Genomic DNA, 121,896 nt, shown 5'->3' with positions numbered 1-121,896 from the left:
CACTGAGCATCCTGATACTTAACTTCCATATACACAAACATTTAAATACCCCTCCAAAACCAAACACCACACCAAAAAAACCCCTTAAACCCAAACCAGAGCAGATACCAGATGAGAGCTAAGTGAAAAGTCCAAGTAAATGAATGATCACCAGAAGGGCACAGAAGGTTGGTAGCGTGGGACAGTGCTCACTGCTGTGGAAGAGAACATAGTAGAGACATACCTAAGGTGAAAGCGGTTGCATGGACTAAGCCTGTTATTTGTACCATAGGGAGCAGAGAGCCTAGTGCCAGCTATTTGGGGCCCCATTTTGCTAGATATTTTTTATCTATATCTGTACCATCCGTGTTTCTTTTTCTGTAAAAACAAACCCAAAACTTTTGCTAAGTTTATATTCTGAACTCCTAATGAATTTTATTAACCAGGTGGACAAATTCAGGACTGAATCTGAAAGAGGAAAGAGGTGATGAAACGGGGAGACCGTGCTCCCAGCTATGTTATTGGATGGATTTCCTCTGTGTCTGACATAAGCTTGTATCTTGTCCTGAATCTGCTGGAAAGGTAGCAGTGACGCACCCTTTCATTTCCCTCAGCATACCCCTTATAAAGTAAGAAAGCAAGCCACAAATCTATTGAAAGCAGTGATTTCCAAAAATACCATGATCAAATGTCAGGGTGCTGTTAAGACATAGTGAATTCGGCAAAACCAAAAAAGCCGAGTTTTCCGTGCAGGTCCAGCCATTGACCACCTTTACACAAACCTTTTTAATGGATACTGCGTGCTCCCATCACGTTCCCTGCACATGCCTTTTTCCTAATATTGAACCCAGTTCGGTTTCCCCACTGAAGGCTGTATGATTAATAACCGAGACATCTCTCAAGCCTTTGCAGCGTGACTGGCGGAAACCTCTTGAATCCTTGTTTCTTGTAACATCACGAGAACACAGGCTCTTTCCCAACCATCCGCCTGCGGGAGTGAACTCCACTAACTCGGGTCTGCCCACCAGAGACGCAGACGAGAGGAAGTTATTATGCTGCGGGAGCAATTCACTTCAGGCCCTTCCCGCTGTCCATCGACCCCATTAAACGACGAGCGGGAGCAGCAGCCGCCGCCACGTTTTCAGACCAAACCGGCACTTCTGTCGCCAGCGCAGCGTTACCCTAACGACGGCCGAAGCCCAAGCTTGACCAAGGCGGCCTTTACACAGGGCCTCTTGCCTCGTCGTTGGTGACAGGCGCCGGCGCTGCCGGGGAGCCGCACCGCCCGAGGGCCGACCCCCGGGCACCTGCCCCGCGCTGAGGCGGCCCCACGCCGGGTATGCCGGCAGGGCGCGGCCGGCTCCCCAGCCCCCTCACCGGAGACTTGCCGGCAGGTGCGGGGCGGGTTTGGCGGAGCCCGCCGGCGGGGGGAGGCCGACACCAGACCGCCTCCTCCGGCCCCTCGTGGCTGGGCTCCGGCAGCCCCCGCCCGCCGCCCGTTAAAGCTGCCGGCGAAGCGGGAGCGCGGCCTGAGGCGGGCGGGCGGCGGTTGGCGCCGACCCGCTTCGCTCCTCACGCGGCCGCGTTGCCCCTCGCCCCCTCCCGCCCGCGTTGCCGCTCGTCGAGAGCGCCGGGGTCCGTGTCTCCTCCCGCGCCGGCGCTGCCCGGGGCAGGTGGCAGGGCAGCGGCGGCGGGACCCCGCGGCGGGCCGGCACCCGGCGCGGCCAGGTCTCGGCGCGCAGCGCACCGGGCCGGGCGGGGCCTCCCCGCCCTCACCCCATTGTTGAGGCCATCTCGGCAGTTTCCGCCCTGGCTTCGGCTCTGTCCGCGCCGCGATGGGGAAGGGGGAGGGAGAGAGGGGGAGCTCGGGAAGCCTCGGGGCCGCGCCGCTCCTTCCGGGACGGCGGGAGGCGGTGCCGCTCACCTGGTGCCGCCGGCGCTGGGGAGCGCCGGAGCCGCGGCCCCGCCGGCCGGGAGGTGAGCGCCGGCCGCCTCCGCCCCGCCCTGCGCGGGAACACGGTCCCCCGGCAGGCAAGCGGGCGTAGGGGGGATAGCACACGCTCCGGCCCCGGGGACGAGGGACAGCACTTCGCGGTCGCCGTGGCGGGCGGGCGGGCGTCGGGGTGGCGGCGAACGGGGAAGGCGGGTACCTCCGGACGGCCCCGCGCCGAGGGGTGAGGAGAGCCCCGGCGGGCGCGGAGGGCTGCGCCGGGGACGGGCGGCGCGGTCCGAGCCGCGGGGGCCCGGCGTGTGAGGGCGGGCGGTGATGGAGACCCGTCCCCAGGGGCTGGGGGCGGGGGTGTCCTGGGGAGTTGGCGGGGCGGCGAGACGAGGACAGGCAGCACTGCGGGACGGTTCACGGCTCCCCTTTTGTTTCTCTCCAGGGTATTTGTGCTTCTCCGAGTCTCTCTCCCCGCCCCCGTCCCTCCCGCCCGCCCCGCCGGGACCTCTCCTCTCCGGGCGGCAACAGAGCCGCCTCAGGGCGGACGGCGGCAGAGGTGCTGGTGAGGCGCTCTCGCCGTCCAGCCCGCCGGGAAAATGGCGAGCGGCGGCTACCGCAGCGCCGGGGGCAGCACCACGGACTTTCTGGAGGAGTGGAAAGCCAAGCGGGAGAAGATGCGGGCGAAGCAAGCGCCGCCGGCCGCGGGGGCGGCCGCCGGGGGGGAGGCCAGGCCGGCGGGGGCCGCCTCCTCCGCCGAGCTGAACAACAACCTGCCCCCCGGCGGCCCCGCCGCCCCCCCCGACCGCGCGGCGCCCCCCGGCGGCGGGGCCGTCAACTGCGTCAGCCTCTCCAGCGCTGCCTTGGGCCGGGCCGCCCCCGCCAAAGAGCCGCCGCCGGCCCTCGCCGGGGGCCGGGGGGCAGAGCCTGCCGCCAAGCCCCCTCCCGCCGCCGCGCCGGGCTCCCCCGAGGGCGAGGAGAAGCTGGCCGCCAAGGGGAAGAGCTCGGGCCCCAGCGCCAGGAAGGGGAAGGGGCAGATCGAGAAGAGGAAGCTGAGGGAGAAGAGGAGGTCGACAGGTGTGGTGAACATCCCGGCCGCCGAGGTGAGCTCGAGGGGGAGCGGGGCAGCCGCCGCCGCACCTGAGCCGCGCCTGAGGGGGGCGCGGGGGGGAGTCCACGGGGGCTGGGGAGCGCCCGGTGCGGGTGGGGGGCTCGGCCGGCGGGGGCGGCAGCCGCGCGCACCGGTGCCGCGCTCCTGAGCGCTCCTCGGCCGTGCGTGGGCGTCCCGCGTGGGCTCGCTGCGGTGGGGATTCGTGAAGGCCTGCGCGCAGTTTGAGGGGTGTTCTGTGGTCATTACAGTGCGGCACCGATCAGACGAGGTGCCGTTTGGTCTAAATAAACCAGACCTGTCACGACCTGTGACTCTTTTTTTATGTCTTCTGGTTGGCAAAGGGTACGTTCTTGGGCTTTTGGAAGATCAAACCGAGACACGTGTCTCTTAAAGTATGGTCAAAACAATAGTAATGAAAGAAAACTGATTTATCAGCTCCGAATAGATGTTCAGGTGTAAATATTATTCAGTTTAGAACCCAAAAGAATTTCCTGCACTGGAAAAAATGTAGTGGTTTAAACATTTTTTTGAAGGCAGAGGAAGATATTTTTATCAGCCAACACCACTGTCCTCTGTGGTTTGCTACTAGTATAAAAATCTGGCATTGATTTATAACACTCCTAGAGGAATTCAGAAGAATGATAACTAAGTCTTCAGCTTTTTTTTTTCAGTTAATAAGAAAGGCCAAAGGAAACTTTGAACAAAGCTGGATTTTAGTTTATAGTTTTACACTTTATGACCACCACCACTGTAGAAAAAAATGGTAGTTTTTCTTTTGGTTAACTTTGTAGATTATTAAAATAACAGTAGAAAGTAAGGCCTTTGTTTCTGAAGCAGCAGGAGAAGATGAAATCATGTTCTCCATACCTGAAGTCACTAACCGTTTTTTTTGCGACATCCTAGGCACTTTCACAGCAGACACTTTCATGTGAGGTGTCGAAAGGTGAGGAATGAGTTTTAGGACCAGTAGAAATCTTCATAATTGTGTTTTTTGAGAATAATTACTTGCATAGTCTTTAGTTTGAGGTGAAGTGTTTTGGCATAGGTCGTCGATATTCTTGTTTTGGGAAGTGAGGAGTACAACTGAGTTCTTTAATTCTCTGGCTTCAGAGCATGCAAGCTTCCTAGACTGTGGTTGGTTTGTTTTATAAAAAGCCCCCCGTGCTTCTATAGGAACTCTGAAAATTCTGTATCTTTATTTCCCAAAGTAAACTAGTCCTACCCCAGTTAATCCTGGTTTTGTAGATTGCATTGTACACAAGCATTGTGCAACGTCATATTTTAGAGGCCTCTGCTGTGTACCCCATCCCCAGTCATCGTCTTTTTAATTTTTTTGGGTTTTTTTGGGTGGTGAGTTTCTTTTCACTTGTTGAGACTAGTGTCCTAGTTCTTTGAACTAGTTTTCCGAACTGGTGTTCCTTTGGTGGTTTTTGGGTGGTGTGGTTTAAAGTTTGCTTGTTCGGTGGGTTTGGTGGTGGTTGGGGTTTTTGTTTGTTTTGTTTAAGTGTTGCTCAAAATACGCTTTGCTTTCCAGGAAAACACATTCCTTGCTCAGCAGCCGTTAGAATCTTATGTGTGAATTTGCTACTGTAGTTTCTGCTGTGTTGTTAAGGGTGGTTTATTTATTCAGGTTAACATATTTAGGCATTGAGAAGCAAGTTCTTGCCCGTTCCCGTATTTCTGAGTGCCAAATAACTTTGCTGCCTGTCACCATATGTTGGCACTTCTTGGAAACTTCTTGTATCTTTATACTAATTACTTCTGTAACTAGCAATTAAGCATTCCATCACGTTTTCAGGGTCAAATTTTAATAAATGTAGATACCTGTTGTACAAGGTATTATTGGGGAAACTTGCTAGTAGTTAAGTGTTGCATTTTTGACTGGTATATATTTAGGCAAAGTTCTCTCTTCAGTATTTCACATTTCTTAAATGTTTTTAATCATTACCACATGCATTCCTAAGAATTATTTAGGGAACACTGGATCATTCCTGATGGTGGACAGCATCAAAAACTGTCCAGTGTCAGATATGAGTAACTACTTACCAATGAATGTTTTGCAGAGTATTTATTTGTACTGTCTTTCATATATCTATTTATTCATGAGAAAAATATTTTAAAGCACTGATTGAACACAGTTGAAGTTCTCGGACAAAAGAAGGCTGCAGTGTAGATGATGACTTGGTGTAATCGAGTTCAAAATCTACAACACTACAGTTTCTTGCTGTCTTTCTCATTAGATGCTAGATGTAGCTTTAACATGTTATGCGTAGTGACTTGGTAGTAGTACATGCTGAATTTAACCACTTAGCACTCGTAGCTTTGCGTGGTGTATGTTTTAAAATTACTTTTCGGGAGATGTCTTTTAGAGCTTTACTGGGTGTTTTATTGTCTTGTTTTTCAAGAAAGTAGTCTTTCTCCAGAGTGGAGTTGCCATTTTGTGCTAAACACCTTCCTTTTATGATCAGCGTGCCACTGTGGTGGAGAGTGATGGTAAGAGAGGATTCTGATACTCTGAAATTAAAATGGATAACCATCGACAAAATGCACTCACTGAAGATACATAGTGCCTGGAAGCTTCTCTGCCCAAAATGGAATACAAAAACAGTTTTTACCCCAAAGAAGTAGGATCTACTTTCAGTTGCAATGCAGCTGGAGAATTTAATGATATGAAAGGTGGTGGAATAAGGAAAGTAAAAGTTTGTGTTGTCTCAGTTATCTTGAAATAGGCATGAAAAATGTTAGCGGATCATTATTCATTAATGATTAATTTCTCCTCTGTTCAATAGGAAGGCAGTAGAGCTGGATCTTGAACAGTTCTGTGTATTAAGTCTATATTGTATTGGAGTCAGTGGAGGACAGAAACCATAGGGGAAGCTGTGAGAACAGATGGTGATGGGTTGGGACTAGTGGTGACATTTTGTATTTAGAGGCCATTGCAACAGAAGTAAAGGCTGGTTTTTATCTTCTCAGCACTAGTGCTTATCTGAAGTAGTGGTGGCTTTTGAAAATGGCTACTGAAATACCTGCAGCTTTTTTCCTTTTCAGTGGTTGTAAAGTAGTTTCTTGATAGCTTGTTGAATCTTGAAAGTTGATTTCACTCTAAATACTAAGTGCTCTGGGATTTGGGTTTTGTTGCCTCAACAGTTGTGAAAGGTAACTAAATTGTATGTAATTACCATTATGTAAGTTTCCTTTTGTAAATATTAAGCTTTATAACCATTTTTAGCTATGTTAGAAAGCGTTTTTCAGTTTGTAGGTGTTCACTTGATGCTGGTGTTGAGTTTACTCGTAACATTGATCTTGCCAGTATCTATCCAAGAAACACATAGCGTTCCCATTATGCTGCACCGACAGTGCTTCGTGAGGACCCACGTGTAGGATGAGAATTATGTTTTGTATTGTTATAGTAATTCTTCTGTCCTGCTCCAAGCAAAACAAGCTGCACTGGTGAAAGTGCAGCTTTACTTTTGTGACTGTTTACGCTGGAGGGTTCTGCTGGCATAGCTGTGTGGGCAAGTTTTTTCTGAATCCCAACCAGGAGAATAACAACTATTTTTGTCATTACCTTTTTAAGAGGTGTGCATATATAATCAAAATCTTGGTCCATCTAGGATGTGTTTTATTTAATATGCTTATAGACAAAGTTTACATTTTCACCTACCCAGATGGAAGTCATCTAAATTCAGAAGTGTTCTTCTGTTAATAACAGGGTGATGAATGATTTAAAAAGGTGTAAAGAACTCAGATCTGTATATTTTGCATGTGAAGCTGCCAGATTCGAGACATAACAGTCTCCTGACCTGTTTATGGGAAATACTGGAGATACTAACAGAGTAAAAGGTAAAAGTGATTCAAATGTGGAATCTGCATAGGATGTTCAGCCAGTCTGTGTTCCTCTCTTGTCTTCCTATTGACAGCAATAAGGGTATGACTTCCTGAAACCACGCTGTTGGCTTGCTACCACGCATCTACTTGCTTCTTTAGAAAGCACTGCATATGTGGTGCTTGGTAGGTGTTGTACTGAGCGACAGCATTGTAAGTGAGCAGAGAGCAATGAGCTCTTTCTGTGGGGAAAGAAAGAGTTCCTGCTACTAGAGCAGTCCAGCGTGCTGAGTTATGTAGACTGACAGAAAGTTGCTGCGTTCCAGTTGGAAAAACTTAAGGAAAATTTAAGTGCCAAATGTGTCAAGCATAGCAGTTACTGGTTATGTTGTAAGGGAGTTGAAATCCTTCTCTGAATGGCTGGAAATTAGAGGGGAGTGGAATCCTGTACTAGTGGTTGGACTCTTGACCAGAAGTTTGCCTTCAGCAGTATCTTTCTTAGTGATTCCCTACCTAAGCATTAAGTTAAATGGAAGAGCAGTTCTACCCATCTCTTCATATTAATAAGGTAGTGTCTTTGCATTCTCTAACATCTCTATGCATTTTCTTGTAAAAGAATTTGCTGCTTTTTGCATATGTTGGGTGAAGAAAAAGGCTCAACAAGTGTTTGTTCAGAGTACTGGGAAAAACCCCTATTTCTAACCACTGATACACTTGCTGTCCATGCAGAGGTATTAGTGTTATGATGGGAGTCTGAAATATGTTTATTTGACCTGGATGACTATTCATGGTATGTTAGGCCATCTTCCTGCTTGCTTTGTCTAGTGAACCCATTCATCTTATTACGGTTCCATTTGTGGTTCTTCCTTCAGACATGGCAGGGTGAAAGAAGCAATACAAGCCTTTTCAGATTCTGGTAAAAGGATTGTATGGAGGTTGTTTACATCTAGTCTGTTTTGCTGTTGATGCCTTTGTAAATTCTGATTTTGACCAAGCCTCTGGGCAATACCTGTTCAAAGGGCATATTCTTTTTTCTTTCCTTTCCATCTTTTTTTTATAGCACATGATAAGCTATATCCCCTGGCGTGTTTTTCTGTTTGGTTTTTGTTGTTTAAGAGTATGCTTTAATATCCTGACACTTAGCTAGGTAAGGGAAGTTATTTTGTCAAATAAATCACATAATAAACTTAGAAGTCTGGAAAGTTTTCAATTCCAGAATCCTTGTAGCAGCTTCTAAATCACTGCATGTGCACTTGCCAAACTTGGGGGGGGTCTATGCTCTAGGATAACGCTGTTTTGGAATAAGGCTGGGCAGTGCAGTAGTTTTCCAGTGGAAAAGATACATGTAAGTCGTGGGATTTCTCTTCAGGAGGTGATATGGGTAACTTTTTTCTTTCTTAATCTAATAAGGCTGTTTTCACAGAGAAACAGATTGTAGACCAGTGCCTGCAGCTGGAATTCACAGGACTCTACTAGAAAGTACTGATTTTTTTTATGTACTTAGTTCTCTTTAATTCCAGCACTCGTTCCTACTGGGATGGGAAGGAGGGTGATGGAAAAGTATCAGAAGCTGTTAATTTCCCCTCTAATTCTTTTGACTTTGCGTTTATCTCTAAGTGCAGTTTTGGGAAGGTTGGTTTTTAAAATGATCTTTTAATAGTTAGGTATAGTTGGAAACATTATTGTATGGTTGGTTTTTGTTTCACTGTCCTGTTTTTGAGGTGAATCATCTGAAATGATACAGTTACTACGTGGAAAATAAATGCAATGTAAGCGAAGTATTTCCTCTTCTGTTGAGTACTGAATTCTACAGCAAGTAAGAAAAGTATTTAGTTTAGGTTGTAATTGGTGGTTGAAAGCTTGTTGATGTTCAGCCTTGCCAGGTACTGCCTTTTCTTAACAGTCTGTCATGTAGCCAGTAACCCTAAATAAATGTAGATGTTGGTTGGCTGAAGATAAATATGTCTTTGTGTGCTTTCTAGGCTATTTCTCTAGTACTCAAGAGTGAAACTCTGTCTGTCCCATTGTTATTTGTTCCTAAAGCCTACTTCAACGACAAGATAATCCGAAAGAAAAAATATAGTAGGGTAAACAGTAGAAACAGCCTGTCAGCTGTACATTTGTCTACTTTTACACTGAAATAAACATATGAAGCATCTTGCTTTCCAGTGGAAATGAGATGACTTCAGTCTCATTAAAAAGTGCAGGATGGGAAGTGTTGATATGACCACTTATTTCACTGAAGTGAACATACTGCTAAGTATTGCTGAAAATGTCTCATCTGACAATTTTTTCCAACATTTGTATGCAGCGTCACTGTAACAAGTAATTGCTCTGAAAATATTTAATTGTTGTTGTCTTATGAAAATGCCTTAGTCTGATCCTCAAATTGGAAATGCTTCGCTTAAATGGTAGGTTGATGATTTCCTACAAATCAAAAAGAAACTTCTGCTGCTTTGGCTATTTGAAAGTGGTGGCTCAGGCATATAAATGTGAAAATAATAACTTCAGGTTCATTTCAAGAGATTTAAACTTGTATCCTAAATACGAATAATAATATTGCAAGGTTATGCTGTAGCTGAAACCTCATCACAAGAGACAGGTATGGACAACCTGCCCTGGGTCTTATCATGTGTTTAAAGCTGGGTACTAAAGATTTTCAGCGTTAGTGTATATATAATACATTACACTGTAATAGGCACAGAATCATAATACAGATTGGAATCAGTAATACAGATTGGAAGGTATCTCTGAAAAAGTCTGGTCCAATCTCCTGTTCCAAGTGCGGCCAGTTTTGATCAGGTTGCTTAAGGTCTTGCCTAGTAAAGTTTTGAATATATTCAGCCTGTTGAGGCTGGTATAAATAGCAGCTTTGCCTTCCAGCCTCTCAACCACAGAATCACAGAATCAATCAGGTTGGAAGAGACCTCTGGGATCATCGAGTCCAACCATTGCCTTGACACCACCATGTCAACTAGACCATGGCACTAAGTGCCATGTCCAGTCTTTTCTTAAACACATCCAGAGATGATGACTCCACCACCTCCCTGGGCAGCCTGTTCCAATGTCTAATGACCCTTTCTGAGAAGAAATTCTTCCTGATGTCCAACCTGAACCTCCCCTAGCAAAGCTTGAGGTATGTCCTCTTGTCCTATCGCTAGTTGCCTGGGAGAAGAGGCCGACTCCCACTCCACTACAACCTCCCTTCAGGTAGTTGCCGACTGCAATAAGGTCACCTCTGAGCCTCCTCTTCTCCAGGCTAAACAACCCCAGCTCCCTCAGCCGTTCCTCATAGGTCAGACCCTCCAGAGCCTTCACCAGCTTGGTCGCCCTCCTCTGGACTCGCTCCAACACCTCAACATCTTTCTTGAAGTGCGGGGCCCAGAACTGGACACAGTACTCAAGGTGCAGCCTCACCAGCACCGAGTAGAGAGGGACGATCACTTCCCTAGACCGGCTGGCTACACTATTCCTAATAGAGGCCAGGATGCCATTGGCCTTCTTGGCCACCTGGGCACACTGCTGGCTCATGTTTAGCCAGCTGTTGATCAGCACCCTCGGGTCTCTTTCCGCCGGGCCGCTTTCTAATCGCTCTTCCCCCAGCCTGTAGCGCTGCATGGGGTTGTTGTGGCCAAAGTGTAAGACCCGGCACTTGTTCTTGTTGAACCTCATGCCGTTGGTCTCGGCCCATCTATCTAACCTGTCCAGATCCCTCTGTAGGGCCTTCCTACCCTCCAGCAGATTGACACTCCCACCCAGCTTGGTGTCATCTGCAAATTTGCTGAGGGTGCACTCAATCCCTACGTCTAGATCATCTATAAAGATATTGAACAGCACCGGCCCCAGAACTGAGCCCTGGGGAACACCGCTAGTGACCCGGCCGCCAGTTGGACTTTGCCCCATTCACCACCACTCTCTGGGCTCAGCCATCCAGCCAGTTTTTAACCCATCGAAGAGTCCACCCGTCCAAGCCCCGGGCAGCCAGTTTGTCTAGGAGGATGCTGTGGGAGACAGTGTCGAATGCCTCACTGAAGTCTAGATAGACTACATCCACAGCCCTGCCCTCATCTACTAAGTGGGTCACTTTGTCATATAGAAGATCAGGTTCGTCAAGCAGGACCCGGTCAACCAGTCCCTATCAGTTTGGTGTCAGCCACCAAACTTGCTTACAGTACCTTCCATCCCATTGTTCGGGTTCTTAATAAAGGTGTTGGATATTATTGGCACTAATATCAGCCCCGGAGGGATGCCACTTACCTGACTGCCAGTGGAAGTTTATAAAAGGGATTTCAGCCTTCTGAACCTGAAGATGCAGCCAGTATTCCACTACCCGATAGTATAGTTCTGTGGGCTGTATTTAAGCGGTTTGGCTTTAAGGATGCTACAGGGAGACCAAGTCAAAGGCCCTTCTTCATCCTTGAAGGAAACTTTCAAAGTTTCTGGAATTGCTGGTACAGAAAATCCTAATGTGAGAGCTGTGTACACTAGTACAGCTGAATTGTTAAAATTGTCTATGTGAGAGAAATTGTTTAGGGTTTTCTAGTTTCTTTTTGGTAGCGGAAGTGCTGGAAAACTTTTGCTTTTTCCAAGGCACCAGGACAAAAGAGTAAGTAGTTTGAAAGATGGCAAGAGGTCGGTCCATCTTGTTGCTCTGCTGTATTGTCTCAAGTAGATGAAGCTATTAATACTTTGGAAGAGTCATATTAAAATAGCTTTTCTGTGGAAAACTTGTGGTATTTTGATATTTAACTATTTGATATTTAAACAATATTATAAACCCCTAAAACTTTATAATATTTTAATGAAACTACCCTGAATGATGAATAATGAGTTGGTGCTTTGACTTCATTCTCCAGTTGAATCCACCTTTGCTATCTCATCTCTTGTAACACTTATTTACAACTGTCTTCTGAAGGTAATGGGGTTAAATAGCAATCTCGGGTATTTGTAATAGTGTTTTCAAAAGTAGGTTCTAATATTCATAGCTGTGGAGGAAATAACAATGAGTGAGACCTGAAGGCTGAAAAAAAGAAAGAGTCAATGGAGAAGCACTCCAAAGCTGCTGCTTCTAATACTCAACATTTGGAATTGTCGTGTCTTCAAAATGCCTTTGTGACTTTGGGGATCCTGATTCATCCCAAACCTGAATATTCAGAACTCGTTACTGAGAGACTCATTTATTGAACACATCAGGAACGAGGTGATTGGAATAAATGATGAAATACAAAATGTATTTTAAGATAAAATTACTTTTGTGTTTGTTTCTATACTAGAAGGTACAAATTATAGACTCTGTGCATTTTAGGCTTTCTCATTTTGACTTTGGTTTGACTATTTCTAGTGAAACTGTGCTGATTCTAGTTCTTAATTTCCAAAGCAAAAAGAAATTAGTCTATAATCAGGTTTTAATTTTTCTACTGTAGGTTCAGTAGGCTGAAGAATACTCCCTCAAAAAAGGGAGAGGAGGGCTTTTCTAATAAGAGTGAGAGATTTCTGTCTAGACTTGAGGGGGTGTGATTTATTTGTGATTTATGTCCTTATAACATATTATAAATATGTTATATTATAAATATGTCCTTATAACAATATTTTTTTTTGTTTGTGAGAACTACTTTCATAAATTATTAATTTAAAAAACTGGAAAAAAGTAAAAAATACAACCCTTCTCCACTGAGGTCCACAGATGTAACTTTCTCTGAGGATACAGGAGAGTAAAAACCATGAATGGATTAATTTCCGCAGTCATTCGTGAACCACCAGGAGCCTTGTGAATTATTTTATAATGTCTCCAGACTTGCATTATAACTTTCCAGCAGCCTTTTCGTGCTTTGAATGTACTATATCCCAGATGTGTTACTTTCAAAAGAACCAAGTAAAAAAACCAAACCAAACCAAAACACAAAACCTCCCCAAACAAATAACCCTCCACCTCCTATATGAGAGAAGCAAAAAAAAATCCCTCTAAAACCATCCAACTCTTGACTCTACCTTACCCTATTTCAGTTTTGCTTTATGCAGCTTGAATATTCGTGCATCTCTGATGGTAACTGAGTTTGAGCAGGTCATTCTGTGCCACTTAAAAAAATAATAAGAAATCCTGTGTCAAAAATGTAATTTCTGTATATCCCAGTAAAAGCTGGTGGGAAATAGATTCCTTTTTCACAAGGAGAAGTTGAAACAAACACCTGCCCCCAACTCTAAATTAAATATGATAATATGAATTGATATGCAGCATATTTCTCATGCTTCTTGCTTCATTGCATCTCTGGAGCACAGTTGTTTTCTAAATCCTTCTGTAGCTTGAAGCGTACAGGGGGCTTTTTGGAAAGGTCACTTAAATGTTCAGTTCTACACAAGTTTGTACTGATTTCTTAAAACTATCTGGTTTGCATTCATCACATACAAGCAAACTCATGTATGTTTTTCTGCTGCTTCTTTTTTTTTAAGTTGGAGTTGTGTATTTAAAGACTTTCCAGTTGGAAGACTGTAGGTGGATGACTATTTCCCGTGCTTCACAAGGTCATGGGAAATTAAAATAAAAACCGCAACCCTGATGTTTTATTTCAGGGTTTTACTGTATTTGATCTGCTTGCGTGTTGCTAGGAAGGACTGGATGGAACATTTAGGTCTCTTACTGCAGGCCTGCAAATGTCATATTCAACTCTATCGTATAGTCTTAACATGTAATAATCACATGTCATCTTAAATGTAGCCAGGTTTGGTGCCTAATATGAGAACATCATCCTGGGTGGAGGATTAAAAACCAGAACATACCAACCAAACAAAAAACCCTGAGAGAAACAAACCACCATGTCCACTGCAAATTTTACATATCTTGGCTCTCAACTCTTGTGCACCTTCGAACAAAAATAAGAAACAAAATACATGCTAGGCCTGGGCTTTGCACAGTGCGTTACGCAGTACTTCATCAACAATGAGATAACATTAATTTTCTTGATCTGAAGCCTGTGTAGGTAACGTTTTGAAGCTCTAAGCCAGAGAGTTTTTAGTAGGTGAGAGACTTGTAGGAGCGCAGTCTGGGGCAGCATTGAGTGCTTTCTGTGCGTAGACCTGGAATCTAAGTGTAATTAAGGTTGGAAGGAACCTCAGGAGGACTTTAATCTAACCTGGTTGCTGAAGGCTTTATGCAATCAGGTCTTGAAAACCTCCAAGGATGAAGACAGCACAGCCTCTTTGGGCAACCCTTCCAGTGCTTGACTGTCCTTATGATGAAAGTGTTTTCCCTTCTTTTGGTCAGAATCTGTCTCCTTTAAATTTGTGTCCATTGTCTCCTGCCATGGACTGCTGCAAAGAGCCTAGCTCTATACTCGGTGGCTGCCTGGGACAACTGGAAAAAAAGATGCTTTTGTTTTTTGGCAGAGCACCAACCTAGACGTGCTTTACTCAGCAGAAATAAGAGGTGCTATAATGAGATTTGAGGCAGGATAGCTGGGCAGAATGCACGCAGCACTCAGATATGGAAAAAGTATTGTGGAATAACTGCTGTTTGTGTGTGTGGTGTCTAAGCCAAGTACGTCAATGACCAGAGACCAGGGTGGTAGGCAGAAGCCAAGGAAGCAGCAATTGGGATTTCCCCTCTTTCACCATTCCTCCTCTCAGCACTTTCTGACCTTGCTAGTTCTTTTTATGAGGCGTAGGAACCTGTGCATGTCCTACTTGTCTGCTGTAGCTACTGGTGTGTATTTTATGAATTATTTTCCATGCAATGTGCAGTTCAGTGTTCATAGGAACATGGGATTTCAGTTGAAACCTGTGGTTATCTGAACCAGTCTCTTCCCACTGTATGCACATAGGGTGCATTTAATTGCTTTGTAAAGCTCTAGCTTAATTTTTCCTCTCTGTACACTGTAAGAAAATAAGACTGATTATAGTGGGCCTGACTAAGGAGCCACCTAGCTTGGTGTCCTGCTTCTACGATGGCCATAAACAGACACACGGTAAGGAAAAAGAATGTAGACATCTTACCAAGTATTTCCTGTGAATTAGTTTTCTAGCCTCTTTGCAGTTTTCATCTTGAAGGCTTGCAGCATCAGATGAAGGTTACTTAAATAGAGAGGAATTAAAATGAATTTATCTGCCACATACTCATTCAGTCTCCTCTTGAACCTGTGTAAACTGTTAGCATACAAAAAACCATTGGGCAGTGAGGTCCACATTTCTAAGAACCCTTATATATGATGAGCCACCTGTTCATGATTATTATTTCCTCCTCTTCCCCCTCAACGTGGTATCTGTTAGTCTCATGTCATGATCCCTATTCACCAGTTATTCTAGAGCAAGGCTGTCATAATGGGCAAGAGGTATTTTTGTAATTTAATTTTATTTCATTTGCTGGGATCTCTGGTCTGTTCTCTTGCTTGTGTTTGACAGTCTGTTACTTACAGCCATCAGTCTATTGCTGTCCCTTAGGACCTCTTTTTTCTTTTTTTTTTTTTTTTTTTTTTAAACTGTGAAGGGGCTGTGCTACTTTTGAAATCGGTATCTTGTTAAAGACCTTTAAAGTGGAAACATAAATATCTTATTATCTGAACCAACCACACGTGGTTGTTCAGTACAAAACAGCAAGTCATTTTATAAAACCTGCTCTTCTGTAATGTCCTCTTTAGTTAGCAAAAGCCAATCACTTACTTATTTAGTAATTCAGGTAAGAAACCTGTGTGCTATAACATCTAGAAGTATCCAGGCCCTACCAGATAAACAGTTGGCTTGAGGCTGAAAATGTTGACATTTGTTTTTCTTGTATATTTTATCTTTTCATATCTATATTATGTTCTGGGGAGAGAAAGGGGAATATTACTTGAGCCTCGCCGATTGCAGTTGAATTTTTTTTTGCTTGTATGTAAAAATTGCTAAGTGTAGAGACTGAGGCTCCCGTGTTTACGAATTGTATGTGGATGAAGGCTATGTAAGAAGCTAGCTCCTAATGATTGAAGTGGTGGCAAAATAAACAAATGCAATATTCGTTCTTGAATGGGTCATTGATTTAAGATAGTTTCTTAATTGTTTACATAGTGCTTTCTGTCTTGTTTTACCTCCTCTTTCAAGCCAGCAGCACTAAAGGAAATGAAGCTGACCTACATCTTTTATAATTGGAAAGGATAGAGGAGTTTTTAATACTGAATGCTAAACTAGGCGGTAGCAAATGCTGTTTTTTTTCTTAAGTCCTCTTTAGTGTTTAGGTACATCTTTGCATACTAAGGTCTTTTTTTTTTTTTTTTTAGATTAACAGGCAGAAAACTGTTATGCTAAATTATTCTTTTTACAAAACAGCTTTTCTCTCCCCGCACCCCCCTTTTCTTTTTTAAAGAACATTTGTTTTTCTGGCCAGGAATATGAAGCTTTTCAATTTGGTATGCTTTTCCTGAATTTAAAAAATGAATATATTCTTCAAGGTCTTTTGAGTTTACGAAAGATGACCTTTATTGCAAAGTTTAGGAGCCAATAAATATTCTGGTACCCTGAAGCAGATTATTAAACAAACCTAACTTCAAGAAAAAGCTCTTAAAACAACAATGTACTGTGAGCAGCCATTTAGAAACAGCTCTAAGAACTCTTAATCTGCTCTCAGAGCTCTTAGAACTAATTTAATCTGAATAATTCTTCCAAGGTGCAATGAACAGACTAGTCAATGATGTGAAGTATAATTTCAGTTTCTTCCATAAAGCCACTTTTTTGTCTTTGCAGGTTAAACTGGAAATTATTCATTATTATTATTGATCAACTAAGCAATGCTTTGCTAAGCCAGAACTATGCCAATGCCTTATTAGCCTTAGTGTGTTCTAAATTTGGCAGCAGTTGTGCTTGTAGTCTGTGTCCTAGAGTGTTAATAACAAATTGAGATGCAGAGTGTGTGTATTTCTTACTTGTGCTGATGTGGTTTAGTAATTTTTGTAGACTAAATCCAATCTGAAATAGTATCATTCTTCAGTCTTCACGTTTTCAATAAGCCAAATATGAAAGGTCATATTGATCACTGGTCAGACAACAGCACTTAGCAAATATCTAGCTAATACCTTAGTTAACCGATTAGCTCTCCTCGTCCTGTGTTACATGGCACACATTCTTTAGAGTGTAGAAACACAGTTTTGACACGTGTAACCTGGAACCCAGCAAAGATTCCGTGCCTGTCTACTCCATTCTTCATACTGGTTTAGTAACTATTACCTTTTCAGAGGTACCATTTAACAATTAGTAATTTTCCCTGAAGCTGGGACCTGCTAGAGTTGCCTCTAGAACAAAAAGTCAAAAGCTTATCTTTCTCTTTTTTTCCAGTAGTATTGTAGTAATGTAAAGTTACATTATGTAAATGTAACTTATTATGTACCTATATTGAAAGTTTTCTGTGAAGTCTATTTTGAGTAAAGACCTGGGTATTTTGGAATGTGGGAGGTGGAGTGGAACCTGGAAGTGCTTGGTCCTGTAGCAAGTTGTGTTCTAGACCAGTACTAAATGAGCTGCTTAACTTCTGTTTGTTACACAGTCAAGTTTAGCGTTACCAGTTTTTCCTTCCTATAAAAGCTCTGAGATCCTTATGTGAAAAAGTGCTATTTAAATTAATGTGCTAACTCCAAGATGAAAGATCTAGTTTTTTGTGAGTGCAGTGTTGTACTTCAAAGGATAATTGTATGACACTGTCATTTCAGAAAGGTAGAAACATCTGTAAAATGTGGAGACATGCTGAATGATTTAAAAAGTGAATGTACAGAGAAACTTTGCAGAGCAGGCCTTTGGGATTGTACTTTAAGAAAAAAAGCTGAAGATGTGGTGAATTGAGATGCTCCACATCAGTATTTGATGTCAAAAAACTTTTTTTTTTTTCCAAAAAATTCCATTCATTTCTGCTGTAGTATGCTGAGAAGAGGTTAAAGGATGTGTTTGGTGCTTAAGTTACTAGTTTACAGATTTGTCATTTTTGTTCATGATGTTTGACCATACCAAATTGTAGGCTTCTGCTTTGGGGAGAAAGAAAAGATGAGACAGGAACAGTACGCAGTCATACTCTTAATGGATGTTACAGAACTGGTGTTTAGGGAAGTTTGTACTACAGTGGCAACGGCAAAGCGTTGCTGGAAGTCTGACCGTAAGGATGTTACCTTAATGAAGCACTTCTTTCATCAAGAAGTTGCATTTCTTTCGCAAAGGTATTAAATACCCTAGTAAACTCAGAAATATGATAATTTTTCAGATTTTGAAATCTACAGGTGAATGTTTAAGTAGCATATAATTGGTGCACTAAGTAGTCTAATAAAGCATTGTAGTGAAGTATATTGGAATTGGGCACGTTGAGCATACCTAGCAATTAAATTAGGGGCCTGCACTTGACAATCAAATAAATAGGGGCCTGTGTTCAGAGACTTCTGAATAATGGCATAGCTAGAGTTTAGTTTGTCCTAACACGTCTGTGAAAGAATTTTCTGTTCAGCCTATTCTCTGCTCTTGTGATTTGTTACTAATCAAAAGAATTGAAAAAGGACAGAGTTCTTAATACTTCTTAATGAACTCCTGTGGCTAGGAAGGCATAGAAACCCTAAAGGTAATTCTTTGTGAGAAGAGAAATAAACTAAAAATTAAGAAAACTTGTACAGTGCGTGCACATAAAGGTATCTTGTATCCTGTTGAAGATGATGTGCATTGTAATTATCTTGCATGAAATAAAGACACCTCAGGCAGTTGACTTTTACAGCAAAATGTAGGAGTTATTTTTAGCCTGAGGCAGAAACTGAGGAGCATCCCATTATCTGGCAGTCGTCTTTAGTCTAAAACATAAATGGATGTTTTAATATAATCCCATTTTGTGGGTTTGCTTCTTCCTTTCAATTAAAAAAAATTGGGCTCTTCAGATGTCAGCTCAGGTTTTGTCACACTTACCTGGAGGCTATTTGAACGCAGGTGTTGCTAAGCAGCTCAACACTAGAAACCACTTCTCATAGCATGTTACATTTTTTATAAGATGCAAGAATGTTTGAGAATCAAACCAAGAAATTAGAAATGGGTATATTAATGTATTTATGCACGCGTGAAGTATTCCCAACTGCCATTCTGCTTCCCTTTTTGATTCTTCATAATTTTTTTGTGTTCTGTTTGTTTAGAAAGATTTGGAGGTTGTTTGCATGTTTAGATGTTCTAAAGCTTTCAGCACTTACTGCGAGCTGGCTCAGAGAGACTGGAATCTGAGATCTGAAGCCTGAATTCTCTACATTGTAAGCTATCAGTTAATTATCTGTTCCATTATGATGAGTGCAGATATCCCTACACCTTTTTATAAGCTGGTACAGTTTATTAGTGTAGATTGAGGATTGTTGTTTTCCTGCTTTGAGATCCCACTTGGGTCGATCTGGGAGCACCGTGATGGTGCTCATGCACTGCTGAACTTGTGGTTAATAAATCACACTGACCTAACCCGGCTCCGTCTAGAAGTACTGGGAAATGTGGGTATGCAGATATGATGCAGTGATGTTCAAGCTGACTCTCAGACCTTTGGATGTCAGTGTTGCTTCCCACTTCCAAGAGTGTTTAGTGGACTTGCCACGATGTTGCATAAGTACAGCTATGTTTTTAAATCAGTATAGATTTTGCATTGATTTGTGTGCCGGAGGTCTGTGTGTCACAGACCTTAGTTTGGAAGCAGCGATATTAGGAAGAATAGCTTTTGTACCACTTTGGCAGAATGGAATAGATATACCTGAAAATGTGTTTCTGTTCCTTTAAAATAAGCCTGCAAAACCCTTCTTTAAATTTGTTTGTTTTTTTTTAATTTAAAAAAAAAGTAATTTACTGAAGTTGTAGTAAATAATAAAAAAGGCTAAACTGAAGGATAAATTCAAGATGTGGCTATCCCTTGATATGTTACAGAACTTTGACAAAGATCACAAATGTCCTGATATTTAAAAAAGCAGATGATAAGTAATAATAGCTAACTATAGATACAGTTTAGAAGAGACAGTTTTGTGGATTTTCTTCTTGGTTAGGACTACAGGTTGCACTATGTGTAGAGAATTGATGAACATGATAAATAATAAGCAGCTCACTAAACAGAGGTGTGAGAATGGGTTATTTATCAGAGTAATGTCATCCTCAGTTGTAATAGGTTTTATTAACAAGCAGACTAAAAGCTGGTAGATGTTCAAGTGCCCAAGCTCATGTTTTTGGCTTCATTACTGCCATCATTGATCATTATATGTTATTTACCATAGTAAATCAAGTGAATAAATAGAAGATTAGAACAGATTAAATTCCCTTTGCTGTTAGAACATCAGAAGTTTAGTCAATAATCTAACATGAAGAAAACTGTTATTTTTTTGGTAAAGTTTCCTGTATGATTTTCTTTTGTGTCATCCATTTGTTTATTTTTGTCTTCATTTTCTTTTGCTCTTTTTTGTCTGTTGAATGCATGATGTATCCAGTGCTCATACTTGTGTATGAGATTTCATTTATAGAGCCTTTTGGGTTTCTTCATAGTTCTGAGACTGAGATAAACTTTTTTGAAGAATCCTGGAAAAAAACAGGCTGGGTTGCAGTAAGCGTTAACTGCTTCAGATCTGCACTGGCTAGATGACTGGGTTCTCCCTTAAGTTTCCAAAGCACTTCCAAAATGAGTATGTGACAGACAAAGCTTGTATTTGAAAAAGAGAGGTGAGCACATGGCAAAGAGGAAGTAGAGTGGCAGAGTTTGAGTGTGAGAAGGGAGAACGAAAAGTGTGTTCCAGTCAAGTTGTGTATACAGTGTTTTTTAATTATAGGTTCTGAAATGGAAAGCATGTTACAGCCATTCTTAAAACACCAGTGACCAAAATTTTAGTTCATATGAATGTATATGAATCCAAGTGAAAATGTGAAAATTAGCTTGATTATGTTTATATGAGCCAGTATTTAAAATGTACCTCTTTATTCCCCCATGAATTTGAGAAATTGAACTGCTAGTTTTTACATAATGAATAGTTCAGGGTAGTGATCTAAATCTGAAACAAAAGCTAACGAGACTTTTTTTTTTGGTTCGTTTGCCACACTCATTGGTTCTGCATAGCAGGACTCTGGTTGAAGTTCGGAGGGACTGTACGAACCAGGATCTGTTGTCAGACTAGTATTTTGTCAATATCAAAAGTTACTGATTAGCAAAAGGGAAGTAGAGTCTGTAGAATATTTTTCCACAGTTCTAAGCAGAATTTTTTCCATTATCATCTGCTTTTATGTAACTTTCAGAACTCAGATTTTTCTCTCTTTTGTGCAGGGGTGGTTCTTCCACGTGGACACTATGTTTATTAGGAAGCTGCACTAATAAATCATTAATTAATCCTCAAAAATATCACAGTATTGTGGGTGAGGGGGACTGCGTTTTTTACCATTAGAATTTGTGTTTAAAGAAAAGCTTGAGAAATAAATGAAATCATTTTTCTTTTGTTTCTAAGTGCAGCTTAGATACTGCTGATATTAGTAGTAAAATAAAAAATTTAGAACATTAACATTACAAATATATTCTAAAAAAGCAGGTAGTTTTTATTCATCAACACATAAGTAGACAGTGACTAATGAAACATGAGAGGAGCATCTGACAGGGGAATCATGAAATGCATTTGCTAATTAGCCTTTCATTCATAGGAAAGACTACTGTTTCTCCTCTTTAAAATCAGTAATCAAATGTCATATTGGGATCCTCTAGTTGATCAAAACTCAAAATACGTGTTGGTTATTCGATGTCATTTGGATGATGCTGAAGGAAGGGCTAATTTGGCATCTGGACACGGCTATGGAAATCTCATAGAAGCAGCAGCTTGTGTACCACCGTAAAGAGGTTGCCATCAAGGATGTTTATAACAGATCCTGACTTATATCTGGAATTTAGCCCGGACCATACTTTTCTAGCTCTCTTCATGTGTATAAACATTTTGTAAGCCATGCTATGAACTTCATAGATGACTGGGTGTAAGCAGTGAGCTTAGAGGGAAAGGTACTGGTGTGGGAACTGAATATACTGAAAGGGATGTGCAAGAGTGGACTGGGTGACTTGGGAAGCAGCCTGTTCACACCAAGAAACTTAAAGGATTCCGTGGTAGGTCACAGATGTTTGTGCACGGTGGTAGCCACCTGACTCTGAAATCAGCTTGGCATCTAGGCTTCAACCAAAATAAGTGCTGCTGATTTGATTTGGAGGGCCTTGGCTTTGAATCAGCTATGAGTACAAGGAAGGGCATGTTTCTGTGTGATAGGCAGCCCTTCCAAAGAAGATTTTAAATAATATGTTCTGTCTGTTCCTTTTTTTTACGTACAGAGGTAGCTTGTTTAAAAACAAAGGTTTTGCAGTTTACTTGGTTTGTAATTATAGAAGTCCGTACCTTAAAATATTTTGCTTTGAGAAAATTACAAATTTTCTAGTCTGTTTGCATGAGTTATCAGATGCTGGTAAAGGTTGATCTGAAAAGTGCAATTGTAAGTGAAAGTGAAATTTTCTTCAAAATGAAAGAAAATTATTCAGTTTATTTTTCACTTTTTACTTTTAAGTACTTGATTAAAATTTTAGGTGTCTTACATCATGTCTGTAAGAGGACATTCCCTTAATCAGTTGTAGCTCCAGGTTTTATTTAACAAGAACAATCTCAGAATGGCATGTTCAGTCATGCCTTAACTGTATGAGAAGCAAAATGCCTGAAGCTGATAGATAACAGCAAATGGGGACTATCTCCTAGCAAAGAAGCACTGCCTCATTGAACAATCATGTTCATCCCTGGTATTCCAACTCTTTCTTTTCTTTCTTCCCTCAAAATTCTGGCACTGTCAGATACTGGCAGTAGTATGCACTAGTAATTAAGAGGAGAAAGGATGTGAAGCCTATATGCCCGAACAAGTTCATTTGAGGTAAAAATATGTGATATCAGTACAACATTTCTTATTGATTGTTGGGAGGATTTAATTCATAGTAAATCTTTTTTCCCAAAATAGAACAACAACAAAAACCCCTGCTTACTGAGGGGAACAAAGAGAGTAACCCATTTAAAGTGCACCTAGCAAGCTTTTAAAGTCCTTATTCTTTTTGTGTGTGTGTAATAAAGGAAAGTAGGAGAGTGAATAAAAGGCTAGAATAATCTTTAAGATTCAGTTTTCAAACTTATTTCTTAAAGGGGAAAGAAAAGGGCAGAGGGAACTGTATTTGAGTCTTTCCTTGGCTTCATTTAGAGCAAGCAGGTAGATAGATTTTCTTTTTTGCAGAAGTAGCTTGCTGTTTTATTTCTGATTTGTCTCCTAACCTGATCCTCCATTTGTCTTAGTAATTTGTTTCTGACTAATTTTTTAATAGCCTGTTAGGTACTGTGTCTACTTCTGTAATCAATGTATGATTTATTGTTGTTCATTCTCTGCCATAGTATCTAATTTAATTAAATGAGACTATTTTCATTAGTATGGTAGCCATTTAATTCTTAAATTCACCATGACTTTTGGGTGTATACTTCCAGGGTTTTATTTCTTATTTATTGCTCCAGATCTTCATTCTTAGTATGAGTTTGTGATGTTTATGCAAATACACTATGCTTGTAGGGGAATTTTTATTAAATTACCTTTTGAAGTTTTAATGGGTTGTTTTTTTTTAAAGACTGTGTGCCGGGAACTTTAAAATAAAACATCCTTTCAGACTGTGAATGCATATTGCATGCCTTGGACTTTTTTTTTTTTGTCTCCAGGTATGTCTGAGGTAGAGCAAAGGTCAAATGTTAACCATCTCCTCAAGTTACGTTTCAGATTAAGAAGACATGAATGTCAGGAATTTGCAGGATTGAGTTTAGTGAGGCCAGTAATGTCAAAGTATTAGTTGAAAATGTGAGGAGAGGGAGAAGGGAATGTGGCAAGAGGGAGGGGGATATTTTGGAGATATTTAAATACATTTCACCCAGAACAATGTGTTACAAGGGATCACAGAACTGGTAGTGTTGGGATGAAAAAGTGTGTGTGGATTTTGCTTTTAAATTAAAAATCAGTTTATTAGTTGCAAAATGGTTTGGTTTTGAACAAAATAAACATTTGCTGTTAGTTGTTTTTTTTTTTGTTGCTCTTGCTTTTGCTCAAATGTGTTAGCACCTTTGAAAGCCTATAATATAAATCGGTGGAAGTGTAATCATGGATGTTTAGGTGGTGTTTTTTTTTTAATTGGGAAGCTTTTCAAGAATGTGCTTATTTTCTGCTTAAATGCATTTGCTGCTTATAATTTTAATGAGTTTATAGATGAGTGCATTTTACTTTCAAGACCAATCCTCTTCAAAAGATGGAACCGTCCTTGAAAGGTGGATTTATTTCTAAGAGCTTTGTAAAAAGCCATTTATCTCCAGAAGACTCTTTTATTGTTCAGAACATAATCCTGTCCTCCAAATTTTTCATCTATTGGTCAGAATGTTTTATACACAGCAGTTGGATTGAATCCCTTGATTTTTAGGGAATATTAGACTTGAAGACAGCACTATGGGTAAGTTAGTTTTTGCTGAGATACGGCTAGATGTCTACTTCTGCCATCAGCTGATCCAAGAAGAACTTGTCAGGAATTCAGTCCACACAGTCCACAGCTTTCCTGTTGGAGTGACTTACGTTGTTGGTATGTCATCAGCAACAGCACCAAAACCCAGACAAAAGATAAAAAGAAGGAACAATTCCCACTCAGCGGTTTTAAAGTATTTGGAAAGAGAACTACAAAGCAAAGTGGTGACTTTTTAAATTTTTTTTTAAACTTCAGTTCATGCTACGGGGTACTTCAATGTACCTATAATGAGGCAGAAGGAATTGTTACTGGTCGCTTACCCATTTTGGACATTTGGCAGCTGCCTCGTTAGTCCCCATAAAAAGTCCCTTGATAGTAAGTAGTGAGGGGGAAAGGTGTTGTGAAGCTTATGCACTGGAAATCACTGTGCTGTACCTGCTGGTAGAGTACTGAAACAGAAATGGGCACATCACTTTTAGATGTTAATGTCTACTAGGAAGGTTAAGTGCAGTTTGTCTTGAGAACCAAATAAAATCAAAATACACTGAGCTGTGTGCTTTTTTTACGTGAGCTTAATTTGAAGGCAGCCTAATTCTGAAGACAGGCTTTACCAATTTTATTTTATGCTGCTATGATTTGGCCAAAGATTTTAATTATTTTTGTCTTTGGTTCCTAATTTTGATAAAATATTTACTATCAGTTAATTTCTGGCATAGATCTGCCTTCATCAGTACACCCACTGCTTACTGTAGCTGTTGACTGCAGGTTTATTTGTTTTCATCAAACGCTCCTTTCCTGCCTAGGGGCATTTAGGAAAATCATCTTGAGAAGTTACTTTATAATGAAAATACAGTTGGCCTAATGTGCCTTGTTGTACACCAAATAATGAGTTAGTTTAATGGTGGTAGGTACCTTTTGGACTTCAATAAACAGTATGTTTTGTAGAGAAATCCAGTTTATGAAATTTTGTAGAATTCATATTTGTCTTATCTTTATTTGTATCATGTTTCCTCAGAAGTCGTGCTCACGAACCTAGGAAAGCGCCTTTCAAAATCGGGGAAAAAATGTGTGTGAAATCATTATTACTGGAGGTTGTTCAGTTACGGAGCTGGGTCTTCTTCATGTGTACTGGAAAGACAATTGGACTTTCCAGTATACCTTTTCAAATGGCCTTAATTGAACTTATTTCAGTGCCATGCAGAATGAATAGTTAAAGGCTGCACCCCTGTGTCCCTTGGCTTCTCACTAAGATTGTGCAGCTTGTACGCAAGGAATAGGATTTGCAAAGTATCTATGTGAAAACATGCATATTGTCTCTTATCTTTAGAAGATGAGCAGCGTTGCCAGGTATATGGGTTGATAACTTCTTTCTTTATTGTAAAAGTAGTATTAAAAGTAATCTTTTGTGGTTGTTTTTCCTCTACAGCTTTTAACCCATGAGTCCCATTTCTTCTTTTCCTTGAATTGGAGAAAGTTGCCACTCTCAGTAGTAATAAAGCTCTTACAAATTCCATGGTGGAAGGCCAAGAAAAGAAGAGAGCCAATAATATGTAACGGAAGGAAATGCGATGTAAGCGAATGCATCTTCAGAAAACAGCAGAAAATAATTGATGCAAAGGAGAGAGATTTCTGAGGTTGTCAGCTTTGATCTGTGATTCTGTGATCTGATTTCAGTGAACCATTGGATCGCAAATCCATGGGATCACAAATCCGTTGGAACCTGACCTTCGTTGGATTTGGTGCATTCAGAACTCTCTGCTCAATATTCAGTCTTTGTCATGTGGTGTGTGATTTGAGTTGTGACTTGACTGTATATATATATGTGTATATATATGTATGTAGCCAGTAAGGTAAGAGTTGGAACAGTAAAGCAGTAAAGAAACCTTTGGATAGGGCAGCTCACTTTTTGGAGGTGGGTAACTTATTAAGCAAATGCTACAGGAAGAACTATACATCTATCCAGGTAAAGTGTGTGCATTTTAAACAGTCCGTCTTTCTCCATTCTCCTAATGAATAATAGCGTATCAATTGGCTGTTTCAAAACCAGAAACTCTGGCTTTTAAAAGCTTTTCCTTTGTGTATTTTAGAAGAACTTTTCTACATATTCTTCTTAAGAAATGCATCTGATTACTTGTTCACTTGATTTTTTTTTTTTATCAAATTGTTTGCTTCTGCATCTTTATTTTGGATGCATCTTTGGATTTGTACCTGAATCCTTGTTTGCAAAGAATGCCTTCTTTGAATCACAGAATGTTTTGCCTGAATCATCTTAGGAAGGAAGTATTAATCTCGGCTGTTGCCCAAGTGTAAGAAAAGTAAAAGCCAAGTGGACCCTGAGATTTCCAGTTCTGGGGGGGTGGGGGACAGGGCACGAAAAAGAAATCAGGTAACTCCACTGGCTTTGTAAATGCATAGAAGTGTTGGTTGAAGTGGGCCTTTGGAAGTCTCAGAGCAGTACTTTCAGCAGCTCTGGATCAGGTCAGCCATAGCTTTGTCTTGCTGAGGCTTGAAAACCTCTAAGGATGGAGGTTCCACTGTCTCTGAGGAGCATGACCCAGTGCTGTACTGCCCTCTCACTGAAATGTTGTTCTTAGTGTCCAGTTGATGCATTTTGTACCCTTTGGTATATCATCTGCTGCTTCTGAGAGGAGCCTGGCTCCATCACCTTTGTAACTAACCTTCAGATAGTTCTACGTTGTATTAAATTGCTCCTTCACTTCCTCTTTAGCAGACTAAACAAGCCTTTCTTCATGTGCTTTTGCTCTGTAGACCTTCTGTAGTTTGTTTTCCTCCTATTCACTTGGTTCCCTCATTTCAGAAATGGCTCCAATTTTGTACTTTAATCATGTTTTAATATGAGAAAGGGGAATATAAGGCATTACTTATTATTTTTGTTGGTTCTTCTTGCCCTTGTTGTTGGTGAGCAGAAGCATATCTGAGAAAAGTTTGTTGGTTCTCTTTGAGGGGGAGTTACTGGTCATCAGATGCATATCAGAGTGTGGTTTGTTTTGTGTTTGGTGTGGTGTTTTTTGGTTTGTTTGTTTGTTTGGTTTTTTTTTTAAGGAAAAAGAAAATTACATTGAGACAGATAATTCTTTCTCATAAGCTAGTTAAAGTTTACATTTTTCTCAGATTCTTTTCTTTCTGGATGTTTCGAGGGCCTAGGGAGCTTAATTAATTCAACTGTTCTTGAATGATGGAATCAAGATGGATCCAGAAAGGATATGTCCAATACAGTAATTCTAAGTAGGAAATATTTTTTTAGGTTGTTCCTCATTCTTTAAACTGAAGCATTTTAATTGCTAACAGAACCAAAAGTATTTCTAGTAAGAAAAATAGTCAGTGTTTATTTGGATAGATATGTATTCACATATTTCTACTATTTTAAAGAATTCTGCTGTTGCTTGCAGCAGCCATGTGGGAGACTCATAATCTTGGTGAATTATGGAATGCACATACAAATATGTCTGTTCTCTAGTTCTAGATAGTTGAGGTTTAAATTTGAATGTGAAAACAGCATTAAATGTTTATTCTATCCAGTAGAAAAATATAACTTTTCAAGTCCATCCCAATATCCTAATCATTCTGATAGTGATTGTTTTGATAAAAGTTATTTGCTGCCTTTGTGCTGATAAGAAAAAATACTTACTCCAGTATTTTAAGAATATTTGTTCTTTCTTAAAAGTTTTAAGAAATATTTAGAGATAGAATGGACTGCATAGTAGAGTCTTTTTAGAGGATGGTTTTCGAAGTTGACTGATGCTACTGTTTGTGAAGCATCACTTAGCTTGGTGTTTTCAAGAATGGTGTTTTATTTCCTTTGTTTCCTTTCAGAAAGCCAAATTCTAAATTGTGTGTCCAAAGAAATTTTTTTTTCTTAAGCTTATATGAATACTTAAATATGTACTTTCTGCTGGTGAAATTCTCCTTTGTTCCTGGGTTAAAAATAAGGTCCATCCTCTGATTTTGGTTTGACTCTTTAGTCATGCTGATATTAAACTTATACTTGGGCAATACAAAAATGAAATCTGCATATGCTTTGTTAATCAGAATGGTGTGGAATGGCTTGTTTGTGAGTCAAGTGCTTGATCTAGTAGTGGAGCCCAAAAGCAATTTGGGGAAAGTTCAAAGCAATGTTGTCATCCTAATACTTGTCAATGTTCTGCTTTTATTTATCAGTAAAGCATGTGCTAGGGAACAAGAGCTGGCTATTGAGATGCCTAAAAGTCTTTTTTCTTTGACAGTTTGATGGACTTTCTCAAGGGATATTCTCAGGTTGGCTCCATCTTCCAGTAGTTAATAAATGTGACATCCATAATGTAAAGTTTGCAGATGGGATAAGGCTCAGTAGTGTTCACTAGTAATGTCAGAGTAGTCATAAAATGCATTTGATTTTATGATCTCCTTCTCAGATAAGGCTAAATAAGATATTCTCCCCCTCGCTCCCCTTTTTCTTTCTTTATGACTTGTGTGCAAGAAAACTTGTTTGATTTTTTTTTTTTTTAAACTATTTTGCTATTAAACTAAAGGTCGTGTGAGAATCTCCAGCAATCAGCCATTTCCCAAGAATGTGACTCCTGAAGGATGGTCTGTTATAACATACTGCTTCTGCAGCCATGATGTGCTGCACGTCACAGCAAATTAGAGCACAGCTTATTCATTCTCCTGCTGCATCACAGGAGCTGGGTTTTGAATACCCATTACTCTTTATTCTTCAGACTTCATTAATAGTTTCGGACCACGAGTACAGTTCTAGGTCACTGGCCCTTTCCCCGTTAGTGTTAATGGAGCCCTTTTTAAGTCTACTGGAATGTGAAGAATGAAGTTTTACTTCCTTTTTTGGGAACTCCTAATTTTTGCCAGTTGTATGATTACTTCAAGCTTCTGCATTGCTTTAAGCAATAAAAGAGTATTGCTAATTTATTTACTATGAATAATTAGAATTTACAACACAAAGAAATGACATTGTAGCCTTAGCCTTTCAGGAAGCTAATTATCATGTATATGAAGATTCCCTAGAAGATGGGAACTGAATGCTGAGAAGATTTGATTTAATGAGGCTGTTTTAAGTTTCTTTTTTTTATGTTGAGGCCTGTTTTTATTCTGATGCCCTACTGATGGGCTGAGGGGAAAAATCAGATTGGAGTGAACAAATAAATTATTTTGAGACAAGCATGTCTCAGATCCTATAAAAAAAATCAGGAATTATGTTTCAAATCGAGATGTACAATTCCAGTCCTTAATGTAAAATTATCTTTTCAAACGTTAGTTTAGCAGCTTCAACTTCAAATATTGTAGGATTTTACAAAGTTAGATTCTGTAGTAGTTTTGAGAAGTACGAACAGTTTTAATTTGGTTTAGAATATTGCAATAAATATTGTTCACTTACCAAAAAAACCTTCACATTATCCTATTAAAACAGACTTTGCATGTTGATGGTTGTGTTTTTCAAGGAAAAAGATCAGGAAGAATGAGAATGTTCTCTTTTTTGCGTTTGTGTGACTGTATCCAAGTTACTATCCGTAACCCAGGTTTTGTTCTGCAGCACACTAATTTAAATCCTCCTAGGAATGCACAATATCCTTGCCAAAGGGTTTCACAGAGCAATTGAAAGCTGTGTTTCAAAATAGGCATTCTTTACAAATACTTCAATTAAAATGTTGTCTTTAAGAATAGACTATAATAGTGCATGTGCTTTGTGGCAAATAGAGGTAAATGTTTAGTCTGGGCTGCTGAATAACTAAAAGCTCAGCATGGTTAGCTTTGCCAGTTGTGCAGTTCAGTGGAGGGTGGCATTTGAAGAAAACCACAAATTGAAGCACTGTGGGAGTGTGATAAATAAAACAAACTGTTGGATTGATTAAAAAGAAAAAAAATGCAGTTCTTTTTTTTAAAAAAGATGATAAATAAGTAATATATCAAAGCCAGTGTGGTCACATGAATCCCCAATGTTTCCAACACTTTGCTCCACACGCAGATACATGGTTCAAGCAGTGGTTTTCAGATCTTTCCTCTGGAAGTGCACAGCAGCATCTGTTACTGAGGACTGTGACCACTACAGATAGGGTTGGACCTGTCCTGCTTCCATTAGAAGCTGCATTCATCAGAGAGATCTGCAAGGGAGTGGCTGCTCTAGACTTGGGGTTTGTTTCAGTTGGTTTGGATACTTTAAATGAATCCTTTCTGTTCAGAGGTCTGATAGCATGGCTCTGGCCAAGGGCTGCATTTCATTTGGAGGATCCTGTCTCACTTAAATGTGCCATTTTTTCCTCAAACAATTATTTGGTTGTAATCTAAGTCATGTTGTTTTGTCTTTCTGGTTAGATTGGTATTATTATGATATATTGATGAGTGCTTGCAATTAGGAGTACATGTTCAAGAAATATTTCTGGTTTTTGCCTGGTGGAAACAGGAGTAAGTATTCATGTCAAAAGAGGATTTTCCAGGGAGCTAGTTCATCTCCAGCAGGGATAAACATTTGGAAACAAGCATGTCCAGATAACTTGCGCTCAAAGCAGTTGACCAAAGTAGTCTATGGTCCAGTAACACTGATTTCTAAGAAACCTTGGAATACTGGAGAAGTTTTCAGAGAAATTGAGTACAAAATTATGACTATAATTAAAAAAGCAAATCCAGGAGCATAAATCTAGGTCACCAGATGCTAGCTGGATAGATGTCAGTTCCAGGTAAATAAGTGAGAGATATATTTTTAATTCGCTCACCTAAAGAACAGGTAGTGTAGTTTAGCAGATTTTTTTTTTTTCCTAGGATTTTAACTGGATCTTTGAGACCTTCATCACAGAAGTCCATTGTAGTCTTCTTGTGAATAGCTTGTGTTAATAGCAAGGCAGAGATGTAAGAAAGGTAGTAATTTTGACGAAACAAGCAGGGATAATGGATATGGATCACAGCTTCTTCAGCGGATATGATGGACTAGTAGTAATTGAAGTTAATGCCACGGTGCAGACAATTGGACAGGGTCAAGAGGGGAAAAACGTAATTTAAGAACTGATATTCTGTGCTTTTTTTTTTAAAAAAAGAAAAAGTCTATACATCGAAATGACATGAGAGCAGTTGTCCTCGCTTAGGGAAACACTCCAGCCATCCCAGCATCCTTTCTTGGCAGGGATGAGTGGGAATGTGTTTGAAAGCAAAGCAGGTATAGAACCAACTTTTTCTTTCTTTGTTTTTTATACTGTTACCTTCCCAGATTAGAGCAATATTCTGCCTTGGGAGTTCTTGATGTGTGTACCCGTGTGTTCTGATGAAGAGCCAGAGTGCTGCAGTCCCATACACGCTGGATGGTGCAATGGCAGAATTGCCCTGCTTCTTATGCTTGCTTCTCCCAGTTTGCTGTGGAACTGCAGTTGGTTTATGTGGGATTGTCCTGGTTTGGCCCAAACCAGGCCAATTAGTCTTAGAGAAACCAAGGTCACTGCTAAATTCTTCACTGCTTATGAGTGAAGAGCCGAAGGGGGGTCGCACCTGCAGGAAGGAGCAGACAGGGCAGGTGACCCAAGATTGACCAACGAGGTATTCCATCCCATAGATGTCATTCTCACTTTCCTATTTATCACTAACCCACTGCCTCCTGGAGGTGGGGCCCAGGAGGGAGGGGCCCTCCTGTCTCCCACTGATTGGTACCAGCTTTGCCAATTCTGCAGTTAAAAGCGTGCAGGTGTGATGGCAGGGGGAGCTACTGCATTTTCCCCTCTGCCCGTGCTGGGGGGAACAACTCTGCTTGAGGAGGATTTCCAAGCTCTCAATCTTGGTTTTGTATATATTTGATTATTTCTATTATTCTTATTATACTCTTTTTCATTACTATAGTTTATTAAAACTGTTTTAACTTTCCAACCTGTAAGTCTCTCTCCCTTTTCCCTTTCCCTTAGGGTGGGGAGGGGGAGAGGGTTAACAGAGAGCATCTGCCACTGGGTTAATAGCCAGCCCAGCTTTAAACTGTGACAGATTTATTGGTGCCCAATGTGGGGCTCAAGAGAAGCTCCAACAGGTTGCTCTGATAAGTTGAATCCTGGCTCTGGTGAGAGGAGACCTGGAGAGCTCAGCTGAGAGAGTATCAGATTTCTTCCTTTGAGATTTACAAGGGGTTGGAAAGTTAAAACAGATAGTGAAGATGGTGATGTCATTTTTGAATGCTGTGTTATCTCATCTTTTTATGGAGTTTCTTTCACAGTTGAGTATTGCAATGGTGCCTTACCTGCCGTGGGCACTGTGTTATTGCTTGCTTCTTATGAATGTTTACATGCAGTTTAGCAGTGGGTGCTGGTCGAAATGTATTGTTTTGGTATGGGGTTTGATACTGATTTTTGCTGTGATAAACTGGGCAGTTACTATTCCGATCTCTTATCTCTATGACACAATGATGGGCAGCTTTAATCACGAATCAGTAGCAGCAACTTCATCTACACGCTCCAGGCGTCCTTTAGCTGATTCTGTTAATGATTACACTTCCAGTTTTACTTCGGGAAATAGCACCTTCTCCTTTTCTGCCAAGCTGATTCCACTAGATTTTGCGAAATTAGGATGGTGCTGTCTAGGTGGCATGTTTTTATTTTTGGTTGTCCTGAATGTGTTTCTGATGTGGGATAAGATTAAATATCGGTGCAGGGACAGTTGTAGGTGTTATGCAGCCACCTCAGATCCTACAGCGTGTGCTGCCGCTACAGCCACTAAATCCACTGAAACCTCAGCAGCCTGCACCACAGCTGCTACACCCCCCAAGATGACCACTGCAGCTACTCAGACTCTAACGAGTCTCAGCACTCCCACGACAGCCACTGCATCTACTCAGACTCCAGCATCTATCGAATCTGTACCAATTGCTCCTGTAACCAGGAAGAAATACCAAAAGAAATCAGCTTGTGAAGAGAAGGATGATGACTCAGAGCCTTCTAAGGCAGAGCCATCATATGACCCAGGTGAGGGCCCTTCTCAGGCAGAGTTAGGGCCTGACACAGAGGGGGTTTTCCTCGATTGTCCTTTTAAAACAGACCCATCACAGAAGAAAGGTCCTTCTCAAGCAGAACTATCACAAGAGGAGGACTCGGACGTAGAGATAACCTACCACTCCTTATCCCTGAAGGACCTGAGAAATATAAGGAAAGACTTCAGCCGTTATGACGGTGAACCTATTATTACCCGGTTGCTCCGATGCTGGGATAATGGGGCAGACAGCATGCAATTAGATGGCAGAGAAGCCAGACAGTTGGGATCCCTGTCCAGAGATGGTGGTATTGATAAGGCGCTCGCAAGAAAGTCAAACACTATCAGTCTCTGGAGGCGACTCTTGTCAGCTGTAAAGAGCAGGTATCCCTATAAAGATGATGTTATGAGCCACCTAAGCAAATGGACCACTATAGAAAAAGGTATTAACTACCTTAGAGAACTGGCTGTGCAAGAGATCATTTATAGACACCCACGGGACATTGTAGATCCTGTAGATCCTGATGAAGTGGAATGCAACCGATCCATGTTCCGGAAGGTTGTGAAGAGTGCTCCACCGACATATACCCATACATTGTCAATATTAGTATGGGGAGAAGATGCTATGGCACGATCTAGTGTGGGCGAAATAGCTAACTGTATGCGACAGTATGAAGATAGTATTTCTTCCCCACTGCAGGCACGCATCTCGGCTGTGGAAAAACTGACTAAGGAGAACAAGGACTCATTTAAACAACTGTCAGACAAACTGTCCAGGATCGAGAATAAACTTGACTCTCTACCTACACAGGCGCGCGTTGCAGCTGTTAGGAGAAAACGTTCTCCTACAGGACCAGCTCAAAGGAAACGGAACACATCACGAGGTATCCTGTGGTTTGCCCTGCGTGGTTATGGGGAGGACATGAGCAGATGGCATGGACAACCTACCAGTACCCTACAGGCACGAGTACGTGAGTTGCAAGCTAAAAGAAATACCAGAGAGAATTTTTCTAGGAGGATGGCTGCTCCAGTTACCAGTGAGCAGGACCCCAGTCAGGGTAGATGGGCCTCAAATTCCTTTTTCCCAAGTGTGAATAGGAGAAATGAAGGTCCAGTCCCTGTGAGCAGCACGAATCCATTTCTTAATTGAGGTGACACGTGCTGAAGAAGCCCCACCATATAATGAACTACCAGAGGATGAGAAGCAGTATGCCCTGTTCACCGACGGATCCTGCTGTCTTGTAGGAAAGCATCGGAAGTGGAAAGCTGCTGTATGGAGTCCCATACGACGAGTCACAGAAGCCGCAGAAGGACAAGGTGAATCAAGTCAATTTGCAGAGGTAAAAGCCATCCAGCTGGCTTTAGACATTGCTGAACGAGAAAAGTGGCCAAGGCTGTATCTTTATACTGACTCATGGATGGTAGCAAATGCCTTGTGGGGGTGGTTAAAGCAGTGGAAGCGAAGCAACTGGCAGCGCAAAGGGAAACCTATTTGGGCTGCTGAATTGTGGCAAGATATTGCTGCTCGGCTAGAGAAACTAGTCGTGAAGGTACGTCATGTAGATGCTCACGTACCTAAAAGTCGGGCAACTGAGGAACATCGAAACAACCAACAAGCGGATCAAGCTGCTAAAGTGTTCCAAATAGATTTGGACTGGGAACACAAAGGTGAACTATTTTTAGCTCGGTGGGCTCATGACACTTCAGGTCATCAAGGGAGAGATGCAACATACAGATGGGCTCGTGACCGAGGGGTGGACTTAACCATGGACTCTATTGCACATGTTATCCATGACTGTGAAACATGCGCCGCAATTAAGCAAGCCAAACGGTTAAAACCTTTGTGGTATGGGGGGCGGTGGTTGAAATATAAATATGGGGAGGCCTGGCAAATTGACTATATCACACTCCCTCAAACCCGCCAGGGTAAACGCTATGTGCTTACCATGGTGGAGGCGACCACCGGATGGTTGGAAACATACTCTGTGCCCCATGCCACTGCCCGGAACGCTATTCTGGGCCTTGAAAAGCAAATCTTGTGGCGACATGGTACACCAGAGAGAATTGAGTCGGACAATGGGACTCATTTCAAAACAGTCTCATAGACAACTGGGCCAAAGAGCACGGCATCGAATGGGTATATCACATCCCCTATCATGCACCAGCCTCTGGGAAAATTGAACGGTATAATGGGCTGTTAAAAACTACCCTGAAAGCAATGGGGGGTGGAACCTTTAAAAACTGGGATAAACATCTGGCACAAGCTACCTGGTTAGTTAACACCAGGGGATCTATCAATCGAGCTGGCCCTGCTCAGTCAGACCTTCTACATACAGTAGAAGGAGATAAAGTCCCTGTGGTGCATGAAAGGAATCTATTGGGAAAAACTGTCTGGATTCTTCCTGTAACGGGCAAAGGAAACCCATTCGTGGGATTGCTTTTGCTCAGGGACCTGGATGTACTTGGTGGGTGATGTTGCAAGATGGTGAAGTCCAATGTGTCCCTGAAGGTGATGTGATTCTGGGTGAGACTACTTAATTCTGAACTGTATGTTGTTGCTGCATAAGTGTCTTTCAGGTTAAGACAGTGGTGATGAGACCGGAGCTAGCTTCATCAAGTGGCGTCCAGTAACCTCCTCGAGTCTGACATCTTTAACCTGCAACCCGTGGGCACGAACCATGACGAAAGAGAGACTGCTAGCCAGAGAGACTGCTGAGAGACTGCTAGCCAGATGGAAACCCACAATCCTGAACCAAATGAACTTGATGAACTTTTTGCATAAAGATGAATCATAAACTAGTGATATGTGTATATATTTGAAAATGAAAAGGTAGTGGTGATCTGAGTATGACGTGAATGATATGGAATAAGGGGTGGAATGTCCTGGTTTGGCCCAAACCAGGCCAATTAGTCTTAGAGAAACCAAGGTCACTGCTAAATTCCTCACTGCTTATGAGTGAAGAGCCGAAGGGGGGTCGCACCTGCAGGGAGGAGCAGACAGGGCAGGTGACCCAAGATTGACCAACGAGGTATTCCATCCCACACACGTCATTCTCACTTTCCTATTTATCACTAACCCACTGCCTCCTGGAGGTGGGGCCCAGGAGGGAGGGGCCCTCCTGTCTTCCACTGATTGGTACCAGCTTTGCCAATTCTCCAGTTAAAAGCCTGCAGGTGTGATGGCAGGGGGAGCTACTGCATTTTCCCCTCTGCCCGTGCTGGGGGAAGCAACTCTGCTTGAGGAGGATTTCCAAGCTCTCAATCTTGGTTTTTGTATATATTTGTATGTATTTGATTATTTCTATTATTCTTATTATACTCTTTTTCATTACTATAGTTTATTAAAACTGTTTTAACTTTCCAACCTGTAAGTCTCTCTCCCTTTTCCCTTTCCCTTAGGGTGGGGAGGGGGAGAGGGTTAACAGAGAGTGTCTGCCACTGGGTTAATAGCCAGCCCAGCTTTAAACAGTGTCAGGGATGTATGTAGGAAGGTTGGTGGGGAGAAGTATGTTCTTGGTGCAATTTGTTATCCTTATTTGTTACATCTGTTGCCACTGCAACTTTTCCTGCAAAGAGTTTACTGTTATAAAATCCTAGAAAATAAGGCTGCAGGGGACTTTGAAGAATCATCTAGTTTGACACCTTGTCCCAACAGGGTCCTTGTACCTGTGTTATCCCTGACATTTATCTGACAATGATGTGTTCTTTAAGATTTACAGTGATGAAGATTGCTTTTCTAGGCAGACTGCTCTATGCCCTTGTTTTGTGTGTGAGGCTTTTGGTTTGTTGTTTTTTGTGTAATGTATTTGTTGTTTTTGCAACAAAATCTTATTAGATTTAGTGAGATGCATAAGTGAATCAATCTGCATCCTATCTGCAAAGTGATTTTTTTTCTGTCACTGACCCAATAAGTTGTTTATAATGTTAGCTGGACTTTTGGGAGAAATCCTTTCTTACAGCATTTTGTATCAGTGGTGAATGACTGTGAAAGCCTTTTGTGGGTGTTTGATATGACAGTGCATGGATGTACTTATGTCTCTCTTCCTTCTCTATACTTTTTTAAAACAGTCTTCAAACACAAACCATAAATTGAAAAGCAGCTACAGAAGAGAGTCAGAGCCTTTTATTATCGCAACTCCAATTAATAAGGTACTCCATTATATATAAATGAAGATTGCCAAATGTTAGCCTAGCTGTTTCACGTTTTCAGATTCACAGGCAGCAAAAGATCCTAGGCCAGACTTATATTTCAGGCATAAACTACTACAGCTTAATTAACAATACCTTCTTTTTATCTTATCACAAATCCATGTCAGAAGTGCAATAAAAAGAATCATGGAAGTGAGAATGGAGCTCTGATTGTCTTAAGAAAAAGGAGTTCTATTTAAAAAAATGCGGAAAATTTTACTTAAAGCAGTAATAAGAGAATACCAAAACCCTAGTACATAGGGCATAGTGTAATAGCTGTGTTATGATATTTGTGGTCTTGATTTCAAGGGATATTTCTTCCTAAAATTGCTTGCATATGTTAACAGGAGAAATTACTAACGTGAGGAACATTATGTATATAAGGTATACGTATTTTAGTGACATTTTTGCATATCTGTGCCAAGAGAAGGGGTAATTTGATAGAAATTTAACAAGGAGTTAGGCCAAGTCCTGTCCTTACGCTGTCCCTTTTGTTGTGTGTGGACACCTGTTTTTATAATAGTGGAAGTGGCAGGTCTGAAAGTAACATTTTTGGGTTTTGATGAATTCATTTACAGTGGGATCAGTTCCTCTACAAGTAAACATTGTGCCAGGACAGAAGAATGGGCAGTGCAGGCTTCAGGATGAGCAGAAGTTGAGGCTGGGGTGCTTGACTAATCTGTAGGTATTTCTGAGTTTATGCTGTTTGTGGTGGAAGAAACAGGTGAAGTAGTCCAGCTTGTCTTGTCTCTCCATCCTGCTCATTTATATTTATGTTGCAGTTTTCTTTCAGTTACAATGGCCCATCTGCCTGTGGGGCCAGACTGTAAGAAGGAGCATGTTAATCCACTGTCCTTGACTCCTGATGGGCTTTTTTGTGTTAGGAATCATAACACAGGACTCTATGCCATTATGTGGCGTGCTGGTGAAACTTCAAGTGGTTGGACGGATGAGCTTTGCAGCTCTGTAGTAGTCCTCTTGTTGCTACTTAGAGTAATAGCAGCCGTGCAGGTTACGAGGGGAAAACTGTTCTGTAGCCCATACAACCTGTGGGTTAAAGAAGTCATCTTGGCGATGTGTCAGAGCTCTGAAATCTGAATCAATAATTAGTTTCTCCTTAAAAACAGATGATATTTACTATTATCAGGGACGCGATTTATATCCCAAAAGAATTAATAATGTTCCGCATCAGTATGTGCTTTTAGATGAATACTTCAATATTTCTGTGGTTTGAGTTGCAGAGGTTTTAATTTTGTGAGAGTTTAACTTGCTTTTATCTGACTTGCCTGTGCTGATGCTGGCACTCATTTGATCGTGTAGTTAGCCAGACCAACGTGTGCAAAAGACTATTCACTTTTTATAGAGGTAGCTTTCTGCTAGTAAATTAGCCTGATGTAGCTTGCCAGTGTCAGGGGAGGTGATGCAGAGGGCTGGTAGGTGCTCATGGGCAGGAGCGGGAAAGAGGGAGAGGTGGAGTATGGCTAAGTGGACACAGGCTAATTTAAGCTGTTGTGGAGCCTAAGCCCTTGTCTATCATGTTGTTAAATTTGTTAGGAATCTTGGGGGAGGGAGAAGTCTTGTTTTCTTGGCTGGAAAAAGCAATTGCCGGGGGGGGCATGTGAAAATAAAAAATAGGAAGTAAAAATAAAATCAAAGCAATGCAGAGTTGTTTCAGCGTCCAAATAAAGTTTGGCTCAGCTTTAGGGTGAAGGTTCAGTTCTGAGTCTATCTGGGGTAGTTTCCTTTCTTTAAATTGTCTAGTACCCTCATACAGTTAGTCATAGATATGCAGAGAGATTTTATTTCCACATTGTTTTAATAGTGTTTGAGAGACTTTTGGATTTCTTACTCTTCCGAATCTACAGACAAGAATCATATGACAGGGGAGGGGAAGAGTTTTAAACATTGAACAAAAAGTTACAAATATTAGCAGAAGGCTATATATATATATATATAACTTTTAATGCAGGTGCTAAAAGGTTAATAGCTAGCCTATCACTTCTATTGTATCAAGAGATTTTTTTTTTTCTAACCTAAAGCAGTGCTAGTTTCCATTTAAGGAAGAATGTCTGCAGGAGCCAGTGGTATTTACTAACTGCGCCTGTGAAAACATTCCTCTTCACCCTCAGATGCTCACTCAGCCTTCTGTTTTCCAAGTGACATTATTACAGGCTTTAGCTTGTAGTCTGAGAAATTAAAAGCACGTTTTAATAACGTGAACAGCAGAATCCTCAGTCCTGACGACTCCTCAGATACATCCTCACTTGTGTTCCCCTGGCGTGGATTGGAGTGCAAGTGTAGCAATGGCTGGGGGGATTTATTTTGTTGTTGTTGTTGGGTTTTGGGTTTTCCCCCCATTTACTATGTGAAGTCCCCTACTCGAGCATCATTTTATCTTTGAAAGTTTTTTTTTTTTTTGTCATGAAGATTCTTAAATGAAGAAAATAGATCTGGTTTTAAAGTATCATTTGGCTGTGATAGGTTATTGCACAAGATGAATTGAGCTCTGAATCCCATCTACAGTGTTGTCAGCTCATGCTAATTCCTTGTCCTCTTTGGTCAGAGTGAAAGACTCTTGGGAAGGACACATGAATGGCTCAGGGCTGCTCCATGGTAACGGTGTGAATGCTCCTGCCCTGTGGTACCTACAGGATATGTAAAATTGTTTACCTTTCTTTCACTGGGGGATGGTAAAGCTTGAATTACCTTGTGTTTACCACAGCATGGTCTACAGCGAACAACGCATGTGAGCAGTTACCGAGGACAAGACTATGCATGTTAATTTGTGTATCAGCTTAACCTCACAGCTCTCTTTACCCTCAATAGAAGATGAGGGGGAAGGGTGTCATAGCCCTTTACCCTGTGCCTCAGCAAGGGAGAGCCTTGCCAGTGCCTTGCGTCTGGAGCACAGAGCAGATCCAGGTCAGCACGTAACAGTTTCCTGAGCATCCTTAATGGGCAGATTTCTGAGTACTTCTGAAAAAAGAGGACTTTGCCCTTTATTCCTGTTTTACAGTTGAGAAATGCATGTTATGGTTGGTGTTACGAATCAAGATAACAAATGCCTTATAAGCTGAAATCTTAATGACTTGCTTGAGCTGTCTGGCCTGAAAAGGTAGTTCTGTTGATGTGCAAAGAGCTGCTTGGTTGCTGAAGACCTGGCCAAGACTTATGCTGTATTTTATGCAAGTGACTGTAGAGCTAAAAAGCCCCCAAAACTGTATCAGTCACTCAACAATTAAAAAAACACTAATGGAAAATTGCCTTTTTTGTACAAACTTTTTCTGCACTTGCAAATATAAGCTTTTATTTATGCAGAATTTCCCCTACTTTGTTTATTCCTGCTTTCTTCTGGTTTGATTTGCTGTAGAAATGCCATAGCTCTCTTAAGCAATGAGCTAGAGTAGTGTGAGGTTGTTTTGAACCAACTGCGTGATGTGACTCATTCCTCCCATTACGATCCTATACTACATTTCCTCACACCTAGATTGATTTGGCTTTGTGTCTGTGCATGTTCCTCTCTGTTCTGAGGTCACCGTATTCAAATGCGGCTTTTGTATTAAGGTACTTGAACCTGCTGGTACTGTTTTGTAGGCTTAAATTGTTCACTTGAAATGGTCCTGAGTGGCAAAGTCTTGTCTATCTGCATGCTCCCATCCTGAAGTCCTAGTTTTCCTTATCTTCTGGGAGTGGAGTATGTCTAGCTCTGTCTTAGACCCGGTAATCAAAATGTGAAGATTTTGGGTGAGTGCTGCAGGGGAAATTAGGCAGATCATTCTGACAATGACAGAAAGACCACAAATAAGTATAATGCATAGTTTTGCTTCTCAGACCGGTTGAAACAGATGTGTCCTTTGCTTGCTTGCTTATTTTTGCTGCCGTAATCTCAGTTTACTTGTGTAGCTACCTCTCACCAGGCATTAGCTGCATGTTCTTTCTATGCTCCTTTCCCACAGCTCTTTCTGTCTCCCACGCTTTCTCCTCCTCACTCCTAAGTCAATACTATAGTTCCTTCAGTTCCTCACAGAGCCTTTGAATGGGAAGAGTCAAGCACCTGCTGAGCTGGTTCAGGGCTGTATATAGCGCTGACTGCTCAGGTGGAAGGGTGACTGCCTGCTTTGTCTAGCCCTTGAATTACTGTGGCAGCTGATCTGCATCTTTCACTTTTAGCAAACTTGAATTAAAAAAAAAATCCACACCTGTGCAACTTTCATATTTTAAAGATACTAATCTATTATTAAATGTTATTTATTACTGTCTGGAACACACCACCACCACCCCCCTTACCGCCCCCATCACTAGTGACCTCAAAAAATATGAGGACAACAGAGCTGTGATTTCTGAGCACAGTTTCTGTAAGAAGCAGGGGTACAAATGCTCCTGACAGAAGACTCATGCTGTTAGGACATGGGATTGCACTGTGCGAACCTGGACGGGACTTCCATTAGGAGCCTTGGACATTGGTACGAGCGTTTAACAAAAACAAAGTGTTGGCAGAGCCCCTGAGGAAGAGGTCTTCCTTCCAAATGCAGAGCTAAAGAGTGCTCTCAGAAGTCTAGGTTGGGAAACAGCTTCACAGCATTGTTGCTAGGATTAATTTGTAGGTATAAGGTGTTCTCCCAAGAAACAGTTAGAATATTGACTGCAGGAGCAACTTCAGACTTTTTTGATCTTATCTGAGTATTGCCATCCTAGCAGGCTTTGGTACTACAGATGTGCTTTGTCTGTCTGCATGGCTTCGATCAGTACTGTCTATTCCTGACATCCAGTGCTGAGGGCCTTCAAAAGTGCGTACTTATTACCTTGAAAGTCAAATTCAATGGTTTTTATCCAGATATGTGCCTATCATGTTTAAGGTGCTTTTTCAGTACTTCCTCTCCTGTTCTGCCCCATGGCTGAGTATAGAGTCCATATCTGTCTGGTTAGAACAGCTATTTATATTAGGGCTCAAAAGAAACAGCTGGGAAAGCAGAAAACCTGGTTGATGTTTTATCAGCTTTTCTATGGATTCAGAAGATCCCACTCCCAAATGAGAAATGCAGTACAACACTCGCAAAAAAAGCATTGTGCCCAAGTTTTCTTTTTCTCTTGGAATTGGTTTCTGAGTCTGTTGTCGTGGCTTGTTCGTGCTCACTTGGGTTGTCCAGCAGCCTCTTTGACTTTGTTTAGTTTGACCAATCCCACACCCACTGTTGTGTAAACACTGAATGAGGTTCAGTTGGGTAGAAAAAGAAAAATGACAATTAGCCCGTTAAGCAAGAGAGCAGAAACCTATGAAGGCACTGTACTGCATTTAAAAAAAAAACCTAACGTTTTAAATGCAACTTGATATTCAGACAATTTAAATTGCTACAAACTGCATGCTTCAGAGGATAGGATAGTTAGAAATACGGTACACTGATTAACCTGTTTGATCTCCTTTCAGAACATTCCTCAAATTACTGAATTTCATCTTTATTTCTTTTTAGAAGTACCATAGAATGTACTAGGGAAGAAAACATGGTTTAGATGCTTTCTATACTACTTGATCACGTTTAAAAGGAATACTTCTATTATTGAAAATTGTGTGCTAATCTCCAAGATTTGTTTCTCTTGCTGTTCTTCTGGCTTTAAAGAGAAAGGAGTGCTCAATCTGTATGGTCTTTATCTACATGACAATTACATCTTTCTCTCTTTTGGAGCGTTGTTTGTATTTGCTTAGTTTTGGCAGAAGTACATGGCAATGGAAGGCAAAATGATGGTTGTTACAGGCATTTAAACTTCATTATCTAACTGTTCTCTGAGTGGCTTTTGTTCAGCCATCGTTCCTGGTGGGTAAACTGCTCCCATTCCAGATAGTTTACATGCTGTCTAATACCAGTATCTTCCAGAATCGTATCTAATACAGAGCAAGTTTATAGGAAAAATAGTGGTAGGTGGGCATCAAGTCTGTAAGCTATAGCTTGGTTTTTATATACATCCAGGCAAGTTCTCTTTCTGTTCTTGCAGTCTGTGGTGGTTGTTTCCTGAACATGTATGGCATGATGCAAACTGAGAAATATTTCCTTCTGTGAACAGTGCAAATATCCTCAACTCAACAATTCTCTTTTTTTTTTCCTACTGGCTGAAACAGGCAAACTTTGTTTTGCTAGGTTTCTTCTGTTTAGCTACTGGTTTGCGATCTCTGTGTTAGGTAGGATACATCATTTCAGGATGTTAATTAGGAGGCTGAGGAGATGGATTTGGTGACTGACTCCACTTTGGAGCAAAGTTCTGATATATTTTTTTGTTGCTGTGTGTGAGATTCTTGGGAACATTCTTTGACTTTTAGATTTGTATGTCAATGCTATTAGTGATTTCTTTGTGCAGAATTAGTCTTCTTAACGCTGTATACCAGATGTAAAACACCAGCAGAGGAGGGAAAAGGACATGTTGTCACTAGCAAAACTTGATTAGAGTATAGAGATGAGAAGAGCAGTGTGCAAAAATTTCAAAAAGGAGGGGGATGTTTAATTACACTCTTCTAGCACATAGAGCTGTGCTGTATCTGAAGTCTGGGCCCTGAAGTTCTGGAAGTCAGGTGGGCTGGAACTGCATGTGGATCATACTGACAGCAAGACGAGGATGTGGCTGCTTTTCTCTTAGCCCCTTTAGTTGCTGTTGGTTTTTATTTTCTTTTAGGAGCAAGGCATTGGTACTTCTTTTGGATGAATCATTTATTGTATTCATATAATAATTTCCCCATGGAACAGGCGTCAGCAGTTTGACTTCTTTACATAAGGATCTTCAGTCAATTCTGCTGTTTTGTATGCCCGTTCTTAGGTGGTGATCAAACGGAAAAGGCACGAAGATGCTAACTTTAAGCATAGTATTAAATAGTTTGGTGCTTAATTCTGAGAGCTTGCCAATCCCTATTTTTTATTATGTTTTTCTCTTTTCTAGAAGGATTTTAATAATGCTAGGTAGCTTGTCTTTTGCAGTTTCTACTGTATCCCTGGTATTTTACTCTGTAGATTTAATATTAGTATCACGTACTAAGTAGTTATATTGAGCATTGCCACCAATCATTCTTGACAAGCCTTGTGATAAAGGATTTTTTGGCGATTAGTTTAAGTTAAACATTTGACTTTTGAACTCATTCTTGTGGTATGTTTGAAGACAGTCGTGGCCAAACAGTGTATTTTGCTGAATAACAAACTGCAAACATAGCTGCTTTTTGTTATTATAATGAGGGATAATTGACATTCTAGTGTTAATGTAGTTGATGTTTTACTTAAAGCTTTAAAAGAATTCAAAATACTTTGTTATTTTGCTCTAATACAGACAAATAATGTTGTGGGCTTAGTTTTTTCCAGAAACATTTCTAAGTGGATTTTAAGACTGCAGATTGTATTTGCTCTGAAATATAATTGAGTGTACAAAGTATGGCACTTGTAAATTCTCATTATGGGTTGAGAAAAGGATAGAGTTCAAACAAAATGTGAATGTGACTTAATAATCATGAATGCTATGAGTTCTGTAGAGCAAGACCTGCATCTCGCTGGTCTCTGGGCAATGCTCGTGTTTTTGGATTGCTTTGTTGGCAGCGTGGGTCAGGATGAGCGCATCCTACGGCCGCCTTCAGCTGTGCTCTGGCCCCACCTGCTGGTCACTGACCCATTGCTGCATTTGGGTCTCTTTTGATCTCAGATACCAAGGATTCCTGCCTTTACTCTTTTTCTGGGTAAGTTAAAAATCCATGCCTGTGATCATACGAATTGTTGATATTGGACCGCTCCATTTGGATTACATAGAGTTTTAGAAGGGCACAAAGATCATTCAGATGAGGTGTTCAAGTTGAGTATCCCTTTTTTGGACTCTCTTAATGTGAGAATGAAGGTCAAGTGTTCTTAAAAAAAAAAATAAAATCTTTTACTGGGTAATCTGTATCCATAAGGACTGGTTTAGATAGTTCCCATGAATAGTATTAGCTCTTTTCATCTCTGTAAGGTTGTTTTTCAACATGTAAACAAAAGCACTTAAGCAAGCTAAACCTGGTGAAAGGCTTGTGTAGTGAAAAGGGTACAATTTGTCCAGTTATACTGTTGTTGTGATAAAAGAATAATTAATAAAATATTACTGTAAACCCATTTTACTTAAATATTTTTGCATACTGTCTGGACATTGTAATAAAAGTGGTTTAAAAAGTATGATTAAAATAGTCGTTCTGAAGGGGGTAGGCAATATTATCTGAAATCATTGAGGTTTGGGGTTTTTGCTTGGTTTTGCTGTGTATTTTGGGAGGTGATGACAGAAAGGTTTGATATTGTGCAAAGAGTAGAAAGATGAACATTTAACAGATATCAGAGCTGTGCATGGTAAAGTGAGGAAGCATTTGGTTCTCAGTAAGAAGTGTGATTATAAGGAAATGATGTGTAAAATAGTAGTCTTTAATTTGCATTTTTTTTCCAGAGTTAAAGAGAATTCTTATATCTTCTCTTGTTAATTTCAACTGTGGAAGCTTTTGGGAAATGTTTACATTTAATAGAAACCTTTGCACTTTTCCAGCATCTTGATATGAAGTTGTGATAGTGCACTTTGGACTTTTACTAAACATGGAAAATGCTCTTGTGACAAAATTTATTTTTTAAAAAATTATTTTTAATTGTTCAAAGTCGTTTTTGGGGCAATGGGAAGAAGCCTAGATTTTTTTTTCCTCCCCAAGATTGTTAGCGTGGTTAAGAAGCAAAAAAAAAAAAGTCAAGATAACCGATGGTGCTTGTGTTGTAGAGATTCCTATTTATTGCCCAATGTTGAAGCTGAACACAGGGTTTTACTGAGAGAATCGTATCTGCTTGCACATCTTGCTGTACTGGTTAAATATGTTATTATCTCAAGTGCTCATCATTTGCAAAAAGCTGAGTAGCGCAACCATCCCTGAGTTCTGCGAAATAAATAGTTTGAATGGGCTTGCATCTGGTTCAGGCAAAATCAGCTAGGCTAATTAAAACCTGCTGAAACTAACCTGACTGACCTTTCATGAAGTGAGCTGGGAAGCTCTTAGATATGTGCTCGCCAGCAAAACTGCAAGGCAAAAGCAAGTTCGTGCAGGAAGGGGGTTGGGGATAGGTGACATTTTGACTCAGCACCATTTCTTGCGCCGAGAGCAGCTTGTGTGCGCTCAGAAAACTGGTCTTTTGCATGTAGGAATACCGCCTGTTTTCGTGGAAAAGACAGTCCCTCCCAGTTTTTGTTTGTTCTTAGCAATGCATGCATGTTTATAGCAAGCAACCCAGTGAATCCTTAGAAATGTTCTCTGTACGAAGTCTCCTTAAACCGCAGGCTGGTGGCGTGCTGGAATGTGGGGATATCTTTGTGGCTGTTTCCTTCATCAGTCTGATTCTTCTGAAAGCATCTTATTCTGCTTGTGTTTTCCATACTAGAGGTTTACAGAAAAATGTTATACTACAGCTTCAAACATTTCTGAAATGCTAGAAAAACTTAAAGAATTTCTGTGGATTCCTTATATTAAGATCAGATGTGGGAATGTCACATTGAATATCTGCTGCTGCAAAACTCAGATGATTTTATGGAAAATAAGAATCTGAAATGGTATGTGCCTAGCAGCAAAATTTAAAAAAGAAGCAGGGGAAAGGGAATGGACAGAGAGAATTATATAATGGGCCAGAATTACACCTCAGTGGTTACAAGTCCATTTCTTTGCTGTGCTGACAGCAAAAGTAATTACTGCATTTATTGTCTTTTCAATGACGTGAAAACTAGTTTTTAAAGCGAGGGGAGTATTCGAGAGAAGCCTGCAATGCGAGCAACGTCGTAATCCATCTGATTGAAATGTCTGGCGGGCTGAGGCAGTTCAGCTGCAGGCAGTTGGAACAAAAATGGTTTTTAGTGTGTAACACCGCTTTGGATGTTTTTGATTTTTCAATAATAAGAATCTATCAGCTGAAACTTGGCTTTATTGATTTTTACTGCCTCTGAAAGTTAGCTTAGAATTATACATAGCCTGAAGATTAGCAACCTGAGTTGGTGGAGAAGTATATAAGCAGGATATTGAATGTAAAGTATATTTTGCATAAGAAAGCTTATTTCATTGTGAGTCAAATACAAATTAATTTCCGTATTAAGACTAATGGTTATTGAAACAAAACGTAGTAACTTAGTAAAAAGCAGTAGAAAATGTTAAAATTCCATAGTGTTATCATGTTGAGTTGGCGTATCAGCAGGCATTTCATGGACATAGTTTAAATAGTGTGCATGTATGTGCGCGTCTGTATGTTTGGAAGGGCAATATAACCTTTGTGTTTGGGAAATCACAGAAGGTCCTTGAAAGGGACTAGTAATCTGCTTTAGGGCAGGAAGGCATTGGCAACCCTAGCCAAATTGCCACATCGGCTGCAAATAGTGAGGATTGACCTCTCCGTGACTCATCCTACCTCATCTGTAACAAGTAATAAAAACTCACTTTTTCTGTGGATCTCACTACTCGAACTTGTGTTGGCCTCGGCTGGCTCTGGGCCCGCTCCAGTGAAGGGAACTGCAGTGGAAGCAAAACCCAGTAACATTCAAAGCAGGTTGTATCCTCCAAATTAGATTTACATAAACTATTGCTAACTCTTCCATGCTTGGGAAGAAAGCCTTTAACGTTGGAAGTATGAATTATTTAGGGGGATTGAATACTTTTGATGGTATTGATTAGCAGTCTTTTGTGATCTTGGACCTTCCTGAGAAGGGAAAGTGTGAGAATGGACATCGCTGGCAAATCCTAATTGAAAATGCTTAGTTTAAAATTTGGTGGCTGGAAATTTCGTATCAGATGATGACATTTTGTTCCTGTCCAAAAAGGCTAAGACAATAGTTAGTAGCAGGTGATCTTCTATTGAAAGAGAGAAAAACATTCTTCCTCACAGATGTAATTGTATTCAGAGAAAAATATTTCTGTGGAATGCTGATGGCCTCTGGAAAGCTTATGAGAAGCCGTGTATCTGAAGAAGGAGAGAATTTGTGAAGAAAGGAGCACTTGTCTACTTAGTCGCTACAAAGGCTTTTTTCTTTTTTGCCTATAGTATTGTAATTTGAGCTTTATGCTTCTCCTTAAAGAATGTTATTCCTTGAAAATGCACAGCTTTTTTGAAATGTGTGAAGATTACTCGTCTTTTCTGTCTCCAGTTCGGCTTTCTCCTACACTTATTGGAGGCTGCGCTTCCAAACTCCTGTCAAACTCTCTCATTCCCTTACATGAACAACTGGGAAGCTGGAAGAACAGTCTGGAAGTTTTCCTGTTTTTTCCAACACAGTATCATTCTTGACCTGCATGACATTACTCTTAATTTATAGGACACCTTCTGTGAGCCTCATAGTTCTTTCTGAACAAGACCGGTTTTGTAAGAGCTGAAGATCACTCCATTTCTTGTTGCAGTAGTGGCTCATTATTTCTTATTTTGTCACTTCAGAATGGATTATTAGGATAATGGGATAAATTAAGATACAGACTTAAGTATGTTACCAAAATTTTTAAGCGTTACAGTTTATGAAATATAGAGGCTGTTTGATTTAAAGATCACCTCCTAGAATGTGCCATGACAGTGTTTTTTAAAAGCTCTGTTAAAATGGACCTGAGAAAAACAAATTAAATCTCTTTTTATTTATAATTATTTTATTTGAAAAGACCACCTATTGAAAGTGGTTTTAAATGTATAATGATTCAGCTGTAATAATCTTTCAAGTATGCCTTTTCCTTCTGGTAGAAGTAGACAGGTCTGCATCAGTTGCATTAAAATGTTGGTTAGAAGTAGACTGGTGAAATTGCACTAGGATTCTACCAGAAATGCTACTGTAGAGAATTTAAATGGCCTTTATTCAGGTTCGCTGATGTTCACTTTATTTGTTCACTTTTGGAAACATATACCTTTCTAGTTTGTCAGGTTTCTAGCACTTCTATCACCATAATGTTCGCTTTGGAGCAGCCAAAGTTAGTGTTTTATATGCTAGTGCCATTTTCAGTTAGTAAAGAACACTGGCTTTCTTTTCTAAAAATGCTACATTCCAGCATTCTCATCATATGCTTTTGACTAGTTTTGGGTCCTTTGGATAAGATGATGTCAGAGATCATCAGTATCTAAGCCTCAGAATAGTGATTTTGTTTTTTATGCATTAGAAACATCCATTGAAGTAATTTGACATTCCTTTTTGTTCTCTTGTAGACCCATTCTCTGTTTCTCAAGCTGCTGCACATTCACGTAGAAGCTTTTTCTGGTACCTTAGAATGGCTAGTTCCCTGTGTTTTTGTAACTAGGTCTCACACACCTCTTTTTTTTTAATGCAGAGTGTTGGCAAACAGCTTGTGATGTCATGGTCAAGTGTTTTTTGGAGCTTCATGTCTCTTCAAGTTGGTCTCTTAAACATGAGATTGTGGGTTTTTTTTTTCTATATGTAAATTTGTACATGATAAAGTAATAGACTGATGTAGACATAGCTGACTTAGTCCGAAGCTGGTTGAGTCCTCATATTTCTACCCTGGCCTCAGCATGGCTTTGAGCTAGAACAGAGGCAGTGTTACTGATTTTTTTTTTTTTTTTTTTTTAATATTTTTATTTTTAAAATTATTTTTCTGTCTTTCACCTGTCAGCAGTCAGGTGATCAACTTAATCCTTTCAAATATTTCAGTAAATCTAGTATGAAACATTTATGATGAAGAACCAAAATGTTATATGCTAGTATAAATCGTTAGTAATTAATGACTGTCCAACTAATTTAAAAATTACTAATTTCCAATAGAAAATTTTCAAAGACAAAACCAAAAATAAGGAGAGCAAAATTAAGATGGGTGGTTCAGTCTGACACTTCAGTGTCAGCAGATGTGTTACAAAAGGTCAGCTATTGAGTGAAGTGTACAACTAATTCTTTTTTTCCTTTTCTGTGCTTCCTCAAAATCTCTTATGTAGAGGTAAAATTATTGATTGTGACAAACAGGATTGTAAAATCATTCAAATGGAAGAGACCTCAGGTATAGTTCATGCTCCAGCTCACAGCTGGATTAGCACTGAACTTGGACAACATTGCCTAGGGCTTTGTCCAATTGGATCTTGATTTGATTATTTCTTTATTTTTTTTTTTGTGATTAAGAAAAAGCAGTTAGTTGTCAAGCTTTATTCTTGTATTGGGGATACCAATATCCATGCAAAGAAAAAACATTTAAACATTTAATGAAACTTTTCTGAAATAGAAAATTAATCTTTGAAAAAATTCACTGGTGCATGAATCTTATGAAATGTGGGAAGCATGCGAAGCAACATACAAAGACTCTCTTGTAACTGAAATTTTTTTTGTTTTAGAGCCTTGATGAGTATGAAGATGATGAAGCAGGACAGAAGGAGCGAAAGAAGGAGGATGCTATTACCCAACAGAATACAATACAAAATGAGAGTTCCAGTGCAGATACCTCTGGCTCATACTTACTACAGGTGAGATCTTAACACTTGCTCATTTTGATATTTTACTTGGCTTTTAAACTCATACAATCTTCTGCTTTGTACTCCTACTTAACAGTAGATTATACCCTCTATAGAAACAAACGTGAAATTCAGGAGTTGTCACCTGACTAAAAAAAGAGTATGATGTTCCATTCCCCAAACTGAGACCAGTTTCGGAGAACAGAATCCCTTGTTTCTGTAGGGGCCTTGAAGGTAAAGGTGTTGATGTCCACCAAACACTCATTTGGTAAGAGGAAGAGAATCCTGGAGATTCCAGTGAAAAATACTTGGTAGTTTTAGAAAATTCAGTTAATTGGAGGTAAACTTTTCAAATCAGGATCTAATTTCCCAATTTAATTTATTGTCAATTAACAAACTTCTAATTACTGATTCTGGTATTGAAACAAGCACACACACTTAGGGAAAGCACTTCTGGGAAAGCACTTGTCGCCCTCTGTGAAACCTCTTCTCCCCTTTTTTTTGTTCTTCAGTCACCTCCCCACAGGTTACACTGAGTCCTGCAGCCCTTCCCCCATCCAAACCTTGCCGATAATGCTCTGTACACCCCTCCTGCATACTGTACTACCTGTAGCACATGTTCTGTCTCTTCCCTTTCGTGCCCTTGGTCTCTTTAGCCGGTCTGGTTTCTCCTTCTCTTCTGTTCCCTAACAGCACTTGCAAACCCAGCTGTACACACTGAGTCCATCTAGCTCTGCCTCTTGCCTCTAACAGAGGCAATAGCATGGGCATAGGGAGAAAAATATCCAAAGCAAGACCATAGTGATAGTTTTCAAACCACCAGTGGGATATCCTGAACCAGAGGGGGCATCACTGAATTTACTGGGTCTGGATGCACTTTCCTTCTGAAATTTTACCCAGTATTTCATATGCTCATGGATGCATTTAACATTCAGAAGAGCCTACGGCAAAGATGTCTACAGCTTAATTACCTGGAATGTGAAGAACAGTCTGCTTTTGTTTAAGTTGAACCTGTCATTTGCCATCTGTTCCCATGGGATTTCACCAAGGTGTCCCAGTGGAAGACATGGGGAACAACTGCTTCCTCTGTGACTGAGTGCTGCAGAGAGAGCACAGCCCCTCTCATCTCTCTCTTCTCTAGGCTGAAGAATTCTATTTTATTTAGTTGTTCCTTGTACAGGAGATACTCAGTAACATTCTGTACTTTTTCTGGTTTGAACTGTATTTTATTTGGGATCAGGAAACAGAATTGAAGAGTTCAGTACAGCATGCAATTGTAGAGTAGTTTAGTGGTGTTTTTTTGTTTTGTTCTGTGTTTCTTTTCTGACAATTCCTGATAGTCTACCTGTTTGTCTGCAGCTGAGGAATGAGTTTACTTTTTTTGTTGTGCGTGTCTACTCTAACTTAACATTTTGGCGTTATCTGAGAGTGATAATAGCCAGCTCAGAGACCGATGCATATATAAATTTAGAAGCATGTTTACTTTTTTTGTCTCACTTTGTGCTTATGTACATTAAATTTCATCTCCTGTTTCACCTCCCAGCCACTCCAAGTAGAGAAGTCCTGCATGTTTTCACAGTTGACCCTCATCTTTTCTGTTCCGAGTAGCGTCTGTGGACATCTGCTTCCTGAATATGTTGAAAAGCACAGGTCCCAGAACAGGTTCCTGTGGAACTCTTGAGCAGTCCATCTACTGCAAAAGGTTACCATCAAGGCCCACCATTATTTTCTGTCTTTTCACCGGTGATTTATTCACGGAAGGACATTAGGTCTTTCTGCAGTGTGGCTTAATTTCTTTAAGAGGCTTTGGGAAGTGCCTTTTTGAAACTCAGTAAGCTGCCAACCAACTTTCTCTTCTGGATATTTTTTAACTTAAAAAGCTGTATTAGATCTGTGAAGTGTAACTATTTTACAAATGCCCTGGTCACCCTTCCATACTTTATCATATTTACTCATTTCCTAATTGTGTTAGACTTACAAGCATCACTCTATTCAGTATAAATATCAGGCTTACTGGTCTATAGTTCTCTTGTCTACTTTAGAATCTGTTTAAAGGTAGTGATTATGTTAACCACTGGTACTAGGGCAGTTTTAAGTGAGAGATTATATACAATCTTGAGTAGTTCAGCTGTTACATTTTTCAGTAACATCAATAGTTCCTTCAAAGCTCAAGAAGTAAATACCTTCTCATTCTGGCAATTAGCTTTTTTTCCCATTTTTTTTAATTTGTTTTTAAGTTCTACCAGCGCTTCTGTTTGAGACAGACCCTTTGAGTCTTCCATGAAGAAGTACCCTGATGTGAGACCGTTACCATGCTATTCCATGGTGAACACCAACAAAAATATTTCTGCAGAGAAACTGTCTCTGAGCATGCCTCTTAAAACTTGATCTATTGTCTTTGCAGATTGTTTGGCAGGATTCCTCATTCTGAAATGTTTTTATGCTTTTTCCAAGTTGTTTGTTAGACACTTTCTTATTATGTTCTCTCTGTTTTCATTTCCTCAACAAATATTCCGAAAGTTGTCACTTCCTGTTTCCCCTAGTGGTATTATTACATAATGCTTTGGCTATTTTCCCATGCCCCTGCTTTTTCATCCATATTTTCTATTCTTCTTGACCAGTTTCTGTTTACCAGACTGTCTGTATTAATTGTATTCTACACAGTTCCAAGTTTGTCACCTATGTATTCAAACAGGCACTACTTCTTTGTTGACAGAGCACAGCAGGGGTGTCCTGTCACTGACAATACAGAAGAGAGTCCCAGTCCTCAGATCTGGCAGAGACCCAGGATGGCACATGTACAGAACAGATGGAACCTTAGAAAGTTGTAGCTGCTAAGACTTAATCAGTTTATTACTGACTCTGTCAACTCACGTTTTGCGAGAAGACTTACAACTTGCCCAATTTGAACAGAATTAAACAGCAGTGTTATTTCAGCTTTGGTGACTTAGTTTCCTTTTGTTTCTCCTCTGTGCAATGGTTAAGCCTAATTCTGTTCTTAAAAGTAGAGCTTCTTTTAGATCTAAGAATTCAATCAATTCTAGTTGCCATTGACCGATATTTATTCTAGTTCTATCTACTAAGCAGAATAAATACATTTCTGTAGTTAGACATGTTCACTGACTTGTCCATTCTATTATCATTTTATGAAATTTGTAAATATATAATTACTGTGACATTTATATGGGAAACAAGACAGTTAATATTGACTTCATGTATGATGGACAGATGTTGCTGAATAATGTTTTGTTTCCAATCTTTAACCTGCTTTTTCAGTTCTATTTTAACACTGTCAGAAGTTGCTGTTCTTCTCATGGGCAAAATGTACGTTTTTTGAAAACTCTGGCAGAATTTGAAGTCCTTGATCCAAAGCACAGAGATATGAGATTTGCTTAAGAATAGTTCTAAAAATATACCGGACCTGAGAGTATTTTCCCTGAAGCTGAACTATTTGGCTGAAATCAGCTTCTCAGTTATTGTGTATTGGAAATAAGGGAGATGACAGGTCTACTGACATAATAAACTTTGAAAAACAATTACAATCAGAACTGTTACTTAACTTTAGCAAAAGATAGTGTGGAAAGCCACACCATCTCACCAGGTGAATCAACATTTAATCCACTCCCAAACACAAGTGTAATGTGTGGCTCTGACTTCCTTGCTTGATTTTCCTTCTGTTTTTAATGTTGCAATTCAGTGGTTCTCAGCTTGTGAGTTACAGTTCTGTGGACTACTCATTGATGTGTACAGGGATCCAGACTGAGAATGGTAAGTTATAAGTAATGAAGCTTAGAACTCTCACAAATCAGCTAAACATTTGTAATGCTAAGGACAAGCATAATTAAAGTTAATATTTTAAAGTTACTAAAGTTCCTACTTTAACTAACAATCAGTGGAGTCTGGCAATTATATAAATCTAGCTCTTGCTTAGCAGAGATGGTAAAATTAAAAACAGTGCAAAACTTGGTAGCAATGTCTTTCTTGCAGTTGGACAGAAATGATGTTATGTTCAGGGTAATGAACATCTTCTCTTCTTAATTAAAGAAAGTTTTAGTATGTACACAATGTAACAGGTTGCCAAGAGAAGTTGTGGGTGGTCCCTCCCTGGAAGTCTTCAAGGCTAGGTTGGATGGGGCTTTGAGCAGTCTGGTCTAGTGGAAGGTGTCCCTGCCCATGGCACGGGGCTTGGAACTAGATAATCTTTAAGGTCCCTTCCAACCCAAACCATTCTGTGATTCTATGATATAAAGATAACTTGCATCCAAAACCCTACAAGATTTGGCTGGAAAAATGATTAGTTTACTGTTTTTTTTTAAGTCTGTTAGAAGACTTGCTGAGTTCCAGAATGTGGAAAAATGCTGCTATTGTGCTAATGCTAAAAAAAAAACAAAAAAACCCCACCAAAATCCACCATGTGCAAGGCCCTAAATTTTGCATCAAAGCATTCAGGTTGTGCTGATACAGTGGTACCTGCCTCCTGGAATTCAGTTGTTTGGGGAATATTTTAAGAGACCAGATGCACAAATACGAGCCCTTCTTGGTGTAATTCTATCGCAGTAGGGTCAACATAACTTCTGTGTCTTTACAGAAGTGATATATGAGCATGATAACATGTTGTAGTATCTGTATTACTTTGTGGTGTTCTTGGAAAATTGAAGAGCAAATTGGGAAGATTAATCCAAAACCAACATAAAGCCTTGCAGTGGGAGACACATGTATAGGTCCTCCATCCCTTAAAAGCTTCAAATCACAACTGGCTGTTTTCCTGGAAACTATGCCATAATCACACAGAACTGTCAATCTCAATACCTTGGAAGGAGTTTGAAATTCTTTGCTTTATGTTATCTTTGGTTCCTTTCTGCTCACATTTTATTTCAAATGTTGTAGAGTCTATGAATGCTAGTTGTTGTGCTGTGCACTGTATGAACATGCTGCAAAAAATTTCATCAGCTGTAAGCAGTTTGACATTTAAGAGTGAGATATGGGAATAGGTCAGTAAATATGATTGACAAAAGCACCAAGAAACAACAAGGTATATGAGATCTTCAGAGTTATTTTTGACGTTGGCGCGGGGATAGGGTTTACTGTGTTCTAGATGCGTTTTTTTCTCCTCATGGATGACAAAAGTGATCTCACTAGATTGGATGCAGGTGTCTAAAATTAGATGGGCTGAATCCTTTCCTCTCCCTAGCAAACTTGGACCAAGCATGTCAGAATGATTTTTGCTACTAATGTAACTTGGAAAAAAGGATAAATTAGAGAGAGCATGAGATACCAATTTTTGTGCCTGTGAGCCTGAAAAGGGGAAGCTCTCAGTCACTTAGATAATGAGGTTCAACCTTTGTGAAATAAGTACTCAGAATCTCTCAAGTGAAAGGTAACGATTTATGAAAATGAGAATGATTTAGAGTAGCCTGCTGTAAAAAGGGAATGCTGATCTTTGTCACACAGTAGCAAAATTTGAGCAGTATTTTTCTTAATTCCAAGTTAAGAAACTGCAGATCCTAACTATCCCAGTTACCAATACCTTTTGTGTCTGGAGTGACTGCTGAAGATCCCTCTACAGTCATCTGTTAGAAACCTGCGTTTGCATTTGTATTGCTGGCATGAAACTGGTAGGGAAATTTTGCTTCTCAAGTGTTCTGAAGCCTGGGACCTTAGTGGGAGACATGACTTATTCTTTTTGTTAAGCCATACCAACTGTTTGGCTGTACCTGATTGCATATTATATACTGCTGTGAAGCCCAGGACCTCATTCAAGACCCTTGTGCTCTAGTTAGAAATTTCAGTCATCTTGTTCCATTTGTAGCACTGAACCTCGTGTTTATACTGTATGTTGTATCATATTCGTGAAATAAGTTCGAATTATGTGCATTAGTAAGCAGGCTAAAGCTTGATCCTAGTACTGAATTCCTGTGGAGCTGTTAATCCAAGACAACAAAGGGAAAAGCTTCTCTAATTTTCAACTCACGACACTGACTTGCATACACAGTAGTATTGACATGTCTTGGATTGCTCTCACTCCTGTCAGTAGCAACAATGCAGGTTTTTGTTCTTTGCAAGAGATTAGTTTGTGATAGATGCTTGGATAATCGTTCTGTTTAGTGGAGAAATTACCCAGTACCTTTGAAAGAATCCTTCTGGTTGATGGGAGGTGAGGACAGGATGAAATGTCTACATAATCAGCATTCACCTAATGGTATAGTTATAAAATAGTGCCACAGCAGATTTGGTTCATCGTAGTTAACTTCAGTAGTAAATAGGTTAGATGGCTGGTGAAGTAATCTGAACTTGATTTATTATCACGACCATTTAGTTATGACTTGTGCATTTAGTCATAAGTCATCCAAGAGACTATGAAAATTAAAGGAAAACCACATCTGATCTTTTTTTAACCTTTTGTTCTAAAAAAGCTGAATGTTCCACCAGAACATTGCAGGCAATTTCTAAAAGGAACATGGTCCAAAGATACTCCTGCAGAAGTGCTCTGGTGCAGTTCTGATTGTTTAAATACCATCCTTTACTTTAGACGTGAGCCAGCACGTTGAATTTTTCTGAAGCAGTGATGTACGCCAGTGTTGCAAAGCTGTAAATGTTTAATAGAGACGCCTTATAAGCTATGCTGAAAACAGTAAATAAAATGAAGTTAAACAATAAAAGTCTCTGGTGACTTCTTAGCTGTGTGACAAACTGTGAGGAATGCAGGGAACTGAAGTATTATGTGCGTCTCCATTAGGGAACGGAGCCGAAAACCTGCATGACACAAGCTTCCCCAGAGTCTTGTACTTGACTCATATGCCAAGAATATACTGCCAAATGAGCTTCTCAACTCGTATTGTAGTTCATACTTGTCTAGTTTACATTGCCTGGCTTTTTATTTTGCACAGCAGTGTAGTGTCATACAGCATCATTTTGCAATTACTTTTATTATCTGAAGTATGTAGTAATGATATTCATATCTATTCATACCTGAGCACAACTTCTCAAAGATGTTTTGCATCTGGGTTTCATGTAGTTCTTGCAAAGGAGAACTGTGTGCATGCATTCAAGAGTAATAATTCATCTTTTATAAGTGTATTGTCATGATGTTACTTGGTGTTAATTTCTGTCCCTAGAGAAAATACAGCTGTGCTACAGGGCATCCCCTTATGTATTCAGGCATGTACTTTATTTTCTATGCTATATTTCTTCAGTTGTTAGGCCAAGGATTATTTAGATAACAATGTGATTATAATATTGATATTATTATAAAAAGTGAATAAATAAAATGGGATTAAAATACAGAAGTATGTGAATTAGGAGGAGCTGTGTTTGAGTATATGAAGTCATACGTAATTCTGCAAAATCAGTTGTGGGACTCTATTATTTGACAGTTAATTACCAGATAATATTGATCTTGGGTTTTCTGTTTGCAGATTAAGAACATGATCCACTTCACAGAGATGGTATGAAAACAGTCATTTGTATTTGCAAAGCACTTACGCAATAATAGTGAATGCAGTAGAAGGACTCATGAGGAAATCTCACTGTATGTCTAAAAATGTTCCCATAAAAATGGGTTAAAAAGTATTTCAGTTCAATGTTGTTTAAGTATTAAAAGATCACTTAATTTTTTAAATACATATGCATCTAAAGTCAGTCTTGTGTGTGCGATGTTTTTAAAGTAAGTAACATCAGTTGCAGGGAATTTGCTGCCCTGTACAGTTCATGACATGACCCAGGTGCTTCAGATGTTTAACTGCCATGGTTGGCATGGCTTGGGAGACCCAAATTATTCCTGTAATCTGTATAAGGAAAAGAGGAACACAGGAATTGCATCCTTGCATGATCATTTAGAATCCAGTCCATCACTGAAGTAGTTTCTAGCAATACAGGCATGTATTCAGAGCAGTTTGAGTATGTGAATAGCAGTAAATAAGGCATGGTGGCCACTTCGTGAAAAACAAGCAAACGCAAAATACCGAACACTGCTCACTGAGTACTCTATGTGTTCCACGTAAGAGATCTAGTGGAAAAATACGTATTTTGGTGATGTCAGGAAAGGCAGTATCATGATGCGTATAGTTGTAAGAATTCGAGTGAAAGTTGCATAAGTCAACAATGTTCCAGCCAGTTCTGAACTGGTTGACTTTGCAGTCTTAATTTTCTTTAAATGCTTTTTGTCTGTATTATTGGAGACTAGAAGAAAGCCACCCCGTGTAGTAATTTTTAAATTAATCCTCAAGGTAACTTCTCTGAGTTTAGGAGTAATAATGTTGCATGATGGTCTTGTCCGGTATAACTGGAGACTTTAAAGACACTGAGTGAATTGTTTTGCAAAAATGAGACTGCTAGTTTTTAGTTGAATTGTATATTTGTGTGTTTTTTAATAGAAACTGAGTTTTCAAATAGTGGAGTCTGGATTTCTCAGCTGAATGGGCTGTGTAATAGACATTGTTGTAGCAGTATAGGTTTCTCTGCCAAAATCATCCTCCTCTCCTCTCATGTGAGCAAATTTAGTATATGCGTGCCTATGCGTAGTGCTGCTGATCCATGCGTGTTCAGTGGGTTTTATGTTCCCAAAGGATCTGCACATGCTCAGCAAATCTGATTCAACTGTATTGCGCGTGCGCTGTCTAATACTTCTGCTTTAGGAAAGTGCTTACAAGTGAAATCGCAGTCCCCTTTGCCCCTAAGGAGTCGGGAAGCTGAGAGCTAGCAGTTACTAATGTGAGACTGAAGGGAAAGCGGGTGGCTGTAAACTGGCTACAAGCCAGATGAAGCTGCTTTGGCTGGTGACATGTAGCCTTGAGGCTTTGAGGTTGGGCATCCTTAGGTTGAGTCATCTGACTTCTGCTCCTGTAGAGAAATACTGATACATGGTTATCAACATTTGTCTTCATCACAACTGATCAAAAAGAGAAATCTTTCAGTTTATTTGTGGAAGGGATCATTAGTGTTCAGTGCCTGATCATTGTCAGCATAAATTTGATTACCTTTGATAAAGAAACTTTGCTTTTCTTAGAAAGAAATACAAAACAATGAACACTTTTAAAATCTGTGTTTAGTAAAGTTTAATTTAGTGGATAAGTGGTTGAAGCTTAAAATTTTGTTTCAGGAATGCATTTCACTCCCAGTAAATAAAGTTACCCATGAAGTCTCTTATAATTGATACTTGGTTTTGTTACCTTCTTGCAGTATCTCTAAGTTCAGTTGTGATCCTTCCATAAGATTTTTTTTTTTCCTTTGTTTGCTTTTCTTCTCTTTTTTCCTTATCTACAGATGTTGCTGCTAGGTACTCAGCCTGTACGAGCAGGCATTTGTTTCGTTGTTGCACTGTTCTTTCACTGTTGAGTTCACGAAGCTGTGCTCCAGAATTGTGGAAGCTGGTGCATTAGCTGATGTTACTGGTTTGAAGCTTTTATATGGCCAGAAGGAATAGGAAGCAGTTTCTCAAATTCCCAGCTAATGTTTTGAGCAGTCAGCAGGGGCCTCATGTGAAGGAATTAATTTTCTTTCCCACATGCTTTCTTGTTTGGACTGGTATCACTTTTTAACTGATCTAACTAAATGCTGGTTTGAGAAGATTGTTTTATCTCTGCAAGAGCCAGTACGGAAATTCTGTTCAGCTGTCAAAAATGATGATGTCTAAGCAGGTATCTCCTCCCAGTCCTCTCTTAAAATTTCTTGGGGGAAAAAATGTGATCCGATGGAGTATAATGATACACTGTAACTGAGGTTTCTGTGGGAAGAAGAAACCTGGTAAATACATATTAGTTGAAAAGGGAAGGACTTCCTAACCTATATTCTTGTTACAAGTAAATGACACAGCCTGATTGATGTCAAAAGCTTCTGTAAGATACAGTAATACTCCTGATTCCTGCACTTTTCTGCTACTCTATTCTAGAGAGAGAATTTTTGTTAATGCTGTTTTTATGCCAGGAAGAAGTCTGAAGCCTAGGTAAAGAAGTTATAAGTGCTTGAGGTGTGTGCATAGAGGAGGAGGACACTGTTCTGCAAGAACCTGCATGGACCAAGGGGATCCCTATTCAATGTGTTTGTGCAAGGTGGAGAGGGGAGAAAACTTACTGTTGCAGAAAAATGAACAAAAACTTGTGCAGCTCTGCAGAAATGGACAAAGCAATAGTTGTCAAACATTTTTATAACATGGATCACCCATTTGTGTTATTCATACTAAGTTAGAGAATAACATAGTGGTAGTTACTGAGATGTGCTTTTGTGTTTAGAAGCTGCATATTCCCGTTCCGTAGTGGTGTGAGGATGGAGGAGGAGCCTGCTTCTCTACATCCTTGTAGTCTAGTTTAATTAATGTGATGACTTAGGAGGGAGGAGGAATCCAGAATTCAGAGTTATTTGGTGGAGACAGACTGACTGCGTTTATACTGCTAAAAAGAGCAGGACCTGGGTGTGAGCTCAACCACTGCACTGCTGATAGAGCCTACGGTTTAATTATTAGCAAAGTTTTCTGGCATGGTTGTGGTTCACACTTCCTAGTGCTCCCCTGTATCATACCCAGGGACTGTTCCCTGTAGGTGGTATGACCATCGCAGCACCAGGTTTGGCCGCTTGTGCAGTGCTACTAGGACCTTACTAGCCTTTGCTAGCTCAGAAATGGCTGCATGCCCTTAATCAGCATGCTGGGGTGTGCAATACAGACCTAGGTTTGAGGCTATGAAAACACCACTTTGGGCTGCAGTTCAGCGCTCGCATTGTTTCAGATGCTTTTAACTGGGGGAACCCACAGATTATTGTTTCTTAGAGACACCACATGGGACATAGAGGAGACCCACAGCCAAGTGCTTGGAGTATGGATGTGGCAATTCTGTGTCAGTTGGCCTTGGAGCCATAGAGTAGCCTCTGGCTTGTCCGCCTCTGTTTACTTTTTGTTAGTAGAAGCTGTCAGGCCTGTTCTGCTGGTAAACTCACCGACAAGAGCCTCTCTCTTCTCTTTTCTTGGAACCAGCACCTAGTAGAGGTGGGCAGGATGGTTTGTTGTTTTAAACTGGTTTCACTGCAGAAGTTGGTTTTATCGCTAGTTATATTTCTAGTACGTAGTGTGCAAACCACACTGATCCATGAAGGTCACGTGTTGGCTATAATCACTGTCTTTTTGATCATTTTTCCAGCTCTGCTCAATCAGTGAGTCACCTGAGATCTAGTCAGGCTTTGTCAGTCTGACCTAATCAGCTCCTTTATAGCTTTTGTTCTGAGTGCCTAACTGCTTGTCCTGAACTTTTGTTCTGGCTCTTTGGTGTCAAACACTACTTGTGTATAGAAATGGAGAATAACTAATAAAGAAAAGACTCTGTTCATGTATTTTAGTGAGTGTTTCCAGTTTCCTTGTTTTGGTGAGCTGTTTTCTTCTTCATGACACTTGACTTCCCTGGGAGTTACTTGATTTACCTGCAAGTATGTCTTTAACTTTTTCCTCTCATCTAATATCCTTGATATGTTTCTCCATAGGTAAGGATTGAGGATACTTACCTTCCTGTTAGATGTCTGATCCGATTTGCTAGACATTCCTGCAGTGTTTCGCCATGGCCTCCTGGCTCTGTGTAAACAGGGAGATGAGTCATGATTTCTTTGGCTTCACAGGAATAATGCCTATCACTTGCACCCAGGCGTTTTAGCACGTTTATGTTAGTTCTTGTTTGAAGTCCTTATTAATCACGTATTAATTACAGGTAGTAGATGAGGCTGTAAAAAAAATAATGTCAAGGTTCACGGAAGTAAGTGAACAGAAGTAAGGACACTTAACTTTTCCCTGACTGAAATTTATTATTCCAATCTGTTTTGTTGTGGTTTGTTTTCCCACCACCCCGCCCCCCCCCCCGGCCTTTTTCCTCACTGCTTTGGGGTTTAGCGCACTATACAGGCTGATCATTAGGTGCAAATCACATTTTCACTGTATTGCTTTCATTTTCTGTCATGTTAGTGTCTCCTTTTTCTGAGCAAATTTTCATCTGTAGTTAATAATTTAGTTTATTTTGCTTTACAAGTTACATGTAATAATTTTGAAACCTCTAGGATGTTGTAAACGTGCTATAGTCTTACTTAAATCACATGACTATGTTTGTCAGTCTACATGAAAACAATACGCTATAATCTAACAGGAGAAGTTACTATATAAAAATACTTATATCTAAGTGTATGTAATACAAATACAAGATCCCTTCCAACCTTAACCATTCTGTGTTATTAATCTCTATTTTAAAGCTGATTAAGAGATGCAGGTGAACTGTAAGAACTAATAAACTTAAAAATCCTCCACTTGTTTGTATAAAAATACAAATAGGTTTGTAAACCGATTCAGCCAAGAAGTAGTCCAGAAAGTTAGGCATTAGATTCAGTTCATATTATTTTCTTAGGCAAAGAACCACCACGAACCTACATATTCCAGTGAGTTTTTCTAAATATAAAACAGTCGTACCTTTGCAACTATGGAATTATGTAAGAGCAGATGAAAACCCTTATGTTAAGATTTTACAATTACATTAACATGATATGAAATAAGTCTGACTGAAAATTGTGCCACAGTTAAATAAGTGGTGTACCAATATAGTTGATTTTTTTTCTTCACAATTGGATAGGTAATTGATAGTTGGAATAACTGGATTTTATCTAGTGAAGTAACTGGAGACAGATGAGATGTGTACTACAGGGTACTTTGGGGAACATGGTGCAAATATATTTTGGTAGGTCAGGATAGAATGAGCATCTATGTGGCAGACTTCAGTGTTGCTGCTGTGCTGCAGCCTGGCTGCCTCTTCTTTGAGGCACTTGAGTGCCCTTGAACCATGCTTCCCACTCAGCTGGGCTCAGCAAGGGGGACATACCCGCGTCTGCGGGGTGCGGTGCCCAGGCAGGCTGTGTGTAAGAACGTTTGAGTCACGCTGCACAGCCAGATGAGGCCGGTGCTGAGCCAGAGCTCATAGGTATCCTTGGATCCTGGTAGATTTTGGGACGAAGTGTTCTTTACGTGGTCATCTTCATTGCTGCTGATTTCTAGAAAAGCAAAACCAGCTTATCAACAGCCTCTGCGCACATGCGTATTGGATGTGTGGTACTTCATTGAGGCTCTGCTCTGTCAAGGTAAAGAGAACTGAAGTGTTTTCACCTAGGACATCATTCATCCACAGTCCAGAAACACACACGCATCACAGAGAATGACATGTTTTCATATTTCCCTTTTGAAAAAAGAAATGGAATAGCTTTTCTCTCCAAAGGGTTGTGTAGTCAAGAGGTAGAGGAGACTGCCTTGAACCTGTTTGAGATGCATGGATTTCATATGGACTGCAGTGAAAGGGCCTGGGAAATTCGAAGTCAGTCTTAGGGAACTGGTAGCTTGTGGTGCTGTCCTAATTTATTTTTAGCTTGCTCTAGAGCTGGAGAGGTGTCTTCTCTTTGGATCTTCTGTTAGCATTCTCTCTCTCCCCCCGCCCTCTCCCTCCCCATGCTCTCTCAACACTCTTAAGAGATTAATTTACTTATTGAATTTACCTTTTTATTTTCTCTTATAGCTTCCTTCCTAAAGAAAGCATCATCCTTGTATAGACTGTAATGCTATTGCCCTTCTGCTTTTATAAATGCCTACCTGAATCAATCAGCCAGTATTTCAGAACTATCTGACCAGAGAGTATATTAACCTTAAATTTCCTCTCTTAGCACAGGTAAAGAAACTGTATCTTCCTTTTCCCCCATGACATTATTTAGCTCTTGCTTGTCTACGTCAACTGCTTCACACGGAAGAGGTTGTTCTGTATTGCTGATCTGGAATAAAGTATCTGCGTGCCACAGTATCAAAACAGTTCTGGCAATTGAATTTTAATCTCCAGAATATAGGAATGTCTTTTTCCTGCTCAAAGTTTTATTCTGTTATATGTTATTCATTATGGCATGTTTTAAAAAGACCAGTTGGATGTAAATTAAACAAGGCTCTTTTAAAATGTGTTGGTTCAAACTTAACAGAGTACAAATCAAAGGAAAATTTCATTAGGCTATTTAAGAACAGTAGGTCAGCTTTTGTTTTTGTTTAATCTTACCAGGTTCCTGTTTCAGTTTATTTTGTAACTGATTAATAGGTGGTGATAACTTCATGCTTTCTTAACAGTTTTAGAAATAAAGCTCATTTTTAGAATGGCTGCTTATAAAAGAGATTTATTGGGTGAGTAAAGAGTGTTTTAAGGGCATCTCTAGGAAACCCACTCCAGGAAAAAATAAAATGTAATGAATCTTGGAAATAGACATAAAATCTTGATGGCTAGGAGAATAAGGGGAGGGGAGGGAGCCTGGCAGTTTTGTTCCTACGTGTCTTCTCTCCAAGTAGAGATCTAGAAAGTGCACAGCAACAAGGGGTAGAAGTGGTTGAGTGATAGAACTGCTGCTTTAAGCTTCTTGAAGGAATGCTGCTAGAAAGAATGGTTTCTGTGGAAATAATGAGTGAGGATTTTTTTCCCTCTTGAGTGGTGAAAGCATTTCCATTCAAAGTTGAATTCATGTTGCATTCCATGAAAAACATCTTTACAAATTTTCAAGTGGTTTAGAATCAGGAATGGAAGGTAAATGATCTCTCCATGACTTGATTACTCCCAAGAGACCCTTGCTTTTGTGGAGTTTCGATGGGAGGGGGAAGAGGTGTATTTCATCTTTCTTTCCCCTGCTTTTCACACCTGCAGTTATTCCTGGTTTGTATTAGGAACATATTGCCTTTCAGTTGTCAAGCATTCAGACGTTATCTCACTTTAATATGTGAATGAAACTTTGTCTGCATTGCAGAAGATGTGTAACTGCCATTTCCAAGGAAATGGCAATGTAAAGTTGTACTGAATGTAAGAAGAAAGTAGATGTAGTTAATAGAGATGTGACTCATGAAGATTGGAGTTAACTTGATTAGCTGGATAGAGATAGAATCTACTGGTTCCTTGATATGTAAAAAGGCAAGAAACCCCAGCAACAGACCTCCTTCCTCCATGCAGTGAAGTTCTATCTGTTCACATCTTGAAGAACTTACAGGGAACTTTATAGGAAGCCCATATTTGTATTGCACATAGAATCACACAGAATCACAGAATCAATCAGGTTGGAAGAGACCTCTGGGATCATCGAATACAACCATTGCCCTGACACCACCATGTCAACTAGGCCATGGCACTAAGTGCCATGTCCAGTCTTTTCTTAAACATATCCAGAGGTGGTGACTCCACCACCTCCCTGGGCAGCTCGTTCCAATGGCTAATGACCCTTTCTGAGAAGAAATGCTTCCTAATGCCTAACCTGAACCTTCCCTAGCGAAGCTTGAGGTATGTCCTCTTGTCCTATCGCTAGTTGCCTGAGAGAAGAGGCCGACTCCCACTTCACTACAACCTCCCTTCAGGTAGTTGTAGACTGCAATAAGGTCACCTCTGAGCCTCCTCTTCTCCAGGCTAAACAACCCCAGCTCCCTCAGCCGTTCCTCATAGGTCAGACCCTCCAGAGCCTTCACCAGCTTGGTCGCCCTCCTCTGGACTCGCTCCAACACCTCAACATCTTTCTTGAAGTGCGGGGCCCAGAACTGAACGCAGTACTCAAGGTGCGGCCTCACCAGTGCCGAGTACAGAGGGATGATCACTTCCCTAGACCGGCTGGCTACACTATTCCCAATGGAGGCCAGGATGCCATTGGCCTTCTTGGCCACCTGGGCACACTGCTGGCTCATGTTTAGCCGGCTGTCGATCAGCACCCCCAGGTGTCTTTCCGCCGGGCCGCTTTCTAACCACTCTTCCCCCAGCCTGTAGCGCTGCATGGGGTTGTTGTGGCTGAAGTGTAAGACCCGGCACTTGTTCTTGTTGAACCTCATGCCGTTGGTCTCGGCCCATCTATCTAACCTGTCCAGATCCCTCTGTAGGGCCTTCCTACCCTCCAGCAGATCGACACTCCCACCCAGCTTGGTGTCATCTGCAAATTTGCTGAGGGTGCACTCAATCCCTACATCTAGATCATCTATAAAGATATTGAACAGTGCTGGCTGTTCACATGAAAAACTTAAGTTGATGTGATGGCCTAATTTCAGTCAAAATTTAATCTTGCATGTTGCAGGAATATCATTATACAGTCATAGTTTACACTAGTCTATAGCCAGATTCTAAAACTGTGCATATTCTACATGCCAGTATATATACCAGTGTACCCTAGCAGCCTGATTTGACCCAGGCGATTTGCTGTAATTTTTTGCAAAACTTTTAAGTAGTCTTATGGGATTGCAGTGAACCATTTTCATAGTGCAGTTGACTCCAGAGTTTGTATGTGTTTAAAAAAATATTTGTTAGTGCATTTTAACTAGTGGATTTGTAATGGTAGAATTGGTTTAACATCTGGAAATCTTTGTCAGACACTTGTAAACACAGACAACTCTATTTATTTAAAGCCTGATGAACAGCTTGTTTATGTAATCTGTATATTGGCCAGATGAAATACCAAGATGAGCCAGGATCAGAGAGGGGAATTAGCAAAATTGCTTACATTCTAGTTTGACAGAAATTTCATTGACAGTAAATGGTTTCATTAATAGGAATGGTCTCAGCTGCCTTTTCTGCCCTTACACATTCTCTTTCTCTTGTGGAGCAGGTGTGTGTGTGTTAGGCTGTGTGGTGAATCAGATTGTCATGGTTTAAAGGTGGGCCAGCTATTAAACCTGTGGCAGATGCCCTCTGTTATCCCCCCCCCCCGCCCCCAAAGGGAAAGGGAAAAGGGAGAGAGACTTCTGGGTTGGAAAGTTAAAACAGTTTTAATAAACTGTAATAATGAAAAAGAGTATAATAATAATAATAGAGATAATCAAATATATACAAATATATATATACAAAACCAAGATTGAGCTCCCCTGAAGTCAGCCACGTCACCACCGGCACTGCAGGGCAGGCTCCGGGAAGGCCCAGGCTGGGCCTAGCGACGGTCGAGAGCTGGATTCAGGGATGCACGGATCGGGATCGGGGGCAGCAGGAAAACAGACGGAGTCCTCCTTGGACACCGGCCATAGCAGAAAGAGAGCGAGACCCTCGTGATCCCCCCCCTTTATACCGAGAATGACGTGTGTGGGATGGAATACCCTCATTGGTCAATTTTGGGTCACCTGCCCTGTCTGCTCCCTGCTGCAGCTGCGACCCCCCTTCGGCTCTTCACTCGTAAGCAGTGAGGAATTCAGCAGTGACCTTGGTTTCTCTAAGGCTAAGTACAGCAAGAGCCTTACTGCACAACATCCCTACCGGTACCTCAGCGATAACTACAAACTTCGAGCGTTATCAGTCCTGGAAGCAGACACTGTCTGCAAACATGCAGTTAGTTTCAGAAAGTGCAGTTACTTAGAGGAGACTTAGCTGAAAGTAAAAATCACTGAAAGGAAAATCAGCCTGGTTTAAGCCAAACCAGGACACAGATGAAGGAGCTCATATGGAATGAGACAAATCTTTGCTTTTTCCTCTGTTATTTTCACTTAGATCACACCTTGTTGTGCATTAATATGTGGCTGCACAAACACTGTTTGTGTAGTCATTAGGAAAAGGGAGCATGACCAGTTCTCTGGAGCAGTGTTGACATATGTCAATCTGCAGTGTTCTCCTGCTTGAGATGGAGCAAGAGCAAGACTACTTGATTATATGATTTATTAGCAGTAGTATATACTGTTAAAAAGTAATGTAAGCTGCCAGAGTTCATGTGCAAGAAGTAAAAGTAATTTTAAAGCTGTGTTTTGAATACTGTATTGAAACGAGTGTTTGATTTCAACCCTGGATGAAGAACTGATGTTGTTAGATGTCTTTGGCAGCAATATTTTTTTCACCAGTATGAAGGAAACCATTAGCATAATTGTTATGGGCTACTTTACTGATTGCTTTTCCATTCAGGATTTCCACAGAATGTAAAGAGAATCACATTTTTACAGGGAGACGTTCAAATAAACTGATCTCTTCATTGCTCATAAACAATTATTTTGACAAATCATTCATTTTTATAGTAATTACTAGATGTTTTAAACATAAATTAAAACTCAGAGTTTAAAAATATTGAAAAATATAAGTAAGATTTGTAAATTAGTATTTATATACATGCCTAATTGTCTGCTTTTGGGTTAATTCCTTGCAGAACAGGAAACTTCCTTTCTCCTTCTCCTTCATTTTCTGCCAACCTTCTCTCCTCCAAAAGTGGTGGAGGAGACAAGATCTTAAATTATAAGACGTTTGCCTCATTTTAAGAGCTTTTGAATAGTTTGAAAGCTTAGATTCACTTTTGATTAATAGACACATAATGCTATTTACAGTATAACAACATATATTCCTGTTACCCGCTACTTTTGGAGAAATAACACACATAAAATAAATTTCAGAACATGAGAACGGAGATAAATAATATTTCCCTGGTGCTTGCATCATCACCTTAAAGAATGATTGGTTTATATTAGAGGTTCCAAAATAATAGAAGTCACAATTTACCAAATCTGCAAGTAATTTGGTTACCAGAGGAGATCGGTTTTATGCGTCAGATGTGTATTTTTAACTTTTTGTTTGTAGTTAGTTTTAAGTGCAAAAATAAAACCCACTAATATTTGCTGTAGAAACATCTGTTACAAGGGGCTAGTTAACTGTTTTTTAGTTTTAACAGCTGTCATTTGTAGCAAACGAGAGTATTTGGTATGTACTTTGTCCCTGAACATTTATTTGCTTTCCCAGCTTGCTTTTTCTGAAGAACTGGCTTTTCTGAATAGTACTGCCAAACTTTTAGAAGTCTCCTGTTGAGGTAAATGTGCAAGTCTATGTATATAAATTGCTTTACAGCTTATATTTGCATTTATTATATGAACATATATTAGCAAATTTGAGGGTATACGATGTATATGTTTCATCCCTTTGGTGTCTAGAGTAGAAGACAAGCATCCAAGATCCAGAGATTTCACAGAATCACAGAATCACAGAATGTTAGGGATTGGAAGGGACCTCAAAAGATCATGTAGTCCAATCCCCCTGCCGGAGGAGGATTGCCTAGACCATATCACACAGGAACGCGTCCAGGTGGGTTTTGAATGTCTCCAGAGAAGGAGACTCCACAACCTCTCTGGGCAGCCTGTTCCAGTGTTCGGTCACCCTCACCGTAAAGAAGTTTTTGCTCATATTTATGTGGAACCTCCTGTGTTCCAGCTTGCACCCATTGCCCCTTGTCCTGTCAAGGGATGTCACTGAGAAGAGCCTGGCTCTATCCTCATGACACTTGCCCTTTACATATTTATAAACATTAATGAGGTCACCCCTCAGTCTCCTCTTCTCCAAGCTAAAGAGACCCAGTTCCCTCAGCCTGTCCTCATAAGGGAGATGTTCCACTCCCTTAATCATCTTCGTGGCTCTGCGCTGGACTCTCTCTAGCAGTTCCCTGTCCTTCTTGAACTGAGGGGCCCAGAACTGGACACAATATTCCAGATGCGGCCTCACCAGGGCAGAGTAGAGGGGGAGGAGAACCTCTCTCGACCTGCTAACCACACCCCTTCTAATCCACCCCAGGATGCCATTGGCCTTCTTGGCCACAAGGGCACACTGCTGGCTCATGGTCATCCTGCTGTCCACTAGGACCCCCAGGTCCCTTTTCCCTACGCTGCTCTCCAACAGCTCTGTCCCCAACTTGTACTGGTACATGGGGTTGTTCTTGCCCAGATGCAGGACTCTACACTTGCCCTTGTTATATTTCATTAAATTTCTCCCCGCCCAACTCTCCAGCCTGTCCAGGTCCCTCTGAATGGCTGCGCAGCCTTCCCGTGTGTCAGCCATTCCTCCCAGTTTCGTGTCATCAGCGAACTTGCTGACAGTGCACTCTAGTCCCTCATCCAAGTCATTAATGAATATATTGAATAGAACTGGTCCCAGTACTGACCCTTGAGGGACTTCGCTAGACACAGGCCTCCAACTGGACTCAGTCCCATTGACCACCATTCTCTGGCTTCTTTCCTTCAGCCAGTTCACAATCCACCTCACTACCCGATCATCCAGACCACACTTCCTCAGTTTAGCTGCGAGGATGCTGTGGGAGACCGTGTCAAACGCTTTACTGAAATCGAGATAGACCACATCCACAGCTTTACCATCATCTATCCACCGGGTTACGTCCTCATAAAAGGCTATCAAGTTGGTTAAGCATGACTTCCCCTTGGTGAAGCCATGCTGAGTGCCCCTAATGATCCCCCTATCCTTGATGTGCCTACTTCTTTGGCAAGAGGGAAAGAAGCCTACGGTTAGGCAAGATTTTGACCCAGTCACCTGTATGTGTCTCTTCCTCAATCCAAGCTTAAATAATAAATCTGTTAAATCCAAGCTTAAATAATAAATCTGTTAAATAAGTCTGTTGTCAGAGGATGTAGGGAGGCAACTAGGAAAGCTAAGGCCTCCTTGGAATTAAACCTTGCAAGAGAGGTCAAGGACAACAGAAAGGGCTTCTTCAAATACATTGCAGGTAAAGCCAACACTAGAGGCAATGTAGGCCCACTGATGAATGAGGTGGGGGTCCTGGAGACAGAGGATAAAAAGAAGGCGGAGTTACTGAATGCCTTCTTTGCCTCTGTCTATACTGCTGGAGGCTGTCCTGAGGAGCCCCGGACCCCTGAGGCCCCAGAAGAAGTCAGGATAGAGGAGGAATCTGTCTTGGTAGATGAGGGCTGGGTCAGGGACCAATTAAGCAACATGGACGTCCATAAATCCATGGGCCCTGATGCGATGCACCCGCGGGTGCTGAGGGAGCTGGCGGAAGTCATTGCTAGGCCACTCTCCATCATCTTTGCTAAGTCGTGGGCAACGGGAGAGGTGCCTGAGGACTGGAGGAAAGCGAACGTCACTCCAGTCTTCAAAAAGGGCAAGAAGGAGGACCCGGGTAACTATAGACCGGTCAGCCTCACCTCCATCCCCGGAAAGGTGATGGAACAACTTGTTCTTGGTGCTGTCTCTAGGCACATCAAGGACAGGGGGATCATTAGGGGCACTCAGCATGGCTTCACCAAGGGAAAGTCATGCTTAACCAACTTGATAGCCTTTTATGAGGACGTAACCCGGTGGATAGATGATGGTAAAGCTGTGGATGTGGTCTATCTCGATTTCAGTAAAGCGTTTGACACGGTCTCCCACAGCATCCTCGCAGCTAAACTGGGGAAGTGTGGTCTGGATGATCGGGTAGTGAGGTGGATTGTGAACTGGCTGAAGGAAAGAAGCCAGAGAGTAGTGGTCAGCGGGACAGAGTCCAGTTGGAGGTCTGTGTCTAGCGGAGTTCCGCAAGGGTCGGTACTGGGACCAGTACTATTCAACATATTCATTAATGACTTGGATGAGGGATTAGAGTGCGCTGTCAGCAAGTTCGCTGATGACACAAAACTGGGAGGAGTGGCTGACACAACAGAAGGCTGCGCAGCCATTCAGAGAGACCTGGACAGGCTGGAGAGTTGGGCGGGGAGAAATTTAATGAAATATAACAAGGGCAAGTGTAGAGTCCTGCATCTGGGCAAGAACAACCCCATGTACCAGTACAAGTTGGGGACAGAGCTGTTGGAGAGCAGCGTAGGGGAAAGGGACCTGGGGGTCCTAGTGGACAACAGGATGACCATGAGCCAGCAGTGTGCCCTTGTGGCCAAGAAGGCCAATGGCATCGTGGGGTGTATTAGAAGGGGTGTGGTTAGCAGGTCGAGAGAGGTTCTCCTCCCCCTCTACTCTGCCCTGGTGAGGCCGCATCTGGAGTATTGTGTCCAGTTCTGGGCCCCTCAGTTCAAGAAGGACAGGCAACTGCTAGAGAGAGTCCAGCGCAGAGCCACGAAGATGATTAAGGGAGTGGAACATCTCCCTTATGAGGAGAGGCTGAGGGAGCTGGGTCTCTTTAGCTTAGAGAAGAGGAGACTGAGGGGTGACCTCATTAATGTTTATAAATATGTAAAGGGCAAGTGTCAAGAGGATGGAGCCAGGCTCTTCTCAGTGACATCCCTTGACAGGACAAGGGGCAATGGGTGCAAGCTGGAACACAGGAGGTTCCACATAAATATGAGCAAAAACTTCTTTACGGTGAGGGTGACTGAACACTGGAACAGGCTGCCCAGAGAGGTTGTGGAGTCTCCTTCTCTGGAGACATTCAAAACCCGCCTGGACGCGTTCCTGTGTGATATGGTCTAGGCAATCCTGCCCCGGCAGGGGGATTGGACTACATGATCTTTCGAGGTCCCTTCCAATCCCTAACATTCTGTGATTCTGTGATTCTGTGATTAAAAAGAGAGTTGAACCACTGGCCTATGGCTAATGGGACAACCAGGATGTTTCTGAGACCATCACCACCAAGAGCTGTGACTGATATTACTGGTATGGCATTTCAGTTTTCATATACAGTGAACATGTATCTTAACATATTAGATGAAGCTACTTGAATCCCTTCACATACATCAGAGTCAAATTATCTTGTCAGTCATTGCTGACTGTCTTAAAGCTAAAAATCAGGCGGTTACATCCCTCTGTATGTAAAAGTTCAGATAGGCAAGTCCCTAGATAACAATATTAGAGGGCAGAATGAAATCCTGTGAAGCTGCTAGATGTTAGATATGTGTTCACTTAAATTTACTTCAGCTGAGAGAAGAATGCACATGGAAAACTCAGATGAGCAGAGCAGAAACAAGAGTTAATAAGGCTGGAAGGGATCTCAGGAAGTCTCTAGTCCAACCCCTGTGGACAAAGCAGGGTCAACTATAGCAAATTGCTCAGGACTGTGGCCAGTTGGGTTTTTATTATCTCCGTGGACAGAAGCTCCATAAGCTCTCTACGCAACCCGCTCCAGTGTTTGATCTCACAGTAAGAAAGTATTTTCTTATGTTTAAGTTGAATTTCCTGTGTTTCACTTTCTGTCCGTTGCCTCTCATCCTTTCTCTCGACACAATGGAGTGTGTCTCCATCTTCTTTACCCCATCAGGTGTTTATAAGCATTTGCAAGATACCTTCTGAGCATTCTTTTCTCCAGCCTGAACATTCCCAGCACTCTCAACTTCTCCTCATGTGTCAGATGCTCCAAACCTTTAATCATCTTTGTGCCCTTTTGCTGAAGTCTCTCCAGTATGTCTGTCTTATACTGAGAAGTCCAGAACCGGACCCAGCACTCCAGCTATGGTCTCACCAGGGCTGAGTAGAGGGGAAGGATCTCCTCCCTTGGCCTGCTGGCAATGCATCCAGAGGATACCATTGGCATTCTTTGGTGCAAGGGCACATTGATGCCTCATGTTTAACTTGGTGTCCACCAGGATTCCCAGGTCCTTTTCTGCACACCAGCTTTCCAGCTGGACCACAGCATGTACTGGTACTTGGGATTATTCCTCCCCAGGTGCAAGACTTTGCATTTCCCTTTTTTTGAACTTCATGAGGTCTCTGTTGGGCCGTTTTCTAGCCTGTCAGTGTTCCTCTGCACGGCAGCACAGACATCTGATGTATTATTAACCGCTCATCCAAGTTTTGTGTAGTCTGCGAACTTGCTGAGGGTACACTTTGTCCCATCATCTGGTTCATTAATGAAGATGTTAAACAGTAATGGCCCCTGTATCAACTCCTACTAGTGACTGGCATTCAGCTGGACTTTGTGCTGTTGTTCATAACCCTTTGAGCCTGGTAGTCCAGTCACTTTTCATTGCACCTCACAGTCTACTTACCTGGTCCATATTTCAGCAGTTTGCCTATATATATGTTATGTGGGAAGGTGTTGAAAGCCTTGCTAACATAGAGATAAATGTCATCTGCTCTCCCTTTATCCACTGAGCCAGTCATCTCCTTGTAGAAGGCTGTCAAATCAGTCAGGCATGATTTCCCCTTCACATATCCGTGCTGATTTCACCTTCTTGTCCTTAGGGATTTGTTCCATCACCTACTTAGGGACTGAGGTAAAGACTGACTTGTAGTTCCCTAGATCTTCCTTCTTGAAGATAGAGTGACATTTACTTCCTACCAGTCCTCAGAAGCCTACTGCCATGACCTTTCAAAGATAATGTACCCTTAGTAAACTTCAAAAACAGCGTTGATGTCATTTAAAATTTTGTTTCCTTGCCCTGTTAGAGGTGAAAATAGGTTGCTGTTTCATAGCTGTGAATTGCTACTTTTCAGATGCTGTCATCAATGATAAAATAGTTATCCGTGTTACAACAGCAATTTTACACCACTTTGTGGGTTTCTTCAAATAATTCCCATGACTTAACTTTGTTGAATGTTGTTCTTCTGCTTATATTAAGGAAAGCATAGCACATATTGCAGAACTTGAAAATGCTTCATAAAATAAAATGCACTTTAAGATCAAGTTTTGTTTCTGTAATATATTTATTTTTTGTCAACTTTATTTTCTATAATGAAATAATATTCTTTTTATTGTTTTTTTAGCTTGTTTATTTACTTACAAAGACATTAATACACTGATCAGTGAAGGTAGTACAGTGTTTTGTAGGATTTTCAGAGTGGATGGAATTTCTCTTGCATCTTGTTTGGAGAACTCATTTATTGCTTTGTCTGCAGTTAGTGTCATAAATAGACAGAATTTGGTGCTTTGCTATTATTTTTTCCAGTAAAGACAATTGTTCAGTTCATTAAGTCCTTAAATATTCTTTCCTGACTTTTTACCTAATATCTGCTGATGCTGGGGAGAGTTTTGTCTATGACTAATAAAATAATTGGTTCATGTTCTTCTCACAACACCTTAAAAAATATTTGTGGACTTAATCTGTCTAATCTGAGCCATCATTTACCAGTTGAAACATGTCTTAATTTTTCTGTATGATCAGACTGGTATTGGGAACCTACAAGCATAGCATTATTGATGCAAATACATTGTTTCAGGTTTTCTTATTTGTACATAATGCATCGATACTTTTTTCCAGGGATTGTGTAACAATAAATGAGCCCTTTTCCCACTGTTCTTTTTGTTTCCATTTCCATCTTTACAGAACCAGAATAAAAGAATAATGGACTTTTTTGAAATGAAAAACCCAAATCCAAACAAAAAAAAACAAACCAAAATGTAATCTTAGTGAAAACATCTTCTTACTGCATTGTGGAGATCTGAAAAGTAATGAAATTCTTTACCTTAAGCTAGAAAATATATGATAAGACTTGTAATCTGCAAGTAGTCCACGTATGTATCTTTGAAGGGCCTGATGCATAGCTTTTGCGTCGTTGAACTCATATTTAAAATATGCACTTTTATTTAAAATTATAGAATCATAGAATTGGTTTGGTTGGAAAAGACCTTTAAGATTATCAAGTCCAACCATTAACCTAGCACTGCCAACTCCACCACTAAACCATATCCCTAAGCACCACATCTACTCATCTTTTAAGTATCTCCAGGGATGGTGACTCCACCACTTCCCTGGGCAGCCTGTTCCAATGCTTGACAACCCTTTCTGTGAAGAAATTTTTCCTGATATCCAATCTAAACCTCCCCTGGTGCAACTTGAGGCCGTTTTGTCTCGTCCTATTGCTTGTTACCTGGGAGAAGAGACTGACACCCACCTTACTGCAACCTCCTTTCAGGTAGCTGTAGAGAGTAATAAGGTCTCCCCTGAGCTTCCTTTTGTCCAGGCTAAACCACCCCAGTTCCCTCAGCCGCTGCTCATAAGACTTGTGCTGTAGACCCTTCACCAGCTTCATTGCCCTTCTTTGGACTCTCTCCAGCACCTCAATGTCATTCTTGTAGTGAGGGGCCCAAAACTGAACACAGTATTTGATGTGTTCTCAAATATGTTCTGTGTCTCACTGTTTTAGTTATTAAGAGAATTTCCAAAGCGCAGTCAAAGGAGATGCAGAGTATTCTTTAAGTTTGTAGTCAGAATGCATTAAGCCTCTGCAGGTGCTTAGAAAGCAGTGATCAAAAATCTACTTACCGTAGCTTAACAAGTCACTGTTTGACATTTGAGCGCATGAAACATCCATGTACAGACTTCTAGCCTATCTACTTAACAGCAAATGCCAGGAGAGAACCACTGCAAGTTAGCCTGAGGGAAGCTGAGGTGAGCCAGGTTGCAACACCTGGGTAGCATAATGAAGAGCATACCTGTAGTTACCATGACCCAGCTGATATGTAATAAATTGATTTGGGTATCAGCTGTGTGTGACTTGCTGGCTTCAGTTTTTATTCCATCCAGAAGGACAGCTGTGGTGCCAAAGAATCTGAACAGTTTTGCTCTGCTGCTCATGGACAAGTAGATGAACAGCTGTCAAAGAGCACAAGCATTTCTGTGTTAGTAGTGGTAGTGAAGGCGTATTGGTGGCTGGGTATACGCTGTTTTGGTGTGTTCTGGATGCTGCGGGACGGAGTAAGCGCATCGAGTTTTAAGATGTAACCAGAAGCTGTCATTTCAGGGTTCTGAGCTGATGGTCAGAAGCAGTAACACAGTGACAGTAGTCCTGGGGTTCTGTCTATTCCTGACAGCAAAATGTGCAAAACTGAGTTGTACAGCAGCTGTTTTGAGGCATGGGCCTCCTGCTCTTAACTGCAGGCTTCGTTTTCTATGGAGTAATAAAGTATTTTGGAAGTACAAATACAAGAAAGATGTTAATTAGTTTCTCCTTTCTGTTTTTCTTTTTCTTTTAGGACTCCGCCAGGATGGTTTCAAGCAGGTATAAAAGGTATGAGATCTCTGTACGCAACACACTTCTTTACATACATTTCTTTACATTTCTGCCAGAAATAAAGCTGATTAAATGGGTGTTTGTAGTAGAGGCCATCATACTGTTACTATACATGCATGGTCTGATTTTGGGGTAAGGACCTGAGAGATGCAGCGAACTTATCCAAACCGTTCTTTCACGTCACTATTTTAAAACAAATTCAGCTGGTGTTGTGCTGGGTCTTACTAGTGCAGAACAGTTTTCCAAGCAAATGACTAATGACTACACATTACCCAGGAGATAGTAGTTTCACGGTTAATTTATGAACCACTGTGTCCTGAAGTTTAATACAGGAAGATAGTTTTGTTGCTCTCCACGTAATATTGAAAGAAATTTCTATGGTTTTGTCATACTACTGTCTCAGTTGTAGGGGATGCTGCCCACATGTAGCATGTCCAGTTTGTTATTTGTCTTTGAGCCAAGTGTTACCCTGGTGATTTCTCAAGTTCTTCAATCAGAAAGATATTTCAGAAGCTCTTGATGCACCTGACCAGTGTGTGAAATTTTGTGGAGTTAATATCGACACAGCTATCACAATTATTAGGAAAATGTAATGGTAACATGGGGTCTAAAATACATCAGCTGAAGCAAGGCACTTGTGTAAACATATTTTTATTTGACACATGAATGTATTCTCTTTTAGATATCCTTTACTCAGGTAAAATGTTTAAGTGGTTAATTCATCTGTGTATATATATCCTGGCTGTAGAATTAAGTGCAAAGAGCACCTACAATTATCTAGTCGTCACTGGTGTATTTTCCACCCCTCAGACTTGTTCACCTGTAGAATCATAGAATGATTTGGGTTGGAAGGGACCTTCAGAGATCATCTAGTCCAACCCCCCTGCCATGGGCAAGGACATCTTTCGCTAAATTAGGTTTCTCAGAGCCCCATCCAACCTGACCTTGAACACTTCCAGGGAGGGGGCATCCACAACTTCTCCGAGCAACCTGTTCCAGTGTCTCACCACCCTCATTGTAAAAAAAAAAAAAAAAACCAAACAAAACAAACCTATCCTGTTATGCTTTAGATTTCTTAGCATGCTTGTGTCTTTTATATTCCTGGATTCTCATAAACCTAGTTGAGTGATGCTTTTTACTGCTGTAGGGTTTTTTTTTTAATCACTTTGTGATTGCAGAATGGGTGGACTTACTGTCACAACCTTAATAACTATATAATTTCATGATTACTTTCTTGTTAATCAAACACATTTGAGTTCAGTCTCCATTTCCTCTTCAGTCCCTGTGCAGAATTTCATTGCTATTTGTATCTGCCAAATCAGTGTGTGTCATAGTGCTTTGTGGCTTTTCATAAATCTTATCTTTACTCTGTTCACATGCTGTATATCCTCACTCACTTTCAAAAACTTGGTTGTGTGTGGAGTGGTAATAAATAGAAGTTTGCGCAATCACATTCATACCTTATTTGAAAATAAGCTAATTCTTCTGGTTAGCATTGCAAAAATGGGAAACTCTAAAGCTAGAAAATGCTAAAATAAGACTTGTTTGTGCAGTCTTTGTTCAGTCAGCTTTAGTTATATGTAGGGTGTACATTCTTTATTTCTGAACTTTCCCCCTTAGGACTGGCATCACATTCAGGAGGAATCTGACTTGCTGTGAGCTGCTGTTCAATATTTTGTTACGCATGTTGCCATCTATCTTACTTATTGCATAGTCTTCAAACCTGATGTTGAAAACAAAGGATTTTTTTTTCCTGTAAGGTCAGCACAGTGCCCGATGCTCACAAATACTAAGAGGGTTTTAATCTAACTACCACCATGAGGCATACAGTAGCTAATATTTTATAGATAGACACTCAATGCCCACTGTGATTAGAGTTGACAGTATCTACTGATTTTCCTCTGTATTTGAAAATTTTTACTCTCCTCACAAGTAATTTTTCAAGTAAGAGTACTTGAACAAAGTATGGCTCCCAGTGGCTTCGCTTTCTGGTGTGAACACTAAAGAATCATAGAATGGTTTGGGTTGGAAGGGACCTTAAAGATCATCTAGTTCCAACCCCCCTGCCACAGGCAGGGACACCTTTCCACTACACCAGATTGCTCAAAGCCTCATCCAACCTGGCCTTAAACATGGCCAGGGAGGGGCCATCCACAGCTTCTCTGGGCAACCTGTTCCAGTGTCTCACCACCCTCACAGTAAAGAATTTCTTCCTAATATCTAATCTAAATCTACCCTCTCTCAGTTTAAAACCATTAACCCTCGTCCTGTCACTACTTGTCCTTGTAAAAAGCCCCACTCCCACTTTCCTGTAGGCACCCTTCAGATACTGGAAGGCTGCTATGAGGTCTCCCAGTATCTGAAGGGGGAGAGTCCATCTAAAGGGACCAGTGTCCTCTTCTGTTCTGGCAATGTTTGGCTTGTTTGCCCCTCCCAACATCTGCAGTAAGGGAAGGTCCTAGAGAAAACAGCCTCCTCTACAGTAATTCTCATTCACTGTGGTGTAGATCTCACTTTTATGTCCCAAATACAGCAGAAGTCCTCTGGAAACCGAAAATGCTGTTCTGTGATTACACCTGGTACCGGAATGTGAATGCCAAAAGGCTGAATTGAGACCATAAGCTACTTGAAGGCTCAAATATGTTCAACTTAATGTGCTTTTAACAGTTTTGGGTGTACTCCCTTAGGTTTTCAAAGCAAATTGAGAGCAAAGCATGTTCTCACATAAGGACAACCACTTTGACATCCCATTTGAAACTGTTACTTGTGCTACTCTGACAACAGATGGTCAGTACTTTGTGGGTGGGGAAAAGAGACTGTTAGTGAACTATACAGGCATATGACATCAAAAGTGAAAAGATAATGTTTGCCTAAATTCTTGGGCTCTGTTATAAACTACTCGCTCCAGGAAGAATGCATTATTTGTCAGAAATTTTCAGGTCATTTTTCCCCCATCTTTACTGCTCCTTATCTTTTGCTTTCTTCCTCTTCCCTAGTTGCTCCTCATCAGAAGTGACATCTCTTCATCTTGGCATTTTTCTTCACTTGACTGGTTTCCGTTGCCTAGCCCAGTTAGACACTTTTTCCTCTCTCTCCCCCCTTTTCATACATCCTTATATTTAACCGTTGAGGGTCCTAGTATTCTCTTTGATATTTTTCTCTCTTTGTTTTTTTCACTGTTTTGTCTCTGTCCTCTTCTGACTTCTAGTCCTGGGTTACTGGTACCATCCTGGGCTTACAGTACCTTCCCTTTCCCTTCCCATATAGCTGTTTTCATGTCTGCATTGAGATACCCAGCCTCCTGGCTCATGGAATTGCTGTTCTCTCAACATGTTCCAGGGCTCAAGGAATTGCACAGATTTTACTACCTGTTTAATCAGACACACTGGCTACTTTGCCTTATATGGATGCAGCAATCCATGGTTAAACATTTGTATGACATTGCTGAGAAACCCGTTTCACTGAGTGCCCATTGACTGGAAGACATGTTTACAAATGAAGTTTGCTGGCTGCTGTTGTGTTATTCTACTTCTGTTCTGGCTGACTTGGACAAACTGAGCCTGTCTCCTTGCGCAGTAAAGTAAATAAAAGTTTAGGATGAGGGTCTTAATCTATAATTGTAGTCTGTCTTCTGAATTTACTTTAAAAGTTTTCATATTTACACCCCAAAAGTTTGTATAGGGGTTCCTTTGTAGTTGCACGATTAACCACATAAAATATTTTCAAAAGAAAGTGATGGTTCTGTTGTGATCTGGAGTGGTACTGTAAAATCTATTAAAAGCATGACCAGAATCTTAAAGGTGATGCTGACATGAAGGCCGCAGGACATGTTCATGAGCATATTTGGGAGTTGCGACCTGCCATCTGTCCTGACTGTGATCTTCATGTGATTAAAATGTGTAGGTATCCTTCAGTGGTAATAGCCCATATCAGCTTCCTCATCTTTCATTTCTCCCTTGTCTTCATGTGATAGGCCTCACCTTGGCCATTCCAAACTTCTGTTACTCTTAATTGGGTCTACCAGTTTTTGTGCTGCTCTTTGAGTAGTTACTTCAAAACAACAAGCATGTTGCTATTAGTAAGAATGGTTTTCTGATTCAAGTCTGATGCTATCAGCATAATTGGTGTCTTCACTGATTTCTCAAATGAGAATGACAAAGTGTATTCTGTTTGTTGAAATATTTGAGTGTAATCTACATGTAAACATGAATTATGTTTCTCTTGCATGCTGTGAACTATAAAGTTTGTTTGCAAGTAACAGTAAAGCAAGATATGTATGTGGACATAGGAATATTTTTATAAGTACAGAGAATTTGTTTTAGCAGCTTATTTTTAAGACTGTCTCTACTAGCTTTTGAAACAATTTAGCTTCTTTTTTAGAAATGTCTTAAACTGAAAAGAACCTTGCAAATCGGGATTTAAAATAACTCAAGATTTTTGCGTGGTTCATGGATCAGACAGATCAGGCTGGATCAGTTTACAGAAAGAGTTAGATTTAAATCTGTTAGTGGTTCCAGGGGTGTGTTCCCCTTATAAGTTTGTTTATTAGTGGAAATGAATACAATATGATACGGCTTTATGGCTTCCAGACAAGATGTCAGAGGGCTTTTTCCCCCTCTTTTAGAATAGTATGGCACACTAATCTGGAATCCAACAGGCAGGAATCCTTACCCACCAGTTCTGAAAAACCATGTTGTACTCGAGTTTAACATTCATGCAAGAGTTGAAAAATAAATGAGGAAGACGAGATCACAAGAAGAGAAGCAGCTAGTGCTTCAGAGCACTCACTGGAAGTGCTGTGAAGGAAATGTTAAAGCCCTGCTGAAATTCTTGTGCTCAGTGTTTTTAGGTTACTACAAAGCTTAAAGTATAACAATTTACATTCCATCATGCTAACCTTGGTCTCACTAATTCAAAAAAATACAGCTGCAAAATATTATTTCATAACACTATGCCCAGACTTGCCTACTTGTCTGTATTTGGGAGTTTTGCAGCGAGGGTTGGCTGTTGAAGGACTGTCTCATCTAGCTTGTTACATGAGAATCGTAGAATGGTTTGGGTCGGAAGGGACCTTAAAGATCATGTAGTTCCAACCCCCCTGCCACAGGCAGGGACACCTTTCCACTACACCAGGTTGCTCAAAGCCCCGTCCAACCTGGCCTTGAACACAGCCAGGGAGGGGGCATCCACAGCTTCTCTGGGCAACCTGTTCCACTGTCTTACCAACCTCACAGTAAAGAATTTCTTCCTAATATCTAATTTGAATCTACCCTCTTTCAGTTTAAAACTGTTACCCCTTGTCTTATCACTACATACCCTTGTAAAAAGTCCCTCTCCCACTTTCCTATAGGCTCCCTTCAGGTACTGGAAGGCTGCTAGTAGGTCTCCCTGGAGCCTTCTCTTCTCTAAGCTGAACAGCCCCAACTCTCTCAGCCTGTCTTCATAGGAGAGGTGTTCCAGCCCTCTGATTGTCTTCATGGCCCTCCTCTGGACCTGCTCCAACAGCTGCATGTCCTTCTTATGTTGGGAGTCCCAGAGCTGGACACAGTACTCCAGGCAGGGTCTCATGAGAGTGGAGCAGATGGGCAGAATCACCTCCCTCGACTTGGTGGTCACGCTGCTTTTGATGCAGCCCAGGATGCGGTTGGCCTTCTGGGCTACAAGTACACGTTGCCGGTTCATGTTGAGCTTCTCATCAACCATCATCTCCAAGTCTTTCTCCTCAGGGCTGCTCTCAGTCCATTCTCTGCTCAGCCTGTATTTGTGCTTGGGATTGCCCCGACCCACATGCAAGACCTTGCACTTGGCCCTGTTGAAGTTCATGCGGTTCGCATGGGCCCACTTCTCAACTCTGTCAAGGTCCCTCTGAATGGCATCCCTTCCCTCCAGCATGTTGACTGCACCACACAGGTTGGTGTCGGCGACAAACTTGCTGAGGGCACACTCAATCCCACTGTCCATGTCGCTGACAAAGATGTTGAGTAGTGCCGGTCCCAATACCGACCCCTGAGGTCTCCTGTTTCCTTCCAGAGAGGGCCCCACATTTTCCCTAGTCTCTTTTATCACCGACATACCTATAGAAGCATTTCTTGTTGCCTTTGATGTCCATGGCCAGATTTAATTCTTTCAGGGCTTTAGCTTTCCTAACCTGATCCCTGGCTGCTCGGACAATTTCTCTGTATTCCTTCCAGGCTACAGGACCACTACTGCGCAGATATGACCACTTAAAATAGACAGGGGTCACTCAAGGTGCTTTTCTTGACGTTTGTATCCCCTTTTCAGCCAATGGTGATGTTATGAGAAGACAGAAACACTTAGGGTTTATTTCTGCAGAAGTTTTTGATGGTCTAAGTTGAGCTGGCTGCAGTTCCTCACATGCTTCAGGGAGCCACTGTGGCTTAAAGTCGATGGCTTCCTTTGCTGGGCTGCTGGATTGCTGCATTCAGCTGCATTCAGCTCCTTGAATGGTTTCCTACGCTGTCGCCTGAAGGCCAGAGCCAGGAAAAGTGGAGGAGGCTAGGAACATTCAGCTGTGGAGAAGACTGCCTTTCCTTAGCTCAACTCTGAAAGCTGTGGACTTGGCTTAAGCAGTCTGAAGTAACTGAAGTCCAAGGTGGCCTATTTAGAAATACCCTCTTTTGCTCATTTTTCCAAAGAAGCTGTTAGCAACTGGCTGGATTTCAGTGACATAATTAATTAGGAGTTTCCAAATCAAGTATTGTTGCAAGATTCAGATAATAAAAATAAATGTGTTATAGTTGAAATCAATGAAATCTGGGTTTGACTGGGTGATTTTAATTGGATGAAATTGCAATTTGGACAGTCCTTCAGGCAAACATTGGAACTGAAGAGGCATTGGAAGGAGCAAGATTAATTCCACCTTTCTGTAATACTGCTGTTAAACCTGCCCCTGTGTGAATAACTGATTTTATTTTATATTAAAGGAAATTACTAGAACATCATTCCAAAACAAAACTTTTGTTTCTGTGTAAGAGTAGTCAAACTGCGATGTGGTTGGTTTCGTTATATGATTTTTAAGTACAGCAGAAAAAAAACTTCCAAAAGCAAATCTTCTTAAGTTGCAAAAGTGCTTTCTGTTTTCAGCATTCCAATACAGGAATACACGTTTAAAATGAGGTTTTGAGAGTGGCTAATTGAAAGTAAGCTGATTGAACAAGTTGAATTTTGTTGCATATCTTGTCAAACATGGCTTTTTGAAGCAATAGTGAAGGATGTTTCTATCCAGATGCATTCTCATTTGCTACTCTCCAGGTGGGCACTCTGATCCAGTGTACGTATGACTACCAATACAATCTCAGATACTCTTCTTGAAAAATAATTTAAAAAATACTATTTCCTGCAGCCACAGCCTGTGGTGAGATGTTTCAGCTGCAAGTATTGAAACAGTCACGTGCATAAGTTACTTGAATGCAAAAAAATGAAGCACCTTTTGAACTGCATTCTTCAGCAGTGATTCTACATTTTTTCAACTTGCAGACCCCTATCATTTTTCATCTGGTGCTAATGACCGCTTTTACCCAGTGTACATCTACTGACCATAGGCTTTCTTTTCTTTCATACCTTTTGTGAGGTTCCAGCAACTTCCAAGTTGCAAGTATTTGTAAAACTTTATTCAGTTAGGAAGCAGAGAAAGCAAGGTTTCGGTTGCAGTCTCAAACTAAACAGGTTCTGCTGTCCCATGCATGCACTTTCCCCCTCCCCCCCAAAAGAAGGCAAAGACCCAGTTTGTTTTCTTAGTAGTATACAGAGGTCTTCAGTTTGGACAGATTATTATTTACTACTACTAAAATTATTATTATGAGTAGTAGTATTGTTGTTATGTATTTATAAATATAAAATAGATTTTTTATATATATATTTTTAATAAATATACAGGTTTATTTCCATAGAGATATCTTTCTTCAGGCTGGTTGATAGGTGTTTTCTCTTAGTAAAGCAAAGACACCAAGTTCAGTAATATTGTTATTCTATATAAGTTTTCTTTCTTGTTTAAAGCTCCCAAAGTGACATTGTATCTGAAGACTAAAATTCCATTCTTTGTGAAAGAGATGTCTGCTGTGTCTCGGATGGTACCTTTTTTGCTGTTGCTGTGTACTGGACATTGCTTGTAACAGTCAAAATAATGAACTTTCTATCTGTCACATTCCTTGTGCTAGGTTACGTGCTAATGCGTCCTTAAATGTTTTTTTTTTAAATCCCATTGTCACGGTTTAAAGCTGTTTAAAGCTGGGCCGGCTATTAAAACCTATGGCAGATGCTCTCTATTAACCCTCTCCCCTCACCAGAAGGGGAAGGAAAAGAGAAAAGGGAGAGAGACTTATGGGTTGGAAAGTTAAAACAGTACAAAAGAGTATAATAATAATAATGGAAATAATTAAATATATACAAATATATATAAACGCAAGATCGAGCTCCCCCAGTGATGGTCACGTCACCACCGGCACTGCAGGGCAGGCTCCGGGAAGGCCCAGGCTGGACTCAGTAACAGATGGGAACTGGATTCAGGAACACATGGATTGGGATTGAGGGCAGGAGAAAACAGACAGAGTCCTCCTTGGGCGCCGGCCATAGAAGGGAGTGAGACCCTCGTGATCCCCCAGCTTTATATTGAGAATGACGTGTATGGGATGGAATACCTCGTTGGTCAATTTTGGGTCACCTGTCCTGTCCGCTCCTCCTGGAGGTGTGATCCTTCTGCAGCTCCTCACTCGTAATCAGTGAGAAATTTAGCAGTGACCTTGGTTTCTCTAAGAATAAGTACAGCAAGAGCCTTTCTGCATAACATCCCTACCGGTGCCCCAGTGATAACTACAAACTTCGAGTGTTATCAGTCCTAGAAGCAGACACTGTCTGCAAAACATGCAGTTAGTTTCAGAAAGTGCAGTTACTTAGAAGAGACTTAGCTGAAAGTAAAAATCACTGAAAGGAAAATTGGTTCTGTTTTAGTCCAAACCAGGACACCCATTTCCTAGAAGTCTTCATGATGTGTCCTTTGTACTTGCTGATACTGAAAGGGAAAGTGTTCAGTAGGGTTTGCTCCCCCGTGGAACAGGTGAGAAAATCTTTGGAGGGTGAGTTTGAGGGAAAATACAGAAAATGTCTTAATTTTCAGTATTAATGAAACCTTTCTTATCTAGGTATTTTTTCTTCTAACTTTTCTGTAGGAGCATCTGCCAGTATCACTTACTGAAACTGAGTTGAGATACTCCAGTATATTGGCAAAAAGGTTCATTTTTGAGTGATGAAAAATTGAGCCTTTTTTGCGTGGTCTGTCTTTGAGACATTAACAGCATGAAACAACGCATCTTTCAGAAAGCTAAAAAATGTAGAATTTATAGAGTTAAGCTAAAGTATTTCTCTTATGTTGTGTTGCAACATACGTATCCGGTCCTAGAACTGTTTTTAAAAAAAATCTTCTAGATAAAGAATAAACAGTGCTAAATATGGTAATAACATTAAGCTACAAAATTCCTTACAATTGTGTCAGTGTGCCTTGGAAACTCACACATACTGGAGCAAAACAATATTTATGTCCATGAAAAGACATCCTTTTGCCAGATACTCCTGCATTTGATTTGCACATTGTCAGCAGGGGTTTTCTGGAGTTGTGAAATGCAAAACTGTTAAATGAACACATTAATCATATATTCTTCTGTGTTTTAAAGGAAATGTAGGCATACTCATAGTGGTTTTCATTCTTTTCCTGAGTGCTCTAGAAAACCATTGTATATATATTTCAGCTGTGTGATTTCACAGAATCACACACTGGTTGAGGTTGGAAGAGGTGTATGGAGGGCATCTTGTCCAACCCCCCTGCTCAAGCAGGGCCACCTACAGCTCATTGCCCAGGACCATGTCCAGATGGCTTTTGAGTATCTCTGTTCGAGTTCTCCTGGTGAAGACTAAACAAGTGTTGTTGTTTTTGGCGGTTTTTTTGTTTGTTTGTTTGTTTTTTTCCTTTGGCTGTTGAGCTGTATATTTTCATAGTCTTAAGAAGTGTGGTTTTGGTGGATTGAGGAGGGAAAGATCTGTATCTCTCTGCTGGCTCCCAGGGCACTCTGCTCTGCTGCTCTTAATTACTCATTAGATTCTACATTGAAGGTAAATAACATTGCTGTTCGGAAGAAAATAGCTATGCGAAGAACACTGTTAAATTTGTGACTTTGAAAATGCTTGACTTCTCATATATATTTTTAAATTAGCACTGTTTTTGTACATAGCAATCATTATGGAGAACCGTAAGCTTCTTTAAAACTAGTTTACGTGCGTTTGCAATGCTTATCTGTTGAGATTCCATGGCAGTGATTTTTAAGGAATAGACACATGATCTGAAACAAAAAACATACCACCAGTTAATGAGTGAGTGCCTACCAGCTGAGCCATGACAAACTGCTGTGTATCCAAGTTCTGAAGTAAAATATTTGGAAATGGCATAAAAATAGTATGTTGGGCCGCATCACTTTCTCAGTTTGGTTTGCTTTCCAGTTCCTTACAGGCCATATCCATCATTCCTGAAAAGTCATTTGATATGTCTAAGGTTCTTACGTTTTGGACACGTACTTCTTTTTCATCCTATATGTTTTCATCTGCTTAAAAAGATGCTTGGTTTAAACTCCATAGTGGTACTTTGCTTTTTAAAATAAAGTCGTTTAGATTGGTTTTTAATGTGCACTGTTCATAAAATTTTAAATCGTTAAAAATAAGGTAGGATAAGTATGTGTTTAAAGCTGATTTGTGATGAGAGCTGCATTATCCAAGTATTTGACTCCCTGAGGCAGTGGATTTGATGAGTTCTCAGCAGCACAAGAGCTGTGGAATAAATTCTCTGCAGTTCATTACACTGACCTATTAAGTGCTTTGGAAAGCAATTCTTGTTACTTCTATTATTTCTATTATTGCATGTATAAATAGGTGTCTGCTTTGCTCTTTGCCTTTGTAGCACTGCTAATGCACCAGAAGACGATGCTCCAAATAGATATTCCCGAACAGACAGGACAACTTACAGTAGATATGGCAGGGATGCAAATTCTTCTGGCAGTTCTTTACCAAGTAACGCTTTGGAAAAGACAATTGAGGAACTTGAAAGGGTAAGTACCAACTAACGTCTGCATGGCATACATCGGAAATAAAGTACCTTTGAAATTCCACAGAGAAATTTACAAGTAAAATACATAGAAATGATGCTAAATGCTGGAAGTACAGGTAGTTATGTCTATAAAAATGCCTAAAGAGTCTGACTGACTGGGAAGAATGTGACCTTCTAATCACAGATGTTAAGTTTTCATTTGGTATATAAGTGAGAAGTAGTTGAGGTAAAGATAATACACTTAGAGAGCCAGCAGTACTCTACGTGACATATTATAAAATTTAATTGTTAATTCAGTTGTTTGTTAAAGTTTTAAACATTTAAAATACATATTTAAAACAGAGTTTTCATTATTTCAGACATTCTTCATACAAACAATTTTGGTAAAATGTAATACTGTTAAAGCTGAGTTTTTCACCTGAAACAGTATTTTGGTAAATAATGTCATCTGTGTAATCTGTTATTGGCTTCTCTGTCTTCCTCTGAAATGGATTTTTGTGGGTAACTTGCCAAATAAATCTTGAATTTGTATGGATGAAAATTACTAAGTAAACACCATTTGAACAGATCTTTTTTGGAAAGGGTGAAAATAAAGCATATTTTGTAGAAATTGCTGGGTTGGGGTTTTTTTTAAGATTTGGGGAAGCCTGATTTGAGTGAAGTGGACCATAATCCTCCCTTCCAAATCAGCTTCCTTCTGAGATAATTTAACTGCCAGTAACACATAAAATAGAGGAAGATTTAAGGGCTTTTTTTCAGTATCCTGAACCCTGATTTACTGAACTCCTAACGGACGTTTTAATTTTTTCTCACATTCAGGCTCATAGATGTAACAGTGAGTCCTCATTCCTTGTTAATGGTAGTATTAAAAAAACCAAACCAAAACAAAACCTAACAAAAAACAAACCAAACCAAATACCCCCCGCCTTTCTTTGCCCCCTTCCCCCCAAAAGAAAGAAGGACTTAACCCTCCCAAAAGAAGGACTAATCCTCCCAGTATAACAAATTTGGAAGTTGATACTTTACATTTACTTATGTTTTGGGCCCCGATCCAGTTTTGTGTTCATGCTTAAGTTAAATATTAATTAAAATATTATCTCTGGAAACAGAGATATCACACAGGTTTGCTGTGGGTAAAATATTTTCTTAGACGTGGTTCTTTAGCTCCTTGAAATGTAAGGGCTTGAAGACGTGGGTTTGACTTGCAGTAGAAGAAGAATTATAGGTAAATATGTGTGGGGTTTTCTTCTTTGTTTGTTTTAAATGGTAATAACTTAAAACTGTCTCTTAAAACCCAAAATTATATTTCAAACTTCATTGCATATTCTGGTTTTAGGAACTTGCAAAGGAGAGACAGGAAAATGCGAGATTAATGAAGATGACACAGGACAAAGAGGAACTAATTGGAAAGCTGAAGGAAGAAATTGATTTATTAAACAGAGTAAGCACATACGTTCTTAGTTGGTGCTATATAAAGAGGGGAGAAAAGTCTCTGTGAACTCTGTGCTCTTCTTCAGGCTGGGCAAGGTCAGAAGATATATAAGTGTGGGGATTTTTTTTGTTTGTGTAACTTTTCAAGAGGCATGTCAATAAGTTATATTTTTTTCCCAGGTGACTTCTGTTTGTCATGATTAAGTTCCATAAGTTGTGTGTTATTGGAGTACCTGAATTTCTTGTTGCTAGAAGTGTTCATAGAACAAGGTTATAAAAGCAAGAGTTCTTTACTGCCTCTTCTTTCCAAATTCAGTACGTAACATAGCAGGAAATAATTAAGTTGGGGTTTTGACAGTTTTCTCAATAAATTGTTACCTAGGACTTTTGTCGGACAAAGTAATTATAAATTTCATTCAATTTTTGTCAGCTTTTAATTACTAGTAATAGTTTAGATGATCTTAGAAAGATTTGGGAGGAGATGCTTTATATTCTGACACATATTCTCATATTCTTTATTGTTGATTCCAAAGTAAAGGCATAACAAGATGGGGGCAGGAGACTTGGGCTGGCATCACTCAGGCAAGGTGTGTAGGCAGGAGAAGAGGGGGTGGAAAAGTGTGACATGCTTGGGAGTGGGACAGGATGAGAAGTTTTAAAGTTGGTAGAAGATATCAATTTTAACAAGTGCAAGTTTTAAGGGCAGACTGGAAGTCTTTCATAGAGTGAATTAGTGACCTCATCTTGCACTTCTGGCTGAGGTGCAGAGCCTGAATGTACTAGGGAAATACGCCTCTACTAGTCCAGTGCAGACATTCCAATAAAAATTCAGAAAAAAATTTCAAAACCGGCTTTGGTCAATCCAGCAGTGAAGGGAGGCAATAACTCCATGTGCAAAGTGGCAAACTTTCATTTTGCACTATTCATTTGTAGCAAAGGAGGACAGCATTCACAAGTTTGCAAACTAATCTAGAGAACAACAGGAGGTGAGATTATTCTGAAACAGATATATTTAATTTTTTATAGGAAAAGTTGGAAGTTAATCTGTAGGGTAAATGAGGTATTGTCTGTTTTGGAGAGATTTCTATTTTAATTGAGGAATTGGTCTTTATGATGTTCTTCCATTCTGCAAAGAATCTGTCACATCTAATGATCACATCTGATGACCTTATTACAGTCGAGGCAAGTGTTAATTCCTTCTGCATAATGGATGGCAAAGCTACTTAATACTGCTGGTCACACCTGGCTTCCTGACTGAGAGTCAGAAAGAACAAAACAAAAGAACCTAAATCACTGAAAGCTTGTGTTTCAGGGCCATGACTGTTGGCGAGGTTCGCTGTTCCAGAAACAATGTTAATTTTTTTCTGCTGTATTTTAAGTATGATGTCCTAAATTAAATCCATTGAGTGTCTGACTAGAAACCATCTTTGAACACTTGTAGTAAAGTCAAGCAGTGCCTGTGCTTTGCCTGTGTTAAGTATGATGGCAATTTCTGCTTGTCGTGTGGAAAGAAAACATAGAACAGAATATAGTCCTTCCAAAAACCTCTTTATTATACGATGACTAAAATCGTACCTTTCCATGAGATCTACAAAGCCATCTTGCTGGTGCTGCATAGGTACCTTCTCTTAAACGCAGAATAGGATTTTTTTTTTTTCTCTATCAGGTCAGCATTTATCATAGCTATAACATTGCCTGTTAGCTTAATTGCAGTGCAAGTTATTTATGTTTGCATCCTTTGGACTTTTCTTAACGATGAAATAACTGTCTTTTGACTTTATAACCAGCATAATAATTAGTCATCTTACAAAAGTTTGAACCCATGTCTGAAGTGATACATCCATTAAAACAGATACAGTTTTACTTTCTTTTTTAATAGCTCTTGGATTTATGATTGCGTCTATATTGGCTATCCATGTGGATTTACAAAGAAGAAAAGTTTAGAATATTAAGAACAGCTACAGAAATACTGCGACGTTCCCATGATAGAAGGTTATGAAAGTTAATAAGGCAGTTATGTTTGCCTACGGTTTATTATCATAACTGAGATCATGAGAGCCAGCACTTGGACATCCATCTGTTCTTCATGGAACGTTACTCTGTAGACCTGGCACCAGGATTGGATGCTTTGCATGGAAGAACAGTTGTGATCTCCAGCCTTCTGCTCAGATAAAAGGATGTCCTGAGGACTACACTTTACTTAGTGAGCTTATGGAGAGATCTTTTTAAAAAGTTTTGCTGGTAGGCAGCCTAAACAGGGGTCTCTAAATTTGACCATCTACACATTCATGGTATTTCTCCATCTTCTCTGTTCATCAAAACGTGCAATTACTGCATGTTAAGTTGCATGGGTATGGAAAGAATTTCATGTCAAAGAGCTTAAATAACTTTTTAAAAGTGCAATTTTATTGCATAGCTTTCTGACTGCTCAGTCCTCATATTTAAAAAAATGCTCTTTCTAGAAGTTTCAGTCAGTTCATAACCATGGATGCAACCTTGATTGGCAAAGTGTAACCTCGTTACACTTGAAAAACTTTTTCCAAGAATCCTGAAAACTTCTTGGCAAACTTTTTCTCATTTTAAGTAAATATATGTATTTAATGTAACAATATAATTTTACTGAGATCAGTCAGTACATCACAAAGATACTTAAAGAACATGAGCTGCATTTATATTGAGAAACAGAAAACACTTTCTGCCATAAATGGCATTCTTTCACATTAGCTACTAAAAGTATGTCTGCCACGTTTTTTGTAAGAAATGGGTAATTGCTTCATAAAAACCTCAAATGTCTGAAGGGAAAGGCATCTCAAGACATTTAAATATTTGTAGGCTAAGTTCAACTGTCGACTAGTTTACACGTGGTCATCTCTGACCTCACTAAGATGTCATTGTAGTTAAATGTGTGTTTGGAGAGAGTCTGTCAGTGAGGATTTACAATCCAGTAAGTGTCAGTTGTGTAGATATTGGTTCCTTTGGTGTGTGAAGTCCAAGCTTTCCTGCTATTGCATCTTTTTTACTAATAAGCATAAATGCGTGTTGTAATTTTGAATAAGAAACTTTAAATTTCGTAGTGGCAAAAACCACCTGCATCTCTTGGTCCATTGTTTCTGTAGATATTTAAACTGCAATAGTTATTTTTCCTGGCTCATATTCAAGAAACACTTACTTGTAGTAATCTTTGGAATGTTATTTCTACAGTGTAAACATTCCACAAACTTACAATACTTTATTTTGAGTAAATTACAGCTATTTTAAACAGAAGGTTTTTAGGTAAGCTTTAATTGAGGCATCTGATGGCTAGGTTAACAAGTTCTAACACAGTATTATGTATACTGAATTAAAAAAAATATTTTGTTGAAAAAGTGTTGTCCGTTCCATCTGATTATTAATCTGAACTGCACAAGACAGAAAACAAGGTGTGTTTCCTACATTTACATAGTAAACTGTATTTATAGTAGCTATCCATCAAAACTTTCCATGTTTAGATGTTTAAGTCACTTGTATCTGTTACGTCGGAGTGGTCAAATGCTTTTCCTGGAAGTCATTCTTACTGTGATGCAGCATTACTTCTGTGAGGCAAAGAGGAATTTCTGCTAGTGATCTCTTGAGTCCACATTACAAAAACAATGAAGTAATTGCAAAGGTATTGCCATATGGATTTTGGCTTGGCAAACTGAAGAGGCTTTTAAAAGTCATTATACCAGTTAAACAGAACATCTTTAGCACGCACTTCTGGAATGACCCCACTAAAAAGAAATAAGAAAATAGGCTCTGTATGTCAAACACTGCTTAACAACTTAAGGAAATGAGAGAGAAAATCCCTCCTTTACTACTGTTTTATATTTAATCTAGAGTGGCAACAGTAGGGTTTTGCAGACTTCAGTCAAAAGGCATCTGAGATCTCTAATGAGAATCCTGGTTCTTCCTCCTTTGCGTGCCTTTCATTTTCCTCCTTAAAGTGCTGTCCTTGAGGTCACTCTTCTGTTTCTTCATTTTTTCATTCTCATTCTGTGTCTTCCATGTTGTTTTTGTACAGTAAAATTATTGCTACTGAAGTAATGCTTACATTAAACAGCCAGTTTCACTGGTTTTCACTTTAAAGGCTTGAAAAGATTTGGTAGGAAGTGAAGAAGTGAAATGTGAACTGGGTCAATCTGGTAATTGGTGGAAGAGATGAAATATAGAGTGGGAGCAATCTATTTTAAGCAGCCATTATTACTGTGTATGCTGTCTGTTCTTTTGGTAGCAGTTTAGACAGAACTTACAAAATGCCTTTTAATTTTTTTCACAGAAAACAGCAAAAAAACAGTGGACAAGGCAGTACTTTTTCTGAAAATCTTGATACTTAATTTAAAACTCAAGGCAGGTCTTGTGGTAATAACCAATGGTGTGTATACGTGAGTGGGATACTGGCAGACAAGCACAGTCTGGGGAGCAGAGGCATTAGCTGACTAATACACTGTATACCAATAAAATAATCACGCCTATCCTATTTTGGTTTCTTGATGCATTACTTCCTGCTGTAGCTTTAGTTTTGATTATATGTTTCCATTTAAAGGTGCTTTTACATGGGAATATAATATTAATGCTTTGTAATTACAGTAACACTTGGAAAAAGGCCAGTTTAAGAGATTTAAGTGTAGCTATTGTGACACTAGTTCTTCCTAACCCCAACTTCTTCATTTCAGGGCTAAGATGTTAAATTCCTGCTGCTATTAATTGAGAGTTTGTATTTATGTCCTGAGAAATGTTTATTTTTCTTTTTCCTTTCACAGGACCTAGATGATATAGAAGATGAAAATGAACAATTGAAGCAAGAAAATAAAACCCTCTTAAAAGTTGTTGGACAGCTGACAAGGTAGAAGATTCAAGCCTCAATGAGGAAAGATTTAAAAACTACTGATTGAACGTTAAGGTCAATATAGTAATACTTCTGTGTTGCAGTATGTTATAATAACTGTCTTTATATTTATTGTTAGGAAACCAGATGAATGTTTATTTTCATAGTATTTCTTCTTCATTCAATGAAATGGCATCAAATTTGAGGTATATTTTTAGCTTTCTTTTCACATAAGAATAATTAAAATTTTTGACATATTTCAAAATATTCAGTTAAAAAATGTTTAGGTTTTGTATCTTCAGATTACATCTGGATAAATTACAGTAAATTAAAATTCATAGCACCAAGATCACTTCCAGTCCATGTATATTTTTGAAGTGAATGGAAGCAATACATGTAAGTTCTGTTTACACAGATCCAAAATATATATTTTGGGAAGTATTTCCTTTTTTGTTTAAACAGCTGTAAAGTAGATGCCTTATTACTGATGTATAACATTTTTCAGATTGATTACTTGCTCTAAAACTCAAGTATGTTGAGGTTTTTTTACTGTATCTGAAAGACTGACAATGGTAGATAGTAGCAATTTTTTTTTTTCTGTATAACAGTATTCTGGCAGGAGGGGGAGGTTTTATTAAAAAAACAAACAAACAAACAACAAAACTACCAAAACCCCAAGAAATCACCTGTGGTATCAGCATTAATGAGTTCTTAGAATCATATTGAAGTTGTGCACTGCAGTTTATTTCAAAGCTTTGCTTTAGCAGTGAAATGCAAGTTTGCTATCAGACAGTAAGTTTGTTTGCTGTGTTGAGAATTCAAACAAAGCCTGGAGCTTTCATTTTAGCAAAGACACTTTTGCAATACTCTTCTACTTAAAGCTGTCATCTTAAAATTTGTAGTGATCATAGCCAATATGAGTTTTTTGATGTTTTCATTTTTTAATCTAGGTGAAAATTTTTGTACATAACAAAGTAGAGAGGCATACAAGTGATTCATGCCCTTTTGAAACATCAGATGGTTTAAAAAAACCTTTTAACCTTGATTTTAAAGTAACAAGGTGTTTAAAAAGTGCCTGTTTAGATGTTACAATCCAATTATGACTGTGTACTGATTCTTCTATAACATCGTAGTAGACAAAACTTTGATTTGACATTAACCACAGACCTCAGTTAACAATTCTTTTCTTAGAATTCTTGTAGGCTGAAATTTTATGTACTTTATTTCATCTTGATACAGCACATTTTTCATTCCCGATCAGAATAAATGTATATGTCATTCGATTCAGGACACTAGAAATGAAAATATTTATAAGAGTCCGGGCTTTTTTGTGATGATTTTGAAGTTTGGTGTCAGAAAGTTGCATGCATATAATTTTTGTTACCTTAAAACTTAAAAGGCAGCTTTTAATATATAATAATGATCACCTTTTCAGAATTGCCAATTGTTTTCATAATGTGTATTTAATGATTGAAGAGTTTCTTAAAATTTCAAATGCCTTGGATTGTTTTGGATATAGGATAGGTTATTTTGCATTTGTATATTCTAATGAGGAGGAACTATTCAAAGCTTTAAAGTATTTTTCGAGACACTTACATTCCAGGATGCCTTGATGTTTTCCTTCACAGTGGATGAGATCCCATGGGACACCATTTAAAACCTTTACTCAGGGGTTTAAATGGTATGGGGAGTTTGTCTGTATAGGCCCTCTGAACTACGATATACACCAATGAATACTGCTTTTCATATTATCCAGAGAGTAAGAAGTCCTTAATTTATCAGTTTCATGAAATTAAAAATGTAATAAAAAGATCAGTTGAGATGTATGCCTTCTGAATAAATATGAAACTTTCTCTGGAAGAACATCTGATTTCCTTCTCTGTGTACTAGGTAGGAAATACTAATACCGATTTACAGCATGGGATGTCAAATATATTGAAGCATCATTAAGGAGCTAATGCAGAACACACAGATAGTAATGCAAAGTTGTAAATGAGATATTTCATAAACTGTATTTCATATACATTTTAAACCAAAGAACAATGACAGCAAAGAACATAAGCAAGAATTACTTGTTGTCACATTACCTCTTCTTGTTTTACATGTGTATTGACTAAAACTTAGCAGCAGAAACCCCAAAATTAGGATTTCTTTTTTAACCTGGACATCTAGCTGACAAGAATATTTGGCAGAAGTACTTCTAATACCCAGTCTTGAGGAGGTGCTGGTAAGGGAAGTTTGCACATATTTGAAACCAGTAATGCTTCAGGGAGAACGTGTGAACAAAGGAACTGTTGGGAACTCACAGATAAAGTGCCTCAGGACATTATTGTTGTTGTGTATTACTATACAAATGTAAAACTCTTCATGGTTTTAAAAATTCCCACAAATTGTACCCTGAAGTATAATACTTCTGCTGACATTTTGGAAGATTTAGATGGCTTTTTGGAAAAAAGTATGTGAATAGCAATTTATTATCACTTACATTGTCAGGCTCTTGGGAGAAGTTTAGTAGACTCTAGGAAAAATGATGTATTATGTAGAATGTTAATAATAATCTAGTCATTACTTGCCATTATCTTGTTATTTCAGTAGGGTACCCTTGTAGTCAAGCTCGAACATAGAATAAGTTTTTATCCTAGATGATTTGAAGGTGTTAAATTAGCAACCTTACCAGCAATTCACTAACCCATGTCCACTTCCTTGCCAGTCCAACACCTTGGTTGTTCTCAATTGTGTGATTTAAAAGCAGAGAGACTGCTGTAAATGGGAGCCCACCTCACTTGGGACGGCTCTATGATTCCGGAATGAATCTGAGTATTAACGTACCTAGGCTAAATTAATTTACTAGGGTGGTTTTTTGGGGGGAGTGGGGGTGTTAGTATGCAATATTACCCAAGCGGGTAAGTCTCTTGGAGATTTCCAAACTTTCATGTCTTAAAATTCATACCAAACCGCTTAGGTCTAGCAACTGTTTCTGGGTAACTCTGGTCATCTAGGAAATCTAAACAGAAAAGTACTCCCATTGATTAAAGCAAATAAGACAGGTTTTTTTCAAGATACTTTTAATAATGACCAGCGCATAATGCCTATTTTGATAATGCAAAATATACTCCTGTTATGGTCACATACTGTTGTATAGAAAACAGATACTATATCCAGAGCTGAAGGTTAAAGTTGTGCAAAAATATTTTTAGTGTTTATAAGATGGACTAATGTTTGTGGGATTTATTCCCTAAAGAGGTAATTCAACAATATATAAATGTTGGTAATTTTTTACAAGGAAATTCAAAATGGCTCATTTTCAAAATAATTAAATGCCCATGTTTAAGTTCAGTGTTACTTGATGTGTATATTAACTGAAAGAGTACAGTCTGTATTTGCAAATGAGTGTTTTTTCTGTCTTTAAAGCAAAATTTTTCTGTGTTAATTGCCAGGTTTGTATATATGCATTTGGAGATTAATTCTTTCTCTGTTAGATTAGCTCTGAATTTGAGAGGTAGATTGAGAAAAGAGGGTAACAAGGAATAAATTAGTGACTTCGAAAGTAGGAAGTATAACCGACTGAATTTCTGTTTTTGTAATTCAGCTGTACTGAGAATTAGCTGTGGAAAGATTTGTGACTGGCATAAGCACTACAAAAGATATAGGGGTTTTAGCATGTTGGAAACAACTGATTAACCTACATCAAAGCTCATTTCAACTTGTCTGGTATCATTACAGCTTGGAAACTTGCTACCATAAGAGAGACCAAAAGGAATTCTGGAGATCAAATTACTTTGTTAACTTTTTGCTAGGAGAGCAGAGTTACACTGACTCCAGCTATTTTATGGTTGTCTGTAAGTCGTTTGTGCCTATTTCCAGCTTGAATTGAAACAAATCAGTATTAGTAGCCAAGAGGAAAGGTAATTATTGGGAAACAAATATACGAGTAATAACTATGGATACCATTAACATATGACTGAGTGTCAGTTATTTCTTGGGCTCAGACCCTTTATGAAGATGTCAATTAGGATGGTCCATTTGCATCAGTATTAATGATCAAACATCTGACATTTTTAACAAGAAACAACTATTTTAGTTGGAGAAATTACCATTGCACGCCATAACTTAAAAACTTAGTACAAGAAAAAAAATTCATGCTGGTACCCGTAGCTGCTGAGACTGAGGAGTTAAGGGTTATACTTAAAAGTTTTGTTAAAAATGGAACAAATTAATTCTGGATCTTGTAATTTAATTTAATTATAGAAGTTCACTATGGAACTGTTCCAAACCAGTCATTCTGATGTCAATACCTGCAAAAGGTGTTGACACCAGCATTTCTACTTCTGTTATTAAGCATTTTTTTAGGACTACTTAAATATATCCAGGACAAAAAGGACTTTGATATGTATTTTAGTAGCGTTCATGATCTTCCAAGTATGTTGCCTTACTGTAGCAAATCTCCGTCTACCATTTCTCCTTGTACTGTAGCAGATGTACATTACCTTGTTCATTTAATCCTTTTTCTTTTATTTCTGGATTTCTGGTGTTACTGTTCTTGTTCAGGGCTAGTTGTGATTTTTCTGTTCTGGAAAAATTGTGATAGTTGAGTTTTGCTCTGAAATTAGTCTCATAATCATAATGCAGAGTCATTTTTTTAAAATACCCATTTTATGCATTTAAAAAGTTGAAGCATCATTAAGCTCTAAATAACTAAATATCCATTTTAGTTTTGACCATTGACTAGTTGTGATATTTGATATCCGATTAAAGATGATGTTGAGATTCTTACTATTGGAGGTAAAAGATACGTGTTTAATCTAACAATAAAGACTGTGTGCCTTTGTCCAAATAAAACTAAATTCTTTTTTAATGCAGGCTGGCTACTTATTGTGTTTTAAGGAGAATTAATATTGTCTGACTAAAATTCTAACTGGATTTGTCACACATACTGGCAAGCTCCCAACCTGAACTGCTAGAATTATTTTTACATTCAGATTCTATTCTTCAAGTGTGCGTCTGTTTGCACACACACACACGAGAGAAATCTGCATATTGCCAATATACTCGTTTTCTGCTTCGGGAATGTAGTGAGTATCCTTCCATCAATTAGATGGAAGTGACCTTTTCCGGTACTTCAGAGCTGGAGTATAGCCCTTCCCAGGAAAAGGTAGTGAAGGATGTTACAGTGCTACTTCTACACAAACAGAGTGAATTGACTTCACAATAGATTTAACTTCTGCAATTTCTATATGAATACATGTTCTGTTCTCCTGCACAGGCAGAATCATTAAAGGCAGCCTCCTTTTCATGCATTGCTCCAGACTACACATAAAGAGAACAAGTGGATGATCAGTAAACACCATGGTGATAATAATGATATCACAGTTTATCATAAAGTTTGTAATGTTGTTTGAAAAAACAACTTGAAACATAAATACCATAAGAAACCATGCATTCAACACCATGGTTACTCTATGGATAAGACATCATGAGCATTTGCACTTAGCTAATTTTAAAATGTTAGGTGAATTCGGTTGACGATTATTACTCCTATAGTTAATTTCCTTTATGAAAGCCCAGTGGCCTTTGGATTTTGTTTGGTTTTAAAATACAAAAGTATGGCCTTCCTCAGTTTTTGCCTTTGGTATTTTAGGTTCTTCAGTCTTACTGGGAAATTTTAGCTCCAAGTACACAAGTGTCTGTTTTATGCTCCTCCTTTAGTCACTGGATTTGCTATGCAATATCTACCTGACCTTAGCATTTGGTATGTTTTCCTTTGGACGTTCTAATTTTTTCTCTCGTAGTCCATGTCTTCCTTTCTCTTTTGTACTTTTGGTATCTTCTTGTTTCCCATGTTCTGCTAGAAGTTTCAAGTGGTATGTGTGAAGTGTAACAATGTCCATAAAACCATTCTTTGCTGGATTTTTTCCTTCCTTAAACAGACCTCAAACATTTGTATGAGAAAATTTTCTCATTTGGTGAATAATTACACTGTGAAATGTGCTGCTGCTGGAAGTTGCTCTGGGACGCCAAGAACTTACTGAGGTTTTGAGAGGGATTGAATATTGATGTGGATATTGAGAAGATCAAATGCTCAAGTTACACCATAAAAAGTTCTGTTAGACTCCTATTATTAAAGAGTTGGAGGAAATGAAATGAAATGGAAATCTTGTAGGAATGCCACATGTAAGAGCGATGCTGATGTGGACAGCATTTGGGCAGGAATCAGCAACAGTCCCAAATAGCCCCATTCTTTATGAAGGTCTAGTGGTTTTCCACCTACATCTACAGGTTTGCAGCTGAGAACCCTTTGAGTATGGAAACGGATGCTTAATGTTTCATTTAGTTTTCCTTGAGCAGGAAGGTCTAATTACACAGCCAATATCCATATCTCTCTTGAGACAGTATCTCGATAGGGATTTCAGTTTAAGCAAAACTGACAATTTCTGCACTCACTCAAGACATTTGAAGTAATATTAAGCACTTGACATATTTGAATATTCGATTAGGAAATGGGTGGAGTCCCTTATACCATGTCAAAAGATGTTTTCTTGGGCAATGTCAAGTCTCCTAGGCCTTTTCTTTAAGGGAAAGTTGCTGCCTTCAGAGAAGACTTTTAAATGGGGCTCAAAGAATAACGGCAGAGTTCTAGAAGTGCCTGACTTGCATTTTCTACTAGTTTGGGCCAAACCGTGTAAAACATGGTTAGTAATTAGTGATGGTGTTGTAGTGGATGTTGTTACTGAAGGAGCAGGAAAAGTGAGATTCTTTTTTATTTATATTTTAGGGTTTCTTCAAGAGTTGTGTCTGTGATGTTAATTGCTGAGAGATTAAACAGTAACTTTGTCAATAACTGTGTAAGTTTTAGAATCTTTGAGGTAAAAGATGCCATCTTCACTATCTTTAATTAACGCCTTTGAGTCGTAGATATTTGTTATGTGGTAAAGCTCTGTTACAGATAACAAAAGACAAAAGCCCTATCTATACCACAGAGATAATAATCAAAGTCTATGCTGATTTTTAATCAATATGCTGTAAATTTTAAAGAATATTAAATAACATAAACATCAAAACTTTGAGATCTGGAATTTCCTTAATAAGGGAGGTAATGAAAACGTATGCATATTTGGTGCTAATACTCTGCCTTTTTTACAGGTAAACAGAAATGCTGTTGGAGATGAACCAGTTTTGTAATTGATCTCATTATTGACTGCTTGAGGTGTTACAGCTAATAAAATCTGTGCTTTCTGAAATAGCAAAAGGATGCACTTACAATGTGGTGACAGCAAAAATGAGAACTTAATCTCTGCTTAGTCTTTTAGGGTGGGAACTCAAGCAATTTTTATGACTTTCCCTTGATGAAATGACCTGAAAACATTTAGGTATTACAGGCTCATTCAACAAGCTATTGTGTAATCTCATGCAACAAAGCAGCATTAACTCTTGTCCGTCCTTTGTAACAGGGTATTTCTAAGAAACCAAAGCATAATTTAAAAGAAAAACTGTTTTTCGGTTGCACAAGATTGTATTTGAGAAAACTGCAGCTTGATAATTGGCATCTTGACACATTCTCCATTAGTATTTGTCTCTGGAAATCAGATTTTGTAGACAGAGAGCCCGTGGAATGAAATTTTTGTTTTTCTCTCTTTCAGAAATGTTAATCTCTGCTTTTGCCTGAAGGCTCATTACAACCATGATGCATTTTAGAGTTTAAAATTTTGATTGCAACAGTGTAAGTGTCGTTATAGCCAGCTACCAAATATATTTAATGGGTGGGGACAATAAAACCACTGAAGCTTTGCAAGTTGAGACTCTCGAGAAATAACTCTCATATTTCTCTGTGAAGCAATTATATAGAAAATGCTAATTGTTCCCAACTGAATCACTCTTTCTTCCTGTTTAACTGCTTCTGCTCGCTATAGGTTGTCATAAAATATCACTTAAAAGCTCCTGTAATTCTGTTGCTCTGGCTTTGTATGAGAAGTGATATTTAAAAAAGACTGGCCACTTTCAATTTTCACTGTCCAGATTCTAGGATTTATAAAGATGGTTAAAAGCAGAGAGAAAATAGGGCAAAAATGTATGGGTTGAGACTGTTCAGGACTGAATATTAGGGAGAGGAGTAGGTGTGTAGGGATGAAGAAAATCTAGGTTTTCTCCAACATTTTTTTCATGTAGTTTTCAACAAGGGAAGGATGACAAACTGGATAATTTATTTTATAAAAATCTAAAAATAGTTCCAGTTGTCACTACGGTATAGTTAGTGTTTTTATGAGAAAAGTGTGATCTCCAGCCTTTCATTTGCTCACCTTTGCACAAATACTTTAAAATGAAAAGAATATGACTTTCCACCCTTCAAGAAATGCAAATTACTATCTAAAATCACAGCTTTGATCATGTCTTTCCTAAACCATGCTAGGCTGCAGATGAGTAGGTAGAAATTTTGGACATTACTTTCCAAATATTACCTAATTTGTGGTACTACTGCAGTAATATCAGTTGGTATGTTTGATTTGGGAACGTGTAGGGCTAGCCCCAAGTATTTAGATCTTTGGCAGAAATGTGATAGAGCTGATTCTCAGGGTATGGTGGAATCCCCTTGCTAAAGCATCATTACCTTACGGAGGACTTCTGATCTGCTTGCATTGAGAACCCTGTTGCTGCATCCTGCAGATTTAAATATAACAAAGTTGTCTTCAGCAGCTGCTGAGAGATTTGTGAAAAGCAAAAGACAACTGCCTTTGCCATATGCCAGATAGTAGTAGGCAAGTGTTACAGAACAAAAGAAAAAAATCTTTCTAAAAGCACATTGAATATGATGTTACTGAGTGAAGGAATTTGGTACATTTTAATGTACTTCACTGTGCCTATTCTAAAGTTTTGGTGCTTGTATGATTTTTTTTAAGAACACTTAGAACAAATATATGTATCATAGGCTTATGTTTACGAGGTTAGAATGATATTTCATGTAACTGAAAAACTGTATTCAGGTGCTTCCTTTACATCCACTTAAACAGCTGTACTTGTTCGAAAAAATTAACTGTTTTGTTACAGGAATTGCTCACTGGAATTAGGAGTTTGCTGCTGATATAATGATCCATCATTTTTTAATAGTAAAAATTTTAATCCAAAAATTGATGGCTTGAAAGTCCTGTTCCTGCAAGAACTGCAATGATGATTAACTGTATTATAAGTAATACCTAAGCCTACTTAAAAATGAGGTAAAAGTAAACATTATGTACATTCTCCTACTTTCTTTAGTATTCGGTAACATTCATTGCTCACTTTCTTAACTTTATCTGTTTCACTGAGATTTCATATGTGTATTTTTGGTTGATCTGCATAGCAGAGGGAGAAAGATACTCCTCTGGGTACACTCGGTTGTAAAAGCCCAGAACTGGATAAGGATCTTGTCGTGGTTTAACCTCAGCCGGCAACTAAGCCCCACGCAGCCGCTCACTCACTTCCCCCGCAGTGGGATGGGGGAGAGAATTGGAAGGGTAAAAGTGAGAAAACTCGTGGGTGGAGATAAAGACAGTTTAATAGGTAATGTAGAATCCACACACTCAAGCAAAAAAAACCCAGGAATTCATTCACTCCTTCCCATGGGCAGGCAGGTGTTCAGCCATCTCCAGGACAGCAGGGCTGCATCACGTGTAACCCTTAGTTGGGAAGACAAACGCCATTGCTCTGAACATCCCCCTTCTTCCTTCTTCCCCCAGCTTTATATGCCGAGCATGACGCCATACGGTATGCGATATCCCTTTGGTCAGCTGGGGTCAGCTGTCCTGGCTGTGTCCCCTCCCAACTTCTTGTGTACCCCCAGCCTCCTTGCTGGCAGGGCGGTGTGAGGTGCAGAAAAGGCCTTGGCTCTGTGTAAGCCCTGCTCAGCAATAACGAAAACATCCCTGCGTTATCCACACTGTTTCCAGCACAAATTCAAACCACAGCCCCGTACTAGCTACTGTGAAGCAAATTAACTCTACCCCAGCCAAACCCAGCACAGACCTCAAGAAAAGTGCTTCCTATCTGGAATAAAGCGGGTGGTGCAGCTCTGTAAGCATGTTCTTCATTCTGATTCCTTCTAAGCAGCTGTCAGCAGTCTCCACTGAGAAACTCTCTGCGTAGGAATCACATCCTTTTTATTTGGCAACCTGTGCACTGAGTTTACGCGGCTTTTTGAATGCTGTTAATATTGTGGCTGAGGCAGTTGAGAGCAGAAAGAATTGGCTTCCTTCTGTGGGAGCGTATTCCAATATTTGGAAACTGTTCCTGGCAGTAACTGTATAACTTACTCCACCAGTAGAAGGAAGCGGATTGCTAGTTCGGATTTGTAGTAAGAAGTGGAAATGTTCACTGATGCAGAGGCAGCGGTGACCGGCGGGTGTTCACAGGGTCGCCTCTGTAACGCAGAGCAATACACCATTCTGAATTTTGGTCACAGAGGCCCACAGTAAGGTTGTACACTGGGTGTTAGCTCAGATGAGAGGTTAAGGTAGTACTGAAGTAGAAACGAACCTCCTATATCCAAATGGCCAATGCATTACTGAAATGGATGAACAAAGCTGATGTCTTTGGTCTGTGTATTCTGTAGGTATGTGAAGATGCAGACTTCTCAGGTGTTTTGCTTTGGTGCTTCTGTCTAATCTATAGGTAAATAAAGACTTAAGCTTTTCAGGTCTGTCACTTCACTAGCCTTTTTTCTTCAACAGCATTGAATTCTTTCTTACGATACTTCAAACAAAGCCAAGCAGATCTCATTTGACTACTTGAGGATTCTACAGTTGTCCTGGTTTGGCCCAAACCAGGCCAATTAGTCTTAGAGAAACCAAGGTTACTGCTAAATTCCTCACTGCTTATGAGTGAAGAGCCGAAGGGGGCTCGCACCTGCAGGGAGGAGCAGACAGGGCAGGTGACCCAAGATTGACCAACGAGGTATTCCATCCCATACATGTCATTCTCACTTTCCTATTTATCACTAACCCACTGCCTCCTGGAGGTGGGGCCCAGGAGGGAGGGGCCCTCCTGTCTCCCACTGATTGGTACCAGCTTTGCCAGTTTCCAGTTAAAAGCCTGCAGGTGTGATGGCAGGGGGAGCTACTGCATTTTGCCCTCTGCCCGTGCTGGGGGGAGCTACTGCATTTTGCCCTCTGCCTGTGCTGGGGGAGCAACTCTGCCTGAGGAGGATTTCCAAGCTCTCAGTCTTGGCTTTGTATATATTTGTATATATTTGATTATTTCTGTTATTATTGTTATTATACTCTTTTTCATTGTTATAGTTTATTAAAACTGTTTTAACTTTTCAACCCATAAGTCTCTCTCCCTTTTCCCTTTCCCTTTCCCTTAGGGTGGGGAGGGGGAGAGGGTTAACAGAGAGCATCTGCCACCTGGTTAATAGCCAGCCCAGCTTTAAACCGTGACAACAGTAGAAGAGTGTAACGGTCCTTTTTTTTTTTTCATTTTCTTCTGTTATCTCTTGCCTTATTGGTACCTCTTGAGATTTTTAGTTTACATTCTAAATCTAAGGAAGGTCATCCCAGCAGATTACTATTTACCTCTGCAATTGGAGTGTTCTGTGTATCTTACTCATTTTTTAATGCCATGGAGGCAAAACTACTAACTGAAGGGTTCAGGAAATGCCTGTATCGATGCTGCCAAATACTCAGTATTTGAATCTATTAGCAGTCTTTTCTGGCCCCGTGCTGCAGTGAGAGCTGTGTGATTGCAGAAAGTAAACAGCTGAAGTAGCTGTGCAGGGAGCACGAGTTACAGGTAAGCACTTTCTGTTTGTTGTTTTCCTCTCTCAGGCCATGCACTAGATGATACACTGTGCCATCCCCTGAGCTGCTGCAGCAAGACAGCTGAACCTACATATTTTAGGGCAGTATCATTAACCAAGGGCTGATATGAAAACCCACTGGACAGGATGAATCAGCTTCCATTTATTTGCAAATTGGCAAAATGTCACGTTCCTCCTCTGCTCTTCCTCTATGAAATTTTTACCCATTTTTCCCACTGCTCTTTCACAAATAACAATATGTCCTGATACTCAGGAAAGTTTTAAAGCAAGTCACCTAGTGATTTGTCGGCTGCCTTGTTCAGCACCGAGGCAGCGAGACACAGGATGCAGTTTACTAGGCGTTGGCACCAAGGAGAATTTTCCTCCATGTAATCTGGCAAGGTGCCATATCTCCTCACCAAAGAGATTGAAACAAAACATATTTTTCCTCATCATTATGCAAGAATTAAAATAATAAACTGTTTTGAGATCTTGGCAAGTGTATCTTTGGATTTTAATGAACTTTAGTCACCTCTTAAGGAAAGTAATAAATAAATCACTTTGAATAAAGCATCGAAATTTGAAATCAGGGGCAGAACTTTTCCCTCCCTATTTTGTCCCCTGCTTAACGTTGTGTTACTTGGCTTGTTAAGCATTCTTGGCACTTGCAGGAAGAGCTAAAATGATGTTCTGAAGAATATTTATTTCAGTCCTTAAGAAATCAGTTTTCTATAAAATAATATCACAGTTAGCACAGAATATAACTAAATATTAGACCTTTTTCCAAAATAGAAAAGGAAACACTTCTTCTTTAGCGCAGGCTCTGAGCGAGTCATCTTCTTTGCCTGGTGAGTTGCAAAGACCGAGTACGTGTGTACTGCTACGCTTCTTACTAACGTGGCTCTGGGATCCCCAGCCTAGGATGGGAAGCTGCAAGGCTGGGGAAAGCAAACCTCTGCTTCAAATTCAGTGTCGTACAGTCGGGGACAAGGCTGGGTGTGTTATAGAGCCTTTTCTCTTCCCTCTGACTACACTTTTTATGATGCTCGACTTCATTGCAGGTCTGATACAGTATTTTTTGTTTGTGTGTCACGGCGAGAATTTAGGGTGTGTCGGCGAGAGGAACGCGAGCAAAGGTCGGGCTGGGTGGCAGGTAGGGATCGAGGCGCTGGTAAGTACGACTGCGAGGAGTATATTTGTACGAGATGATGATATTTGGCTTGGGAGGGGAAAAGACAATGCTGTTTGGCTGATGTGTTGGCATGGAAATAGTTATCACGGTGGCTAGGCTGTGCTGAACCTGTGGAAAATCCTATTATTTAAAAATAAGTCCTCCTGCATGCTGATTTTGTCTTTCCTTTTATTTCTTTAGTGCAACAGAGAGCAATAGCTATGAGGTGCAGAGGGAATAGAAAGGGACAGAAGAGGGGTCAGAGTGTAAAAGAACAGGACGTTGCAATAAGGTTTTAAAACAAAAACGGGCACAGTAAGTCAAATACAAGAGGAGGGTGGCTGGAGCCCTCCTGCCAGCAGACAGCCTGTCCCAGCACTCAGCAAAATAACAGCAGTCAACCAGAAAGGCATCCAGTCAACTTAGAAAGGCATCCAGACTATGGGCTGTGAAAGGTGAGAGCCGGGAGGTTCTTCCTTTTCAGGCAGATAAGCCTGTAAAGGCTACAGCTTTTGTCAGGTTTCAGCTGATGATAAAAAAAATCTCTATGTTGTTATTGTGCCTACATTATCTTTGGTAAATGTTGCAGTACAAGGCTTAAAACTCATTATGTATTTTCAGATACATTTTGAAGGTGTATTTGGCACATGTGATTTTTAAAATTGTCTCAGTGACGTGCAGTAAAAGGAGAAATGAGAAAGTATTGGCAGGTGGTGGAGGCGGCTCAGAAGAAGCAGTAGCAACTTCTGAGCAACAGCTGGGAGCGTGTGTGCGCTGCTGTGTGCTCTGTTAGGGCTTTCCTTGAAATTACTGTGGGGGTGAAATTACTGACGGTGGCTGACAGCCAGGGTGGTTCGGTGGAGCTGCAGAGAAATCTGGGAGTTTGCAAACTCTGCAAGACCAGCCAGAATTTAAAAGACAGTTCGTGAAGAGATAATGGAGTGGCTGTGATGGGAGTTTCTTCACTGAGGAAAGGGGGAATTTGACTGTGAGTAGCAGTAGCAAGGACAGAGCGCTGCAAACACTACAGACCGGTGTCACTGGCAGTAATAACCTGTTCCTTTGAATCACAGCAAAGAGTAGGGTCTGCAAGAGAAACTAAATAGCATGGGGTGATCTTAGCATGGGGTGGTTACTGTGCTCCATGTTAAAAACCCTGGGCAACATCTAGTCCTTTGAAAAGATCCTTCAAAAGGAGGGAGAAATGCCATTATTCGTAGCACCAGGTGCATCTGAAGGAAGCGGAGCTTACCCTTCCCATCTTGCCTGCTGTAGAAGGATTCTGATTCTATTTAAGAGGCACTTTTTTTTCCTATAAAGGGGATAGATCTGCTAGTGTAAGGTTTTCCACTAGAACTCTTCAACTCTGGAATTTTATGTGTTTTATAACTCATATTTAGTACTCAAGAGAACTAATGTTTTAGCTAGCTGGACACTGTAAACAGTTCTCATTCCTTCCCCTTTCTTCCAATTAGGGTAAAATGGTAGGGGAAAAATTTGAAATAGTTATTTCTTAGAAGGGGAGAGGTGGGTTTGATGATCATTGCTAAGACTGTGGTTTAATGGGTTTTAGTGTTACTGGAGAGCTGGCTATTTTGGAAAACGTGCCCAGCACTTCGGATGGCCATCTAGAGTCTGTTTTTCATATATTTCTAAATTATGAATTAAAAACAGATGCAACACAAGATTAATTATTCTCCATGTACTTTCCCTTGTCACCAGGCAGTCCTCCTGTGAGAGCTGTATGCCAGGAAGAGGGCAGTCTCACCGCAGGTAATTTCATTGTACAAGAACAAAAACTAATTCCCAAGTTTTCTCCCAAATATAACCACGTTAAATAGAGGATCTGTTCAGGATTGCATAACTACTTCTGTAGCAATTACAGAAAATGCCTACATGGAAAAGCAACAGTAGGAAAGCATCTGTGTTTCTCGCTTCTCTCTCTGTAAGGTTTTCTTTCCTTTTCTGTTAATTTAATACAGAGACAACTGTACAATCCATTTTTTCTTGTCAGTACATTTTTTTCTCATTTCTTGTTTCTCTTCCGAATTGAAATGAGTGGAGTTAGCTTGGCAGAGCCAGCCTGCTTTCTGTAGATCAAGGGCATGTGATTTGTGGCCCATAGCTGGGAAACCACTGGTATTAAGTTGTTTGTTGTTTATGGATTCTCCTTCAACAGCATGATGACTAGAGAAGGATGTCAGCCCTCAGGAGGGACCAGGCTGGATGCAGTGCTAAAGAGTGGGGGAGAGAGAAATCCCATAGACTGTTTGACCACAGGCTGCTTAAATCCCTCAAACTCTGGTTGAAACACTGACCTCTTTGGACAATTAATACTAGTGTCTTTCTGGTAACTCGCTTTGCTCTGCTCTCTGACTTGCTGCTGAGGAAGCAGGATCTCTATCCAGTTTATTACTGGATTATATACGTGCTAGATTGTATACAACAGGTGATATGAACTCCACCCTAAACCAGCATTTTTGCTTTCAGTAATCTAGTTACTCTCTAGATATTTAGGTCTCTCAGTCAAGACCTTTCAATCAGCTGTTTTCTAGAGGCAGCTGCTTCTCGGAGCCCTTGCCCATACGCTCTTCCAGGTACGGGGCTGGGCTGGGTTGAGAGAGGGCTGGGGTGGCTCGGGCTCTCTGAGCCTTACTCGAGGTAGAGATATGGCTGGGCAGCACGTGCTGATGATTTTGTGGAAAGGCTGGGATCAAAGAACTGTGATGTGGGAAGGGAAGCAGCCAGCTGGGGAGTGAAATCAGGAGCCAGTTCAGCAATCCACTTTTTCAGAAGAAAGAAAATGAGACGGCTGAGAGCTTTCTGAGGGAGCTGAGCAGAGGCCTGGGCAAGGAAAAAGGAAGAAAATCTCATGGCAAGCTGTTGCCTGGATGCAAGGTCCCACACTTTCTTCCTCCTTCTCTGAGGCTGAAAGGGACATAGCTAAATGGGGTAGTGGTGTGAAAAGCCCTGTCCCACAGTCAGGCATGCACGAGACGACTGTGACTGCCCTTGGTGCAAGGTGGGGTGAAAGGGGAGCTGTGTACTGAGTGTGAAGGGCTTCCCTACCTGGGCATGGTACAAGACCAAGGCACCTGGTGAGATCCAGCTGTCCAGCTCTGTTTGTAGTGAAATTTTCCATTTGAATTCTCATTCCAAAATGGGAAAGAAAGACTTACTTCGCAGGAGGCCAGGCCATTTCACATAGCCTAAAGACACTAAAATATGCCAAATGAAAACTTGTAGATGGTGGCTCTAGGTGTTAGAAAGTTACTTTCTTACATGCCATCCAGAGGGACCTTGACAGTCTTGAGAGCTGGGCCTGTGCGAACCGCATGAAGTTCAACAAGGCCAAGTGCAAGGTCCTGCATGTGGGTCGGGGCAATCCCAAGCACAAATACAGGCTGGGTGAAGAATGGATTGAGAGCAGCCCTGAGGAGAAGGACTTGGGGTGATGGCTGATGAGAAGCTCAACATGAACCAGCAACGTGTGCTTGCAGCCTAGAAGGCCAACCGTATCCTGGGCTGCATCAAAAGCAGCGTGGCCAGCAGGTTGAGGGAGGTGATTCTGCCCCTCTACTCCGCTCTTGTGAGACCCCACGTGGAGTACTGTGTTCAGCTCTGGGGCCCCCAACATAAGAAGGACATGGAGCTGTTGGAGTGAGTCCAGAGGAGGGCCACAAAGATGATTGGGGGGCTGGAGCACCTCTGCTATGAAGACAGGGTGTGAGAGATTTGGGGCTCTTCAGCCTGGAGAAGAGAAGGCTCCGGGGAGACCTTCTAGCAGCCTCCCAGTACCTGAAGGGGGCCTACAGGAAAGTGGGAGAGGAACTTTTTACAAGGGCATGTAGTGATAGGATGAGGGGTAATGATTTTAAACTGAAAGAGGGTAGATTTAGATTAGATATTAGGAAGAAATTCTTGACTGTTGGGGTAGTGAGACACTGGCACAGGTTGCCCAGAGAAGTTGTGGGTGCCCCCTCCCTGGCAGCATTCAAGGCCAGGTTGGATGAGGCTTTGAGCAATCTGGTGTAGTGGAAAAGTGTCCCTGCCCATGGCAGGGGGGTTGGAACTAGACGATCTTTAAGGTCCCTTACAATGAAACGATTCTATGGTTCTATGGTTCTATGGTTCTATGGTTCTATGGTTCTATGGTTCTATGGTACATATATTGCAGTGTCTCTTGGAATTTCTGTTCAGGATCATTTGCTGTTGTCCTGGTTTGGCCCAAACCAGGCCAATTAGTCTTAGAGAAACCAAGGTCACTGCTAAATTCCTCACTGCTTATGAGTGAAGAGCCGAAGGGGGCTCGCACCTGCAGGGAGGAGCAGACAGGGCAGGTGACCCAAGATTGACCAACAAGGTATTCCATCCCATACACGTCATTCTCACTTTCCTATTTATCACTAACCCACTGCCTCCTGGAGGTGGGGCCCAGGAGGGAGGGGCCCTCCTGTCTCCCACTGATTGGTACCAGCTTTGCCAATTCTGCAGTTAAAAGCCTGCAGGTGTGATGGCAGGGGGAGCTACTGCATTTTCCCCTCTGCCCGTGCTGGGGGGAGCTACTGCATTTTCCCCTCTGCCTGTGCTGGGGGAGCAACTCTGCCTGAGGAGGATTTCTAAGCTCTCAATCTTGGTTTTTGTATATATTTGTATATATTTGATTATTTCTATTATTACTATTATACTCTTTTTCATTACTATAGTTTATTAAAACTGTTTTAACTTTCCAACCCATAAGTCTCTCTCCCTTTTCCCTTTCCCTTTCCCTTCGGGTGGGGGGGGGGAGGGTTAACAGAGAGCGTCTGCCACAGGTTTAGTAGCCGGCCCAGCTTTAAACTGTGACAGATTTATTGGTGCCCAACGTGGGGCACGAGAGAAGCTCCAACAGGTTGCTCTGATAAGTTGAATCCTGGCTCTGGTGGGAGGAGACCCGGAGAGCTCAGCTGAGAGAATATCAGATTTCTTCCTTTGAGATTTACAAGGGGTTGGAAAGTTAAAACAGATAGTGAAGATGGTGATGTCATTTTTGAATGCTGTGTTATCTCATCTTTTTATGGAGTTTCTTTCACAGTTGAGTATTGCAATGATGGCTTACCTGCCATGGGCACTGTGTTATTGCTTGCTTCTTATGAATGTTTACATGCAGTTTAGCAGTGGGCGCTGGTCGAAATGTATTGTTTTGGTATGGGGTTTGATACTGATTTATGCTGTGATAAACTGGGCAGTTACTATTCCGATCTCTTATCTCTATGACACAATGATGGGCAGCTTTAATCGTGAATCAGTAGCAGCAACTTCATCTGCACGCTCCAGGCGTCCTTTAGCTGATTCTGTTAATGATTACACTTCCAGTTTTACTTTGGGAAATAGCACCTTCTCCTTTTCTGCCAAGCTGATTCCACTAGATTTTGCGAAATTAGGATGGTGCTGTCTAGGTGGCATGTTTTTATTTTTGGTTGTTCTGAATGTGTTTCTGATGTGGGATAAGATTAAATATCGGTGCAGGGACAGTTGTAGGTGTTATGCAGCCACCTCAGATCCTACAGTGTGTACTGCCGCTACAGCCACTAAACCCACTGAAGCCTCGGCAGCCTGTACCACAGCTGCTACACCCCCCATGACAGCCACTTCATCTACTCAGACTCCAGCATCTATCGAATCTGTACCAATTGCTCCTGTAACCAGGAAGAAATACCAAAAGAAATCAGCTCGTGAAGTGAAGGATGATGACTCGGAGCCTTCTAAGGCAGAGCCATCATATGACCCAGGTGAGGGCCCTTCTCAGGCAGAGTTAGGGCCCGACACAGATGGGGGTTTCCTCAATCGTCCTTTTAAAGCAGACCCATCACAGAAGAAAGGTCCTTCTAAAGCAGAACTATCACAAGAGGAGGACTCGGACGTAGAGATAACCTACCACTCCTTATCCCTGAAGGACCTGAGAAATATAAGGAAAGACTTCAGCCGTTATGACGGTGAACCTATTATTACCCGGTTGCTCCGATGCTGGGATAATGGGGCAGACAGCATGCAATTAGATGGCAGAGAAGCCAGACAGTTGGGATCCCTGTCCAGAGATGGTGGTATTGATAAGGCGCTCGCAAGAAAGTCAAACACTATCAGTCTCTGGAGGCGACTCTTGTCAGCTGTAAAGAGCAGGTATCCCTATAAAGATGATGTTATGAGCCACCTAAGCAAATGGACCACTATAGAAAAAGGTATTAACTACCTTAGAGAACTGGCTGTGCAAGAGATTATTTATAGACACCCACGGGACATTGTAGATCCTGTAGATCCTGATGAAGTGGAATGCAACTGATCCATGTTCCGGAAGGTTGTGAAGGATGCTCCACCGACATATACCCATACATTGTCAATATTAGTATGGGGAGAAGATGCTATGGCACGATCTAGTGTGGGCGAAATGGCTAACTGTATGCGACAGTATGAAGATAGTATTTCTTCCCCACTGCAGGCACGCATCTCGGCTGTGGAAAAACTGACTAAGGAGAACAAGGACTCATTTAAACAACTGTCAGACAAACTGTCCAGGATCGAGAATAAACTTGACTCTCTACCTACACAGGCGCGCGTTGCAGCTGTTAGGAGAAAACGTTCTCCTACAGGACCAGCTCAAAGGAAACGGAACACATCACGAGGTATCCTGTGGTTTGCCCTGCGTGGTTATGGGGAGGACATGAGCAGATGGCATGGACAACCTACCAGTACCCTACAGGCACGAGTACGTGAGTTGCAAGCTAAAAGAAATACCAGAGAGAATTTTTCTAGAAGGATGGCTGCTCCAGTTACCAGTGAGCAGGACCCCAGTCAGGGTAGATGGGCCTCAAATTCCTTTTTCCCAAGTGTGAATAGGAGAAATGAAGGTCCAGTCCCTGTGAGCAGCATGAATCCATTTCTTAATTAGGGGGGCCCTGCCTCCAGCCAGGTGGAGGAGAGGGACAACCGAGTTTATTGGACTGTGTGGATTCAATGGCACATCAAAACCACAAAGGTATCGAGCCTTGGTAGACACTGGTGCACAGTGCACCCTAATGCCATCGGATCATAAAGGGGCAGAATCTATCAGTATTTCAGGAGTAACAGGAGGATCTCAAGTGTTATCTGTATTGGAGGCCGAAGTGAGCCTAACTAAAAATGAATGGAAAAAGCACCCCATTGTGACTGGCCCAGATGCTCCGTGCATCCTTGGCATAGACTACCTCAAGAGAGGGTATTTTAAGGACCCAAAAGGGTATAGATGGGCCTTTGGTATAGCAGCTGTAGAGACTGAGGACATTAAACAGCTGTCTACCTTGCCTGGCCTCTCAGAAGATCCTTCTGTTGTGGGGTTGCTGAAGGTTGAAGAACAACAGGTGCCAATTGCTACTACCACGGTGCACCGACGACAATATCGCACCAATCGAGACTCCCTGATCCCCATTCACAAACTGATTAGACAATTAGAAAATCAAGGAGTGATTGGCAAGACTCGCTCACCCTTTAATAGTCCTATATGGCCAGTGCGAAAGTCTGATGGAGAATGGAGATTAACTGTGGACTATCGTGGCCTAAATGAAGTTACGCCACCGCTGAGTGCTGCTGTGCCAGACATGCTAGAACTTCAATACGAACTGGAGTCAAAGGCAGCCAAGTGGTACGCCACCATAGACATTGCTAATGCATTTTTCTCTATTCCTTTGGCACCAAAGTGCAGGCCACAGTTTGCTTTTACCTGGAGAGGTATCCAGTACACCTGGAATCGACTGCCCCAGGGGTGGAAACACAGTCCTACTATTTGCCACGGACTGATCCAGACTGCACTAGAAAAGGGTGGAGCTCCAGAACATTTGCAATACTTTGATGACATCATTGTGTGGGGTGATACAGCAGCAGAAGTTTTTGACAAAGGGGAGAAAATAATCCAAATTCTTCTGAAAGCTGGTTTTGCCATAAAAAGAGGCAAGGTCAAGGGACCTGCCCGGGAGATCCAGTTTTTAGGGATTAAATGGCAAGATGGGCGTCGCCAGATCCCGATAGAGGTGATCAACAAAATAACAGCCATGTCCCCACCTACTAACAAAAAGGAAACACAAGCCTTCTTAGGCGTTGTGGGTTTCTGGAGAATGCATATTCCAGATTACAGCCAGATTGTACGCCCTCTTTATCGAGTGACCAGAAAGAAGAATGATTTTCAGTGGGGCCCTGAACAACGACAGGCTTTTGAACAGATTAAACAAGAGATTGTGCATGCAGTAGCCCTTGGACCAGTCCGTATGGGACAAGATGTTAAAAATGTGCTCTACACTGCAGCTGGGGACAATGGTCCTACCTGGAGCCTCTGGCAAAAAGTACCAGGGGAGACTCGAGGTCGACCCCTAGGATTTTGGAGTCGAGGATACAAGGGCTCCGAGGCCAATTACACTCCAACTGAAAAAGAGATACTGGCAGCATATGAAGGAGTTAGAGCTGCTTCAGAGGTAATTGGTACTGAAGCACAACTTCTCCTGGCACCTCGATTACCAGTACTAGGCTGAATGTTCAAGGGTAAGGTTCCCACTACCCATCATGCAACTGATGCGACGTGGAGTAAATGGATTGCATTAATTACACAGAGGGCTCGAATAGGAAACCCTAATCGCCCAGGAATCTTAGAAGTGATCATGGACTGGCCAGAAGGCAAAGACTTCGGAATGCCACCAGAAAAGGTGGTGACATGTGCTGAAGAAGCCCCACCATATAATGAACTACCAGAGGATGAGAAGCAGTATGCCCTGTTCACCGATGGATCCTGCCGTCTTGTAGGAAAGCATCGGAAGTGGAAAGCTGCTGTATGGAGTCCTATACGACGAGTCACAGAAGCCACAGAAGGACAAGGTGAATCAAGTCAATTTGCAGAAGTAAAAGCCATCCAGCTGGCTTTAGACATTGCTAAACGAGAAAAGTGGCCAAGGCTGTATCTTTATACTGACTCATGGATGGTAGCAAATGCCTTGTGGGGGTGGTTAAAGCAGTGGAAGCGAAGCAACTGGCAGTGCAAAGGGAAACCTATTTGGGCTGCCTAATTGTGGCAAGATATTGCTGCTCGGCTAGAGAAACTAGTCGTGAAGGCACGTCATGTAGATGCTCACGTACCTAAAAGTCGGGCAACTGAGGAACATCGAAACAACCAACAAGCGGATCAAGCTGCTAAAGTGTTCCAAATAGATTTGGACTGGGAACACAAAGGTGAACTATTTTTAGCTCGGTGGGCTCATGACACTTCAGGTCATCAAGGGAGAGATGCAACATACAGATGGGCTCGTGACCGAGGGGTGGACTTAACCATGGACTCTATTGCACAGGTTATCCATGATTGTGAAACATGCGCCGCAATTAAGCAAGCCAAACGGTTAAAACCTTTGTGGTATGGGGGGCGGTGGTTGAAATATAAATATGGGGAGGCCTGGCAAATTGACTATATCACACTCCCTCAAACCCGCCAGGGTAAACGCTATGTGCTTACCATGGTGGAGGCGACCACCGGATGGTTGGAAACATATTCTGTGCCCCATGCCACTGCCCGGAACACTATTCTGGGCCTCGAAAAGCAAATCTTGTGGTGACATAGCACACCAGAGAGAATTGAGTCGGACAATGGGACTCATTTCAAAAACAGTCTCATAGACAACTGGGCCAAAGAGCATGGCATCGAATGGGTATATCACATCCCCTATCATGCACCAGCCTCTGGGAAAACTGAACGGTATAATGGGCTGTTAAAAACTACCCTGAAAGCAATGGGGGGTGGAACCTTTAAAAACTGGGATAAACATCTGGCACAAGCTACCTGGTTAGTTAACACCAGGGGATCTATCAATTGAGCTGGCCCTGCTCAGTCAGACCTTCTACATACAGTAGAAGGAGATAAAGTCCCTGTGGTGCATGAAAGGAATCTATTGGGAAAAACTGTCTGGATTCTTCCTGTAACGGGCAAAGGTAAACCCATTCGTGGGATTGCTTTTGCTCAGGGACCTGGATGTACTTGGTGGGTGATGTTGCAAGATGGTGAAGTCCGATGTGTCCCTGAAGGTGATGTGATTCTGGGTGAGACTACTTAATTCTGAACTGTATGTTGTTGCTGCATAAGTGTCTTTCAGGTTAAGACAGTGGTGATGAGACCGGAGCTAGCTTCATCAAGTGGCGTCCAGTAACCTCCTCGAGTCTGACATCTTTAATCTGCAACCCGTGGGCACGAACCATGACAAAAGAGAGACTGCTAGCCAGAGAGACTGCTGAGAGACTGCTAGCCAGATGGAAACCCACAATCCTGAACCAAATGAACTTAATGAACTTTTTGTATAGAGAAGAATCATAAACTAGTGATATGTATATATATATTTGAAAATGAAAAGGTAGTGGTGATCTGAGTATGACGTGAATGATATGGAATAAGGGGTGGAATGTCCTGGTTTGGCCCAAACCAGGCCAATTAGTCTTGGAGAAACCAAGGTCACTGCTAAATTCCTCACTGCTTATGAGTGAAGAGCCAAAGGGGGGTCGCACCTGCAGGGAGGAGCAGACAGGGCAGGTGACCCAAGATTGACCAACAAGGTATTCCATCCCATACACGTCATTCTCACTTTCCTATTTATCACTAACCCACTGCCTCCTGGAGGTGGGGCCCAGGAGGGAGGGGCCCTCCTGTCTCCCACTGATTGGTACCAGCTTTGCCAATTTTCCAGTTAAAAGCCTGCAGGTGTGATGGCAGGGGGAGCTACTGCATTTTGCCCTCTGCCTGTGCTGGGGGGAGCTACTGCATTTTCCCCTCTGCCTGTGCTGGGGGAGCAACTCTGCCTGAGGAGGATTTCCAAGCTCTCAATCTTGGTTTTTGTATATATTTGTATATATTTGATTATTTCTATTATTACTATTATACTCTTTTTCATTACTATAGTTTATTAAAACTGTTTTAACTTTCCAACCCATAAGTCTCTCTCCCTTTTCCCTTTCCCTTTCCCTTCGGGTGGGGGGGGGGAGGGTTAACAGAGAGCGTCTGCCACAGGTTTAGTAGCCGGCCCAGCTTTAAACCGTGACAGCTGTATATCTCATCTGTATTTTCGCAGGCATAAGAGCTACTCCAATTTTAACATCAGATGTATAGAACTGCTAGAGCTATGTAAAAAAGAAAAAATAGCAAAACAAAACCAGCAACAACAAAAAAACCCCAAACCTAAAGGAGCCTAGTGCTCTCTTCCTTAAAATGTAGCAGACTGCTTTTTAATTGAGGGACTCTGCAAGCTTTTTTCAGAAGGAAGAGGTGGGGCTCACGTTGTTTTGCCCAGACAATGGCTCCCATGCCGATTTAATTCAAAGGGGAATAAAAATTCATCATCTGTCTTCCCTCCTATACAGAACATTTTAATGTATATATTTCATAAAATAAAGTTGAACGGTTCTACCTAGTCCTTAGAAGCGGAGTCCTGAAGGTGCGCGATGACACCATGGGCTGCTCTCTCAGCCTTCGAATTCCCCAGGAGCCAGAGTTTGGATGAAGTCGCGTCTCTTGGCTGGTCTGTTTACTGTCTCCCATTTTCAACATTCTTCCCTTGACCTGCAGTGTTAGTTTATGAACTCCATTACACATTCCAGTACTGCAGGTCAGTAGATGGAGTAGAGGTTTTAAGTAATTCCAGGCTGGTTTGGCGTGGGGTAGATATGGGTGTGTGATTGAATCAGACTCAAGTTAGGTGTGGTTTATCTTGATTTGACTCAAAGTGAAACAAAATTACAAGGAAAAACATCCTAATGTAATTGTAATCAACTTCTGCTAGGTATGGGCAGTAAGTGCCAAAGTTATGGTTACAGGAAACTAAAACATGAATGAAGTTGCAGTATTGGAGCTGCATCTGTTCTCGACCTTAAAGTGAACAGTAATTTCCAAGAAATTGAATTAGTATACATTTGTAAATAATTTTCATAATTCATTGCCAAACAGTAACTGTTGCTTATTTCTAAGGCTGGGAACGTTTTCAAGACAATACTTTCTTACTCTAAAATTGGCTTTAATTGTGTTTTTAATGCTGGAGATAGACCTCTTCAGTTCTACCTTCATGAAGAACAGTGGAACCAAAAATCTATTCCCCCGACCCTGCCTTTTGCTGAAGGCTGGGACAGCAAAACCCTTCTGTCCTGGGGAACTGAAAAAGAACACTGGCTCTTCATTTGAAATCCAAACTGTTCTGTTTCTCGGTGTTCCGTGAACCTGAACCATTTGGGGACTGCCAGCTAGAAGGCAAGACAGTCTGTCCTTTTACATGTTCTCAAATCTATAGGGTGCTAAACCTGGTAAAGCACTTGCTGTTTCTGCAGGATCATTTAGGATTTAAAATTTAAAAAAAGTTACTTGCAATCTGGTGTCTGAAAATTGGCAGATTACATTTGCTCAGAATGTCTTCGGACAGATGACCAGTTGCCACCTGCCTAGGACTAGCCACTGGGAAGAAATGAATCCACACGAGTGGGTTGTTGTTGCTCCATTTGTCACCCCAGTACTCAGTAAAGATTATGGATGGGTATAAGGAAATAGAAAAGAAATCGTAAACATCTACCGGAGTATCATCTTTTCTAGCGAGAGCAAAAGCCAAAGAGCAGATAAGCGCCGTAATCTTAAATGTCATAAACCTTTAGGTCTACAATATACTGAACTCAGTTCTAGTCTTAGCAATAACTCTTACTACCCTGATACCCTGAAAGGGAAGCTGCAGGCATAGAAAGTGCAACAGTCAAACACAATTCGCTCAAACACAATTTATGTTTCTTGCCTAAAACAGTTCTGATGAATTGTGTTAAAACCTATTCAGTCATTAGGGACTTTGTAATGTCTAATACACAAATTTTAGCTTCAGGAAGCTGTTGCAGCGCATATCAGACACGTCATGCTCCATCCCAGAGTTGTGGTGGGGGGCTGTGTGTGCATGGCTATAGGTGGGCAGGCGTGCAGGTGCGTTGGTTTGAAACATTCAGCTCTTAGTCGAATCGCTCTTCTGAAGTAAAGGTAAGTAGTAAGAGTGTAGTAAAGAGTAGTAGGTAGTAAGAGGAGATCATAGAATCATAGAATGGTTTGGGTCGGAAGGGACCTTAAAGATCATCTAGTTCCAACCCCCCTACCACAGGCAGGGGCACCTTTCCACTACACCAGATTGCTCAAAGCCTCATCCAACCTGGCCTTGAACGCTGCCAGGGAGGGGGCACCCACAACTTCTCTGGGCAACCTGTGCCAGTGTCTCACCACCCTCACAGTAAAGAATTTCTTCTTAATATCTAATCTAAATCTACCCTCTTTCAGTTTAAAATCATTACCCCTCATCCTATCACTACATGCCCTTGTAAAAAGTCCCTCTCCCACTTTCCTGTAGGCCCCCTTCAGGTACTGGGAGGCTGCTAGAAGGTCTCCCCGGAGCCTTCTCTTCTCCAGGCTGAACAGCCGCAACTCTCAGCCTGTCTTCATAGCAGAGGTGCTCCAGCCCTCTCATCATCTTCGTGGCCCTCCTCTGGACTCACTCCAACAGCTCCATGTCCTTCTTGTGTTGGGGGCCCCAGAGCTGAACACAGTACTCCACGTGGGGTCTCACGAGAGCGGAGTGGAGGGGCAGAATCACCTCCCTCAACCTGTTGGCCACGCTGCTTTTGATGCAGCCCAGGATACGGTTGGCTTTCTGGGCTGCAAGTGCGCCCTTACTAGATGAGGTGGTAAGAGTAGAGGAGAAGGTGTTTTTACTTTTAATTTCCACATAGAACAGCATCAGAGACTTTGGGTTCTATTTTTCCTAAATTGGCATTTTTCCTCAGCGTGAAGCCCCGGCCCGGCCCGGCCCGGCGCTGGCGGCTCTGCCCGCCCGGTGCCCCCCGCTGCGGGGCAGCCGCCGCCCCTCTCCCGGTGCCGGCCTGCCCCCTGCTGGCGGCACCGCCGCACTGCATGGGAGCCCGCACGGCGCCTCGCGGGGGGCGGTGCGCGGCCCCGCGGCTCACAAACAGGCGTGACTGCTCCTGTGACACCGCCCTGATGAGGTTTCGTGACCCT

The 121,896-nt window shown here is 40.7% G+C and overlaps 1 protein-coding gene across 1 annotated transcript; it reads left to right on the top strand.

Annotated features, from left to right (window-relative positions):
- The first annotated feature begins 2,493 nt into the window (after positions 1-2,493).
- On the top strand, positions 2,494-94,924 carry PAWR (pro-apoptotic WT1 regulator). Its single transcript, XM_068402124.1, has 6 exons — positions 2,494-3,021; positions 50,772-50,900; positions 77,484-77,518; positions 88,482-88,629; positions 89,965-90,069; positions 94,838-94,924. The coding sequence occupies exons 1-6, from the start codon at positions 2,518-2,520 to the stop codon at positions 94,922-94,924; spliced, it is 1,008 nt and encodes a 335-aa protein (XP_068258225.1). The 5' UTR covers positions 2,494-2,517.
- Positions 94,925-121,896: the final 26,972 nt, after the last annotated feature.

This window comes from Nyctibius grandis, chromosome 5 (genome assembly GCF_013368605.1).
Source record: "Nyctibius grandis isolate bNycGra1 chromosome 5, bNycGra1.pri, whole genome shotgun sequence".
Classification (NCBI taxonomy): Eukaryota; Metazoa; Chordata; class Aves; order Nyctibiiformes; family Nyctibiidae; genus Nyctibius; species Nyctibius grandis.
Note: the sequence above shows the minus strand (reverse complement) of the source record. Positions and strands in the feature narration are given on the sequence as shown.

What these genes read in the sequence shown, in the direction of transcription:
- PAWR (XM_068402124.1), top strand. Translation starts at nt 2,518, where the DNA reads ATGGCGAGCGGCGGCTACCGCAGCGCCGGGGGCAGCACCACGGACTTT. An exon ending in TGAACATCCCGGCCGCCGAG is followed by an intron (nt 3,022 to 50,771) that starts GTGAGCTCGAGG and finishes TTTTTGTTTTAG; the next exon opens with AGCCTTGATGAGTATGAAGA. An exon ending in CAATTGAGGAACTTGAAAGG is followed by an intron (nt 88,630 to 89,964) that starts GTAAGTACCAAC and finishes TTCTGGTTTTAG; the next exon opens with GAACTTGCAAAGGAGAGACA.